This window comes from Cornus florida, unplaced genomic scaffold (genome assembly GCF_030987335.1).
Source record: "Cornus florida cultivar Cherokee Brave unplaced genomic scaffold, ASM3098733v1 CherokeeBrave_3.0.0_Hap2_Chr01, whole genome shotgun sequence".
Taxonomy (NCBI): domain Eukaryota; kingdom Viridiplantae; phylum Streptophyta; class Magnoliopsida; order Cornales; family Cornaceae; genus Cornus; species Cornus florida.
Window position 1 is genome coordinate 121,151,696 of NW_026775571.1, and position 122,573 is coordinate 121,274,268.

At 34.4% G+C, this 122,573-nt stretch overlaps 10 protein-coding genes and 1 non-coding gene across 16 annotated transcripts; 6 read left to right on the forward strand and 5 right to left on the reverse strand.

Moving 5' to 3' along the window:
- Positions 1 to 1,513: 1,513 nt before the first annotated feature.
- LOC132272428 (fe(2+) transport protein 1-like) lies at positions 1,514 to 3,053 on the reverse strand. The gene is made up of 3 exons (XM_059773598.1): positions 2,459 to 3,053; positions 2,203 to 2,352; positions 1,514 to 2,089 (listed from the first exon to the last, which is right to left on the reverse strand). Exons 1-3 carry the CDS (start codon positions 3,047 to 3,049, stop codon positions 1,784 to 1,786), a joined length of 1,047 nt encoding a protein of 348 aa, XP_059629581.1. The 5' UTR covers positions 3,050 to 3,053; the 3' UTR covers positions 1,514 to 1,783.
- A 35,100-nt stretch (positions 3,054 to 38,153) lies between these two features.
- On the reverse strand, positions 38,154 to 39,753 carry LOC132268296 (BOI-related E3 ubiquitin-protein ligase 1-like). Its single transcript, XM_059769133.1, has 3 exons — positions 39,417 to 39,753; positions 38,956 to 39,301; positions 38,154 to 38,828 (listed from the first exon to the last, which is right to left on the reverse strand). The coding sequence occupies exons 1-3, from the start codon at positions 39,590 to 39,592 to the stop codon at positions 38,205 to 38,207; spliced, it is 1,146 nt and encodes a 381-aa protein (XP_059625116.1). The 5' UTR covers positions 39,593 to 39,753; the 3' UTR covers positions 38,154 to 38,204.
- Positions 39,754 to 47,372: 7,619 nt separating this feature from the next.
- Positions 47,373 to 48,751, forward strand: LOC132268305 (transcription initiation factor TFIID subunit 8). Its single transcript, XM_059769144.1, has one exon. It carries the CDS (start codon positions 47,560 to 47,562, stop codon positions 48,376 to 48,378), a length of 819 nt encoding a protein of 272 aa, XP_059625127.1. The 5' UTR covers positions 47,373 to 47,559; the 3' UTR covers positions 48,379 to 48,751.
- A 319-nt stretch (positions 48,752 to 49,070) lies between these two features.
- On the reverse strand, positions 49,071 to 57,483 carry LOC132268311 (vesicle-associated membrane protein 721-like). Its single transcript, XM_059769156.1, has 5 exons — positions 57,098 to 57,483; positions 53,438 to 53,579; positions 53,229 to 53,349; positions 50,007 to 50,069; positions 49,071 to 49,417 (listed from the first exon to the last, which is right to left on the reverse strand). The coding sequence occupies exons 1-5, from the start codon at positions 57,285 to 57,287 to the stop codon at positions 49,268 to 49,270; spliced, it is 666 nt and encodes a 221-aa protein (XP_059625139.1). The 5' UTR covers positions 57,288 to 57,483; the 3' UTR covers positions 49,071 to 49,267.
- Positions 57,484 to 59,449: 1,966 nt separating this feature from the next.
- LOC132282349 (uncharacterized) lies at positions 59,450 to 62,927 on the reverse strand. Its single transcript, XM_059784002.1, has 4 exons — positions 62,562 to 62,927; positions 62,291 to 62,438; positions 61,032 to 61,969; positions 59,450 to 59,473 (listed from the first exon to the last, which is right to left on the reverse strand). Exons 1-4 carry the CDS (start codon positions 62,925 to 62,927, stop codon positions 59,450 to 59,452), a joined length of 1,476 nt encoding a protein of 491 aa, XP_059639985.1.
- A 1,983-nt stretch (positions 62,928 to 64,910) lies between these two features.
- TRNAK-UUU (transfer RNA lysine (anticodon UUU)) lies at positions 64,911 to 64,983 on the reverse strand. The gene has a single exon. It is a non-coding gene; the product is annotated as a tRNA-Lys (tRNA).
- A 70-nt stretch (positions 64,984 to 65,053) lies between these two features.
- LOC132268317 (uncharacterized) lies at positions 65,054 to 82,564 on the forward strand. Of its 2 annotated transcripts, XM_059769168.1 has the most exons (16): positions 65,059 to 65,315; positions 65,643 to 65,687; positions 65,967 to 66,007; positions 66,134 to 66,215; positions 67,684 to 67,728; positions 69,308 to 69,364; positions 71,023 to 71,082; positions 71,170 to 71,297; positions 71,652 to 71,919; positions 72,000 to 72,066; positions 74,184 to 74,254; positions 74,514 to 74,603; positions 77,506 to 77,614; positions 80,765 to 80,856; positions 81,648 to 81,753; positions 82,220 to 82,564. In XM_059769168.1, the coding sequence occupies exons 1-16, from the start codon at positions 65,196 to 65,198 to the stop codon at positions 82,342 to 82,344; spliced, it is 1,506 nt and encodes a 501-aa protein (XP_059625151.1). In that variant the 5' UTR covers positions 65,059 to 65,195; the 3' UTR covers positions 82,345 to 82,564. The 2 variants fall into 2 exon arrangements, 1 of the variants encoding a protein (XP_059625151.1); XR_009469283.1 differs by lacking the exon at positions 77,506 to 77,614 and having other exon boundaries at positions 65,054 to 65,315; positions 82,220 to 82,253.
- A 3,091-nt stretch (positions 82,565 to 85,655) lies between these two features.
- On the forward strand, positions 85,656 to 101,362 carry LOC132268323 (exocyst complex component EXO84C). 5 transcript variants are annotated; one of them, XM_059769205.1, is made up of 9 exons: positions 85,672 to 85,818; positions 88,332 to 88,411; positions 88,516 to 88,637; positions 90,002 to 90,109; positions 90,874 to 91,915; positions 94,076 to 94,603; positions 96,280 to 96,468; positions 100,421 to 100,557; positions 100,774 to 101,362. In XM_059769205.1, the coding sequence occupies exons 5-9, from the start codon at positions 90,896 to 90,898 to the stop codon at positions 101,066 to 101,068; spliced, it is 2,169 nt and encodes a 722-aa protein (XP_059625188.1). In that variant the 5' UTR covers positions 85,672 to 85,818; positions 88,332 to 88,411; positions 88,516 to 88,637; positions 90,002 to 90,109; positions 90,874 to 90,895; the 3' UTR covers positions 101,069 to 101,362. The 5 variants fall into 5 exon arrangements, with proteins under 5 accessions (XP_059625164.1, XP_059625188.1, XP_059625181.1 ...); XM_059769198.1 differs by having other exon boundaries at positions 90,015 to 90,109; XM_059769184.1 differs by lacking the exons at positions 88,332 to 88,411; positions 88,516 to 88,637 and adding an exon at positions 89,507 to 89,561 and having other exon boundaries at positions 85,693 to 85,818; positions 90,015 to 90,109.
- A 2,731-nt stretch (positions 101,363 to 104,093) lies between these two features.
- LOC132268355 (protein PHLOEM PROTEIN 2-LIKE A9) lies at positions 104,094 to 105,496 on the forward strand. Its single transcript, XM_059769215.1, has 3 exons — positions 104,094 to 104,280; positions 104,486 to 104,577; positions 104,906 to 105,496. The coding sequence occupies exons 1-3, from the start codon at positions 104,233 to 104,235 to the stop codon at positions 105,297 to 105,299; spliced, it is 534 nt and encodes a 177-aa protein (XP_059625198.1). The 5' UTR covers positions 104,094 to 104,232; the 3' UTR covers positions 105,300 to 105,496.
- Positions 105,497 to 110,578: 5,082 nt separating this feature from the next.
- LOC132272497 (F-box protein PP2-B11-like) lies at positions 110,579 to 111,535 on the forward strand. The gene is made up of 3 exons (XM_059773655.1): positions 110,579 to 110,647; positions 110,801 to 110,928; positions 111,032 to 111,535. Exons 1-3 carry the CDS (start codon positions 110,597 to 110,599, stop codon positions 111,390 to 111,392), a joined length of 540 nt encoding a protein of 179 aa, XP_059629638.1. The 5' UTR covers positions 110,579 to 110,596; the 3' UTR covers positions 111,393 to 111,535.
- A 906-nt stretch (positions 111,536 to 112,441) lies between these two features.
- Positions 112,442 to 113,758, forward strand: LOC132268366 (protein PHLOEM PROTEIN 2-LIKE A1-like). Its single transcript, XM_059769224.1, has 3 exons — positions 112,442 to 112,716; positions 112,925 to 113,043; positions 113,205 to 113,758. The coding sequence occupies exons 1-3, from the start codon at positions 112,474 to 112,476 to the stop codon at positions 113,572 to 113,574; spliced, it is 732 nt and encodes a 243-aa protein (XP_059625207.1). The 5' UTR covers positions 112,442 to 112,473; the 3' UTR covers positions 113,575 to 113,758.
- The last annotated feature ends 8,815 nt before the right edge of the window (positions 113,759 to 122,573 follow it).

Sequence of the window (122,573 nt, forward strand, 5' to 3'; positions counted from 1 at the left end):
ATTTTTGCCAAGGATGGAGTTTTGTGGTTCATTTAAAATTTTTGTCAAGGTGGAAAATTTTCACCAAGGTGGAGATTTGTTGAACGTATGGCTCAATTTGAGGCTTGCATCACCCATGATGTCATCAAGATTCTTGGCCTCCAAGAATGTGTGCCCAACAAGTGTTTTGAGTCTTGGCCTCCAAGAATGTGTGCCCAACAAGTCTTTTGAGTGGTTTTAGTGTCCCATTTTGGCTATAAATAGCCTTTGCCCTCCATAGTTTGAAGCATCCGAGAGGCATCCAAGAGTAAGACAATATTCGGATCAAGAGAGTATATTGGTTTTGTGTGTGTGAGAAAATCCTTTGTGTGTACAATCTTCAAGAGGTAGTTGAAGTTTGTATTTGGGTGGGTTTTTCTCTTTGTGTAAACCATATACTATTTGGGGTATTTCTTCTTTGTTGGTGAGTGGAGTGGTGTGAGAAGAGAGATTATTGTGAGGAAGAACCAAAACATTCTTCAGTTTGTAATCTTCTTCTTTATAGTGATACGAATCATCATCGCCCGTGCACGTTACCCTATTTGTGAGGGTGAATCACGTATAAATCATTGTCTCGTTTGTGTGTGCCAATTTATTTTTCTTGTCATTATTTTTTTTCTCGTTCTCGTAAACTCGTATTCGATCCCTATTCCGTAACAACTAATGATGCAAAGTTGACTAACCTATTCTAGACTAATACTGACACTGCTCCAACAACAATCACAAGGAGAATAAGTAAAACAGAACAGAACAGAACACAGCATCTCCATTGGATTGCAATTCCATTCTATTTTGGAGGCAATGCTTTTGTTTTGGAGACGATGCTTTGTGAACCTCTGCCGCTGATACCAGAGAGTGGCACCCTAAATTTCAATGTTGGTTCCCATGGCATCATCAACATCTATCATGGAAATTGCATACCCAAAATTTAAAAAAAAATAAAAAAAACCTATCATGGAAATTATGCACTCAAATTATCGGGCTTTTTTCTGTATTACTACACCATTAAACTAAGATGAACAATTATCATTAATATACAGTGGCTGATTTCTAATGTAATTGCCCCTCTCTCATCAAATTTCGCTGTAATGTTGGTGATGTGAAGAGGCTATGTAGAGCACAGAAACGAAGGACATCGCTGATCAGTGATCATATTGTTGGTGGTGGCAAAATTGAAGCAAAATCAGCTTCTACATGCAACTGGTATTATCAGATCATCGCGAGTCAGAAAGTTCACTGCTGCCATTCAAGCAGGAATTAATTCGAACAGTAGAGAGAGAAGAAAAACAGAGGAATTCAGAAATGAGTTGGCAAAGAAGAAACGAAAAGAAATATTTATAGGAGGTTTATAGGAGGTTGTTACCGGAAATAGCCGGTGACTTTTACTGTTCCGGTTATAGTTGGTCTAAAATTACATTACAGCTATATAACAGGTTCTATAAGAATATTCTCTGAGTGATTCTCTACTATCTTTGGGTAAAAATGCACTTCAATACTTCCCTTTTTATTTATTTATTTATTTTTAAATGCATGCTAGTGTTCATTCAATGTTTTGTTTGGTTTGAAAATTTAGTGAAAACAACAAAACATTCCGGTTAAAAAAAAAAAAAAGGAAAGAAACACGAAGATGTTTCATTTCAGTGGCAACATTATTAACAAATCAAAATGAAAAGCATTAATCTTTTATCTTCATAATTATAACTAGGAAAAATAACACAAACAAACGAATGAAGAAGATGAATTAAAAAAAAAATAAATAAATAAATTAGGCCCATTTTGCCATTAAAGACATTCCTCCAGCACCTAAAAAAACAGCAACATAAGCCCATATCTGAAGCTTCATACTTGCCTGCAGCTTGGGACCCATAAAATCAGAGGCAAGCAGATCGACAAGTGCCATATAGTTCAACAGTCCTGCTGATGATGCATTCAGTATTCCCACCACAATCAGTGCGGTGGGGCTGTTTTCCCTATATACATGCGACAACCCAATCCCCAATGCAATCCCAAATGGAGTTGTTGCCGAGAAAAAGAATACCATTATTGCTTTTATTCTCAACCCGTACTCAGCCTTCAAGTGCAAAATTTACAACTATCAATTAGCTACCAATACCATCCTATATATAAATATGCTCAAATTTATTCTAATAAAACAAAATAAAAATGATGTACAATCAAATTCACCTGTAGTATGCATCCGCCTAGACCCATTCCTTCGAATAGTTGATGGAAGCAGAGAGCAGCTACGAGCGGTTTGATGGTGCATGGATTATCAGATGCCCCAAGTGATAGCCCTATCACCACTGAGTGCACCACAATTCCTACTTCTAATACCTGCATCCCATATCATACAATGTAATCTAATTAATAAATTAATTACCAATATTTCTACCTTTTAAACATGCATTATGGTACGTACTAATTAAAGTTTTGTTCAAACCTGAGCCACCACTCGGTATCGAACCAACTGAGATGCCTTGTCGTCAAGCCCTACCATACCATGACAATGTCCTTGTAACTCCACTGCTCCATCTGTCACACGATTGCTATCACAGCAATATTTTTTATAATAACTCAAACCAAATGAATCCACCATCAGAGTCAAAAGTGCCGAAAGCATTGCTATGAAAGTAGTGAAGGGAAATTTCCTCCATGGGTTTTCGGGTAAACACACGGAGGTTAAGCAATCAAACGAATCCGGCATGACGTGCATGTACCCGGTTGCAAGTATGACACCGGAGGCAAATGCTTTCACCAATATGAATAAATCTCTGTCCGGTTTCAGAGCCTGTACGCCACGCGAAAATAATGGCAGACAAACTCCCATCATGCTAGTCACTAGTATGGATGCAATGGCAATGAGCTTGAGCACCAGTGATTTCGCCTTGTCCTCACATCCACCGCTTGATTTTGAACCACATTCCCCCCGACTTTCGGTTTCGGACTCGCCCAAAGTTTGTGATGTAAAGGAGATAAGGAGGATGAAGAGGAGCACAGAGACTGTATGAAATTTAATGGATGATGTAGCCATGGATTTGAAGAGTTTGTGTACAAAATGAACTGTTCTCACTATATCACAGTTTTGGGTGCCCAATTTATAGGTAATAGTCATGATCATAAATAGAAATCCAAAATGTGAAAATGTCAGAAATGGGCTTGATGTCTTAGGTGGACTTGATTTCATTCGTATTGATCCTGTAATTTTTGTGGTTGAGATGGGTATTTGAAGGCGTAGACTAGCAAGTGGAAAACTTGTGCATCTTGTGTGCTGCGTGTGGTCCACACTGATCTTGACTCATTGAAGGTTAATGTCAAACCCCCACTTTTACTGAATCTCAGGATGACGTGTCATCTATATGTGGCATTTCGAATTTCTTTTGGAAAATTATTGTATATATATGTGGTTAAAAGAGGGCAAATCCTATAATATAGCATCTCCAACCGAAACCGTTGTGTATATATATATATATATTTTTGTGTAAATTTGATGTGTCATGATAAATTTACACAAAAAATTTAGATTATTTAATTTTAGATCCAACGGTTATTTTATATTTTTTGTGTAAAAATATATCTCCTAATGACAATCAACCATGGGTCATGTCAAGAACCCCACATAACTTTTATAACCCTACTTAATATATTGTTGATTTTTTAATGGAACGAGAAAGATAGATGAGAAAGGAAATATATTGATCTGACAGTGTAAAAATATTTTGTAAAATACACGATCCTTTTACACATTGGTGATATGACAATATATCTTAACACTGTTGGAGATGGAAAAAATTGATACATCGTGACAGTGTATATTTTACACAAAATGATATTTTAACAGGCCTCTGGAGATGCTCTAAAATATGAGCCAGCGGGATTGCTTCCTCCCTCAACTTAGAAAGTAATTGTAGATGAAATTCTTAATAAAAACCACAACCATAAAATATAACACACATAATATTTCAACCACAACCAGATAAAAAGTGAATCTCATAGTTGATTTGAATAAATAAAAAAGTTTGAAATTAATTGATACATTAAATATTGACTATTGAAGTTATACTTTTGATGTTCAAAGTGATTGTAAGTTAGAGACAATGAAAAATATCAAATTAACTCATTTTACTCGATTATTAGGAATGTGCTTGTATTATGTTTGTTTCATATAAAATGAATCCAGATGTAGGAGGAAAAAAAAATAGAAAGTATATTAAGTCTGATCCAACAAAAATAAATTAGATGAACGGAAAGGGAAGATCGATTTGGTAGAACAGAGAGATGGTGAGACAGTGAGATAAGAGAGAACAGAGGGATTACAGATTGAGAGAGGGAGATGCAAATTCAGATGTTAGGATATGTTTGGATTGAGAGATTTGGAGGGATAGTGAGAGAAAATAAAAGAAAAGATAGTGTAAATTGTGCTTGGGTAGGTTAAAATAAGAGAAAAGAAATGATAGGGAGGGATAGCTATCCCTCCTTTCCTATCTCTCCAAAAATGAGAAGATAGAGAGAGAAAGGATAGTGGTTAAGTAGTATTTTAATAATTTCGAAACTACCCTCAATAATTAAAAGGAAGAAATTATTATTCCACTTATATCCCATCTATTTTAAAGGATATGATAGTAATTTCATTGTTATCATTTCTCTTCTTTTCTACTTTCTATCATATCCAAACAAGAATACTACACTTTCTTTTCTATCTATCCAAATATAAATATAAATTATTGCTATCATTTCTTTTCTTTTCTTCTCTCTCATAACTAATACTATCATTTCCTTTCTTTTCTCTCTTACTTATCCAAACGCATCCTTAGAGAGAGAGAGAGAGAGAGAGTCATCATAAGGATAAGAGAAAAAAGAAGCAACACATTTATAATACGGATTTTTAGAAAATTTTCCAAAAATAAAAGGGATAATTTCACTGACACCCCCACTAATTTGGCCAAATATCATTCTAAAACATCTTTCGAAAATAACTATCACTCACATTACAAACGTTTGCTCCGTTTTTCACTCACACCCCAAAAGTTAGTTGACAGGTGTATCAGACCACTTTTTACATGTAAAAAGACATTCTTACCCTTTGACTTTGGTTTAACCCATAAATTATTTTTTTAATGATTAAAATTACATATTTACCCTCATTTGACTTTAGGTTGACTATTCAAATGACATGTTTACCCTTCCTTTTCCATATACAAGAATAAATAAAGTAGGTGATCAACATCATACAGTTTGGTATTGAGGGCTATTATACGCCATACAAGTATTCGGTTCTATATTTTCTGAAGGAAATTAATGAAATTTTAAGTAAGAAAATTTATTTTTTTAAGAAAATTAATTAAATTTAAAAAGAGAAAGAGAAAAATAAGAAAAATTTTAAAAACTAAAATATAAAATAAAATAAGAAAAAGCAACCATTCTTATTTTTTTTTAAGGAAATTAATGAAACTTTAAATAAGAAAATTTTATTTTTGTAAGGAAATTAATGAAATTTAAAAAGAAAAAAAGAGAAAAATAAGAAAAAAAATTAAAAATTAAAATAAGAAAAATCATCCATTCATATATATATTTTTAAGGAAATTAATGAAATTTTAAGGGTTATCGTACGTTTTAAGAAATTGAATGTGTTTATATAGAGGGAAACAGAAAATGGAAGTTGTTGCAGGAAATTCCCAGTTCCTTTATTGCTCAGAGTACTGAATACTGGTTCTTTGTCAAAAAACACACTTCGTTACTCCCAGAAGAAAATAAAAATTATTCCAATTTTTTGTTAGAAGTAATGGTGGAAACTGGAAAACCAAACATTCCATGTACTCTATTTCATACTAACAATATGTATTACTAAAACGGTACTCGCATACCTGTAAAACAATATATTTCGATACTTAATACCACCAACTACATTCATATTCTTAATTTCATTTTCTGTCCAAACATTATTTCGCAGACAAAATTCCGGCGAACTCCACTCTTGATCTGTCATTTAACAATTTCACCGGAGAGATTCTGGAGAGATTCTGGAATCATCTGTTTTCTTCAACCACGAAACGAAATCATTTTTCGGAAATCCGAAATTGTGCGGTAGACCACTCTGGAAATTATGCCCAATTCCTTCCACCACCTCTTCTCTGCACCAACCACTTCTCCACCGGAAATTGCAGCGATCCCGAAGACCATAGATTCAACTCCAGCCCTCTCCTCCAGAAACCTCACTGGTATTCTCTCATGGTGGTTCCTCAAAAACATGTCTCACCTTCAAACCATCGACCTCTCCAACAATTCTCTCAAAGGCTCTGTTCCAGGTTGGTTCTGGTCCAGCCCATCTCTTACCAAAGTCAATCTCTCCAAGAATCAATTCGGAGGGACCGTTGGGTTCGAACCCACTTCAGATATAACTTCATTTTCATCGATTCAAGTCCTCAATCTTTCTACAAACAAGTTCACTAACTTGGCTCATCTCTCTGGTTTTCGAAGCCTCTCTGTTCTTGACCTCTCCCACAACAATCTCAAAATATTACCCTCTAGTTTTCCCAACATAACCAAACTTCAATAACTCATCCGCCATGAATGATTCCACAGCTTTAGGTGAAGCGAGCGTCTCTTCTTCTGGCAATCAAATAGTACCAGCAAAATCAACATCAAAGAAGAAGCGAATTTTGGTTGCTGGCGGCTTGGACAGCCGGTACTTCGCCCATTGGTGAGCGAAGGGGAAGAAGGGGAAATTTGGGTCTGCGACTTGTAGCCATATAGGGATAGAGGAGAGAGAAACAATGTGTGTAGGGGTACAGAAGTCATTTCCATATCTAATATTTTGGAATAAATATGATTAAAAAATTAGGGACAAACATGTCTTTTCCCATGTTTTTAACGGAGGCTGTAACGGAAAAGCGAAAATGGACCTAAGTGATAGCTATTTTCGAAAGATGTTTTAGACTGATATTTGGCCAAACTAGTGGGGGTGTCAGTGAAATTATCCCAAAATAAAAATAAAACTTGTAATGTCAATTTTTAGATATAAGACGTCTTTGGTTTCCTGCAGTCTCACCGTCAATTTCTCATCGAGACGATGAAGGTGCACAAATGGGTGCAACCCCAGTTCAACACCGACCAAAAACTCCGATTTGCTTTGATTTCAAGTGGTGGTTTTACACGGTGGCAATGGTAGTGATTGTGTATATGTATATATAAATGAACTGAACATACAAAGTGGTTAATATATATAGCTTTTTTTCTTTCTATTGTGAACATACCTATAATAATTTAAGGGTAAATTTTTTTATTTTAGCCTGCAAAAACTACAGTGGTAGAGGTGGGAGATAGAAAGGAAGAAGAAAAAATAATACTCTAGTATCCCAAATGGTTTTCGTGAATTACTAAACTTATTATTTTTAATTAATAATTTATGTAATAAATAAGACTACTTATTTGTATTTAGCATAAATAATCAATCAAAAATCATTCAATCATGTAATTCATCACAAATTTTCGGTGTAAATATCATACTCTTAACTAAAATTCAAAAACGACTCCACAAAAACCAATTATTGAATAGAAAAGCAAAAAAAAAAAATAAAAAAAAATATATAATAATAATAATAATAAAAGATTCGGTATGTTATCACATACTAATTGAGTTTTCAAAGCTTATATAAGCAACTGAATAATAATTTACAAAGCATCGTGCATAGTCATTAACATTTGGGGTCTTCTTCGGAATATGAAGTACCATTAAAAAATGAACAGTGATACATTTACAGAACCAAACAATCGAAAAATTCACCGAATCCAACGTGGTTATGTCACGTAATACGACTAAAATGATTTCTCCTCTCTCCTCTTCGTTTAGGACTCTCTTGCTCTCTAGACTCCAGTCAATTTGTCCTCTCTAATTATTACTCTTTCCGATCTGAATCGAAATTTATAAGCCATTGTTCGAAAAACGAAAATAAAAATAATAAAAATAATCACCGGCCGGCCTCTATAGAAGAGTCCAATAAGTTACTGGCCTGCAATATGTTTGACCAGCATAATAAAAGAACATATGCAAACATGATGTAAAATGGCTATTTTTTCTTTCCACATGATGGCAAAGTATATATTTTTTGCAAAAGAAAACTAGTAACAATATGGTAGCATTCAACTGGAATCAAAATTCAATTATTTGATCAGAAGTGAATTTATTGAATTTGAATTTAAGAATGGACTTGACATTAAATATACCACATGTGTTTACATAATTGTAAACAAAAACAAAAAAAACAAAAACACTGTAACAGATTCTATGCCGATGTTCAAACACTTTTATGTTTCCATAAAACATATATCATCTGCAAAACCTTCAAAGATTTGCTAACCAGTCACCGAAATTCTTTCTTCTCCCTCGCCTAGATATTTAGGAGACAATTAGCTGCTTGTATCCATTATTTGATTTTAAGCACCAATTCTTACAATTTAGATAATAAGAATAAAAAATAAAAAATAAAAAATAAAAAATAAAAAGAAGAGAAGAGAAGAGAAGCTTCAGATTAGGGCTAAGAAAATTAGAGCTTATAAATTTAGACTCCCAAACAGAGATGCCAAATCAAAGAGCAAGACAGCTAGATAATCAAACAGAGAGAAGGAATAATCGATGAATGAAAGGAAATTTCAACGAGAGAGCGAGTGAATCCCTAGCGATGAGGAAGAATGTGATACCCCCGGATTTCCGAATGCGGGTTGGCTAGACCCACGCCCGATTACCCGAGGATATCAAACCAATTAGCAATAAACGAATACAGAATACAATTAAGAAAAACAAGAATAAATAAAAATTTGCTGAAAAGAAACTAGAATGATAATCCAAATACTGAAACCTCAGAATAAAATTAAATTAATAAAGAATTATTCTGATACATCCAAATTCTCCATATCTAATACAACTCGGGAATCCATCTGGTGGACCCCTAAAAACTCCAACACTGAAATCATTAACTGAAGAACTCCACTACTAAATCATGAAGAAACTCCTACATCGTCGGAAGAATGAGAAGCCGTCTTTGCTCAGCACGAACAAGATCTAAAACCTGAAACCATTCGTTACCTGAAAAATAATAGTGGGTCAGGCCCACGAACAAGTTCTATCCTAACTACAATCCAAACAAAGACCCGATACGCTGATACATCCTAGATGTCTCAACCATATCTATATAGTCCGTAATAGATAAATATATATCCACACTATAGGACTCTCACTAACTATGCTGAGGGTCTCAACCTGAATAGAAGGCAGCATGCAATAAGCACCTGAGTGGGCATGACTACCTAAGCCTAACAGGGTATACCTCAACCAACATAGCTAGCTACGCATCCTACTGCCTATACGCACCCTAACTGTCGACTATGAGACTCAAGCTCAGATCGCGGTACCATAATTTATATATATAAATTCCCATCCAAACCAATGTAGTGCCGCTCAACTGTTCGTTGCCATGACACAACATAAAATTAGGATTTAAATGTTTTAGTTAAATCCCTATCCCAATTATATATATAAGTTCCCTCCAAGTACAATGTTGTGCCGGTCAACAGTTCATTGCTCAAGACACAACATGTAATCAAGATTTAAACGTTTTAGTTAAAACTCAATCCTTCCTAATACAGAAATATAAACAATCATCCAGTATGTCATTCAACTATTTTAGTTGACAAGACATGAAACCATGTAGGATTTAACTGTTTTAGTTAATCCATTCCGTATGTATGAATAGGTAGGAATTAGCGTTGTGACCTAATCCATCCCTCCGTATGACACCGTCCCATACCGGTGTATACATGCAAATGATCCGTAAATGATGCAACATTATAAGCAGTGCATCAAATAAAGTCCACAGTATCCATATAGTTGATAAACACAGAATTTAAACAAGTCATTAACTAAAAATCCAGAATCCATCCATGTAATTAAACGAGACAAAGTTTAATGTTTCATCAAGTTAAAATCCAGAATCCATCCATGTCATTGATACTTTAATTTATTTAACTTAAAGTTCAACTAACCCCTAATATAGTCCAGCAGTTGACAACATCATCAATAGTAAAGTGTCAATTTATAAATTCAAGAATGATATAATTTAAACTAGAAAACCAACCACGCATATTACATTCAATTATATTTGCATACAATCATATCAATCCTTTAACTTGCTAGACTCACAGTAAGCAGTTAAATATTCCCTATCCGGTTACAGTATGCAATTAAATAACTAACAATCCAGGGACTGATATATTACAAATCCGATACCTAACAGAGCATATTATACTAAATTATATTTAGAGTATAATCATACCACCCCGTAATACTTGCTAGAACAGCAACCTACAGTTAAATCCTTCACTTCTATGGACAACATACAATTAAGGGATTTAAATTTCATGATGTCAATTTAGCTTAATTACATAGACTAACCATCCTGGGACTTAAACATGTTATTTAAAATTATATAGAAACCCAATTACAATTCCATATTTGCCCCGCAGCCCCTGAAAATTCAAAAAAACCTCAGAACTGCACCTACAGGTGCAATTTTTGCATGGAGCCGACTCCCCACAAGAGGGAGCCGGCTTTCCCACAAGGGGAGCTGGCTCTCCTTGCCCTAGAACCGCTCTCTCCTTTGGAGAGCCGGCTCTCACTCTTTTGAGAGCCGTCTGCACTTCTGCAACTTCTACGGCCTTCTGCCTCGTCTCCGACCGCTTCCACCTCTTCTGTTCTTCTTCTATACTGAACTTAGGAGTCTCTTATCCCAGTTTCATCCCCCTGGTTTGTTTACAGTGATTAGAAGCAATTACAGTAACCAATAACAATACCAATTTAGCATGCTTAAAGAAACGAATTGAACTAAACATACACTAACTGTAATAGAATTTAATTCAACACTTACAGATCATCAATATAGCATATTGTAAACATGTAAATCCCAGTTACTGATTAATTAAACCCTAGAAACTGTCTAGGGATGCACAAAACACAGGCAATGGGAGAGAGAAGGGAAAGAACTTGCCTCTTAAGGTTTTAGTTTGAAACCTTTAACCATCCTCTGTCTAGACTTTCCGGCGACCCCTTAAATGTATTCCACTCCTTTGTTGCCCTAGGTTCAACCCAAGATCAACAGTCATTCTTCCTCTCCTTGATTCAGCTTTGGTTCATGGCCGAAATCCTAACTAAACTCTCTCTCTTTCTCACAATTCCCTCTCTGTTTCTCTATGTCTCTGTACGCGAACAGAGTTCTCCAAAACCCCTTTGTAAACTTATAACAGTATATATATAGACAAATATAAACCCTAAGTCTACATGTAATGAAAGCCGGAAACCCAACTAAAACCCTAGTTGGCCAAAAACGTGATCCATAAAAACTAAAACTCTAATTTAATATTACAATTAGAAATACTAATGTAACCCAATTAATTCCATTAAATAAACTAGTAAACAATTTAAAATAATTCAAACAAGTAATTCAATTTAAAAGAAATAAAATACACTTAAATAACATCATTAAACAAGCCACACAATTTAAATACAATAATTAAAACAAATAATTTAAATGAAACAATTAATTTAAAACAATTTGACACCTAAGCACATAAAATAAAATTTTAAATTCCACTCTTATCCATTTGAAAACTAGGGGTATTACAAAGAAAGAGAAGATAAATCGTTTTAACTTCCCAGGAATTTTTAGTTTCTTGCTTGAATGAGTTTAAATGAATTACGTGGCTATGCCATGTCGGATTCGATGATTATTTCGGCTGAAAAAAAACATCCGTATGAAATATTGAGATATATAAATTGCGTAAGTCAATTAAGTTCGGAAATAGGGAAAAAATTCAATCAAGTTAATAAAATAGAACATAAATAGTTATTAGACTGATATTAAGGGAATGTTCGTATATACATAGTAATAGTATTACATTATAGGGTAAATTACAATAACCTCCCTTGAGATTTGGCCTAATTGTAACTAAACCTGAGGTTTGCCATTTTGTTGCAATGTGTCCCCCTGAGGTTTAACCAATTTTGCAAGACCTCCCCTCTATACAAAAAAGTTTACTTTTTGTCAGAAATTTGATTTGAAGTGACCAAAATGCCCATGTTGTTATTAAAAAACAAAAATAATAATATAATAATGGACCAAAGTACCCTTATATATAAAGAGAGATGAGACTCGTCTCTCTCAAACTCCCCCACCAATGGACCATCTTTCTCTCTCTAACTCACCCACCTCTCACGACCAGAGGTTGAAGTTTACAGTAACACCACATGTTACGAATTGGTTCCAATTTTTATACATTGAAGAAATCTAATTGTAAATTAAGTACACATATTAATGCTCAGATATTCACAATTACCTTCAATTCACCAGTAAGCCCTACCCATAATCAACAATATGATTTTTAATTATTCTATCATTGTATAACTATGATTCCACAGGGTTGGGTTATTTTGTTGCCATCTCGCAATGGAGGAAGCATGTGGAAGGTAAATATGGCTAGGTGGTGGATCTATTTGGTTCATTGATAATGGGTACGACATATATTTATATATATCTATATCACTTTAACCACCCAAGAAATTGCCGACAAGCCGTCATATATATATATAAAAGATTGGGTTAGAATTTCAGAGTTTGTTGTAGGGCATATATAGGGTTAAGTGCATTAAACACTCCTAAATTTTCTTCTCTTTCTAAAAAAAAACTCCTGAACTATCAAAAAGATAATTAACCCCCCTAAACTATTCTATTAATTGCAAATTGTTAATTGACCGCCCAAACTTTAACATCCAGGAAGCACATGACAAACACCTGATTAAGCAAAAATTTAGAACGGCAAAAATAACTTTATGACTATTAAATAAATATTATATAGGAATGATGTATATATACGTTCTATTTATATATATATATATATATATATATATATATATATATATATATCGCTGCATCTGCCATCCTCTCTCTCTCCAACTACCTTTACCATCTGTCCATGGCCAACACTGTGAGTCGTACGCATCGGAATGTATATAGAAAAGTTTTTGTTTGTTTTTATAAAACAGATATGTGTCCTTACTTTACTTATTTTATATTTTAGCAATTAAACAGTTAATCACATGCAGATAAAATAAAGCAAAGTATAAAGTTAGAGATGACACCAGGATTTTAGCGAGGAAACCCCAGTTGATAAAATACATCAACTGTAGTAAAAATCTCGTGGACTTATGCAGTCCAAAGTAAACCAATCCACTATGCTTGGAACAAAGTATACTGAACTTTGACTCTGGCTCACACCCTATCGTTCAACACCATACCAACCGCTGACGATCATCTGGCTTTGCGACTCCTCGTCCAACAGCAACTTGATCTCAGACTAACACTTGATATTTGTAGAAGAGTAGCAGGTAAATCAGACAACACTCCACGAATGCTCCAATTTTTCCAAAGTGTGATTGCCTTTACTTCTGTCCTTCAATCGTCTGAATGATGTAGAAGAAGATCTGCTCCATCTGATCGATGTTGATACAACTATATGATCACGATCGGGATACGAACACCACAACTCTAACCTATCTAGGAGAATATGTGTATGTGTTCTAGAAAGATATCAGAAAAATCAACTCTGACTTTCTGCACAAATAATCTTCCTAAGGCTTTAAATAATATCTGAATTAGAATGTAAAAGTCGTGTCTAAACCAATGTATATGACATGGTTTATATAGATTCTAGAATGACCTAATCCCTCTGAAAATAAAGTAAATTTCGTGCATAGGATTTGGTACAATTCTAGACCAACTGGGAAATAAATCAAAAGAAGGAAACTGCAGTTGTATTGCATATAGAACATCTTGAACCGGTTTAAGGAAAGTTGAACCGGTTCAAGTTTGGCAGTGTGTCAACCTTGAACATCTTGAACCAGTTCAAGGAAGCTGAACCGGTTCAAAGTTGGCAGACTTGTGGATTTCGAATTCCTTCAGCCTTGGTTCATTCTACGGAAATTGTAGTCTAACATGGAAAGTGTAGAATATCCAACCTCGTTCATATTCCTTCCTAATGTAGTGTCCTTACCCTTTTCATCACAAACTCTTCAAGTATGGTAAGTTTGAACTCCTTCCCAGTTGTGTAATTCCTGTTGACCTTGATGACTTGTAGGACAAGTAATATAAATTACAACTCAACTTGGACTTGTTATGTCTACGATAATTGCCAATACATAAATAATATCTCACAAACACCACCACCGCTCTCCCTTCCCCCACAAAGATGCTTCTTCCCTCATAACAACCTCCAGCTCCACCGTCCATGGCTGCCGTCATTCCCTCTCTCTCCGATCTACCTCCCTCTCTTTTTTATTTCACTTTTTGACCTCCAACTCCGACAATGACAAGAACGATGAAGAAGTGAAAAATCAATCAATGATCTGAAAAGTCGTCCCAAGCCGAAACATCGCTAGTTGGAGCAGATCATCGTCGCAGCCGAGGCAGCCGGCGACGGGCTTTTCAACAGCCACGAGAGTCCTATCACGAATGACGGCGACTAATTCGTCAACGGTGTCGAGGAAGGTAGAGGCATCGGTGAATTTGCAATATCGTCTCTAATTTGAATTTGCATGATTGTACACAAAGAGCTACTACAATACACATATATAGTTCTCTCTTAAACCTTCACTCTTCTTATAAATTTCCGTTCTTTGTTCCTTGTTATTGCTTATTTAAATCACTTTCTCTCTCTACCCTCTCTCGTTCTAGGATCTCTCTCTATTTTGGTTTATCTTGGTTGGTATTTAATATGGCCCTTCCCTTAATTGTTTTTCCAATCATGTTATTATAATACAAATGAGGATACAATAAGTAACATGGGCCGGTAATGATCTGCAGACGTGGCATTGGGGCAAACAATTGAATTCAGCCCATACAGGAGCACCACAGAATGGGCCGAGCTCGGAGGATCCATCGAAGAAGGCCAAGCCCACTGGAAAGAAGGCCCAAAGTTGGTAGTCCAGCAGCACCTGAAATTGCCTATAAATAGGCGGTGAAGGGAGTAAAGAAGGGGGAGATTATTCTGAAATGTATTGAAATTCTGTCAAAATGGAGGGAGAGATTTTCTTACATTTACAATTGGATAGATTTTCTTGCATTTACAACAAAGCTTGAATTTTTTAGTTGATTGAAGTTGTTAATGATCTTGGTATTCTTCAATTACGTTGGTGTTTAATTTTCATCTTAAGTGCCAGGCGGTGATGGCGTCCATGGATGGGGAAGAAGCAAATTTGTTTTATATATATATATATATATATAAACAAGTATTTTTAATATGTTTAAATAAGTAATTGAAGAGGGAATTATTTTTTTGTCCCGTCAGCAAAATTATTGATTAAGATAGGATGAGTTGTCAAATTTTGATTTGATATAGGGATTACAAGTGCCACATCAATATAAAGTAATGAAACCACATAGTTTAATTAATGGACAGAATGGTAATTTCATTTCTAAGTTAAAGGTTGTTTGACGATGTGGGGTAAATTGCGATACTCTTATAGTTTAGGAAGTATTTTTTAGTTCAGGGGGGTTTTCTGCAATTTGGTCATAGTTGAGGGGGGTTTAATGCACTTAACCCGCATATATATGATATCGATCTTAGCTTGGTCCATGATCTCGATCTCTGACCCACACTACCAGTGAGATCTTTGCCATTTAGGTCGATGGATGAATGTGTTTACCCTCGATTTTTTATTTTTTCATAGGTTTGATTCAGATGATTTTGCAGAGGCCAAAACAAACCTAAACTCCCAACAATCGTAGCACCACCACAATTGGCGGTGATGGGGGTCGTTTCTAATGGTGGCAGACTGGCAGTGAATTCAGCCATATTTTAGTGGCGGTGGTGAAGGTTTTGACGTCTGTGATCAGATTTTCGATGAGGGATATGACGGCGCATGTGGAGATCAAGATCCCGTAGTTCACACCGAAGTAGTCACGTTTCGTCGGAACAAGAATCCAACGTCAGAAAGGGAGTCCAAACGGTCGAATACGCAGGAGACGATGAATTCTGGCCAGGGGCTCTCTTTCCGACGCCGGAAACCTGCATCATTGCTTCCTTGCCACCAGACCAGAATCATCGCCGTCTCCATGTCGAGATCAACCTCGACATTAACCCCAAACCTCAGTGCCTTCTTCGTTGCAAACCCAACCATCATCGTCGCCATGGTTTCATTTGTTGTAATGTGCAGGTGCGTGTATATATGGTTGGTTTCATCTGTTGTAATGTGCAGGTGAGTGTATATATGGTTGGTAGCAACGGAGATGAGACAAGAATAGTGGGGAAAAGGGAAAATTAAAAAGGAAATTTAATGAGTAAATATTAATGGGCAAAATGGTCATTTTTTATTTTTAGATATTTTTGTTTATTTTTAACAATATAATAAAGGGGTAAATAAGTAAATTTATAGCAAAATCTGATATAGGGGGTCTTTGCAAAAAAAATGACAAACATCAGGTTTAATTGCAATTAGACCGAACCTCAGGGGAAGTCATTGTAGTTTGCCCTACATTATTTTATACTCCTATTACATTTATTTACTATATTATAGTACACTATGAAGCACGGATACGCCCATAAGGGGTGTCGTAAGGGGTATCGTGCCAGTGTCGGACACGTGTCTAACACGGACACGCGTGTCGAATGCTCGGACACGTGTCCGACACGTGTCGAACACGTGTCTAATTTTTTATTATTTTTTTCAAGGTTGGACACGACAAAGGATATGCCAGACACGTCGGTGACACGCTGAGGACACGCCGGAGACACGCCTGTTCGGTTTTTTTTAAAAAAGAAAAGAGACAACTGATCTAGAAATCTAAAGAAGATGAAGAAATTGAGGGAATGACAGAGCAACCACATAGGGAAAAAAGGGAACAAATAGCAAGATCTTCTATGGGTGTTGGGTTTTACCGACAAAAAAGGGTAACAACCTCTTATTTTTCATCCAAAGCTTCATCAGAACTCTTGGCTTGACTGTGTAAAACCTCAAGATCTCATTTATTGGAAGTGATTTCTTTACTTTGTAAAACCTCAAGATCTGTAGTTGGGGCAGCGAGATGCCGATGTTTCTGCTCTTGTCGAAAGGCTCGTCGTCCACCCGAGATGTTGACAATATGACGACAAAGAAAGGAAGAGAGGATGATGAGATGTTAACGATGTGATGACAGAGAAAGGGAAAGAGAGGACGACGAGATATTGATGATGTGGGGAGTAGATGATGAAGAGAGAGAAATGAGATAGGATCAAGATTGTGTTACCTTATCACCTTAAAAAGTGTGTTAAAAAAATAAATAAACTAAGAAGAATATATGTTTGGTTATAAATTTATGTTTTAATAAAATTTGAATTTATGATTTTTATGTTTTTTAAGAGTAGTAGGAATTATTTGGTTAGCCTAATTTAAATATAAATAAAAAACTAAATAAAAATAAAAATTTATATATAATAAAAATATATATTAATATTTTATTGACGTATCATTGCCGTGTCCGTATCCTATTTTTTTGAAATTTGCCGTATCGCCATATCCGTGTCGTGTCGTACCCATGTCAGTGTCCATACTTCATAGATAGTACATAATAAAGTGGAGAAGAAAATATCATCAATATTTATCAGCCAACTGTTGGGATCATATGTAATACCCCGATAATTTAAATGATTTATTAATTGAGATTAATTATTTTTATTTTATTTTTAAATAATTTGTTTAAGTTAATTGGGATTAATTGATTTTATTTTATTTTTAAATAATTTATTTTATTTAATTGAGTGCTTCAATTAATTATCTTATTTTAATTAGATTTTATTTTGTGATTATATTTGTTGAATTGATATGATGATTACTGTGTGCATGTTCGATTGTTGATTGAATTATTGGTGTGTTGATTTTATTGGTATGGTGTGACTTGGTTGTAATTTCTTGTTTTGTTTACGTGTTTCATGTAATTAGTTATTTTTATTTAATTTATATAAATTAATTAGATTTGGGCTTAAGGGAAATTGGACCAAATGATGTGTGGTCTTGGGCTTGTGTGACGCATTGTTGGGTTAATTAATAAAGACCCATGGTTATGTGATTATTTAAATGATCATTTTTGTATAATTATAAATATATACATTTAATAAGTGTTATGGAATGATATATATATATATATATATATATATATATATATTGAAATATATAGGTATATATGATTTAATTAACTAATGATTAATGTTTATACCTATATATATCAATATATATATATATAATATAATATAATATATGTTTATATTATTTAAAGATAATTATTGTTTATTTTATTTGTAGTCATAGTATAAATAGGATTTTGATTTGAATGTGTATAAATATAAACATAAGACTTTTGGGTTAAAAGTTTACACGTTAGAAAAATAAGAGAGACAGAGTGAGAAGAAGAAGAGAAGGCTGACAAGGAGGATGCCGGATCTGAGAAAAAGAACACCGAAATTGGAAAAGACAATCAAGACTTGAAGCGTCGATTTCTTTTCGAAACCTTCAGGCGAGTTATTCTCTAACTTTCTTCTTAGAACTCATAAGGATTTTACCTTGAATATCAAAAGCTTTAAGTTAAATTTATTTGATTAAATCATGTTTAGATCGGATTATTTAAAAGTATGAATTATTATATATTTTTAGTTTTGAATTATTGAATTTTAATTGTATATATAGATGTTGTATATATATTTTAAAATCAATTTATATGTTAATCTATGACCCAAGAAGGTTAATTAGGGTTTCTTGAATTTATGGTATTTTTCTGGAATTTTCTGTTATTTTTATATATTATTCTAGAATTTATAAGATTTGTTTTTCCTTTATTTGTATGGAAAATAATATATATATAAAACAAGTAGTATATTTCATGAATTAGGGGCTTCTAATTCAGTGTTGTAAGGTATATCATAACTTGTTGTACATGTGAATCAGAGCTGTTGAAGTTTGAAAACAATAAATGATGGATTTAGTGCATTGCGCTACATGATAGTATGATGTACATGCGGATCTGGCCATTAATGCGACAAGATCTATGGCGGTTGATCAGGTGAGGTGGAGTGCACAGAATCTCAGTGTACGACAGATCTGAAACGTTGACTTGGTCTTAGTCAACTTAGAAGTAATCTAGTGCGGCGCACAGCATCAGAGTTGATGCACCAGTGAATCAGAGTGCGCTACGTGTTAGAATCTTAGTCTTTAATTTGGTGCGGTCACGCTCACAATAGCGATTGAGCTCAGCCTATTATTTTGCCTGTTTATTACTCGAAATTTAAACGATCATAATTTAGTCATCTTAAATCCAAATTAGATCATTCTTGAGCTCAAATTTAAGGATTTTTCATCCTCTTTTCAATGGTATCAATTTCATTATCAGATTCCCATTCTACTAGAATATATTTACATTTTAATAAAACGGTGTCGAAAAATTATTTAAATCGAGATGAAGTATTTATGGAAAATCATTTATAACTATATTTAATAGCATTTAATTTGCATAAATATAATTCAATTAATATATTGGTGATGGAATGAGGTATATATATATACATATTTATTTATATATGTGTATATCTGGTTTAATTAATTTATAAGTTGTATGGATGGACATATATATATATATATATAATTAGTGATATATATGTATATATGATTTTAAATAATCAAGGATTATTAAGGAATGTGTTATACACATATATTATTTAATATATGTATGTATATATGTATATATTATTTAAGATGATTAATATTATTAGTATTATTTGGTATATCTGGATAGGTTGATTATTAAATTAATTATGTGCATATGATATGCATGGAATGCTTAGGTATGAGTTGTTTTGTTGATAAGTTAATTTGCCTATGTAAGAATTATTTGGTTGATAAATTAACTTTTAAGGTTTGGTACTTGGTTGAATTGTAGGCATATATGAGTTGCCAAAGGCGTAAATATATTGCCTAAGTATTTGTATAAATAAAATACATACATAAGAAGTATGGATGAGTTGGTAGTTTAAAAGTATAAATATATATATAATTGTGAAGATATGGTTGAATTACCAATGTATAAATAAATATACTTGTGAAGGTATGGTTGAATTGTCAATGTATAAATAAAGACATGGTTGAGTTACCAATATATAAATAAATATATTTAAATGGCATGGTTGATTTGTCAAAGCATAATTAAATTGCTATGTGTTAGATGATTAAAATTATATCTATGGTTATTATATGTCTAAGTTGGATTATGATTAGATATTCTTACATTAGAATAATCTAGTACTTACAAGTTAATTATTTATTTTATTATATTAATAAAATAATATTGGTGGAGATATGGATGATTTGTCAAAGTTTGTATATGGAATATGTAATAATTAAATTACTATTAGGGATTGGATTAAATGTAATATTCATTTAATTATGTTTTATTATTTAAAGGGTTTAATAATCGTTTAAGATGGAATTAAGGTTTAAGAAACTTTTCTTTAGAAGAAATGATAGACTGGTCTAGTTATGATTATTATTTAATCATTGTTTATGGGTTTTGAAAGTTAATGAATCTAGTAATAGATGTGGTTGTTGTATTTTATATAATTAATTAATTATATATATATATATATATCATTGTATATTAAAGATAAAAACTTTATTAAAATTGGTTTTGGTCAGAGATAATTTTTTTATTGGTTTTCAGAAGCTTGTTAGAGAGAGCTTGCTCATGGGTCTAACCCAGGGACGGAGCCAGTATAGGACCGGGGGGGCACGTGCCCCTCCTGGATTTTTTTCTTTCCATATTATATATATATTTTTTCCTATAATATGTATATAATTTTTGAAAATGTGTAAAAGTGCCCCCCCTCAAATTTCTCCTTCCCTTATATACTCTATATGTTTCCTTAAAAAAAAATTCTTAAATTGTTTCATTATATTCTATATATGTAATTTATTGAATTACCTCATTCCAAAACTATCAATCTCTATCTATATTTATCCAACTATTTCTCTTTATGTATATATACTTCATAAATATTAATTTATATTTATTTAGTGTATAATGTACCCCCCCCCCCCCCCCCCGAACAAAAATTCTGGCTCCGTCCCTGGTCTAATCCACGATTTATTTTTCAGGTTATTAGAAGTTCAAGTCTCGAGGTTGAGGATCCGCAACTGGGAGACTGTCATTCATCTACTCATCTTGTTTACTTTGAATGTAGTATTTGTTTATGGATTTTCTAGATAGTGGATTTTGGTTAAGGGGTCCTTGAGTTAAGGGATTCCCGAGTTGTAACCATTGAAGAGTTATTAATGAAAATTATTTATTTAATAGTTTTCTTCAGCGAGTTATTTATTCTTTTTATTTCTTTTTGTACTCTGTACTTGTTTGAAATACTTTAATTGTTTTGATATCCCTTAATTTTGTGTGCGGATTTGATCAACCCGTGTTTCGCAATTAGGGGGATCATATCATATGCCCTAAATGTGATTTATTGGATATTCAGGGCTACATTTATTTCCATGAGATGCATTATAGTCTTCATGTTACATTATAGGTAACTTAAGTGTGTAAGTGAGATTTATATAAGCAGAAGATTTTGGCTCACCGGTTTCTTGCACCTTGGCATAATTCACAGTCAGTGATTAAAGTTCTGCAAGACTGTAACACACTTGACTTCTATAAGATAGGATGGTTTGTCTCAACCATTGGGATAGTTGACTCTAAGTCAGTGTGTCAGTGTGATTGGAGTACACTGAACTGGATCACTATAAGATCACACCATACAAATTACTGTCATTATTTTGATGTGATTCTTATCTAGTGGATGTACTAAGTTCTAAATCTTTAGAGGTTTATTAAATCCAAGTTTTAGTACTAGTAATTTTGACTCACCAATGTGTGATGTCTTTTAAAGTCAATACCACGGTATATTTGGTGGCTACTGTTGGAGTTCTGGGAACAAAAATGTTCAATATGAAATCCACACTCTTTATAAGAGTTAGAATATCCCCTTGATACAATTTAGTAAGTTTGATCACTGGAACCTGGACAGGGCATTTTAGTAAAATGTTTACAAAATTATTTTTCTATTATTTATTTAGAAAAATATTTATTTTAAAAAACTCTTTTATAAAAAAATTTAATTCAGTAATTATAAGGATTAAATGATTAATCAAGGAATAAAATATATAAGTAATCCTTAGGTAGGACGATACATAATATTCTAGGGCTAATTATGGATATTCGGTAGTGAATGGGTTTATATGTAATTATATAGTAAGAAAAGGCCTCGTCGTAATTTTTGAATCCTAGAATATAATTACAATAATTTTGTGGAGTTTAATGTAATTAATTGGATGAGACTGAGTTATAAGCTCTATCCAATTGGAGTTAGGATAAAGAAATCTTTTGGATCCTCATCTCTAGTCCCTGATTTTTATGTCAACAGTTTCTCTCTAAGATTGGTGGATGTTACACAAAAAATTAGGATGGTATGTAATACAAAATACAGAGAGTGAGAGACAGGATACCACAACCAATCCTTTGGGGATAATAGAGGTAAAATCTTATTGGTGTTCAAGGCCAAAAGAAAAAATAATTACCCGAAAATATTTGACGATTATTCATTTGTTTAAAGGCATATTAACCTCTTCGATAGTTGGTAGATTGTTGAAAAATCAGGTGATTCCAATCTTAAATATTTTAAAATTGCTTCCATTTTGCCTTCACCAACCATCCCCAACAATAACCCCATATTGTTGATATTGTCTTTGAAGTCAAATTTACTAAACAGAAAGGGAAAAATGTCATTTACACCTAAGAAAAACACCCACTTGACAAACCCAAACAAACAAATGATAAGCCTAACTAGTTCAAAGTGGCAACTTACTTAGCATTACATGGCCCATAAAATTTTGCGAAAAGCTGTGTGGACTTACGTAATTAGCAAACGAAACCTAATTCTGGACCTCACAACTTGGGCTGGCCTATTTTTTCGTTAAGTGGCAACTAATCCAACAGTACACAGTTGGAACAATTGCTACATTAGAGTTTTTTAAAACCCATTTTGGAGAACCATTTAAGGGATTTGAGAGGGTGTGGGGGCGGGGGAAGGTCACCCTGCCCCGCCCACCCCTCTCTGTTTAGGTTTAATTTGATTGAACTACCCCCATGTAGGGTACGTATAAAATGGTATAAACCATTATGGAATATTTGTAATTTAAATTTTATGTTAAACTGGTATTGATAACCTTTTTTTGGATGTTGTATAATTGAATTTGGAGAGAAAAAGTAATAAAGAAAAAAAAAAAAAAGGAAAAGCATTTGGAGGTAAAGAGGGTGCAAAAACAGGGATGGGTGGCATGGGGTGAAGGATTAGAAGCAATACGGGTTTAGGTTGGAAAGTGGAGCTTAACCTAGGGGTGAAGTTGAGGGTTAAGGCAACTTGTTTTCTCACATAGAAGTAGTATGGTGTATATATATATATATGAAGAAGCATTAGTTTTGCATGAATTGAAAGAAGTCCTCCTAGGCTGTTAAAGTGGTGTACCCGACCAACAACTTTAGTTGATGCGATGCGTTGACACGCGTGATTTGGAGTGGTGAAATAGGACCAATCATCATCCATACTCCTTCACTAACCCAACCCATCCATTCATCCATATGGTGGGTGATAAAAAAAAAACAAAGGTTAATGAGATCGAGCAGACATGATAGAATAGCATAGTATCTCTTCTTCTATTTAGGTAGTACATGTTGTCACACCCACTACCACAACATCTGCCACGCCCGTTGAAATATTGGTACTACACATCCTCAAGTTTTTCATAATCAATAAAGATGGAAGAATATTTTTGTTGAAATTGTCTATACAAGAATTAGTGATTTGACTGGACCAAATATGTGCATTGGTAAATACTACTACATTGATTGCTATAAGTGGTCCAACCGCATATATCTTTAAAGTGGTTAGGCCCATAAAGGTTGATGGGGGTGGGGGTGGGCACATGCCTTTCAATGTCCTCATGTTTTGGTGGTGGTTGTGCCTAATCTTTCATCACTATTATCTTTTCAGGGTACCAAGTTTTTTTAATAAAATCCATTCATGTACAAATTTATTAATCCAAAAAAAAAAAACAAAAAAAGTAGTCTTAGGTCACTTTTAAGGTCACAACCCCCCTTTTTATGTATTGCTCCTATAGTATTAGATTATTAAAGGATAAGATGTAGTCCCCCCACTAATTCTGATGGTGGTATTCAATTAGTCCCTCCCTCCCCATTCACTCTATCTTTAATTTCTATCCCTCCACATTGGAAACGATGTCATTGGAACCCACTACCACCTAAATTCAGTGGAACTGCGGATACTCACTCTCTCTAAAAAAAAAATATCTAATATAAAAGGCGGCATTGATGATCTTGGGTGGTTGAGTTATATGTATGTGTGTGTATATATATATATATATTGGTTGATTAGGAATTCTATGGGTTTTAAAAGTTGAAAAAGCTAATTAGACACAATTGATTTTAGGCAAGATGGGGGAGTTGGGTTAGCAGCACTAATTGGCATTTGATAGTGCAATCTCCATAAATGGGATTACGATTAGGATTAGGATTGGGGGAGGGGAGAAAAATAAGTGTACGCATATCATATGCACTGTCAGTGACCTCTACATATATAGTAATTAGTATTTCTTTTTTTATTCTGCTTTCCAACAACTAGTAAGCTACTACTTCAGCATCTTCATTGGGTTTTTGATTCAACCATCAAATAAATACTCTCCCTTCCCTTTAGCTAATCAAAATTCCCACATAAACAAAAATCTACTGTGAGAAGAAAGCTCCTGATTCTAGCTAGATGTGTGGTGCTCTCTCTCTCTCTCTCTCTCTCTATATATATATATATATATGTCAGTGTCTACACATAAATGCGTACATATATTACGGAGTATTATTGTATCAAGTTGTGGATGATATGGCCAGGTGTGAGATCCAATAATCAAACTGAAAACGTGTTGTAAGTATAAGTGAGGGATCCGGTAGAAACATGAACTAAAAGTTGATAAGGAGTAACAATGCAAGGGTGTCCCAATACTGATCGAGTCTTGACAAAATGTAGCATTCACACCCACATACATGACCATATATATAATTGTGATACCCTCTTTCTTTTGTCGACACCCATCCCTCATATTCTTCTTCAAAGTTCAAAACCCCCAGCCCCACCTCCTTCCGTGCATGGAATATGGATAAAATCATCGCCAAAAGTAGACAACTTTTGATGGCACACCTCTCCATCTCTTTACACTAGTGGGCCCCAACTTGGGCCAAAATACTGGGATCCTTCCTTTGGCCCCATTTCTGACAATCACTCCACAGTGTTATAGACGACGAATCGGCCTCAGTCGTTGTCTGGATTACCAACTACAAAGTTTAGCTACCATTTCCTGACGAGAACATAGCACCATTGCCATCAATTCATACCAAGCACGGTACTGCATCTCACCATATGCATGTACCGCAAAAAAACTACATTCATGATTTGATATGATATTATTCTGAGTCACAATTCTTAACGAAGACAACTATTGTGGGGAACGAATGGAATATTTCTTAATTTAAGGGTAAATAGCAAAAAACAAAAATTCATCGACTTTCACCCATTTATAAAAAAAAATCTTTTGAATATCTTTAGTAATTAACCCTTCTCAACTCTCAACTATTGTGAAAGAGTCATTTTAACTAACCTCCGTTAGAGCGATTGTGAGAGAAAAATTTTTGGACAAAATTACCCTTAACATGAAACATCCGATTGAGCGATTGTGTGAGAAAATTTCCGAACGAAATTACCCTTAAAATCAAAATAATATATTATTACTAAAATACCCACCACTCGCATTATTACTGTACTGTACTATACTATACTATATGTTATGAAAATGGTGGGCATTATGTACTATAATAACTAATGTTTATAATTTCTCTATTTCTCTGTTGGTAGTGCTTCTTATTACACAACTTTGGAAACAAAATCAGAGGCCTTGGTTTTTTTTTTTCACCAAAATCGATTTAAGTGGACATTTGATAGATAACTTTCATATTATTATACATATTCCAAATGCAAGAATATTTCAAAAGAAAAAAATTAAAGGCCTCGTTTTAGTGTTTTATACTGTTAACAAAAAAAAAAAGTGATGGTGGGTATTTTAGTAATAATATATTATTTTCATTTTAAGGATAATTTTGTCCAAATATTTTTCTCACAAAATCACTCAAATTGATATTTCATGTAAAGGGTAATTTTGTTCAAAAAAATTTCCCACGCAATCACTCTAACGAAAGTTAGTTAAAATAACTCTAATCATAATTGAGGAGGGTTTAATTGTTAAAAATATTCATAAGAAAATTTTTTTGCAAACGGGTCCTTAACTTAATTATAACTATACTCATCACAGAACAAAGCCTGGATCAACTGAAACTCCCCTAATCTACGTGGTTGATGACATCCACAGCATATTATAATACACTTTTCTTATGATTTGCAGACCAATTCTCTATATTACTGTTCAATTAAGTTCGTTTTTTTTTTCTTCTTACCGTTCAACCAGCTCGTGTACTTGCATACAGGGACGGACCCAGCAGGGGACTAGGGGGGGCAGATGCCCCCCCTGAATTTTTAATATTTTCATTTTATACCCTAATGTTTTTAAAATTTATGAAAATGCCCCACTAAAATTACAATTCGCCCCCACTGGATTCTTTTTTTTTTAGCATTTTATACTTCAAATTTTGATAATTTATGAAGATGCCCCACTATAATTATAATTTGCCCCACTGATTTTTTTTTTTTCATTTTATACTTAAATTTTTTTTAAATTTATGAAAAAAACCCTACTAAAATTACAAAAATAAACCCATCATATAATTTTGTACCCACAAATTAAAAATTTGCCCCCCCTCACCAAATTTTCTGGGTCCGTCACTGCTTGCATATTATATATACGTGTGTGTGTTTGTGTTAACCCCACTTATTTAGATCTAGTGAGGAGCTCTTTATTATAGCAGTACTAGTGCGAGAATAAGGACCCACATGACAGTATATGAACATGGAGATTTTATGCATACTAGTACTACTTTATATATATATATATACATATATGATTTGATGAGTCTGAAGAGAACATCAAGCTATCTAAATGGAGAATAATTTGAAATACATATATATTTATGGGCACGGACATAATATAAAAAGAAAAATGAATTTTTCTTCAAATCATATAATTGAAATAGAATTCCAATATGGACTTATTCTAATGGATGTATTGGATTCAATTTTCATTACATATATCATTATTCAATGTCAAAATATATTATTTTAGCTCCTTAAAAAAGAGAGAATTAAAAATAAATAAATCTCTTAGTAAAGTTGTCTACTACTACAATTTCTTTACCCTTTATTATTTTTCAATCAAATTAGAGGTGAGATATTAGATTTGAGTTGCAATATTAAATGTTGATTTGGGCAAAAGAAAGCAATTTAAAAGCGACATTAATAGACAATAATAATACTTTACACCAATGAAGAAGACTCAAGACAAATGACATGACAAACTGCATCTTATATTAAAAACTCCTTTTCACAATCTCAATAACTTCGATAATTTACAACATCCTGGAAACGTCCATCACAACTCTCAATTATACTTTTGAATTTATTAGATTCCTCATTAAAACACTTTTCTTAATCCAAATGCAACTATATACTAGTATTACTATTTTACTAGTAAATCATTATTGAAATGTGGTTATGCGAATAAATTAAGATAAACCCACACTATTAATTACTAGTAGTATTATGTTTCTAATTTGCTTGGTATGATAATTGAGTTTGCTTAACAAAGAAAATGGTTCCATTAATTTATGTTTTTGTTCAGTTCTTAGCAATTGTTTAAAACAAATACAACTAACCTTTTGTCAGATTAAAAAAATTGAGTATTCGTAAAGCAATGAGAAAGAATCACACACAGTATTTTTCAAGTGTTGTGCCGGTCATAGAGGGACAAACTGTCCCAATCTAACGCCTGGTCCCAGTTTCCAAGATCCCATGACAAATCTATTTTCTTTATTCTCTAGCTTTTCTTTAATTTAACTATTGGCTCACACCACACCAATCTTTTATTTTTTTTTTAGGTTTGAGCTAGTGCTACTCCACCCATTTTTATTTTTTTTTATTTGGGGAAAAGGGTAAAAACATTGTTTGACATTTGAGATCACGACATTGATAATAACAATGCTTATAAAGAATATAATAAATTATTATTATAAGTCGTTGACATTTGGTTATTTAGACTAACAAATCCATTAACACAAACAAGTTAATTGTTAAAAAAAAGTAATTTAATTTCCTAACATTCATGTAATTATCAAGCGAGTAGCTACAAATATTCTAAGGATCAATCAATTAAAGTAATGAGGCTTGCTAATGAATGAAATGTGCAATGGTATCGATGAGACAAATACAATTAGATAGGTAGAGATGACGCTACAAACAAAAATTATAGTGTTCGTCCATGTGACTTGCTTAGTTAGTATCAAATGTACAGCTATTAATTAGTATATACTATATGTTATTCGTCCTCAAAATATAGTGGGGTTGGTAAGGATTCGAATAGTAAATTTTTGAAATTTTATTTTCGAATCATAATTTTAACTTGAATGGTGCGTGTATTGTGGAGTCGATACATGTGTTCTAAATGAAAGGAAAAAAAAATATAGGAATTGACTCTAAAATATAATTGTTTACATCACCCAATAACATTATTTACGTCATGCAGTTAGGGATTATAACTATGGGATTTTTTATTTTCCAACTGTTCCTTTACCAAAACAAACAATTGCATACAACCATTAGACTTGAATAATATCCCATTAGTCATTACAAGAATATCCCATTAGTGAACATCGAAAAAAATAAATTACAAATAAATTAATAAATTTTAGAGTAATTTACACAGACCTTTCCTACAGTTTGTCCTAATTACAGGGAGCACCTTTCCTGTTTCGGAAATTACGCGAACCTCCTTTACTTTTTGAAAATATCCTACACGGACCTCCCTTATGTGTGACGGACCGTTAAGTACACTAATAAACGTATCAAAATTACTAAAACACCCTCATATTATTGTCTTAAATTACTAAAATGCCCATAACAACTTTGGGCTTTCGCCACGCTGATGATGGAATTTCGAGTTTCTGGATCTCGCCGACATGGATCTTCAGTGGTGGGGTTTTAGACTGTCTCTCTCTCTTGATTGCAGAGGAGATTTGATGAGAGAGAAAGGACGAATCGGCTATGATACTGGGTCAATGCAGCGATATACCGGCGGTGATAATAAGGACGCCGGAGCTGGTGTGATACCCCTCGAATCCGAGACACGGGTTGATCAGACCCAGGTCCAAACCCGAGGGAAATATCAAACAATTAATATTTAACAAACACATAATACAAATTGAAATAATAAGAAATAAATAATAAATGGCTGGAAATAACTCTAATTGAAAAATCCTCAAAGTATAATCATTAAAATCCATTAATCCAAAACCTCCAATTATTTAACAACTCGGGAATCCATCTAGAGGACCCCTAATAAAAATCCCAACTGTAAAATACAATAACTGTAATCAAAATCCAAACTAGTAAGGAAGCAGTCCTACGTAATCGGTGGAATGGAAGTCTGTATCTGCTCTGCACGATCAAGCTCTAACCCTGGAACTGACGAGCACCTGAAAAATAAAAGAGTGGGCCAGGCCCACATGCAAGTCCTATTCTATTACGATCCAAACAAGAATCTGATACGCAGATACATCCTAGATAGACTTAACAATATCTAAAGTAGTCCATATATGTATATAATACATAGTATAGGACTCTCACTAGTCCAATAGGCCTGTCTCAGCCTGAGTAGAGATACCATGCAAATCGCACATTACGTGGTCATGTGTACCTAAACCTACCAGGGAATAGCACTACTGTCCAGCGATCCATCCTAGGCGATATACACACCCTAACTATGGTCATGAGACTCAAACTCATACCATGGCTTCATAACATAAATATATAAAGTCCTAATACATAATATCATCCATCTGATATAGTGGCTTGATATATGTAAAACAATTCATCCCAGAAATCCAATTATGTCATTCAGTTATTTACTGACCTGACACTAACAGAAGTCGGACTTAACTTTTATTGTTAATCCGAACCTCAATCCAGATTAGGTAGGCTTAGTGTCTGAACCAATCCATACCTGGTATGCTACCGTCCCATACCAGTGCATACTATCCTCCAGTTAACATAGTTGACAAAAATAGTATAATTATCTATCAACCACATTCCAAAATAAGCGTACGTATAGTTTAACATGGGTGTAACTAAACCATGCCTCCACTGAAAGATTCAGAATCCAAGTTTCAGTCCATTAAATTGATAAAACAGATTTATGCAATTTGCTTCTCCAAGCAGTATCATAACTGGTGCATTTATGTACAGATTTAAGCATCAGTTTATTCCAACTAAGCATACACATTATTGAATAACAACATGAGAGCTGCAAAACATGATTCAAAACCAAAGAACATGCAAAGGCATCAAATCTCCCCCAAACAGTGTCGTAACAGATGAAATATGTAACAGATTTAATTATCAGTTAATCCCAACCAAGCATACATATAATTAAATAACAGAATGCTTATAACTCAGCTACAAAACATGATTCAATACTTAAGATCGTGCAAAGGCATCAAATCTCCTCCAAACAATCTGCAATACAAGTTAGTTGCTCAATCTTCCATATACAGACCTTTGTTCAAATTCATGTTAATTTTGTCCTAAATTCCTGAATGTAAGCTTGTTTCTCAAGTTTTTTATATGTCTTAAGCAATGTATTAAATCACCCAGAAACCTTTAAACAGTTTTTAAAAACCTCAGTCTCAGCCAAACAGAGTATAAAAACTCAGTTTTACGTAATACCAAGAGAAAGAGAAGGCTCTGAAACTCAGAGAGCCTTCTCTATTCAAGGAGAGCCTTCTCCACTTCAAGGATAGCGTCTGTTCTTCTGTTGTCTTCTCCGACTCCGGTGGTTTCCAGTCTTTGAATTCAGTTTTATTACATATTTTCAGGTTCCATCCTCATCCCAGATTGATCACAAGACAGAATTATACAACTAAGAATTTAGTTACACATCAATGTTTAAAGCAAACAACAACTATATATACACTGCCCTTGTAACAACTGAGCAACAGACTTAATTTAATGATGCTAGAAACTGATTTAACATGTATAAACGATGTAATTAAAACTTAGTTTAATTCTTGGAGTCTACCTAAGCATGCACAGAACACAGATTCATGGGAAAGAGAAGAATAGAGACTTGCCTTTGAATCTCAGATTTGAAACGCTAATTCAACGTCTCTGAGTTTTCCCTTACTCTGCCTTGCTAATCCCCCTCGTTCACTCTCTGTTTTTCTTTGCTTTACAGACTTAAGCTTATGTTTTTTTTTTCTAAAACCCTAAACCCAAGTAAGTGTATGTATTTATAGGTTTCAATTAACCAAATCCCTATTCCAACCCTAACTATAAGTCGGCCAACGTTAAATCCTAAAACCCTAATCTAAGATAAACAAAATAATGAAACCGTGAATTAACTAAAAGACTCAATTAACTAATTAAAGTAATTAAAACAAGCTACATAATAATAAGCAATTAATTTAATTTAAATAAGTCAAAGAATTCAAATAATTTAATTAAATCCAATAAAAACAATTAAACCAATCAATTAATTCAAATAATCCAAAGAATTCAAATAATTAATTAAATCAAATCAAACAATTAAGCCAATCAATTAATTCAAGTAACAAAACAATTAAATAAATACTCAAGTAAATACCAGAAATATCCTTTTAAAATTAAGGGTATTCCAGCTGGCGACGGCGATGAGAACCATCGAGTCAGAGTCGTAGAGCTTGACCCGGTATAGTGTTATTTCTGATGTTTGGCGGCGAGCAGCGGAGAGCTAGAGGGAGTTCAGCGCTTAATGCCGGCAATCTTGGAACTGAATCGACGATTGCAGAGAGAGGTGAGGTAACAGATGAAATTCGATCGGCGGTGGGAGCAGTGAAACCAGTTGATCTCTGGTCCGATCATGTAGATGAATGATTCTGGAGATGGAGAGTCGAGTGTAGATAATTGATTTGGTCACGGAATGTTCGCCGAAAAAATAGGTTCGTCACCAATGGTTAGAAAGAGAAAGAGATGAGGGAGAGAGAAGGAGCATCCGGTTCGACAAAAAGAAAAAAAAAAAAATTGCACAATAACCATTTCAGAGAACTTAAGATTAAAGAAACCTAATAAACAAAGATTGTCGAACCAACCTTGACAATCCAATCCACAACCTCCATTCTGGCCCCCAAATCTAAGTCCCCATTCCTCAACCTGTTCAAGTAATCACCAGTAGGCAAATGCTCACATTTCCTTTGACCATTAAAGCCAAACACTCATCAGTCTGAACTGATAACCTATTCCAGGACTCTTCACCATCAAAGCCCTGGTTTGGATTACTTATTCAGTGATTTCTATGATTCCAAGTTGGTTCAAAGTCTTGCCACATTGACCCATTAGCAACATCATCATCATCATCATCATCAAAAATGTTGTTGTTGTCTTCTGCACAGAAAAGGCTTAATATCGCACAATCAAAACTGGGGTGCCATTGCAACACCTCAAAACTCTCTCTCTAAATTCGTGTGATTCTCTCTCTGTGTTTTAATAATACATCTCATAAAATGGAAAAACAGAACATGGGTTTCATTCTACTGATTGTTTTAGATAATAAATAGATAAAAAAAAAAAAAAAAAAAATAGATTTCTGTGCACATATATATAGGTATTATGGGAATTTTAGTAAAAATAATAATTAATGTCATCATTTTTCGTCATTAATTACAGTTGACTCTAAGTCTGTATAGATTATTTTCGTTTTTAGGGGAGTTTTGTGTAATTTTTGAAATATAAAAGATGTTCTCTGTAATTAAAGCAAATCATAAGGGAGGTTTGCATAAATTACCCTAAATTTTAATCTAAAAGCCTACTAAGTTACACCTTGTTAAGGAATTTATAGACTTTTAAAAATGATAATAACGAGATAATGACCCAATCAAAATTCCAATATTACTGTAGTTGAACGTCTCATATTTGTACTTTTGGGTAAGAAAGAATCTTTCTATTTTTAGTTTCTTTTTTCAATTACTCCGTAGTCGTGCAACCTTATTCTCAAAAATTATTTTTAGTAAATATTGATTTTTTTTTTTTTTTTTTTTTTTTTTCAATATCAAATAACTTCCTGTAAACCGAAAATCGCTAAATATCTTACTAAATGTTAACCACATAAATTATTTTTTAAAATATATATATTAGGATTTTGAGTGTGTCGGTTAGAGTTTGAGTTAGGGACGAGTGGTGGTGACAAGACACGAAATGGGGAACAGAGGCGTAACGACTACGTGTCTAAAAGAGAAATACCCACGTCACAATATCAGACACCATCCCATCTGGGTGGGACCTAAGTGGCAGTTAATGTGGAAATACTTTCCCGTTTGTCTTTTTTCCCAAGAAATTAATTTTAGGACCATCACTTGCCACGAAACCCCATTTAGCCAGCAGTGGGTGCCTCAAAACATGCTTTACTAACTTACGCCATTCACGCTTTGCACGGCCATTTTTAAGGGTTGTCTTTCTCGGTTTTACAAATTCTCCTTTACTTTTATTTTATTTTTCTTTTTTAAAATTAGATTGGGCTTTTCAACTTTGCTGTATATTCCACCATTTTCCCCTTGTTTCATCGTTTTATGCTTTCCGGTGACACAGAGAGACATGCTATGATGCGCATGCCAGTGTCTTTCCACTCGTGGTGGGACCAGCCACCCGTTACAATCTGTCTCATTTCCGCTGCCACTCCACATATTATTCTTTATTCATTAAACAATATATTTTTTTACCGATACTGTATTACTGTAATTTTTAAAATAAATTCCACAGATATTTTATGTTAATTTTAATTACAAATGGATAGTAATTTTTACAAAAGAATAAATAAAAAAATCTACTCTGTCGCCCCCGGAAATTTGTTGATTGATTTCAATTTGTTGATTATCGATTGGTGATATTATTAACTACTAACAAAGACTTGTCATTTTTACATCTTAACTTGATAAAAAGGTTAATATGAATTTACTTTATCAATTTAAATGGCAATTTATTGAATGAGAACTTTATATTTACTTTAAAAAATAATAATAATAATAATAATAATAATATAATGAATGACTTGTCCCGATAAAAATGGACTTAAATACAAAGATTTTCACATAAGGCTATTCTAAAATCTTTAAAACTTAAAATTTGGCTATCTTAAAATAGTCAATTTATTAAATAATACATACGTTGTATATGGAAGTTGTAGGTATATATGCATAAGTTGTAGGTATATATGTATACGTTGTATACATATGTGTGTGTGTGTATATATATATATATATATTTTTTGTATAAATCTAATGTGTCATGATAGATTTATACAAAAAAAATTTAATTTTTTATTTTTAATTCTAGTGGTTATTTTATAACTTTTGTGTAAAAATATATTCCTTAATTACCAACCATTAGGACGCCTTGGACCTTATATAATTTTCACATAATTTTTACAAACTTAGTTAATATAAGATTGATTTGTTAGTGTAATGAGAAAGAAGGGAGAGAAAGGAAATATACACATTGGTGACGTGGTAGTGTATCTTAACAGACTGCGAGAGATTAAAAAAAAAATTATGCATTATACATTATACGTGACAGTATATATTTTATACAAAAATATGTTTTAACATACACTTGAAAATACTCTTACAAGTTTGGTAAATATGAATTTTACTCAATTACGAGAAATCAGTTTTTTTACCCCTCATCTAGACCAATCAAATGAGAGAGTAACTGGAGATGGTTTTTTCCCCTAAAATCCCAAGTCATACACAATTCTTTCCATTTTTTTTTTCTCTAATTAAAGTAATAAAAAAAACAAACGCTTTCCATATTTTTTTTTTCTTTTTCACATGATTTGTTTGCATACCTCTTGAATGTACTGGAATGATTTTATAAGAAATTGATTTCTACAAAATATAGAATAGAAATTTTATTTGAAATTTTTTAATATCAACAAGAATTGATGATTGAAGAATGATTTTTATTTTATTGATTTGTTCGTGTTTTTGTTTTGTTGAATGTTTCTTTCAAAGTTATTGTTTTGTTAAATTTTTAATTGTTACTATCTTTAAAAATTATTTTTGTTCATTTATTTTTGGAGAGTGTTTGATTTGGAAGGCATCTTATATTTTAATTTTGAATAATCACTTTTACTTGCCACGTAGATCTTGTATTTCTTGAGCCAAATAGCACAACTCTTTCCGTAACTATTATTATACATATGTTTAAATATATATATTAAACCAATATATATCTAATTAACTATTATATATAGTTGAAATATATTCTCTGTTATTTTACCAGGAACAAGTAAAAATATTCTCTCTCTCTCCCTGTAAAACATTCTTCATCTTATAACTTTGGGTGGGTTGAAGAACGAAAAATTGTTTGGTTGAACAAATGAGAATTTAAAAATAATACTGAAATTTGTTTGGTTAATTTTTTCTGATATTTATTTTTTTATTTTATAAATGTTCTCAAACCTATATTGAAAGAATTATAAAAGACCTGATTTAAAAACAATTTTATGTTTTTCTGAATTTTAAAAAGTATTTGGCATCTAGTTGTTAGGGTAAAATAGTGATGCACTCTTTCTTCACTGTACCTTGCACAAGCAAAGACTTTGAATTAATAACCTTTCAAAAAAAAAAAAAAAAAACTTGAATTAATAACAATAAATTTGTCAAAAATGATAATAATAATAATAATAACAATAATGATGGTACTGTACTACATGGTGCTTTAACTTTGCGGACCGACAGAGAAGAAGAATAGTGGGAGGGGTTAATATTGTATTTCTTTACGTGTTAAATTCAACATTGTAATAGTAAAATTCAATCTCTTTATATTTTGTTTTTTTGAACAAATTAAGAAAAGGGAATTCAAAAATGGATACACTCATTTAAGAAACTGAACGGTTTATCAATTAAACAAATGGATAATATCTAATAAAATTCAACATTTAGGACGATAAAATTCACCAACTCTAGAATAAAAATAAATTATTACTAATAACGAAAGTGTACTATATTTTAAAAAATATTGAATGAGTCTTGCATGTCATATTATTACTCCCTCACCCCCAAATTTTTTGAAATATTTGGGAAATGCAACCTCGTTAAGGTAGCTAATTTTTTATACTTTTTTATTGTATTAATAAACATGAATTTTAAATATATTTTTATTAAAAGATAAAATAGTATTTTGTTTAAAAAAATTATAAAAATAATATAATTAATTTTAAAATGAGACATCCATTTTAAAACATCCTAAAAAAAAAAAAAAGAGGTTGGATAGAAATGATGAAACAAAGAAAGTAGAATGATTCCCGAATGATATTTCCTTCATAATAACGTGCATGCCGGGCTCATACCCACTTTACCCCTTGTTTCACACCGACAGGGTATTAACAGAGGAGGATTCTAGGAAAAGCGGTGTTCAGTAAATTGAAGAAAGAAGTATGGGCATTATCATTTTGGAAAATGGGAAACACATGAATGGTTTTTAAAAACGACAAAAAAAAGGGGAGGGTGTTTTTCTTGGAAGAGGGCTCTGGAATTTGGGCATCATCGCAATTCACTAAGAGCCATCATAATTGAAGACTCAACACATACGGAAAAGTAAAAGAAGGCCACACGGAGATGCTTTATATATATATATATATATATATGTTAAAAGGGAATGTGTGAATATGTTACATTTTTTCCACTGTCCTCTTTGTCTGTTGGTGCCCCCAATAGAATGCCTCTTTATCAAAGATTCACTCAAACTACCACCAACTCAACCCCCCATGCCCTTTATTCCACTTCTTCAACAGTACGTAAACCTAATTAATTAGTAGTAGCTAGTAATTAGGAGAGTATTAAGTGGTTTTTAGTTTTTATAATAGTAGTAGGAAATTATTTCACATTACACTATTCAATTGATATATAAGTAGTGCATAAATTTAGGAGGATTGGGGCTTTTGTTTGTTTGATGATGAGTTTGAGGGGGTTACAAATATGAAAAAATAGATAAATGTTAATTGTTAGCAACTTGACATCTCAACCAACATACAATTAAGTTAGTAACACCCACCCATTGTGATGTGAGTAGTACCGGCCCAATAGTATTAATAATCATAAGAGGCCATACATCTTTGAAATGTTGTGTTGGTTGACTATTTTGGCTTCACATTCATTGCAAGTAACCCACACGACGGATATGACTATACAAACAAAATATTGGAGACTCGGTAATTAACAACCAACTCTTACTATCGTTTCTACCAGGCCATTACAACTCAATTGAGTTGAGTCGTATCCATACCCAATATGTCTTGTCCCTGTCCCTGCCTCTACAGTTATTCATTATGACCTTTGAAAAGTAGGGTCGATTCTTTGCACGGAATATCAAAAATTATAACTTGTTTATCAACATCAGTCTCTCATTGGAGACTAACCTTGAATGGGTTTGAAAGAAAATGGGTGGCAAATATATATATATATATATATATATAAAAGTGGAAAAAAAGTTGAACCAAACTTCACATCGAGCCTTTCCAGGGCAATTCTACTTCACTCATCACAAAACAAATTGCAGGCTTTGCAATGTTAAAAGACGAATAGAAATACAAGGCCATTTGAAAAGAAAAAAACACCATCATAAAAAAGAATAAACAATTCATATATTGAACGTATTTACACTAACTAATCTGATTTCTCTATTTTTAAAGGCTCTGTTTGGCTTTCTCTAACACTCTCTCTTTTTTTCTTTTTTTCTTTTTCTCTCTCCTCCTAAATTTCTTTTCACATTCATGACATGTTAACATGGAGACTTGCATTCAAATCAGAGTTACATACAGGGCAAGTCTGGAGGAGAGTGGACCCACAAAGTGTACAGAGGCACAGATGCCTGCATGGCAGCAACAGCACTCGCGATTCTCTCTCCCCACAATTCTTGCACATCCTGTCCCAGCACTTACCACCACCACCAACCACCACCTCCTCCTCCTCCTTACCTTTCACACCCATTGATGAATCTCCTCCCTCTTCCGCCAACACGCGCGGCCTTTCCTCCTCCTCATTAATCCTCCCGTAATCACTGCTATCACAGCATGACTCAGCGTCATCCGCAACAGCTCCAATGCGTCCGCCGGCGGGCAGAGGCTCGTCGCTAACGTGCGCCAGGACCTGTTCTAAATTGGTACGCAGAGAATTGGCTGTGGCTTCATTGGTTAATGCCAAATCCCTCCATAAGTGGTTCTCCATGTATAGACTCTTTACTCTTTCTTGAAGAACCCAATTCAATTTGCCCATTTTCTGAATCAGTTCGTCTTTTTCCTTCAACTTCTTCATCATTCCTTCTCCTATTGCCGATACCAACAATCTCGCGTGCTGCTTTTGTCTCTCTTCAACTTCCAATCTGATTTTCTTAGTCTGTTGAATCACAAAAAAAAAAGAACAGAATAGAAAATAAGAAGCAAATATATACTAATCAACTAATATAAATAAATAATAAATTATTTATGGTACAGATGATTGGTAAGAGTGAAGAATTTCATACATGTTCGGAGATGATGTGGTCGATCTCGAATTGCTGTTGCATGATCTGCAATGGGATGTTTTCACCAATAGAGGATGAGAAGTCGGAGAGGTTGGTCTTCTGAGGGACTAGGAAAGTGTTGAACTGGTTCATTGAATCTCTGGAACGCTTCCTTGGAGGAGGAAGATTGTAGGTGAGTCCACTATCGGCCTTCATCGACGTTTTTGCCGGAACTGTATCACAGACCAGAGAATATTGATGGAAAGCCGGCAAGATTGTTTCTGGCATTGTTCCGTTGAAAGGAATTTCAGAACCAATCTGAGTATTATATATATTTGTGTTTGCCTCACATGTTTTGATAAAATCTCTGCAAATAAATAAATAAATAATCCATATGAGAAAAAATAGAGAGAAACAGAAATCAATAACATATATATAGATAGAGAGTGATACATATATAGAAGTATAAAATCAAAACAAACCTGTTTGTGGTGAGTTGAGGGGGAAAGAGGTTGAGATGTCGTGCTTCAACGGCCATGAGAGATGTTTTTTCTTGCTTAATTCTTTGTGATTTTGGGTTGCTTTGTTGATAGATGGATAACAATTTGTGTAGTGAGAGAGAAGAGGATGGACAGCAAGGAGGAGATGAGCAGAGCATGCAATGAAAGTGGGGGAGTTGCTGCGTTTTCTTTGCTTTATTTAAGATAGATAAGAGTCTAGAGAGAGAGAGAGAGAGAGAGTCAAAATTTTCTAGAGAGAGAGAATAGTGGCATTGCTAATTCTAGAGCCAAGAAAGTTCATATTATATAATCCGCGCTTCAAAATTAGTAAAACGGGGGTGGCTGATTTGTATTCATAAATGGAACCAAATCGTGTTGGATTTGCTTTTAATATTTTTGTCAATTTTTAAATCCACGCACTAAAGACGACCCTCCACTCTCTTAACTTCTTTATGTGGATTTTTTTCGTAAAACAACCAAATGTGTAGGGGCTGTTACGGGAACTCACCTTACTAAATGTCAAAATGTGAGAGAACACGCAGATTACGTGTATTACGTGGCTGTGATGTTGGTTTTAGTAACTAACAGCCACAAATCTGCCACGTTTCACCTTACTGCAACGGCTGCCATGTAAGCAGACGCTACAGTACAATGAGCATTTGATTCTCAAACATCGTGTAGTGGGGGGCCCGCATTTCTCACGTGTGAGGCGTCCAGATCTGGACAATTTTGTAACGCTGCTGCCACGACTGTGGGACCTACTATTTTAAGGGCACAATGGGGGACCCACGTCTGTTTATTTGCGGTTTCCCTGTTTCCGCTACCTCTACCTTGTCCCCTTCCTTAACTGGTGTCTGTGTACGGACAACTAAGATGAGTAAGTACTCCACTATGGTGCGGTACACCATATTTCAATATGCCTCTTAACATCATTGCCATTCATTTTCAACAAATTTGGTGATTTCTTTTCTTTTGTTTTGGTAAAGTTAAAAAAAAAAAAAAAAAAAAACTGAAAATTTAAACACCGGAAATTAACAGCTGGTGTAAGATCTCTCTATCATTCACCTTTTGTTTTGTTTTAGTAAATAAGTTTGCCATTCACACCACCAATTTATTATGTATGGCTCAATGACAACTATTCTTCATAAATTGGTTCATTACAACAATGATCATGATTATATTAATATATCATACATATATATATATGTATCATTTTTATTATATCACCAGAAAATCGTATCTATTGATTGAGTGGTCATAAAAATTAACTAATTTAAATGGAATGATAAACCGTGTACACTTCATGTATTCCTTGATTAAGGAAATTTCAATGATTTAATTTTTTTTTTGACTTACGTATATATTACTAATAGTATCATATCTCATGATTAAAGGAATTAAAAAATATGCAAATAGGCTATCACATATTCACATGTTTGCATTCCTATTTTTCTGATTCAAATTAATGGACCAACCAATTGGACATAAGTGTCCGAAATTGATTGTGAATAATTTTTTTTTTTTGAAGTTTTTTTAATAATATTATCAATTTAACTTTATTGTAAAGTAAACTATCACATCACTGTAGATCCACTAAGAATAAATTTGGTAATTCATTCAATACTAATTCACTAAAAAAATAATAAAAAATTAGACTCTCAAAAATGGATAATTAAGCCTCCAGAGGTATAACGGTGTTGGTAGAGATTGCAGAAGCAAGTCCTTAAGATTTCGCTTTCAAATTGTACTTCTAACTTGAATGATGCGTGTGTTGTGAGACTGATACACGTGCTCTAAGGAAAAAAAAAAAAAAAAAAAAAAAAGAAGGACAGAAAAAATACTAATTATTATTATAATATAAGTTTATTCTAAAATTTAGGTGCGCCGGTTTCTTGTTACAAAAATAAAATAAAATTTATGAACTAGTAATATATAATAAAAATATATATAGATATAGTGTCTCTCCAAAATCAATAATCATAATTGTCAAAAGGAATTGGAGTGTGAAAAATGAACCCGAAAAGTAGAGGAATATTTGAAACGTGGAACTAGTACATAATATCCTTGGGTGATTGGCTGAAATTAGAAATGGAGCAAGGTAGTTAAAAACGTGAGATGTTAATGAATTACATGTGTAATCCACTTCCAAATGTTTGTTGCACTATAATATTCTAACATCACTCAAAATTCTAACCTAAATTAATTCAACTAGTAATAATACATATATATATGATTTGGTACAAAGAACCAATTTTGCTTGCTTAAACGAAAAATTCATGCTTTTGACATCTGAAATTTGAAATTAGGTACCTAAGAAAAAAACATGGGAATATGAAATAATATAGTCCTAGCCACCACCAAACCCTATGTGGATTTTGCAGGCAAGCACTAAAGCCATTCAAATGAAGTATTGACCAGATTCAGTCAAATGAAGGAGTCATCCCATTATGTTCGCAAATATATAGATATATATATATAAATAAATAAATAAATAAATAAAATAACATAAAAGATAAACTCCTCAAACATTAACATAATGAAAAGGAGTTACCACCAAACCCTAATGGAGTTTATATATAAAACAACTGATGGGAGCATGCAGATTGGATTCCCATATCCACCGTCCCCTCTTTCTCTCTCTATCTCTTCCCCCCTCTCTCTCTCTCTCTCTCTCTCTTAATTAGTTGCTTTCATCACAACTAACTAACTATATATATATATTCTTCAATCCTTAATCACCCAACTAAAAGAATACCAAATCGAATAGACTCATCAACAAAAGAAAGCATAAATCAAGACAAAATGATGGAGATGATTAAAATTCAAAATATTATAAATTACTGTAAATTGCACCGCCATCACATATATATAATTATATCACATTAATGTGTTAAACAAGTTGGACCCCCAGAAATCATGAAATAAGTAGTACATTGATTGATTATATATATTAAAATTAATAAATCTAGAGCCAAGAATGTGGTACCTTTTGTCATGTCTATAATGACAATATCTCCAAAGGGCATCAATAATTAATTAAGGAAACACACATTTTGGTTATATTAACTTGCAAGTGGCAACTATCAGTACGTTGCACATGGCAGGCACGGCTGCATATATATATATATATATATAATTCCAAGTGTACGTTCAATTTTAAGATGTGTCCAATTTTTTAAATGACTCCTTTTGTTGATGTATCATTATAACGGGAAATTAAGCCCTGTTTGTTCCTCGAGAAAGTGAAACTTGCTCCAATAAGGACCAATATTGTGGAAACCACCACGTGTTAGGCAAATTAAAGAAATTAAATGAAATTTGCTTGCTCCAACAATATATGTTTGGTATCTTTTACTCGATAATGCATCATCATCATATTAATTAACCCATATATATATATATATATATATATATATATATATGTTTTCATTTAGCTGGAGAACTGCATGGAGAAGTTTGTTTATAGATATATACAAACTTATATTCAAGTTGTATACTGAGACTTCTCTATAAAATAACCATAAAGGTGAATTAAGAAATTAACGGCCACCTCCATCCCTCAATTTTAATATATAAGAGTTTGTTAGAACCACTCTGTGATTTACATCGCACACACAAATACTGTATGCCATGATAATGACAACCTAAATATCTTTATATATATATATATATATATATATATATATATCAATTATGAAATGTTAGAACTGTGTTATGAGAAATTTGGATAAAAATAAAAACGAACACTAAAGTCATAGGAAGGTCACAAGAGACTTTAGACATGACATAAGAGACTTCCCAGTAGGTTCGAATCAAATTCCAAGAAATCCCATTTCCCATTGAAAGAAAAGGGCTTACTTACTTCCTTTATGTAACCTTTTTCCACGTGTTGCTTTTATGTGCTGTATATATCTATATATAATTATCACTGAAGAGACAGTACTATATATATGCTGACTAAAAAAGTTCTCAAATGCGCAAAGACCTACCAAAAGTGAGGAGGCTATACGGTGCGCATCTTCGCATGTTCAAGAATAATATTATCAATAAAATTATTTAATATATATCTATAGTGGGCATAAGAATAATATTATCAATAAAATTATTTAATATATATCTATAGTGGGCATATGTATATATATATCATATCATATCATTGTAAGCCTACCATGAAACACAAAAAGACTCGAGTACAAGAGTTTGGAAAACTTTTAAAAGTGGGTATCCAAATGAGAGTTAATTTGAAGTTAGTGATCATAAAGTGCTCTTGCTTTTCTAACAAAAGCAAAAGTGTATGTTGGGTCCTCAAAACCAAAAAATTAGCTAGTATAAGTGCTCAAGTTGTGATTATTGACCAAATTCATAACAAAAACATATACACTAACAATTAAACAAAATTAGGTTAGTCACTAATGGAGATATATCAAATGAATTGACACCATTATATTGCATGCATGAATATATACATATGCAAGCTGGCCTCATTCAGTGATCAGTTTTATTTATAATTAATGTTCATTAATGATCGTACCCTAATTAATAATCTCAAATGGTGATATCAATTCATTGACTTGTTCTGCACCAAGCTAGAGGTCACTTTTCTGTTTCCTATTCTTTGAAGCATGACCTTGCCTAAGTTGTCTCTCGATTGCTAATAGATATATGTTTTAATGAAAAGTAAAGATATTTATATTCCTAGCTGTATTTATAGATCAATTGGTTCAAATTCCGGGAAGAAAAAAAATGAAGATGCCAATTTTTCGTTGCCAAAAAAGAAGAGAGAAAGTAGAGAAATCAATTGTGTGTACGTTTGTGTGTCTAAAATTCAATCTCCTTTATATATATATATATATATATATGTTTTTCTTAAAAAATAGTGAAGACCGTTTTGTAATCAGTAATTGTGTAAAGTTGTTTAGAATGTTTAATTCTAACTTATGAGCAACGGCCAGAGACGTATAGTCTAGAAATTAAAGTGTGAAAGCTTAGGTAACTATATATATATATATATATATATATATATATATCAATCCATGTATAATTGAAGCATGAGGTTCCAGATGCATCCTAATCAACTTGTCCAAGTTAGATGAAATTAATATTGGTATTTTAATTAATTTCTTTTTAACTAAACACAAAAGGAAGTAGAAGACGCCATTGAAAATTCCCTATAAATGAAATGAATTATGGATTTTGACAAGTAGGTATATAAAGCCAAAGAGTTGTGCTCCAAACTTCACACCAAATATATTCACAAAATTGACAAACAATTCAAAGTTATATATAATGGATGATGCATACAACGCTAGCTAAATGGACACACCGAACTGATAGCGATTGGACCTGTCTTGATTTCTTTTGGAATTTCTCTTTTGGAGGCTGCTGGACAAACACGATATATATATATATATATATATATATAGCCAGCCAAATTTTAAGAATAATTTATATAATATAATGTAGGGGCTAGCTAGCTACTACTGTATTAGCCATTAGTCAATTACTTCAGCTAATTTCATTAGATGAACCATTGTGGGGGACAACTTCAACTTTATGTTATATAATGATGTGAAATGCATGTTGGTTTTTTATTTCAGATTTAATGGTGAGCACTTCTTTGGGGCTTTAGTCAATATATATATCTATATGCCTGTCTTTTTCAATTGAAATTTTTTGGAAAAATTCAATCTTTCCACTTCTTGAAATTAACTAATTTTGTCTGAAAAATAGAGGTCGCTTTCCTGGAATATAATTCACAAAGGTTTTGTTCACACACGCAAATTGTCTCAATATGTGTGGGTGTGTATATAAATATATATATTTAAGGTTCATTTTAATTATGTTTTGATTAGCAATATAAAGGAAGTTGAATGTACGTACGTCATGGAATTTGCCATCATGTACGTTTTGGCATTTAATAGTACGTAGTAACACACACTAACACACACACACACATATATATATATATAAAATGGTCATAGTCTCCTCCTATCCAATGCATATGCATACTCTTCTTATAATTATAACAACCTAACATCTCTTTATCAACAAGACCTCATGGTGCAGTCACAGGGGATTTGTTGAACCCAATACCTAACGGATGGTTTTGACAAAGAAAAAAATGCATGATAACTTAATTAAATAAAAGCCATCAGCTAAGCTAGCACCAATTTGATTAATACCGTCCACCATGCCACGTCACAGGTGATATATGCATCTAATTAATTATCACTTAACAAAGCTCATTTAACTAAAATCATATTAATTAATTAATTAATTAATTAATATGGCATGAAATGCCCTTTTATATATGTATACATGTACATATAAGGTGACCAAAATTGTGACGTGTATGATTGAGAAGCAAATGAAACCATGAAGCTAGCCCTACATAAACTTGCTTTCAAAACACGCCTAATTTAATTGACATAAAAAAAAAAAAAAAAAAAGTGTGTAATTGAACAAGGTACGTAACAAACAACCCAATCAATTATGCAGAAACAGACCTTTAATGCACAAGTAGCATTCATTTCTCAATTGAAATAACATATATAATTGAATTAATTTCCAATTATTGGAAAGATGATAAAGTTTAATTGAAAGCTCAATCATCCACGTGGCAATTTTATGGTGGGGAGTAGCTTTTGCTTTTCGCAATAGAAATTAAACCAACAAAAAGGCACCTTTGGAAATGTATATAGACATTAAGCAATAACCAATTTAAACTTGAACTATTTTTCTTGCTTTTGAATTGCAAATTTGTAATATAGATATAGATACATCTCTAGCTATGTCCCACAACACGTACCCAATGAAAGACAATTATATATATTGTTTCCTTCTTAATTTTCGTGGATTTCTCTTACTTTCCAACATGTGGCAAGCTACAGCCGAAAAGTTGTACTCAAGAAAATTCTATCATATCGCATATATATATATATATAGTTTCCACATAATCCAAAAATGCATCAGGCGCTTAGTAGATCAATCAATTAGTGAAAGTTAATTTCATTGTATGAATCAAAGACTTAAAAGAACCAAAGTGATTTAGATTGGACCCGTCATTTCTGCAATAAAGAAGTTTATCAATCAGAGAGGCTGCTGGTTGAATGACAATTGACAAAATTGCATATATATATATATATAGAGAGAGAGAAAGAGCACATGTGTGGTGGGTAGTCATCTGTTTAAGTATATGTAGAGTACATGTGTGGTGGGTAGTCATCTGTTTAAGCCAAAGTATGATGTGCCATTGGAGAGCCAAATCACATTTACACTCAAGTCTTCCTCACGATGTGGTCCTGTAGATACCGACCACTTTGGTTTCTTCTAAGTTAAAACTAACTATTTGCATGTTATCCCAAAAAAAGAATATCTATGAAAACAACAGCACACATATATACACACACCTATTTTGAGTGAGAAAAATAATAGTTGGGTAGGTAATTTGCACTTGTCTTTTTATTTGACAACCATGAAAAACGAAGCAGTCTCTTTTTGACAAGGGTTTACAAACAGTAACTGCTTTTCGCAAATGACATTAAGGCACATGAGAAGAAGTCAAAAACGAAAAAGAAAAAGAAAATAAAGAAGTTATATTCAGTTTTCTAAAAAGAGTGACCTATTAATAAATCAAAACTATAAAAGATAACTTTTCCATTTTTTTTTTTTTTTTTTTTTTTTTTTTTTTTTTTTTTTTTTTTTAACCGAGTCAACAAAACAGATTTTTTTTAATATTTTGATCATCTGTTTTAAAGACTCTTGATTCAGTTATGGCACATGTGGGTGGTGAAGTTAGAGGACTTGCAATCAAAGATGAACCAAAATTTTATGTTGGGCTTGTGTGCACCCCATTAGCCCGCTGACTGACAAACGGATGGTCCAAATAGAACGAAAACTAAAGGAAATTTTTTTGTTTTTTTTAAAAAAAAGGGCTTTGCCACGGGCTAATACATCCGAATACAATTGGGTGGTGATTAAGATTTAGCCCATACATTTACATGACAACCCGATCCAAAACTTTTGAATATTGAATTCTCCAAACACCTGTACTCTCATTAGGGTTTGATAAAACCCTCTCTGCAAATTTCTCTTCTCGTCGTCCAAATCCGTTGTAGAAATCACCATGAAATCAAAAACCCTAGAAATTCAAGATCACGAATCAAGTCCATCGGAGTTCTCAATGGCGATCACACGAATCGCAGTGTCGCAGATCTGTCAGTCGGTGGGCTTCAAAGCCTCCCAACGGTCGGCCCTTCACACCCTCACGGATGTCGCCGCCAGGTACCTCCAAGCCCTGGGCAAGTCCGCCGCCTCCTTCGCGATTTCCTCCGGCCGGACTCAATCCAACCTCTTTGACGTCGTTTGCGCCCTCGAAGAACTCTACTCTGTTCAAGGCTTTCGTGGCGCATCAACTGTGAACGGAACACTCTTAACTTCGTCCACCCTCGCTGATATCATCAAATTCGTCAAGTACACCGATGAAATTCCGTTCGCGAAGCCAGTTCGTTGGCGTTACTCGTTCAAACCCCAAAATTCAATTAATTGTAAGCGTTGGGATTGTGTAAATTCGCACATTCCGAGGTGGTTGCCGGCTGTTCCGGATATGAGTGAATATGAAATTGGTGGAAAGGGGAATTGGAGAGAAGAGAGAGGTTGGTTTGGTTCGTTCGGGAATGTGAATGGTTGTTTGGTTGGTGAGAAAATGGAGGCGGAGAGAGAGAGTTATAAGAGGAGGAAGAAGAAGAAGAAGAAGATGGAATTGCCGGCGAAGCGGGTGAGGGTGCGATTCAGGATGGGAGTGGGGGTGAGTGGGAATGTGGTGAGAAGAGGGGAAGGGTTTGGTGTGGATTTGAGGAATGGGGTGTGTAGAGGAGGGAAGAGAATTTCATGCGAAAATAGGAGCGATGAAGATGACAAGAGACTCGTCAAGAAACCAAGATAATAATGATTGATATATGTATCATCATCATCAAGTTATTCCTTTTATTATTGTTACTCTGTATTTTTTCTAGTTTTTCCAGAGGGTGAATTTTAGCGGGAGAATTGCGCAATTGTTTCTGGATGGCAAGAGGACTGAAACTTGAATCCACCCACAATATAGATATGTAGTTTAATAGTTGTATGAGGTTGGCGGCGTGGAATTGTGGCTCAATGGTACCGCCATAATGTTTGTTTGACAGAGGTTGTGTGATCGAGTCTGCTTTATGCTTCTACAACACAAATTTTATGTTTACAATCCCTCAAGTGTCCTCCTATATACCACCGTATGGTTTTGTATTATATCGCATCTTGTAATGCATATGGCTTTTGGCTTATATGGGGGGTTGAATCCAAGTACTTTTGGCTCTTCGTTGGACCCATTTTCATGTTCAGTTCAAAAGAGGAAAATTGTTCAGTACTCTACCACTACATCAATATGGCTCAATTGCTGACCACAGCACACCAGATTTGGTGAAATTAGGAATATGGAATAGATAGTTCAAAAATTAAAAACACTTAGAATCTAGCATTTCACAAAGTGTGGTTTGATTTCTTTCACCAACGTTGTGGATTTGAAGCGAATACCATACTAGCAGGGAGGAAAGGAAGATTTGAAATATTTACCATCATGTACCTGAATCTTCAATCCTAGCCTGAAGGAAAAGACTATCAACTTTATCTTTTACACATTCTCATAAAATATAACAAATTTACGGTTCCCATCATGTGCAAACTAGTAATATGGAATTAGCTGACTTTCTGCTACATACATAAATCATTCGAACTCAAAGGCTTTAACAATGAGCTCAGCTTCTTACAGTATACTATGCTCTTCACAGAGAAAGATATGCTCACTTTCCACAGTTGAACCCATGGCAAACAGAGAGGACTATGAGGAGGATCAAGGCAATCAGAATACCCAAAACAATCAGCTTGATTTTCATGTTTTGCAGCCACATTTTCCTCCGAATTTTTGTTCCTGTATTCCGGAAGTCCTGTGCCTGTTCAGACCAAAATATACATGTATACATTATTTCTAAAGGACTCCGTGAATAAAAGTTGTCAAAGATTCTTTACAGATCTCATATTAACAATGATATGGCAGTGGTATACCTTTTTTCTCTTCTCTATAATATACTCTCTTTTCTTTTTCCAATTATTGCAGATTAAATTAGGTAGAGACCCAAGCTTTTGGGTTGAAATTCAATCACTGAACCCAACTTAGTTTGAAATTCAATCACTGTCACTTCAGGAATAAAATATCGCTGCGTTTGGGAGCACCAAATTGGCGCATTGGGATTAATATTGGAGGAAATAATTTAGTTGAACTGAATTTCCTCCGATTCCAATTTCAAGGCCTCAGTGCTCCCAAAATCACATTTCAATTGTAGTCATTTTGGAGGCAGTCTAGGCTCATTAGAGCTCACTGTAAGTACAAATTTCAGAGACATGTAGAGAGAGAGAGACAGAGAGAGAGAATAAAAAAATAAATAAACTCAATGACTAAAGTTTAGTTAATTCAAGTGATACGAAGCTATGCGAAGTTAAGAGGCGCTTTTGTAACAAAACTCTTCACAGAGAGAGAGAGACCTGATGATGAAGGTTTTCAGTCTTGTCTACTAGCAGCTCTATCTTTTCTCCACGATCTAAAACCTATGTAGCAAAACAAGGTGAGCATCAGTATTCAAGCTACAGAAATTCCATAATCTTCTACAAGAGAGCCTTTTTCTGCAAGACAAGTTACGATGAGCCAAGAACGCATGAAATATTATTGTATGTTTTTCCCCTAGTTTCCCTCTGAGTAAAGAGATAAACCTCTCATGCTTTACATAGATTTGAATGTAAAAGTCGGTTTCTTTCTATGGACACATCAACAAAATCACCAATAAAAAATTGAGAAAAGGTCATTCCATGAGTAAAAAGACAAGCTGCTACAACAGATCCATGTTCTCAAATCCATATTGATATACAATCACATATGTAAAACAATGATGGAGATTTTAAGAGTTAACAAACTTATTGATTCCGCAATTTAAAACCAAGGGAAAAAAATGGTGTATATTAATTTATGAGAAACAAGATTTTTAATAATTTAACCAGTACTTAAGTATGAAACTTACTGATTTTAATAAGGAACACAAGAAAAACAAATCTAAAGAAATAAATAAGAAATGTCATCATCATCGTCGTCTTCCTTGCCTTGATCCCTTATGAAGGAGGTCGGCCACATATATTCGCTATTAAATAAGAAATGTAGGAGCTAAAAATATAGCTAAATATACAAAGGAAGCTTTAGGAAATAATTTCAACTTTATAGAAAGGCATCAATCCAAGATGCAATCTTCATACTTAAGGTAAAAAATAAAATGATAACCCCCATAAATGGGCAATTGCATAACTGATGAGCTAAATATCAAAGAAGATAGGAATACAAAATGGATTACATTAACATCACTAAAGACATTTTGTGCAACTATAAGTATTTCATAATTGGACAAATGGAAAGAGCGTTTTTATATAATACACCGAAGGTCAGCATCAAACGCTTCCCTTTTCACTTTAAGATAACTAAACTGGATTGACAGATTTAATACACTTGAAGATCATCCATACTTCGAAGTATAGTATGGTGGGCAATCAGTTCGCAGCAATTTATAAATCGAATAGGATGTTGACGACAATGAACATCAAAAAAGATTAGAACAAGAAATGATCTAATAAATGACATATAAACAGGGATTATAAAGCAGTAGATTAAGATAGCTCAGTCACATGCAACAAGGGACCAAATAACAGAGAGGATCAGAAAGCTTAATGCCAAACATACAAAGAGGATAAGGAAAAGATGAATAAGACAGGGATTTGGGACAATAAAGAGAAAAACCATTTTTCCTAGATAAGGTAAAATAAGAGAAATGAGATTCCATAACTATTGGAAAGACTATGTCCTTAACACTTATTGGAATGATACAAACAAATCGACATGGTAATTCTCCAAAATAGTTGCATATGGCCCAGATATGCCAATGTGGGTGAGGGGAGGTGATTGAAACCCACATCACAATAGATGTTAGTGTTACCATAACAGAGGTAAGTGGCATGTCGATCAATTCTTATAATAAAACCTCTCTCCTTAACACCGCTATTTGCATTTAGGAGTTCCAACTCCGTACCAATTTAGACAAATTTACGAGTTTAACTACTAGTCGAATGGAATAAAAAACGCCTTTGCCAAAGTAGAGCAATACTTTTCTAAGATGGTCATGTTTTGGTACAAATACACTGTTGTCCAAGGCCTATAGACACATCCAGTAGTGTCCAAGAAATGTCAACCTAGAGTAACATTAATTATAAAAAAAAAAAATTAAATAAATAAATAAAAGTTGTTTTTTTCCCAAAAACTTTTTTCTTTCAATTGCATGACTCTCTTATAAATTTATAATTGAATTTGTATACATTTTATCTCAATTTGAATTTGTATAAATTTAATCCCAATAATTGAAATTTTCTATCTATTCTCAAAAAAATATCCCTGGAGAGTGGCATTAGTTCATTCTCTGTAAAAATTAAGTTAACCCGAGAAATTTTTTATAAACATGTTAATCAGAGTCAAGTTCAACAATAACATCTTTATTTTAAATTTTCCTTTGAAATTGCTACCAAGATATAGGTTGCATGGTAATTGGGAGAACATTTTCAGTTACATCCTAATTATATTCTTATTATTTTGTATTCTTGTGCATTTGACTTCTGACTTTTACAGTTTACTTCAATAAAATTTCAAATTTATGCCACTTGAGGCTTTCACTTCACCTCAATGAAGTGGAAAGAAACAACCAAAGACCATCTCTGATTATATTTGTGCAGAACAACCTAGTTCACACTCCATTCATGGAGGTCATTGAGATATAATAAGTACCAAAAAAAATTATATGTAACACAGATTTCTGCAAATGAAGTGCTTCTCTTGTTAATTCATAACAATGATCCTAAAGACATACATGGCTTAGATCTTGAGATAATCCAGAGGGCAAATGTGGGTTTCCTTGAGGTGAAAAGGCATTGCTACCTCAATTATGACCTGTCACAGGCCTAGAGTTTTTCCACTCTAGAACTTGATGATTTACACATGAAGCTCCTACCCTACACTACTCTCTACTCCTCTAGAACATTCTCTACTCTACGCACTGCTATAATATTCTAGAATCCTCCAACTCTCCACACAACTCTTAAAGACTCTAGAGCCTAATTCTCTACACTTGCCAATTAGACGCCATGTAGAATCCTCCTCAATGTCGCCTACGTGGCGCAACCTCCTTTGGTGGGGCATGACAATATGCTATAAGCATGGACTTTGTAGACAATGAAAAATTTGGTTTCCATCAAAGATTTAGTATTTTAAAACTAACACATTTTCTTTCCTGTTCACAATTTTAATTGAAAGAGTTTTCAAGCAGTTTAGCTTCAGATTAAAAATAAAGCAAGGATTGATATTTCAAAATCCCCAGCATATAACTACTACAGGAACCTGAGGCCGGTAAACTGTTATTTGACATTAACCAACTATCTTGCATATCACAAGAAGACAATTGACCATCCATGCATCACCTCTTGTCAACTAATAATGAATATATTAATCACTCTTCCCACAATATTCAATATTTTATTTGGATCATAACTAGAAAAAGAAAAACATGACCTATCGAGCCCTTGTGCAATTTTAGGTCATCAACGTTGTTGAATATGTTATTGAATTGCATGTGTTTAAATAAATCGAAAAGTAAGCAACAAACAAAAACAAAAATTCAATACCTTTTCAATATTTTCCATCATGACACCTTTCACTTCAGAAACCTGAGCCTTCACCTTTGCAAGCTTGCTTATCTCTTCAGGATGATCAATACAGTACTGCATATGCTCTTTTAACTTCGACCTGCAATGATGAATACCATGATCAACTAATATAATAAGGTAAATTCTTCCCACCATATCTTATCATGGTTCTAGTCAAAGTAGGATACCCAAAATCCTTGTTAAGGCTATTAGCAGAAGCTGTCGCAGCCTTTCCACCTCCATATCTAGACAAAAAGTCATCCTTAACACGCTCCAGAAAAGCCATAGGAACCTGTCTTCCTGCCGATTCATCAGCAACTACACAATATGCTGCAACATCCAATAAAAAGTAATTTTATATCAGTTTTAAAACTAATAATCTTCTCTTTCAGCTTATTCTCTACACAGTTACATATGTACAGGAATTCAGGTTTCCTAGATGTTAAGTGCTTGCCAAGATACCAAAATCTGCATTGCACAAACACACCCAGGTCAAAATGAGTAAAATCATTGTATCTGAAATGGGAAAAATAGTTGTGTTCGACATGCATATGTGACCAACAAGCATGTAGACAAAGAGGATCGAACACAAGAAGTAATTTCTGGAGTTGCCGAAAGCACTGCACTTCAATTTATACGATTTAAGCCAACCTTTTGGACAAATACAAAGTTTCCTTCTATATTTTACTGTGGAGCACCATTGCCAGTGGAGATGTTGCTTCGCAGCAATATGATAACTAACATGTGAAAGGACATATATGTCCTCTGTAGTCAAAAGATTAATGAAGAACTCTCACTCTCAGCCGCCACTATTACACTTCACAATTATACGATTGAAGCCAACCTTTTGAAAAAATACAAGTTTCCTTCGTGGGGCGCCATTGCTACAAATGGAAATGTTGTTTCACGCCTTTACATCAACATGAAAATTAACATGTGAAAGAACAAATGCATCTTCTGTAGTCCAAAGATTAATGAAGAACCAGTATCCTCTCGCTCAGTTGTGATCAGTTTTATTAAAGGCCCAAGGCGCTAGAGGTCCTTTGTAGCCTAGGCGCGAGGCGCACGGCTAGGTGTGCGCCTGAGTGAAGTGAGGCGCACAATTGAAAATTTAAACTACCATAATAACATTCATATCTCACAAGTCATATCAATATTCTAAAAATTAATATCAAATATAAAAAAGTAAATCTATCAACTATGCAAGCATCAAACAACCATAAAACAAAGCACAAATTTGTTTTCTGTAAAGGCAAAGCAAAATGTGTTTTTTTGAATGGCAAAACAAAGCACAAAAAGAAATAAATATGTTAACAAAAAATAAAAAAAATTTGGTAACAAGACAAAAAATAAATAAATAAATAAAAACATGAGAGAGAAGAGAACTAGACGAAGAGAGAGGAGAGATCTAGAGGAGAAGAGAGAGAAAAAAGAAAGAAAGAACTAACGTGTCTTCGTCATTCATCTCTGCAACTAGGGCTTCGTCTCACAATCTCATTCTATCGTTGTTCGGTTAACACTTTGACTTTGGGCTTTCTTATTTTTTTATTCTTTTGAACAAAAGTTCCTTTTATTGTATGCATGAGCTTTCTTTTTTGTTTATTAAGTTGCCAAATATACCCTTTTTGGCTTAAGAAATAGAACAATCATATTTTTTTAAACAAATATCAGTGAAGTGCACCTAGGCACGCCTCACAAACAGGACGAGGCGCAACCAAGGCGCGCGCCTAGTAAACATCAGTGAGCCTGGGATGACAACAGGCGCTAAACCTGAGTGTAACGACCCACTCCACCACATGGTATGATATTGTCCGCTTTGAGCCTGAGCCCGAGCCCGCACGGTTTTGCTATTGGGTTTTACCTCAAAAGGCCTAATACCAATTGGAGATAATATCACCACATATAAGCACTTCACCTTTTCTTTACCCAGACGACGTGAGATCGTACACCCGTATCTCGCCCAGTGTGGTAGCTTGCCAGTGCCTCTTGCACCCGCCCACAAAGTCATCACAATCACCCCCCTTTGGGGCCAATGCGGAAGTGTGGCCAACGGGAACGTTGGGCCCCGAAGGGGGGGTGATTGTGGCGACCTTGTGGGCGGGTGTGTGTGAGCGTGTGCAGGTGGCACCAGTACGCTACCACACTGGGCGAGCTACAGGTACACAATCTCACATCGCCTTGGTGTGGAATGGGTAAGTACTATATGTAGATTCAACACCCTTATATGACACAACGCGTTTTAAAGCCGTGATACCCACCAGAACTCTATAGTTAAGTATGCTTAACCTGGAGAAGTCTCTGGTGCGGGGGAGCCAAAAGGGAAAATATTGTGTCTAGCTAAGGTGAGGGTTGTTACTCTAAGCCTTGAGCCTAGGCACGAGCCTGGGCACGCCTTTAACAACACTGGTTGTGCTTTCCTTTCCGATTTTGGAATTAGCCACTTTCTACACCATGGTTTTTGCCGTCTCATGACAGATAAAACCACTACCTTCTGATGCACCACTTGCTGGTACTAGAAATCTTCTAAGCTTCACTATGTTTCTCTCAGACCGTTTTCAGTCTTCATCTACACTTATAAAGCTCAAACAACTCTCTCTCCCTCTCTCTCTAAATATTTATTTTCAGCCCTTAATTAGGGAGACAAAAGCAAAAACAGAAGCAAAAGGAATTCTTGTCTACCTCTATTTAAAACATTGAATAAGCAAACAAATTAAAAGAAATATTTACAACCACGGTAGACAAGAATATGTAGTAGCATTGTTATGAGACAAAACCCTGTAAAAAGAAATTTGGAATGACCAAAAAATTGAAATTAAGGTAGAAACGAAAGAAATAGCGCAGATCTGGAAACCCAATAACAACTGCAACTGATTATCCATGTTGGATCTGCATGAAGGTTAAAAAGCAAGTAAAAGAATGAACGGGGGGTAAAAAAAAACCCTTTAACCCACTTTTGGCACATATCATCTTCCTTCTATATACTGGAAGGAAATTGTTTTGCTATCTGTAAATAGTGCATTTCTTCATATATATACATCTTCTTAATGAAATACTAATTTGAATGAAAGGTTGAGGAAACTAAAATCAAACACTTAAACTTATCTATCATAAACTTTATAGGACTTATAATATGTGTTTGTGCGTGTCATAAACTTCATAAGCTAATTTTATAGGGATTTCATTATTGACATTTGACATAGAAACTTTATTATTAGTTTGAATTTCAAATGTCTTTTTATGCCCAACAAATTATGCCCTACAACACTACAAGTCAGTTTAAGCATTTTTATTACTTAATTTACACCCCATAAATTATCCATTTTCACTTAATTTACACAATTCATTTTCATATTCAAAATTCAATCGTCTTTTTTATCTTCCTTTTTTTTTTTTTTCCCACTGTCTGCCTGAAAACGTCCATCTTGTCCACTGTATGCTAGATTTGTTTATGAGGAGCAAGCATGTGACATTCAGGCAAACACAGGACACAAAATTCAGGCATCTAGCAAACCAACATTTCAGCACATGATCCTAAACCGAACATAATCGAACCATATAACAATTTGGCTCCTTTTTCATTTTATCAACAATAAAAAACAGTTGCCAGAAAAAGAACACCACAAATCATTGAAACTAAAGCAAGTCAGTAAGGAAAAAACTAATTGTACCCAAATAGAGTTGCACCAAAATAATCTTTTTTTATCTCAGCTTAATTCAAACAAATCAATTTATTTTTCTTTTGACACAAACTTTTTCAGCAATCTTACTGATAATGGAAATGATTGAATCTAAATCGCACAGATAAAGAATAAAATAAAATGAAGGAAAAATGGGGAAAAAACTCTCACTGAAACCGCTGTCCACGAGGTAGTTGAAGGTGTGGCCATCGCAGTTATAAGTGAACTTGTTGTTCGACGTTGGAAGTTTCTGTAGGCACTGAAACGCTATGGAATTGAAATTGCCACTGAATTCGGTGTATTCCGCCAGAATCACAGTTCCTCGAGCCACAAATGCATAGATCAGTGACTTTTGCGCCATTTTTTTTTTCAACGAGTTCTGTACTCTGCCTTCGGGTTTTCGCGCAGATCTGCTTCTTATTCTGTTATATCTGCGACTCTCCTCTCTCTTCTTTTGCTTTTTTAGAGAGAGAAGGTGGGAGAGGTTTAAATGAAGGGTTTAAAAGAGCGCGTAGAGAGAAGAGAAAGCAGAAGTTTGCGTATTGTGGGGGCTTCTGTTTTTAATGAACCGCAGTGGGAATTATGAAAATAATTTTAGTCAAAAGTGCAAAAACTCTCCCTAACTGTCACAAATTGATATTTTATTTCCCTGAATTACAAAAATGAACAAATTAATACCACAATTATCAAAATCGTGCAAATTAACCCTTGAAATTCAATTCCGGCCACTTTCTGGCCGACTTCATTATAGATTTACAAAACTACCCATTGTAATTAAGAAGAAATAAAAATAAATAATCAACGTGAAATATCCTCAATGCCCCCTCATGCCCCGCCGGTCATGTCGATTACAGCAACACCTAAAAAATCTCACTTTCTCTCTCTAAAAAACTCTCTATTGAAACTCAAACACTCACAAGCACACACACAAATTACACAAACAGAAGCATTTGCCTCTCTTTCTCTCAAATCTGAGCCATGGCGTCATCTCTTGCAACAACAGCTTCGGCCTCTGCTACTTTGGGTTACCAGAACTGCCCCCAATTCAAGCTCTTATTTACTTATTCTGTCTCATTCTCACTCTAGGGTCTAATTTTGTCTCTCTCCCAAACCCAAATTAACTCCAAATCTTCACCAAGGTATGTATGCATGTATATGCAATTGTATTCTTTCTCTAAAAATTTCAATTTTCTGTAAATTAATCATATTCTTTAAATGCTGTTTGAAATTCCTTGTATTTATGAGATCAATCTCTGTTGTTCTCTCTGTATATATGTGTGTGTGTGTGTCGATTTGTAAAGCAAGATGGGTTTTTTTTCTCTCTCTCTATCCTTCTTGTTTTTACAGTCGTCCTGTCGATGTCAACAAACCACCTCTCAATTCAGATATATAAGGGTCAATCTGGTTCATTTTTTTTATACATAATTTGGGTATGGTACTAGGTACAATTGGGCCAGTATCTAGATGGTTTATTGCCACAAAATTCAAGTGCTCAGTAAATAGAGGCCAAACTGAGTGGAAAATAAAGAATTATTGGATCAAAAGGCTGGTAGGGTGGAGAGAGAACCCCTTGGCTTTACGCTACAGGGGCCAAAAATACAAAAAGCTTGTTCACAACTTGAAGAACTGAATTCTGAACTTCTATATTGGAGTTCAGATTGTAATTGTCGCAGCTAGCAAATCAGTTTTGCTCATCTCCAGTTTCTTACTATATATACCCATTGTTGTCATGTTTCCACTACTGCAGAAACACGGTATTAGAATCGAAACCCACTACACACCAAGATCTAGGTGGTTTTGTTCTTCATTTTCATGGTGAGGAGGGACTGACCCGACATATTATGAACATCATCAGAAATGATACAGATTATTTGATTCAAATAGGTAAAAACCAGCAGCCTAGAAATCTTGCAGAGCTTTTAGGGAAATCTGAAGGTTTCGATGGGGTAGCGAAGTTTGACAACGACAAAATTCGATCTTTGATTTCTGAAGAACCACCCAACTGTTGGACTCTGCCTTTGGTTACACTAACAACCACAACCTTGGTTTGGCTTCGGTTTTATGCGGCACGAAAAATGGCGATAGCGGCATGGGCCGACAATGGGCTGTGGAGAGGTAGGTTGTGACCTTGCGGCACAGCACCGGCGGGTAAAGAGAACTCGGCTGTGAGCTTCTCGGTGGTGAGTTCGGCTGTGATGAACTCATAGTGCAGTACCGGCGGGCAAGAATTGGCCGTCTGGATTTTCCGGTGCTGTTGTGATCAACGTTGCTGGAGGAAGGATTAGAGATCGGAGCAGATGGTCTAGGAGACTAAGGCTTGCTGGAGGGTGTGTTGATGGAGGTTCTTGTGGTATGTGAATTTTGAAAGCGGGTCAAATTGGGCTGAGTTGCATCAACTGCCATTTTAGTTTTACAAATAAGCTTGAAGAAGATGGAACAATTGATTCTGAGATCGAAAAAGTGGAAGAATTGTAGAAGAAAGTGTTTGGGTGTTGAGAAATTGCGGAAAATGAAAAGAACAGATCACCACTTCCGGCCGACTTCATTCTAAAAATGAAAATGAATAAATAAATAAGGGGAAATTACATATAAATGGAGTTAAAGTTTCATATTTACTTAGAGACTGAGTCAAAGTTCCATATTTCTCTAAAATGGATTGCTGAGGTGGCACATGGTTTTTTACTGTTTAGAAAATTGTGGTGCCTAAAATGCCCTTCCCTAACAAAAAAGTAGTACCTTCAGTTCAAAAAAGTAATACCTTCAGTTCAAAAAAGTAGTACCTTCGAAGAAAAAGTAGTACCTTCGCTGGTGTTTAAAAAATATGGTACCTGGACACCAAAAAGTAGTACCTTCAGTTCAAAAAAGTAGCACCTTCGAAGAAAAAGTAGTACCTTCGCGGAAGGGTATTTTAGGCACCACAATTTCTAAACAGTAAAAAACCATGTGCCACCTCAGCAATCCATTTTAGAGAAATATGGAACTTTGACTCAGCCTCTAAGTAAATATGGAACTTTGACTCCATTTATATGTAATTTTCCCAATAAATAATAGTATTAATGAGTATTCAAGGGTAATTTTGGAATTAAAAGAAAATGACTGCACTTGTGGGCCGGAAAGTGGCCGGAATTGAGCTTCGGGAGTACTGATTTGGATAGTTGTAGTACTGATTTGTTCATTTTTCTAGTCTAGGGAGGTAAAATGCCGATTTGTGATAGTTCAGGGGGGTTGTTTGCACTTTTGCCATAATTTTATGAAATACTCCGTATGTTTTCTCACAATATAACAATTATGTAGCTGAAATAAAAATGAAAAATCCTTTACAAAAAATTCCGATATGATAATTTGTTCACTGCTCATCTTAAAAGTAAATAATAAAGACCTTCTTTGAGTTTTTCGTTTAACAAACGAACTTTTCAAATTTTGAATTTTTCTTTTTTCAAATTTTATGACATAATTTTCCAAAATTCACTGAATTTCTATATATTTAAACCACTACACCAGTTAAATGATAAACTTTTGACTTTTTTTATATTTTTATTTCTCATATCTCTAATTTGAGTGTTTGAATATAATTTTATAACATTTTATATGAACTTTTATCTCAATGCCTATACTCAACATAAAGAAAGTATCTAATATAAATCTTTTTTAATCTCTTTATTTTAACATTTATGGATCTGGGAAGCTAAGGGCCTACTTGATTCCTTGGCTCATTTTTATGTAAACATGTTTTCTTTTTTTATTATTTTAAAAATCGAAAGAAAAAAAAAAATTTAATGTGCAAAAATATGTTTTGTTGACAAAACCGTTTTAAGATCAATTTCAAAAAATTTGTTTGTTTTCAAATAACTATTTTTTTTTTTAGTTATGTGGAAACAATTGTTTGTATTCTGCATTCTTTAAAATATATATTTATGAGGGACAAACCAATAAGCCAATACTCTTCGTAGCAGAACATTCAAAGCAGTAATTCTTTAGCGCATGATTGGTTAACCTTTTGTGAAAAACTATTTAATTAAAATTGAGTTTAAACAAATACTTAATAATTTGCTGCAAATTTTTTATTTTTTTTTTTTTTTCCTTCTTCATGGCAACACCAACCCACAAAAACAACAACAAAACTAAGACGCAGGCTCGCAACATCCAATAGATCCAGCTCCACAAGCTTACAAATCAGCAGTGGCAGTGACTGGAGCACCAAATCCGTAGACGTACTAATCTTTGAAAGCCTAGCAAGAGCATTCGCCACTCGATTACCCTGTTGCCGGACATGCAAAATGGAAAAAATAGAAAAATATTGAAGCTCTTGTCTGATCTCAGAGACTAAAGAAACAATTGAAACATCACTAGAACAAACTCCTCCAATTGTATCCACCACCTTTTTAAAATCCGACTCAAAGCAAACCATCGGAAATTTAAACATTCTGGCCCAAAAGACAGCACGGCTAAAGCAAAAAGACTCCGACTCTAGCACGGACGAAGACACAAAAGACTTAAAAATTACCGTTTGAAGAACCAAACCTGAGGAATCCCGAAACACTGCACCTCCACCTCCCAGCTGAGAAAGCTTCGAGAAAGAAGCATCAACATTACATTTAACAACACCATGCACTGGCCGGCTCCAGCGGGAAGGGGCATCAGTCCGCTTCGAAGGATGAATGACTAGTTGGCATTTCTTGTGCACATTAACAAATTCCCAAAATCTAGTCAAGGCCAAATTTACCACCACCAAAGGATTCCATTCTGTCTGCTCAAAAATTATTTTATTTCGAGCCTTCCAAATCGCCCATAGACAAAATGAAGCGAGACCCACAAGAATAGACTTACGCTCCTCGGAAAGCACTGATACACCCGTAATTACATCACACCATTCAAGAAAAAAAGATGAGGGATGTGCAAGAAAATCCGAATGAAGGGGGGACAACTTCCATACCTGCACCGAATGATAACAGCGGAAAAAAATATGGCTAACATCTTCCACATCCACCCCACATTGCTGGCAGACCGGATTGTCCAAACGACCTTGACGAACAAGCTCAGACCCTAACGGGATTAACACGTAATAGCATTTCCAAATAAAATGCTTAATTTTGGAAGGCAAATTAAATTTCCACAATGCACTCCATCGAGTATTAGAACTCAATTGGTAATCCGCCCTCAGCAAATCGCGCGTACTCGAAGACATAGAGAGCAACATGGCTAAATTATAGGCTGACTTAACAGTAAACTTTCCTGAAGGCTCAACTTCCCAAATTTAGGTATGTGGCAATGACCCTTGCTGTACAACGATGTGTGAGATATGATGAATCTCTAAAGCATTAAACAATTGCCCCAAAATATCCATACGCCACTCTCTTGAATTACCATCCATCAAGTCAGCAACCCTGTCAAAACCATCTGCGGACTCCCTTGACCCTAAAGGCATAGAAATACCAGGGATCCATTTATCCTTCAAAATATGGATAGAAACACCATCTCCCATCACCCAGCGTAATCCTCTCTGAAACAACTCCTGAGACGACCAAATACTGCGCTAAGCCCAAGATGGATTTGAACCCAGAGGTGCCTCAAGAAAAGAGCAGGAGGAAAAATATTTCGCTTTAAAAAACTGAAATGCCATACCCGTTTTAGCTACCTGGAAATTCCAAGCATATTTCGCCAACAACGCTGAGTTAAAAGCTTCAAGATCTCTAAAACAGAGCCCACCATCCTTCTTACTATGGCAAAGTAAATTCCATAAAGCCCAATGCACATAGTTAAGCTTACCATGCTTCCTCCACCAAAATAGCCTCACCTGCTTCATTAGCTCCAGACACAACTTATGCGATAACCGAAAAACAGACATAATATAGGTAGGAATAACATTCAACACCGCCTTAATCAAAACCTCCTTACCTCCATCCGAGAGAGTATGTTGCCTCCAAGACGCGAGACGATCCTTCATTCGAGTAAGTAAAAACTTGAAAACATCATATTTGGATCGCCCAATTATCGCTGGCATCCCTAAATATTTAGTCTAAAATCCTTCCTCCGTCAAACCCAATAGATGACTCAAAGTACACCTTAATTGCATAGGCGCATTCTTGGAAAAGAAAATAGCAGATTTATCAAAATTGCATAGGCGCATTCTTGAAGGGTCTGCTTTAAAGTTTCAATTTCTGTAGTAGATACTTGACAAAAAATAATAGAATCATCAGCAAAAAATAAATGTGAAATAGAGGGCGCCCCCCTACAAATCCTTTTGTATAATTATGTACAATAATAATAATAGGGTCGATTGAAAAGTTTGCACACATATATTGGAGACTAAAGAACACATACATAGAAGATATAGAGATGCAACGATCAAACAAGGAATATTGTAATACAAGGTATTAAGATGACAAAAAATAATATGGGATGCAATTGGAGAGAGGAAATTTATACGTCGACTCAATTCATACGAAATGATGATGATGACAACAAGCGTTGAACAAATTGAAACATCTAAATTTTTAATTAGAAAAAAAAAAATCTATTTAAAATTAAATGTTTGAATTTTGATATTCCTAAAACAGAGTTGAATTTAATGTTTATACAAGCAACAAATATTGACCATCCTGATTGTTTTTAAAAAAAATTATTGACAGATAATTGCCTAAACATAATAACTAGAAGTTCATTGTTTAATGATTAGTGATGGAAACTTATAATATTATTATTAATAATAATTTGAATTTTTAGTGAACAGAAATTTTCTCTAATAAGAATAATACTAAATTATATATACAAAAAAGACCAATTTGATATCATCTTAAAAATATTTGAACAATTTTTGCATGAACTATTATTATTGTGAAAACATATACCATGCATTTGGTCATTTTTTTGGGGATAAATTTGGTCAATTAACTGTTGTTAATTTTTTAAAATCTGTATTAAAAATTATATAGAAACATATTTATATGACTAAAGGCAGTAGCATCTAAATAAGCCAAATGGTATTTCATTTACTTCCTAAAGAAATTGTGAGAGTTTGAATTCCATGAAAATAAATGGGTGTGTATGATTTTTGTCAATTAAAAAAGAATATATATATCTTAATCATCTCAAGAGAAAAATGCCAAATTCTAATTAATAGAGTGTCATCTTCCTCAAAAATAAAAAAAAGGACCCGTGACCACTGCAGGGCGGCTCAATATAAGTTGAGGCCTTACGCGAAAAATATAGAAGGGGCCTTTTAATATATAATATATATATAGTCAATGCAATTAATCTTTCTTGTCACAGATAATTTATCTTAGAGTTATACAACTTATATTTAATGAAAAATGAAGAAAAATATGTTAGAAATAAGAAAAAAAAGAAGATAAAAGTTCAAATAAGAGTATGAAAAATTTGACAAATTCTGGAGAAAAAAGAAACGTGAATGAAGAGAGAGAGAGAGAGAGAGAGAGAGAAAAAAGAGAAAGAAGGTAAGATAATGATAGAAATCTTTTGGCCCCTATTAAATCTTTATTGGTTAGGGTCTAACAATCAATACAAATAAAATTTTTAAGGAAGTTATAATATAAGGGGAAAAAAAAAAATGGGAGCCACTTTATTGGTTAGAATTTAATAATAAGAAGGAAATAACAAATTTAGGAAGGTTATAATATAAACAAATAAAAAAATTTGAAAGTTATAATATAAGGAAATACAAATTTTGGAGCCTTTTTATATTGGCTGGAGTGATAATAGGAAGGAAATAAAAAATTTGAGGCCTTTTTGTATTGCTGGAGTGATAATAGGAAGGAAATAAAATTTTTAGAAATGATATAATATGAAGAAATAAAAAATCCGTGACCTTCTTATTAACTGGGCATCAACAACTTACATTACATTGTCATTAAACTTCTGGAGATACAGTTAGACAAAACTTTAATTTTTAAAAATAATAAATGAATCATTTGTGAAAAAACTTTAATTTTTAAAAATAATAAATGAATCATTTGTGAAAAACTTGCGCCGTCTGTGGGAATCGAACCCACGACCACGTGGTTAAAAGCCACGCGCTCTACCAGCTGAGCTAAGACGGCACGAGTGAATGCATCCGTCATTCGGACTTATAAGTAATAAATATTTTACGAGAACTGCAGGCCCTTCTCGCACCTTCTTGTTTCTATGCATACCTTCCTCGCCCACCACCACTCAACGGCTAAAAGCAGAAACCCTAAGTTTACAGAAACACTAGTTTTTCTTTTAAATTTATAGGCAACAATCTCATAATAATAATAATACTACTACTACAATGGAAACAACTAGAGACCAAATCGTGGATGTGAGGTCAGTGGTCGAAGCTGTCTCTACAGACGCCAGTGATGCTCCTCTTTACCAGGTCGAAAGCCTTTGCATGCGTTGCCGCGAAAATGTATGCTCTCTCTCTACGTGTATGTTACATGTCTTATACATCCTGTTCTAATTTCATGTCAAAATACACGAATTAATTGATTATATTTGTATATGAAGTCGCTCACCCCTCGGTTCAAGTAATTTGTGTAACTCAACAAATTGTTGCTTATTTTATTTTGTTTTCTGGCTGAGATTGATTTTACTATATACTTTGCTCGTTAAACTTTCATCACTTCTTTTTTTTTTCCTTTTAAAATAATGATATTGTAAGGCTAAGTTGTTTGAGATACGGGAAGGCTATGTTGTTTGTGAAATTTGTCTCACACACGATGGCTGTTGTTAACAGGGGATAACAAGGTTTTTATTAACTTCAATTCCGCACTTCAGAAAGGTATGCTTTTATGTTATTCCATCTTCTATTGGGTATTGTCCAAATATTCGTTGTTTGAAGTTTAGGGTTAATATTATTTCTATTAGAAACAGTTCCACTGATTTTCATGAAAAAGGCTAAGCTTAGACAATCACGAAACCCCCACAAAAAAAAAAAAAAAAAAAAAAAAAAAAAAATGTCTGTTGTCAATGTTACATTGTGTTAACTTTTAAGGGTAGCTCGTATTTATGGACACTTATCCAAGTAGGGTTCTTTTGAAATAAATTTCTCTCCTTGCAGATTTTGTTATCAGCCTTTGAATGCCCACATTGTGGTGAGAGGTAAGAAATGTGTTTCCCCTTAAAAGGTTGTGAAGGTCAATTGTATCCCCTAAATAATTTATCAAAAAAAAAAAAGTTTGTATCCCCTAAATAATTTCTAATGCTTTCTGCCTGTTTTGTCTGTAGGAACAATGAAGTGCAATTTGCTGGTGAGCTCCAGCCCCGAGGGTGCTGCTACAGTCTGGAGTTTCCATCAGGTGATCAAAAGGTTGTGTCGACTGCTATAAATTTTTATGAAATGTAACTTTTAAGTCACAATTTTGAATTGTCCTTTCTTTATTCAAGAAGATGTGGCTTTAAAAGAAACCAAGGGTCATCTATCATAAAGTAATAAAACAGTTTAGTGCTGAAAAAAGCAATGACTGTTTTTGCTGATGATGTTGCCTGTTTAAACTTTGAGCTATATACAAACTCAGAACATTTTCTCAACATCTTAAGATTATTTTGCTTGTCTGATAATTAAACAAAAGATTTAGGCAGAATGAAGAAAAGAAGAGGAAGGAAAGAGTAAGAGTGAGACTTGGAAACTTCTCTCCTCTCCTCAACTCAACAAAACATTTTCCTAACACTTCAACTACATGTCTTATATTTCCCGTTCTGCTCTACATTATGCCACAATCTTAGCAAAATCACATGCTACCATATTTTTCCTTACTAACTCTACTCATCTAAATTTTGGTCTTCCCATTCACCTTGCATTCAACGTGAACCATGTTACTCTTCCTAACTAGCGCACTTAGTGTTTTTCTTTGCACATGTCGAAACCATCTTAATCGATCTTCTCTAATTTTATCTCCAGTGGTGCCAGTTCAAATATGTTCATTTCTAATTCTATCATTTCCTGTCTTTCGAACTTTTTTCTTTTAATATTACTTATGTTAGAACTCATGTTGTTGGTTATATAAAAAAAGCTCTAGCCAAGACACATCACTTGTCTATGATTTGTTTCTATTTCTGTATCTAAGGGTTGGGACGACTGAACCACATGACTTAAGAATGGTCAAGTCCTTTATCTACACCTTAGCAAGATGAAAGTTCAACCCCATATTTCTTTCTCATTGTTACCTGTCATACTATGTTGTCAATATGGACAGCAAGATGTCTCATTTTCCTTAGTAAATTCAGTGCCTTTTCTGAATTAGTTTGGCGGCTGAATGTATGTAGACATTTGATTAAGTTGTGTCAAAAGTATTCATTTGAAGATCTTATCTTAACTACCTTCTTGCTAACTATTCTTATGATTTTTTGGTCTCTGTCTGGCTTTTTGCATTTGTAACATGCATTAGCTAAATGTTTCCTGCTGACGCAGACTGCCTCCTTTTGGACGATGTGGCAATCTTATGCAGTTTCCTTTAGATCTCCAGCTTTGGATTACTCTCGGGAGTTTCTTTTTAGCTCTTTCGTAAATTTATCTTTCTTAGTCTTTCAACTAATCCACCACAGAAAGCTTAATGTTTTACCATGTTACTGTCCTATGTTTCTATGTTGCTTTCTGTTGCTATTGATATCGTTCATTCTGCTGCTGTAATCATCATTATCAGTAATTATATTTGCTTCTTTATAATAAATAATATGCAAAGTATTTGAATTGTTGTTAATGACTTCATTGTTTTTAAAGTTTTGAGGAAAACTGCATTTCCAATAGGATTGTTACACTGATGGGTTCTTCTATGCAGATGCTCAATCGACAAGTAGTGAAATCTGAAACTGCCACTATTAAGGTACATTATCAAGTTCCTTTTCCCAAAAAACATGGACTTCCATTTGACACATTTGTTCATTTACATTTTTTTCATCTACAATTTTCTAAAGATTCTTTTAATTATCCTGTAGGCGTGTTGTTATAGAATGCCCTAGGCAATGAGAGTCTTTTGGTGTTGGTTGGAAGTTTAGAACAATGATGGGAATGTTTGCATAATTTGATTGCTGGTCTAGATTTGTTTTTCCTTGGAAACCAACTTCACTTGCTACTGCCTCATCTTGAAACATGAAGATTACAATGACTGGCCTTAAGTTTACATGATTAACAAACTTATACTCTCTTTTTTGCATGTTCCTTAACTCTACTTGCTAAACTGGTCTATCAATTTATGAGAATACAGAAATCTTATTATCACTGAATTCTGCTATTATAATATTTCTTATAATTATTTTTATCGTGAGACATGATAGATGTTTCACTACTTCTATATTCTTATGATATGAACTCTGGCTGTTGATCACCTGATACTCTAGATCATAGTTTGAATGTTTGCCTCCTGCTATGGTGTTGGTAGGCCTTACTAAAATGTCGTTGAACCAAGCTTTTCTTTTCCTTGTTGGCAGAGGCAATTGAATATTACTATTGCTGATATAAAGTACATATCTATATCTCTCTCTGTCTATACATATATATATATATATATATATATATGTATGTATATATATATATATATATATATATATGTATGTATGTATCATTTCGTGAAATCAACTCTTAAGAAAAGCATCATCCTCTTGAGCTTTTTCGCGTATAGTAGTTGATAGAGATGGATGGTCACTTCTAACTTATATGGCTTAGTTGGAGCAACAGACGTTAGCATCTTACAAATTACAGATCACTGTATAAACATACCATGATTCAAGTACAAGATATTGAATGCCAACGTATATCTGAGTTATTTGACGTCAAAAAAATGTATGCGGGCACCTATTTTGATATCAGATTAAATATCAACCTTAATGGTCATTTACTCAGTCGTCCTTGTAGTGCTGGGATGGTGGACTTGGGACAGAATCGGCATTAAATTTTATTCAGACAAAGTGGCTGTATATACATGATGATTGTTATTGTTTAAGAAGAAAGGCAAAATTAGATTTTATAAATGGTGATTATCAATATTTTGAGAGCAAGATAACAACACTTCCTTGAATAATCGTACTTCTTATTACTACGTATTTTTTTTTTCCTGCGTCCCTCTAACACCCCCAACCCCACCCAAAAGAAAAAAGTAAAAAGGAAAAACAATTGAAGTGTTGGTTCAAGGTTTAGGATGGAATTTAGTGGCAGAAGTTTGACCACAGGTTCCTTTCATGTTGTTGATGGACATTTCTTGCATTTCTTCCACTTTTACTTTCCTGACCTTACAGGTTTTGATGTGGTACATGTTTGTCATTTATGACTGATGACCCACTTTTCCTTCATTTGACCTCTCTATGCACAAAGTATTATCATTGGTTTTGTTTTGAGTAAGACATTTGAATTGTTATCATAATGTATGGAGTCTGCATTTTATCTTGCTGTTTTATTTATATTTGCAGATTCTTGAGCTGGATTTTGAGATTCCTCCAGAGGCTCAGCGTGGAATTCTGTCAACGGTATCTCCTTTGTATCCTGAATATAATTTCTTTTTCTATTCAGTAACAAGATCCTAATTTCTGCTTTTGTTTATGAATATCCTTTTCTTCAAGATGTTTTTAATCCTACAATCATGTTGACTGGTTTGACGTTTGAACTGGTACTCTTTTCTTGTACTGCGAGGAACTTTATGTGATCTTGTCCTCTCAGATATTAGATTTTGACGTGTCAATGGATTGCTTTGGAGGGTGTTAAGGAGGCTAAGTAATAGAGGAAAAAGTTTCCTCTTTTCTTTCATTTGTATGTGTGCGTACATAGTTTCACACACACACACACACACACACACACACACTCGGTTTAGAAATTCCTTGCATTACCACCAACTTTATATATGCACGCGCTGCACACAGACACACACTAAACTTTATGCGCACTTTTTTTAAAACTTTATAAAACCTAAATTTATAAACCAACAATGTATCGAAAAAATATAGTAATTTGATGATCATTAATTTAAATGGAAAAAGAAAACATAATATGTAAAATATATATTTAGCAAAAATGTAATACTTATGATAATTATGATATGTGTGTGTATATATATATATATATTATGTATATGTGCAAACACAATTGATTCAAAAAGTTCAACATTTGATCCAATTTGAAATCATTGGACCTTTGAAATTAAAAATATTTTTGAATAGACCATTAGAAAAATTACCTTAAAAGTGGGGATTCATCGTTAGCCTATTCAACACTTTGAGACTATCGACAGGATAGTGAGTCGTAAATGAGATCCTGTTATCTCTATCATTAAATTATTATTATAATTTGTTAGTATGGTTTGTTCTATCGAATGACATTTTTATAATCAAAATCGTGAATTCGTGATGGATGTTCATTTGGAACTCCTGGTGTTACTCATAAGAGCTGTGTTAAGCACAGCTGCGACTGTGCAAGTACAGCCCTTGGATCTTGTGGGTCCCACAGTGAGGCGCACAGATCCAAGGGCTGTGCTTGTGCAATCGCGGCTACACTTAGCATTCCTTTACTCATAAATTAATATAAATGAACCTAAGCTCACTAATGATTCCAAGTGAAAGAACATTGGGTTAGACATTTTCATAAAAAGTTGTGTAGATTGCCATAATTATAATTTTTTTCTCTGGTCCACCATATGCATGAAATCTTACTTTCCATTCATAATAAAAATATTCAATCATGTTAAAATATTATCATTTGACCCAAGAGATGTCTGAGGTAATATGGTTTCTATGGGTAGCTTTTTGAAAATAGTTTTTGTGCTTAGGCCTGGCTGAATCAGGGAATTAAAGCTGGTTCAATATATACTTCAAGGTTTCTGCCTTGTTGGTCTATCATGCATTAGATTTAGAACAGCTCGAGCACCTTATGCCTCACTGTAACAGTTTATTTGTGGTGTAAAACCTCTTGTATCTTTTTTTTTTTGGGGGACTCGTTCCCCTTTTGAATGCTTTCTAATACATTTTTACTTGTTAAAAAAAAAAAAAAAAAAAAACCTCTTGGAACTTTTAATATATTTTTATTGTGTGTTAACATGTTATATGTTAATGCTTTTGTTCCCATCTTCTTGTTGATAAATAAAAGTGTGTTTCCCCTTCTTTCATATAATCTATTCTCTGACTTTCTGTTCTAGGTTGAAGGGATATTGGTTAGAGCTCTGAATGAATTGCAGGCCCTTCAAGAAGAGCGAAAGGTATATTTAATTTGAATTCTCATGCTTCTTTTCCTCTTACTTCTCCTCCTACTTGGTGTCCTAACAGTGTATATCTGGGCATTTCAGAAAGTGGATCCTCAGACTGCTGAAGCAATAGACAAGTTCTTGTTAAGATTGAAAGCTTGTGCAACTGGAGATTCATCCTTTACCTTTATTCTTGATGATCCTGCTGGCAACAGCTTCATTGAGAATCCGTAAGAGACTTTTCTTTAAAATTCCACTGTACCTTCATTGAGATTATGCGCAAGGTTGGATGATGGTTAAAATGGAATAATATTTACTTTGTAGAAATGATATCCTTCTCCCATCCCTATGAAAAGAAAGGAAGATTTCTCCTGCTAAAGCTAATATTCCCATGCCTTCTCTTGGGCAATCGAATTCAATCAGTCTTCTCTCTAGTGTTCCTATTATAGTCGCATCTTATTTGTATATTTTACTCTTTTACTGATGTGTTGGGTTTTATACTCTAAACGAGGTTTGTCTTTGTTTAATTAACTCGAACCACTACTTTATTCAATAGTTTAAAGAGAATACACTAATTGTAACAGGTTTGCTCCATCTCCGGATCCATCGCTGACAATAAAGTTTTATGAGCGAACTCCTGAGCAACAAGCGTCATTGGGGTATCTTGTTGACCCATCACAGGTGGGAGAACTTGGTGATGAAGCATCACCAGAGGAAACAGACAATGCTTCACTTCAAATTGATAAAGAACCACATGGATCAATAGGAGCTGCGGCTGGTCATCGTGCTATTGCTCAGGGAAATAGTGTGGAAATTGCTGATGCTTTGTTTAGATACTCTGCACCAGAAGAGGTACACTATCTTTCCAGATGGAAGTTCTTCATATTTATTTATTAAAATTTATATAATTTGTTTCACTCTTTTACTTACAGGTTATGACTTTCCCATCTACTTGTGGAGCTTGTGCTGCCAGGTGTGAGACTAGAATGTTTGCCACCAGTATCCTTTTTACTCTTTCTTCGCTTTATTCAGAAGTAACATGGCAGTGTGACTGTTATGTTTCTTTTTATTCTCAATATCAGGGACACATGATATATACATCTCTTTGCAAGTATTCATTTATTAGTCAACTGTTTCTGCTTGCTACAGTAGTCAAATTCTTTGAAAATGTTTTTTCTTATAGTTTTGTTCCTTTATTTTCCCATTTCTTTTGGTGACCTTGTTACTTTCGAATAACCAAGTCTAAAAAATTATGTATTGATTTAGTTCCTTTCTTTTTTTGGTTGTAATATGATCTCCTTGTTTATCACAGGTTTCTTTTCACCATGTGAACATTGAATCTAATATTTAGGGGAAGATGCATTATGACATTTTTTGATCCGTCTCTGGTAACCTCATGCTTGAAGTTCCATGTATGCCTTTTGCTTTTGATAATGGGAATATATGGGTATCCCATGATGCAGTCAGGCTGTCGGGCTAAATAATAAAGGGTATTCCTACACGAGGATTAGTTGTTGGGGCTGTGGGTTGTATGTTCTCTTTTTACAGAGTGGTAATTTGGCCCCATTCTAGAGCTAGGTGGATATATCATCCTTCTGTCTTTGTAAGTTCCGTTTCCTTAATGATATCTCTTTTTTTATTTTTTTAAATAAAAGAAAAAGAGAAAAAGCAAAACTGAAAAATTTACACACACTTGGTGGATCTGTGCTTTAGAATCAAGGTACAGACATGCATGTAAACAGATAAATACACAGGAGTTAATGTATATAGAACAAGCTTGCACATAAAGGCACTCATAGTGCAAATGTGTAGGGAAATGTATTGGCATGTATACATGCATACATTGCAAGTATATGCCCCAAATATGGGCACACATGTTGTGAGTGTACCTGTCTATATAGATACAAGTTGTGTGCATTTGCATATATCTATAGGTGTTTATAGGCTTGCGTACAAACATGCATATGCATACATAACAAGGCTTTTTGTTTCTTTCCGTCGTACATAACAAATATATACCTCAAATACAGGCACACGTGTTGTCAGTGTACATGTCTATATATATACTAGTTGCATGCATTTGCATATATCTTTAGGTGTTAATAGGTTTGTATACAAACATAAGTTTCGAGTTTATATGAACTAAGCAATCTTATGTGCATGTGTATTGTTTTAAGTACTTGCATTCATTTCTGTTGTATAAGCCTTTAAACAGCTTGCTTATATTTGGAATGGTTACCAAGGAAAATTCAGCAAGTCCATTTAGGTATCTAAGCTATTTTTATTCTCCTAAAAAACTAAATGAGATGTTTTACACTCAACTAAACACTTAAAAAGGCTGAATTTTTTTTTTATGGAGAATGTATCTCAGAGACATATGTTGACATTGTGCCCATAGTTAAATCCTTATACCCTTGACCAATTGAGAGGATGACCTGAATAGAATATCAGTAATTAAAGAGTTCTTAAAGTTGGAGAGGGAGAAACTCATTTACAAGAGAATGAGGGTGTTAAATGGCTAAATAAGCTGAGGAGAATGATGTTGAGGATTTTGAGATGGTTACCAATGTTCTGAATTTTGTAGTCACAGAGAATCAAGTCAAGTCAAGAAATTCATTGTATAAAAGTTCTAGTTGAAGAGCAAGCAAATGAGGAAGGAGATGGTGGTTGTTAGTTATTTGCGTTGTGTTGCAAGAGTATTTTTCTATCACAACTAGCTTTTTTTTTTTTTTTTTTGCCTGAATCTATTTATTGTTGCCCTACTTCAACATATATGCTGTCTACTTATAAGAGATTTTATTTTTTGTGGCAAGTGTGCTGCCAACTTCGTCTGTTTCCGAGGAGAACTTGGGAACTGGAAAGTATGATACAAATTTTGTTTCCCTGATCTTTTATGCATGTACTTCTGTTAAAGTTGGACTAGTAGTTCTTCAATTAGTCAGTAAATGCTTATTGTTGAGGACTTGAAGTACAATATTAAACAGAGTAGTTGTATTGTTGAGTCAGATTTTATCTCAAGTATTACAATTTGTGGAAACCATATTTTCCTTAATTCTCTCTACTATATATGCTTAGTATGGTTATGCATGATTTTTGTCAAGCTTAACTATATACAGAGATTCCGTACTTCCAGGAAGTAATTGTCATGGCATCCTCTTGTGATGCTTGTGGTTACCGTAATTCTGAGGTTTGTAATGCCATACTGATTCTTTGCTTTCCTCTTTTTCATAAATGGAGGGACGTTGCTTTGTTGAACAGTAAAACTCTTGAGCATCGGTGCCACATTCCACTGGTGTGAGTTTGAGCCTCAGAGCAGCCACTTTATGAAATACGGAAGGCTTGGACTGTCTCAAGTCCTCCGTTCCCGACACCCTCCCATGTCAGGACCAGAACTGGATAATGCTTTTCTTTTCAATAATTTGATGGTGTCATGCTTTTCTCTGCAGTTGAAACCTGGTGGTCGTATTCCTGCAGAAGGAAAGAAAATTACAGTTTGTGTGAAGAACATTAATGATCTAAGCCGTGATGTGATAAAGGTATGTCTTGGCTTATTTTATGTTCAACTCAGTAAAATTTTCTTTTGTATGTAGTTTGCCTAATTTAACCCGAGTCTATAGGAATTGGGAAGGATGCAGATCTGCCCCTCATTTACATGCCTTTTTCTTATTGTTTGGTTTTTTGGGCTGAAAGTGATTTGTGAACCAATTGTTGCATGAAGTGAATGAAAGCTAGCCTCACTGAAGCCTTGTTCTTTATCAAAATGAGGTGTTGATTCGGTTTGAACATTTGTCGCCAAAATTTTCCCCACTTATTTTCTTTCTTCATTCTTCGTTCCAAATACCAACTTATTGGCTGAGTTTCAAAGAAAGAGAAAGAGGAAGATAGGATTTCATTTAGTCAGCAATCTAATTGCCATTCAGAAAATCAGGAACTTTTCTCTGTTTGGTTGCTGAAGAAAATTGAAAATAATGTTTGGGAGAAAGGGATTTCATTTAGGCAGCAATCTAATTGCCATTCGGAAAATCAGGAACTTTTCTCTGTTTGGTTGCTGAAGAAAATTGAAAATAATGTAAAATAATGTTTCGGAGAAAAATGCAGACATTTAAAAAAAAATAAAGTTTATATAACCAGTTTCATTATTTCTTTTTCCATTATAACAAATAAAATCCAAAAACCATCAAAGCTGGATGACTAACAGTTGAAAGTGTGAACCCTCTCTTGACAGCTATTTATACTTTGAAGTCACATGCCAATTCATGGAAGATGTACCAAACATATATGGAAAACTTATCTGAATAGATGCTCAGCAGGATGATGGAGATCAATGGCAGAAATCTTTTAGGGTGTATAAAAGGAGCAAAAACGAGGATTCTAAGACTCGAGCTGTCATAGGCTAGATAATTTTGGTCCGTATGGAGTTTTAAATAATTGGGAGTCGTTAGTCAACTTTTAGTTACTTTAATTATGTTATTAGGTAAGTATTTATTTTCTCAATTATGGAGTAATCTAAGGGTCAAGTATTGATTGCCTTCATTGGGAGGTAATCCTAGAGTCAAATATTGATTACGTCAATTATGGGGTGATTACTTATATTATGCTAGAGTCAACTATTGATTACCTCAATTATGGGAAGGGTCATCAGTCATTATAAAAGTGATACTATGTAACTCTGATGCGGCGGTGAATGAATGAATAAAAATATCTTTGAGATTTCTTTGTGAGTGATTCACAAATTCTAAGGGGGTGAGGCCTTCTCTAGGCGTGATACCTAGGCCATGTTGGAGTGATTCCAATAGGTAGCTCTATAGCCTCTATTCTATTTCTTTTCCCTTTGTTTTTCTACATTTTTACTATCAAACCTCCAAATTTCAACCCCAGTTCTTTGAACTTTCAGCCTTTGAATTCTGTACGTCTTTATCTATTTAAGGCTGCTTTTGTGTCCTACATCAGTTTTGCCCTCTCTAGGTGTGATACCTAGGCGCTGTTGGAGTGATTCCAATAGGTAGCTCTATTCTATTTCTTTTCCGTTTTTTTTTTAATTTTTTTTATTTTTATTTTTTTTTATTTTTATTTACTATCAAAACTCCAAATTTTAGCCCTAGTTCTTTGAACTTTCAGCCTTTGAATTCTATACGTCTTTTTCTATTTAAGACTGCTCTTGTGTCCTACATCACAGGATGTATCCGAATAATATCTGTCTTTTTTTTTTTTTAAGGTATTTAAAAGATGACATATGAAGAACTAGAATACAATAATATTTATTAGTTTGTATTTTGTATCTTGAACTTGATTAACCTATATACAACCTAATTTTATTAATGTTTTATATTTCGGTCTACAAGCTGGCTTACATAGGCTTTAGTTTTAGTTTGTCAAAGTTTGATTATTAATAGGTGTGTACTTAAAATAGGTTATTCAATTAGCTTAATCAAACAGATGTGGGTAGCTGAAAAAATATGTGTAAAAATTTGATTATTTAAAATTCAAACTGAATTAGGTCAAACCCTTTTAACAAAACCACCTTGTATTTTATGAATGCTTCAATTTTACATTGAGGAATTTAATACCGTAGAAATCATTTTTATGTATTTAGATTGGCTATTTGGTCTTGGTTGTTCCCGTAATAAATCAGAGTTAATTTTGATTGTTAATAATTTAAATTATAGAGTTGCTGGTGGCTAACAACTCTTACAACAAAGATTATTTATTTTTTTATTCTCTGAGCTACGGTATTTATGTCAACACTTGGATTGCAAGCTATGTTGGAGATGTTTCACTTGCTTTATTTAAACAAGAAATATAGATGAAACTAGCAGTTCTACATCACATTCTCCCATGTCTCAAAAAACAACCAATTTCCTGTGGATTACATTTGGATAAAATTTAAGGGCCATGTTCCTGTATCCTGGACGTTCGAATGCTGCTTTTTAAAATTTAAGCGTACCGTTCAGTATTGACCTTGGGAACTTGAGGTTTGTTTGGGTCAGTTATCCCCTATTTCCCTCGGATTGTAGTTCAATTGGTCAGAGCACCGCCCTGTCAAGGCGGAAGCTGCGGGTTCAAGCCCCGTCAGTCCTGACGGATCCAATAAATACATTCTCCCTTTTCTGTGAAAGGGGGACGGGGGACATAATTTAATTTCCAACGGTGATCTTTATATCTTTCCCTTTTCCTTTTGCATTTCTGATCAAACAAATAGGAACAATTTGTAAGAAGTCTAGAACTTCAGAGAACTATAAAAAAAAAAAGACAAAAGAGAGTTCTTTAAAATGAGGCCTTCTTTCAACTCGGTTTTAGGAAAAGTCTGGAGAAAACTATCAACCAAATGAATTTTCAAACTGTTTTCTAGTTCTCTGAGAACAGGCCATAAATCCTTAGTTGGTCTCCTTTTATGAGGTTTAAATGCATTTTCTGATAATGTTAATTTAAATACATCAGTCAGATACTGCTAGTGTGAGAGTCCCAGAGCTTGACTTGGAGCTGACCAGTGGCACATTGGGTGGAGCTGTGACAACTGTTGAAGGCTTGATTGCAAAAATTAGTGAAAGTGAGCATCTTCATCTGCCTTTTTTCTCATTGTCAAGCTGCAGCTTCTATTATTTAAGTGAAGGTCACTTTAATTCCTGTAACTTATTATTAATTTATTTTATAATTGTAACCAACATTACATAAACAGTTGTATTTCTTGCCCTGGATTTCGTTCGACCTACCTCCTTAAGAGACTGAGAATCTATTACGGGGATAAAAAATACTGATGGTATCACACATACTTGTTTTTAAAATTAATTATTGTTCTTAGTAGTTTCTCACAGGCTAGGCTGCTGTATTTGTTTTTTCTACCATGGTTCTGGTTTTTTTAACCTTTTTGTATTTTTCATATGATCAGTGGCAGAGCCATGTTAGGTCCAGTGGAGGCAGCTGCCCCCACTCAACTAGAGAGAGAGAGATAGTACTGTGCTATGAAGAATCGCTCTCGCTATGGTTCTGGTTGGTTCCCTTAATTCCCTATGAGTTGTCGGATCATTCTTCAACAGGCACCCGGTTAAAGCACCGGGCTTCCTCCACTGCTGTTTCATGGTCATGCTTTCGGTCAAGCACTCGAACCAATCCCTGCCACATTTTGCTGAGAATCCCACACACATTTTGCTGAGAATCCCACACACATTTTGCTGACCATTCTTTTCCTTCTCAACCAACAGATAATTTGGTTCAGTCGTCCCAACCCTTAGTGTGGGCATCTCTTGCTTTCTTCATCAGTGTAGTTGCAGATTTGGAATGCTTAAAGCTAATTAAAATACCTGAACTTCAACTTTTAGTTAATATAATCATTATCAATTTTCACAACCATTTTAGCATTTTTCTCTCTTTACTGCCCAACAGACTGTTGCAAAAGTAGGTTGGCCTTTTATGTTGTATAAGTAAGGATTTCCCTTCAGTTTGATTAGTAAAAGCCCCTTGTGGTACACTTTAGGAGCACTCGTTAACTATATGAATTATATTTTATTTACGTTACATATATTTTATATATAGACATATTGTGTAGGCTCCTTTATGCAGAATGGCTGGTGCTCTGATGATGGCAACTGATGCAGGACGAACAATGCTCATATACCTTATTGATGTAGAACCAGGGAAGAGAGAAGAAGAGAGAGGAAAAGAATTGGGAAGATGAAAAAGAATTATGGAGAAGAAATCTCTATATTCAAAATCTCAATAATAAATAATCATCCAAACTCATGAAACCTATTACATAAGGCCAGATTAAAAAGCAAAATCATAGGCAATCCTAAGAAATTCTAATTATTAATTATTCAAGAATTGCCAAATATACTAAAATAAACATAACTCCTAAATATTCTAATTCCTAGTGTATATGGGAAAACCCTAAAATTTATCTTTCCTTGCTTTGTCTCCTAGCATAGGTGAAAGTCACGGGCAGTTCGCGGGTGCAAGTTATTGTTTTTTCTCCACTGCTCCTCATTTTTTATATTCGTAAAATCATCTTCGGATTTTTAACTTGTAGTCCTATTGTTCCTAAATCCTCCTATTAATGTTCTCCACAAATCTCACTAAAAATTTATCCCAAATTTAGTTTTTATCATAAAAACTATTAAATTATCTATGAGTATCCATCATGAGAACCAGTGTTTTTGAGTCAAATTGAGTTTGTGATGCTAGCTCCTTGCTCCTAGCTCCTTGTGGAAGCCTTTATTATAATTGAAACTCAATTTTACATAGCCTTTAAAGCCTTTATTATAATTGAAACTCAATTTTACATAGCCTTTATGTAAAATTGTGGAAGGCGATGTTGATTACTTGGTATATCAGTTTGGTAATTCTTTCTCTTCTAATTTTGAAAGGAGCTACTTTAATCCTAGGGACCCCTATGTTACACTTTCCCGTCTAATTGGCCACCTTTAGTACAACTTTCCCCTCTAAATTCTGAATATATTTTGTATAAATTGAAGTTGAAGTAGATTCTCCTAAAGAAAAATATATTTTTGCACTTGTTGCTATAATTAAAGTCATTAACTAGTGTGGTTCCCGAAGCCCAAGGGAATAGCTAATGGCAAGGCTCTCACCTCACATCTTGGAGGTTGGGAATTCAAATCCCCTTGGGACTCCTACTCCAAGGGAATTTTCTGGTAATTGCCTGGTTGATGTTGGACAGGGGGGTGCATTTGCTCCATGGTGGACTATGGGTTGCTCTAAGAAGCCCGACACAACCATCATTGACCAAAAAATAACTCCCACCCTCTCAAATTAAATGTCCCTTTTCGGGAATCTAACTTTTTAAAAGGATGAGTTTTAATATTTTTTTTATTGTATTGGTATAGAATGAATTACCAAATATGTCCATAGTGGGTCCACATGATGTGATGATTTACTTTTTATAAGTTCATTGTAAGAAGGATAAATTGGTATGTTACAAAAAATAGTACTTTGACTTTTCAAATGGGACATTTATTTTGAGACATCCAAAATTGGAAATGTGGACATTTAATTTGAGACGGAGGGAGTAAAGAAAAACTATTGTGGTTCCTATTAACTGAAAGTGTTAAGAGGGACGGATTGAATACAGGCTTGATACATCATCTACATTAAGTGGCTGTCTCATACTCAAATATATGTTCTCATGCGTGGCAGTTAAAGCTGTTACCACTGGACCAAATGGTTAATTACATTGAGCAGTAGAGCATTAACATTTTCCTATGATTGGAAACCCTAAGTGAAACTGTTAATACATCCATTGGGATTGCATATGCTTACGATATAAAGCAGCTTGGTTTGTGTTTCAGATGATGTAAACTTTATTTTATTTTATTTTTCATGTTTTATAGACTAAGCAACAAAAAGTGATGGTGACTGTTTTGCATTTCCCTGTGATAGTAGATTTCTATTATAATTTTTTTTTAAAGAGGATATGGAGCTGGCAAACTTTTGTATGTAGCTGGCATATTATTAAGCTGATGAAATAAATTTCCGTTCTTTAATTTACATTTATATATTAGCATTTTAGTTAAGATACTTTTGAGTTGGTGGGGGCCTGGTTAATCAAGATGAAACCTCATGGTATTTGTTTTTATTGTCTAATATTGATTTTTCAATTTTTATTTTTGATATGTCTGATACTGAATTTTATTCTTGATATGACTCTTTGTTATATTGGGCCATGTCCTATACAACTAATTTGCAGATCTTGAGAGAGTACATGGATTTACCTTTGGAGACAGTCTCGACGAAACTAGGAAAACCAAGTGGCAAGACTTCAGAGCAAGGCTTAACAAGGTGCACCTAACAGACATTTGCTACGAAGTCCAAATATAGAATTAGCATGTAGACTGAACTTCTACAGTATAGAAAAAGTAGCAATTAATTTATTGGCCTAATCATTTGCACTGTGTTATTATCATATGAATGGTACCAATCTTTCACTTAGCGTTGTTCTCTTCCCCTAAGATATTTTTTATTGTCTAAAATTGTGTTTCTAATTTTTTAAAAAAGGAAAATGAGATCATGGATTGGGAATGAATGACTTAAATGTGATGCCTAGAAAGTTTGCTTGCTAGATTGACTGTCTTGAGATCAGGCAGGAGGGATGATGACAAAGTCTGATAATAATTTAAGACCCGTAGAAGTTTTTTCGTTATCTAGTTTAAATAGTTATGTCTTTTTCTTTTAGTTGGTGGTTCTGATGCTGAATCTTGGCACTTGTGCATTTGTTCATAAATTGTGAAAATAATTTCAAATGTACTTTTAGTTATTTAATGCATCTCTTGCACACTTGTACGTGAAGACTAAATGAATGTTATGGGGTAAACTTGTGATTGTTTGAACTACCTGTGAGTATCCAGAAATGGAGCAATGAATGTGATTTTGAGGACCGTTCTCCTATTTGGATATTAACAAATTTAGGTGGTTAATATGTATATATATTTGTGTGTGTATACTTTTCTGTTACATACTTTATTATTATTTTCTGTTTTTTTTTTTTTTTTTTTCTTAGTTATTATTATTTTCTGTTACATACTCTTAATTAATTAATTTATTTTTATTTGCAAACCTGTGATGTTCTACAGCTTCTGAGTTTGGAAGCGCCTTGGACTTTAATTATCGATGATGCCCTAGCAAATTCTTTTGTGGCACCGGTGACCGACGATATTAAAGATGACTATCAGTTAACTTGTGAGTCTTTTTCTCCCGTGAGACTAAATGTAATCTATATGAATGAACTTGAGATGCTTTTGACCAATAGCAACTGCATATGGTGGATCAAGCTGATGTAAGCAATTGTTCTATTAATTTGGTAAAAAAGGTTTCAGGAAGGAAAATAAAAAATCTCAGAAATGTGTTTGAGAAAAGTTACTCTTTATGATCTGATAGTAGAGAAATATCAGTAGATATATCGGATATTATTAATCTTTTTACAATGAACACTTGAGAGAAGAGGGTAGGAGTGCATAAAAATTTGTGGGATACAGACAAAAAAATTTATTTTTATGTAAATTGCTCACGATGCTATTGACACCTCATTTACCTATTAACTGTGTTTCCTCTTGCAATAATACATTACACTCCCATCTTTATTTGGTGCTATGTCCTGTATTCGTACTGATTATCTACTGATGTTAACTATACTGGTACTGCTTAGTTGAGGAATATGAGAGGTCTTGGGACCAGAATGAGGAGTTGGGTCTGAATGATATTGACACCTCTTCGGCTGATGCTGCTTACAACTCCACGGATGTTGTATTAAATAATAGAACGGATGGCTGACTTGACGACGACTCCTGTTTGTGTTTTTTTTTTTTTTTTTTTATTATTATAAAAAAATTAAGAATGAGAAGGCTTGTCTGTCTAATTATCTGTATCTCTTTTAAATTGTAACATTTTAAGATGAAAAGCTGCCTTCAAGCTGTCTGTATCTTGCTGAACTTCAATGGTGTTATATCGTGTTATCTTCTTTAGCAGGAAATTTGCTTTGGTTTTTGTTGGATGACTTTAGGATTGGGAGGCGTACCCTATGAATATGATGGGGTCTCACCCTTATTATGCAAAATCTATTATCGTGTAAAGCTATTTTTGTACATTTGTAACCGTAACACTTACGAGATATAAGGTGGTGAATATGATTGATTTGTTAGGTGGTGGTGGTGTTGAGGCGACCAGAGAATAGGAGTTGATGAAAGTGGTTGAGAATTTGAAAGCTGATCTTAATGTAAAGAAAAGAATAGTTGTTAAAGTCAAGAGAAAAATAACATTCACAAACATGAGGATTTTCCTTGCACCCGGTGGACGCATTTGGACCGTTCGTGTAATACACCCATCCGCGTCTATAAATGAACAGTTGGATGCGGTCGTTGCACGCGTCTATAAATGAACACGCGTCTATAAATGAACAGTTGGATGCGCTCGTTGCATAGTGTAACTGAGTGCAAGGAAGTTTTTCTCCACAAACAGAAAGATAAATATTGTGGTTTTTGGATGGAGGTAGGGAAGAAAGTTATGGAGTCATGGAGAGAGAGAATCTATACCATTTAAGACGCGGGGAATGACCAGAAAAATGACCCAATGACCTACCTTTATTTTTATTTTTTTAAAGTTTTATACAAATGTAAAGTTTTGATGTAAAGTTTTGATTGGGTAAGTTAAGAAGGAAGTTTTTGTGATGGGTAGGACGTAAGTAATTTAGGGTGAGCAAATAATCCGTCAATTCAGTCTGAACCAATCCGATTCGTATGGTTTGATTCGGTTTTCAGATCTCATAATTTGGTAATGGTTTAGAAAAATAGTAATTCGCTATTTGCGGTTCGGTAAACGGATTGAGCCCTGAAAAAATCAACCCGAATCGTTACTTAAATAATATTATATATATATATATATATATATATATAACTCTATATATACAATATTGAATATACTTTCTGTATTTCTGTTTTTTGTATTCATTATTCTATTTGGATAATTTATATTGCATGTTATTAAGTATATAATTTACAAATCTATTGTTTTTATTTGGTATATGATTTACAAATTTTATTGCTATTACTGTTACTTGGTATATGATTTACAAATCTATTTAATTTTTCTAGTTTTAATTACTAGTTTTTAATCACTAATTTGATATTTTAGTGGGTCATAAGTTGTAATTATATTGGGCTATTTGAAAAGCCCAATCTGCCCAAACCGATCCGTTATTTCACGAATCGGTTTGGTTCGGATTAAAGGTCCCCACCGATTGGTTTGGTTTCAAATTTCTCCAATCCGTGGAGACCGGTTTAGATTGAACTTTACCCCAAACCAAACCGATCCATGATCACCCCTAAGTATTGTCCTTTTTAATTTTTCTTTTTGGGTCCTATCAAAAGGGATAACTTATTATATTATTTTTTTGTCTTGTCAAAAGAGATATTTTATTTTTATTGTAATATAAAAAGAGTTATAATTTATTCAACAAAGATATATATATATATATATATATATATATTTTTCCTTTTTGGTTTCTATTAGGTTTTGTCAAAAGAGACCGAAAACATTAATATTTCGTTTGGATGGAGGGATGGAAAAATGGATTGAAGAGAGAGAGGAAAGGATGGATGTGGCATCCCTAAGGAAGATAAGTCCATCGATTTTTGTTTGGTTGGATGAAATGGATAATAGAAAGGATGGATGTAGTGATACTTTTTTTTTTAGTTGGAAGGAAGTGAAAGTAAGTTTTATATTGTTTTTATTAATATACTCTCATTATATAATTATTATATATCAATTCCAAATTATGCAACAACAATGTTAAAAATGAAAATTAAAAACTTGTTAGTTATTATTCTGCTTTTTCTCTCCTCTTTTCCCTTATCTTCAACAAAAAAAAAAAAAACTTCTTTTATTTCCCCCTCCGTCCTCCTCTTCAACCAAATATAGTATAAAGACTAGATTGAGAAGGGGAGAAGGAAAAAAAAATAGTTTATACATGAAAGAATAATTGTGTAATATTTTAAAAAATAATATATATATTTTTCATTATTGGTTTACACACACACATGCCTGGAGGCTTGAACCTGACATCTGTTTGGGAACTAGGGGCCTAATATTGCTAGGCCTCTATCGCCTCCTTTTTATAGTTATAAGTGTTTTTGTTTTAAGATGGAAGGGGTAAGGTTAAAAAAAAATATATATAGATTGTCGCTATTGCCACCTTTTTATTAATTATATTTAGGGAAAAATGCAAAAAAATCCCTTTAACTATTGCCCTTTTGCAATTAATCCTCATGAACTAAAAAGGGTCTCGTGAACCATTGATGCGTTATAATTAAGAACAAACCCATTTCAAAAGACTATTTTACCCTTTCTCATTAAAATTTTATTTCTTATTAAATTATTTTTATTATCTTTTTCACTTATCTAAATATTAATTATATTATTTACCTTATTTTTATTATTAGTATCAATTTATCATAAAAATGAAAAAAAAAAGATAAATAGATTTGTAACTACCATTTTATAAAATAATTAAATTTTTATTAAATTTTTTATTATTTATAATAAAACATATTATAATCATTTAAAACTTTTTTATAGTACAAAAATATATTTTTTTCATACAATACATTGATAAAAAATTTAAAAATTAGTTAAAAAATACCTTTGTTTCATGTAATATGGTCATTACAAATTAAAAAATTAAGTAAATTTTTATAAAATTTTCTACTAAATATTTTTATTTAAATAATTAATTATAAAAATTAAAGGTAAATTAATACAAATTTAATTGAGAATATGTAATAAAATTAATATGATTTTTTTTCATAATTTATTTAAATAAGAAAGATAAATCAAGTGTAATTCAATAAGAAGGGATATTATAATCATTTAATGAAATATATTATAGGCATCTGGGTATTTTATAATAAAATATAATAATTTATGGAGTATTATGCACAAAATATAGTTTTTGGGAATAATTTGAAAATTAAAACATAATTTATTTTATTTTATTTTTGCAATTTACCCTTATATTTATGAGATGTAGGACTTTATTGGTAATTTTATTTATTTATTAAATAATTATAATAGGTCTTTGGATTTAGAGTTGATTTGCTCAAACTGCAAATTAAGACAGTGAAGTGGTGTTGGTGAACAAAAGAGGCGCAAGAAGAAATGGAGAGCAGTGAAGAAGACGACGACTTTCCATCTATCGAATCTGTCACTCCACAATCTAAGATCGACACAGTATATCAGTCCAAGACTGAAAAGGTTTGTTTTCTCTTTTGTTCCTTCCATTTTCTTTGATTGCTGAAGAAATGTATTAAACTGAAGACAAAATAAATTAAAACCCTATAATAAAATCTCCACTCAACTATGTCTAATATTATTTCTATATGGTTTAGTTGAGTCGGTCTCTCTCTCTTCCTCCACAAGTAATGTTGTTGCGCTGCGAGTGGGTATTGGGTTAATTCACTGAAGGAAAATCTAATTTTGTTCGTTTTCCTACATTTTCCTATCAACCAACCAAAGTGGGTTTTCGCTAGGTCCTCTTTCTTTAGTTGTGCAAAAGTAGCGCATTTTTTAACATTTATTCTTTATTGATTTAGTTTCTTTTCTCAAATCCATAAATGAAATAGTTTCTTTTCATCTGGCTCGTCTCTGTTTGAAGTTTACTTCCATGAAAGCAGCCGTATTTATCATTGTGGGTTTTCTGTTTCAAGTTATTTTTATTCAGAAATTGATTACCTACCTCTCATGTTCCGTCATCACTCATCAGACTAGTTAACTGGGGTTGTTAGTTGAAACTATTTTGAGTTCAATCTATGTGGACTGTTTGCCTATATGGGTGGCATTGTAGATTCTGTGTCTTTATTTTAGTATTTGGTAATCTGGAATTTTCTCATTTCTTTATAAAATTTAATCGTTTTCGAGTTAAATCAGTGAGATATATTAGTAATTGTGGTTGGGTGACATTCTACAGAATTCAACCTATTGTTTGATTTGTTAGTATGAAATTTCTGTTAAAGGTTGATTGCCTCAACTATTAAGAACAGGAATAGAATGAACTGTAATTTCATGAGAGTAACAAATATGTTAAGAATTTGGCTTTCAACAGTTATTTTTTGTAGCAACTTTTTTTTTTTTTTTTTTAAATATTAATTTCTACATTTTGCTGCAGTAACTCCATTAATTTTGTAATAAATATTTGATTACAAAATAAAAGATATAAAAGATTTGCTTCATGACTCTTCTCATAATGGTAAAGAATGGGCCTATTTTTATTGGCATCATTTGCTCGAGATTCTGAACTGCAAGAGAGGAATATTACATGCACCACAAGCTTCCCATTAAGTAGAAAATTTCCAAATTGAATGAACATTTTTTGGGAATCTTGCACTAGGTGTATGGAAACATTAGAAAAAATATTAGGACAAACAATTGGTATCTGGCCTTTAACATTATCAAAGTAAGCTTGTCTGTAAACGTTAAGAAAATTTCGTTCATAGTAGAATTTATGGAGACTAATGCTGTATCCTCATTCCTCACCCTCCTCTTCAACAAAAATCTCCAAGGATCTAATTCTTCTTAAATTGCTGGAGTTTTGAAAAGATCCAATTGCTGAAGGCATGACTCGCTGGAAAACCACTCACTGGTTAAAAACTATAACTTACCTGCATTGAGGAATCGAAGTCTTAGAGAGAGAGAGAGAGAGAGAGAGAGAGAGAGGGAGGGAGGGAGGGAGGGAGATTTTAAGCTCATAACAAAACTTATGAAAAACATTATGGATTGTATGACTATTTGAGATTCTTTAATCTTCAGTTGGAAAATGTGACCACATTTAAGAAATCTTACTTATCAAAAAATAAAATAAATAAAGTTGCCACATTTAACAGTTTGGGAGAATGTAGTAATTGCATATTTCCATTGCCCTTTATTTTGGCCCCATAGCGTCTTATAGTTTCACACTGCAACCTGGGACATTATGAGAAATTGGATTGTCTATTTAGAACCAGCGCTGAAATTGTAAGCCTCTAGTTATTTGTACGACCAATAATGTGATTTTGATCCCATGGGCACATAGAGGGTGAGCCTTGGCGCAACGGTAAGGTTGCTCCATTGTGACTTGGAGGTCATAGGTTTGAAATCGGAAATAGCCTCTCCATGCGAAGGTAAGGCTCCGTATATCTAACCCTCCCCAGACCCCGCAATGGCAGGAGCCTCTTGCATGTGGCACATAAGTAGGATATTTTCTCAGATGGATACTTGTTTGAGTTTCTAGAAGGGTCGGACTTTCTGCTGATTGTCCCTGAATTTTTTGATTTGCAAGTATGCTCAACGCGTTTATTTTTTGTACTTAGAAGCTTTAAAGGTGAAATGATAACATTTGAACCCATCTAAGAAAGCTTGAAATAAAAGCTTTAAAGGTGAAATGATATATTTCTTTAAACTATGAGAGAACTATTTGATGAGAAGAGAGATTTGATGATCTAGGAGGATAAAAGAACCATGAAATTTAAGTTTGTTCCTTCTGCATTTTTCTAGCTTTGTTCTTCTAGGCATGATGGGTTTGGTAAACTATAGGAAGTTTTCCTCTGCAACCATAATAATAGTAAATTTAATTATATGATCAAGGGATGCAATTTTCTGGCTTCTTAAAAATTTTGGGCCATCATCTTGGTTAGTTTTTGTCACTTCTTCTAAGAGTAATAGAAAACACCTTCTCTTCTCATAGGAAGTGAACGAGTAGAACATTATTAATTGATTCAAAGCTATTCCTTTAGTTTCATACAGCTTAAGTGACCAGGGCATTGATGTGCTATTGGTATCTGGCAGGAATTTGAGTTGTCTGAGAAGTAACAAGGTACTCTTCAACAATTTTTTTTGCAATCCTAGTTTACCTACAACTGTATTGCCGTGTACTATATCAATGTAGCTTAACAAAAAAAAATATTATACGAATTCTAGGTGATCAAGATGGTAAGAGGGCTTCTTAACATTAAAAAATAAGGCAAACAAAGGAGTATATTTGCAGTGCGCAGCATGATTCTAAAAGTTATGCAAGTCTGGTGCTTCAGAACTCAATTGTGGTGAGGGTCAAACTTTAGTGCTCAACCTTTTTTAAGTCTCATGCTTTAAATTGTGAAGCTCATATGAAGTCTACACCTTCAACCTTGAACAGAGCATAATTATTGTAGTATGCACCATACAAATTAAGGAAAAAGCTAACTCCAAGAATAGCATTATATCTCATGGTAATCATCAGCATTTGAAGCAATGTGGGAGAGTCATCAGTGTGTCAAGCAGTGTAAAAAAATCATCAGACACTTTTTTGATATTTGACTTGGAAAACTATGTTCAAGATGGTATTAATTGCATTCTTACTTATAAAAAAAAAGATGGTAATAATTGCATTTTGTATTTTCAAAAAGGTGTGTGTTATATCTGAAACTTGACTGAGACTCACACTCAATGTTTGAGGCTTATGTCTTTTAAACTTGTGTCTCAAGTATGTGGGGTCTCATTCAATGCAAAACTTGTGCCTTGGGCAATACCTTATGCTTTACTTTTCCCTCTTATACATAAAGCGAAAGAGGGATGGTAATGTTTTATTGGTTTAAAATCGAGGGGTTATTTTTTTTCTAAACCTTGCGCCTCAATGCAATAGCCTCATGCATTCTCATTATATTGGTTATCGTTGACTATTGCCTTTTCCATATATAAAAAAAAAAAATAAATAAAAAATAAAAAAAATAAAAAATAAAAAAAATCCTACGGATATTGGCTGGATTCGGTCTTTCAATATTATGCAAATGATGCCTCATTGGATTAGTTTTGCTTGCTATATTTTGGCAGTATAAATATGATTAAGCCTTGGTATATTTAAGAATTCAGTCAAATTTGACACAGCAACTATGCAGCCATCATTCTCAGAATAATATTTATTTATTTTTGGTAGGTTTGGTTACAATATTGGAGCACGAAAATGATGGGTTTTCTCTCAAATTCAAATGGTATTCTTCATTTGACAGTTCAATTTCAGACACGTAAGAACAAGCCAAAATTTTGCAACCAAAAAAAAAAAAAAAAAAGCAAAAATTTTGTAATCGAAGAAAGTAAATTCTTTGAGAGAAATGTAAAAGCTTGTTCTCCTCTCTATGGATGAATTTGGTGTTTTTAATCATGTTATGCAGCCATAGGCATGTGGAGGTGTGTGTGACTGCATTTCTATAACTATTTGAGTAATGGCTATGTATATAAACTAGTGCCAAAACAAGGATATGGATCATGATCCCATTCTATTCTTTTGACTGTTTGCCATCGATTTTGATTACAAACCTTTTTAAATATGAGAATATATATTCATTGTCTTGTCTTTTCCTAACATTGTTTTAGCAGGAATTTCCAATTAACCTCTTTTGGTGTCACACTTCCATGATTATGAGTTGAATAGGCTATTTGTGTAGGGAATAAGAAAGCTCTGTTTTGAGCTTTTGGATTTAAAGGATGCAGTAGAGAACTTATGTGGCAATACACGGACAAAATACTTGGCTTTCACGAGGTAATATATAATTTTTTTTGTTAATTACGACACATACACCTGTGTTCCTATTGGTACTTGGCACCTCTCCTTTGAGAGTGGCAGGAGATACCACTCAAGCTAATAATTGGATCTCTTGAAGTAATATAGCAGCACAGTTTCTCTCTTCGGATTAACCTATTAGCAAAATTTCCACGTGCATGCATGTAGTTTACAAATTTTGCACATTCTGGTAGTTTTTATCCATAAACCTTGCACATATGTAAGTATGTTACAACAGGTTTGTTTCAGTTTTAAGACAGCAAATATGACTCAATGTGGAAAGTACTATTGATAGAAGTCCTGACCAGGGAACTCACATGAAGGCTCCCCACCTTCTAGGTAATGACCAACAAGGTAAAATAGTGAGGCTCAACAGTTGGAACAAGCAAAGACTTCTGTACCACCTCCTCCCCTCCAAAACAAATAAACAAAAATGTTTGTAATAAGTAAATACTTTAACAGAACAAAAGAAGTATTACAAGTAATTTTTGGGCAGTTTTTTATGTTCAAATTCATTACATTAAGATGCTGAAGACTTTATGACCCATTAAATGGGATATCTAATTTGTGCCAGAAAGAATGCAACTCTTTGTTGCTGTGATTCTCGCCCTGCCAGTTATCTGCTTCTGATTACTTATTGCTTCCTTACTTCCAGATTTAAATTATGTGAATTTATGTTATTTGGTTCATTGATTTATGTAGCTACTCCACATACGTATGGTGTTGATTGAAATAACTTTTAGGTTATCTGAAGAAGTCGTGGAAATGGAGCATGAGTTGAATGAGCTGCGAAAGCATATTTCTGCTCAAGGGATTCTTGTGCAGGATTTAATGAGTGGTGTATCCCATGATTTGGAAGAGTGGAACCGGAGTAATGGTATCCAGGAAAGTCAGGAGAACCCTCAAAGTCGTGAACTTGAAGATCCTTCTCCAAATGAACCAGAAGATCAGAAGGCAATTTTTCTGGAGAATGTTGATGTTCTTTTGGCTGAGCATCAAGTGGAAGAAGCGATAGAGGCGATAGATGCTGAAGAGAGACGTTACCCGGAGCTAAAAGGCTTGGTAGATGCTTCATCTAATGAACCGCTTTCTTACAAGTCTGCATTTTTAAAAAGAAAGGCAATGCTTGAGGATCAGCTTGTTGAGATCATTGAGCATCCATCACTTCCTAGTCTTGAACGGAAGAAGGGTTTGTCTGGTTTATTAAGGCTTGGGAAAGGTCCATTGGCGCATCACCTGCTTTTGAAATCATATGGGTCACGCCTCCACAAAAGCATTGAGGCTTTTCTTCCTTGCTGTCCAAGTTACCCTGCAACATATCCGGCCACTTTTTCTAACCTTATATTCTCTACAATCTCACTGACAACAAAAGAATCCAGTTTGATGTTTGGCGACAATCCTGTTTATTCCAACAGAGTCGTTCAATGGGCAGAATGGGAAATTGAATATTTAGTACGGTTGGTTAAGGAGAATGCGCCTTCTTTGGAGACCCTTTTTGCTTTACGTGCTGCTAGCATTTGCATTCAGACTAGTCTTAACCACTGCTCTGCATTGGAATCACAAGGTCTGAAACTCTCAAAGTTGCTTTTGGTGCTTTTGCAGCCGTACATTGAAGAAGTTTTGGAGTTGAATTTTAGACGGGCAAGAAGAGTAATTCTTGACTTTGCCGAAAATGATGAGAGTTTGCTATTATCACCTCGCTTTGCATCTCCACTGTCTACATTTGCAATGTCGTCTGATAGTGTGCATATTGATACTGGAATGAGGTTCATTTTTGCTATCAAAGTAAGTCATCCTTTTTTTGTTCCAATCTCTCTGGGAATCATTTTGAACCCAATATTGGAACTGCCACAAGCACCTAGCTTTCACATTGTTTGCAAATAGAAAATTGGTTTCATGTAAGAGATTGCAGAAATATTAGGAATTCAGGATGTTAAAATATCTTTTTGGACTTCTAAAGGTGGGTATCCTCTGCTGTGTTCGTTCATGGTTCCAGCAGTCTTTGTCAAGAATACATGCTTCTTGCATCTGTATAGTCTACTATAGTTTATGCAATCCTAATTCCCGTAGATGCAAGAATATTTCTGAAAAATACTTCATGCAATCCACATGCATACGCCACGTGGACACGGGCACAATAAATAATAGCGTAAATTGCACTCACACCCCTTGAGGTTAGACCTAATTACACATGGTGGTCAAAATTGAGCTTAATATCACTGTGTACCCAAGGTTAGGCAAGTGTGCTCAACGAACCCCCTGCCGTTAAGGAGCTGTTAGAACCGTCAGAAATTTGACTTAGTGATTGGTCTTCTCTTTCCCTTACTAAAAAGGCATTAGTAGCCTTCTTAGATTTGAAAATTTTCCAATGTTACACACATTTCTATATATATATATATTCAGCTCGCTCTCTCTCTCCCTCCACATATATATATACACATTTATATGTATATGTCACTGCTTCATATATTCAGCTCTCTCTCTCTCTCTCTATATATATATATATATATATACTCTCGTTTTCTTTGATGGAAGAAACCCACACCCCATTCCAAGAGACCCAAACCCCATTTGCATACTTTATTGTTTGATAAAGGTACCCATTTTGATCAAACCACATTTTGAATTATTTCCATTATTGAAAATTTTGAAGATTTGCTGTTTGATGATTTCGGTGGGTGGAGAGAGAGAGAGAGAGAAAGCCAGAGGAATGGTGGTTTCACAATTACAGTTCACTTTCATTAACAATAGCAAGTAGTTTATATATATATGTGTGTGTGTGTGTGTGTGTTATGTTATCATCTTTTACTTATCAAAAAAAAAATATATATATATGTATATGTATGTATATATAAGGGGTAAAAAGTAATTTAGCATATAAGATATTTTTCTTTTTTTAATCTTATAAGTGAAGGGCATAAACGACATTTTACCAGAATTTTAACGTTCGCTAGCTTCTTAACATCAGCAAGGTGTTCAGTGTAATAAAGGCTTATCTTGAGCACCGTGTGATAAAAGCAAACCACAGGGGCGTGAGTGTAATTTATGCTAAAGAATAAGAAAAACATACAGGTACGGTGAATGCACTAGAATATAAATATATATAGTTATGCAGAACTTTAACGGTGATTGCATATCATAATGTATCCACATTGTGACACACAATTACTTGCAATGAATTTATCAAATAAGCTTCTAGCTTACAATTAAAATTGAAATGAGAAAATTAAGTGAGTTATTAAATTCACAATGAGAAAATAGAGGTTGTGCTCCATGTAGATGGAATTGGGACCAAATTTGGCATGATTTTTGCTCATTATATCCCAGTTCTTCTGCTGTCCATATATTTGAAACCTTTTTTTATGTCTTTTCTGGAAATTACACTACAATGCTATATAAGAAGTGCTGTATCTTGATATTCAAGATGTGTTAGACATATACCGTGAAATATTTGAGGAATATAGCTTACATGTTTAAATTTAAAAAAATTAATTTTGGCTTCGGATATAATTATGAAATACCAAACACATCCGCAATAATCTATGGAGGATATCGTATGCGATACAAATAGAGCTCCTTTTTAGAAGTATCTTTACTTCATAGGTGTGGACGTATTTGGTTGCCTACATATGTACATATGGTTTATACTGGTGTATGCATACAGTTTTGTGCATGTAGATACCATAATATTTTTTACAAAAGGAAATACCACCTAAATTGAAGATTTTATCTCAGATTGGAATTATGTGTGTGGTGACTGGGGGATGGGCTGAGAATGGCTGTCTCGGAGGCCTCACCCGGGCATTTGACTCAGAGCATCAATAGATTGGAGATATCTACGCAAACATATTATGCGAGAATTTTACTGATTTAATGTTGGATACATGGTTGATGATAGCTAAATGATTTGTTCATATTTTAACCTTGGAGTAAAATATTTGACAGGATCTAGTGGAACAGCTAACCCCCCCGGCCATTTTGCACTTTGGTGGAAACATATTGACAAGAATTTCACAGCTTTTTGATAAATATGTGGATACTCTGATAAAGGCCTTACCTGGTCCCTCTGAAGACGACAATCTTACAGAGCTGAAAGAGGTTGTTCCTTTTAGAGCTGAAACAGATTCCCAACAGCTTGCACTATTGGGAACTGCATTTACTGTTGCAGAGGAACTATTACCAATGGTTGTATCGAGAATTTGGAGCACACTGAATGAAAGCAAGGAAGAAGGAAGAGGACTCACTGAAAACATTCTGCCTACCACAGGTAATATAGAATTTAAGGATTGGAGGCGCCATCTTCAGCATTCGTTGGACAAGCTTAGAGATCACTTCTGTCGACAATATGTTTTAAATTTCATTTATTCAAGAGATGGAAAAACACGACTAGATGCACAAATTTATCTAAATGGGAGAGGGGAGGAGGAGGATCTGTTTTGGGCCTCTGACCCTCTGCCTTCTCTGCCATTCCAGGTTATACTTTAATACTTCTCTGGTTCTTCTACTATTGCATATTTACTTATAATTTTCTTTTTCCAATTACAATTTAAAGTTACATGTATATTGGCAGATAAAAATGTTCTTTTTGGTTGGTTGGTTTGGGAGATGGCAAATTTTTTAGAGTAATTATATCAAAGAAGTTTATAACCTTTTATATATTTCTTTTTTGAAAATTTTATTATATTCACACCTCATTACAAGTCCTCTTTTTAAATAAAATGTTACAGTTTCTTTTTAGATTATAAAGTTTTAGAATTAAATAAATTGAATATTAAATGCTAAGTTTGTCTTATAAATAAATTTGTAATTTTCTTTAAATTTTTTATGTCAAAAGGGAATAAAACCGTAACTGAATCACTAAATTAAATATTGTTTAAAATTTTCTTTAAATTGGTAATAATTTTTTTAAAAGAAAATCTGAAGTTTTAGAAATAACTATTGTATAATCTTTGATTTGTTTATTAAATTTCTATTTGTTTTATATATATTGGTAATGAAGATAAATTTAAATAGTAAATCTAGAAACATGTATTTTCTATTTTGAATTGTCATCTATAGGTTCTGGAAAATGTGAAAAAAATAAAAAATGATGGGGCATATTGGAAAATGTAAAAGATTTGTGGGTGTGGACCTTGGACAAAAAAGAAGTGGGAAAGTGAGTTGCCATTGTATTATTCACAAGAACCTCCGGTCCAGGGGTCATTGTGAAAATAGTAGAGCTTGGGTTGGGACCACTTTATACTTTGTCAGTCTCCATACATGTTGTTAACTATGAATCTGATTTAGATCAGCCTGAAATTGATCCCAAAGGACCATAGATCAACTTGAGCAAGTTTAGATAGATTTAAGGTGATCCACAATCGCTGCCAGGGGTAGTGACAAAGGAAGGAGTTGAGGGAGAATCCAGCTATGGTAGTATTACTCTAGACAAGCCAGGATGAATCTTAGATTCTTAATCTATCCTTATTAGTAGTAGTTATCTATGTTCTACTTCATTAGTTCATTACATTCCAATTTTGCATAAAATGTTATTATTTTACTGCACTTTGGACTTCCTAGACAGTCGAGTACCTTTGTAAATGCATCACAATCCTAACATGGACTACTCAAAGTCTGAGAAGACTGCTACCCAGCCTCTTAACTTCCCAAAACTGGGATAGAATGTGAAACTAAGTAGGTGAATGAATTAAATTACCAAGAAAACCTTTGAAACATCACCACACCCCCCCCCCCCCCCCCCCCCCCCCCCCTCCCCTCTTGCATGTTGGATATCGTTATAAAATATGTTTAATGCCTCTGTTTTTGTGCTTCTGAGCATGTGCGTGTTTGTCATTTTTTAATTTTAAAATTCAAAGTGACCTATAAAAATTCACTGTTTAGTGTTTTTGTTTTCATTTAACGCGTTGTGAAAAAACTAATTATGCATCTTGGGAAAACCAATGTCATTCAATCTTGTTTTTGTTCTAATCCTTTTCCCTGCAAAGTGCAGTGTCATTGACAACCTTCAAACATGCTTTTTATAGTTTTACCTGCCCAAATAACTTTTGGGCGGAATGCAATTTTATAGCGAATGTTCTTGATTTTCCCTTTTTCTCTTGGTAAGATTAGAACATTATGTACTAAACACGATAGTCATGTGATGCTTTCAGGCATTGTTTGGGAAGCTGCAGCAGTTAGCAACTGTGGCGGGAGATGTGTTGCTTGGAAAAGAGAAAATACAAAAAATTTTGCTTGCCAGGCTCACAGAGACGGTGGTAATGTGGTTGTCCGATGAACAGGATTTCTGGGGTGTGTTGGAGGATGATTCGGCTCCTCTTCAGCCACATGGATTACAGCAGGTACTTTCCTCCATCAACGCTGTCCTTCAAAATCTTAAATAAAAATGAACATAAACCAAGAGAAACATAGTGATACACAGTAAGGAGTATTTTAAAGAATGACATGCAAAATGAAGAGTGGAACCAAACTAAACATAATAAAGAAGCACCAACTGAAACAGATCTGTTGCAACATAGGTTAGGACACGTATATGTATTCCTTAATAGAACTTTGTTTCCATATAAATAAGCGATATTCACAGTTCCCAAATGCATTTTCACACTCCACTTTCTGTTTAAAAAGGAAATGACACAATCGTCTTTCAGAAGCACTTTCACATTGCACTTATTATTCCACAGCATTATTTGGTTTTGACTTCTGATGGACAACTTTATCATTTTAACCGGGGGAAAAATTAATGGACTGCAAGTACTTGTGAGTGTGCAAATAGCATTGCGCCTAAAATTTGTTCTTAAAGAAACATGAATATTTTTACTTGTTTATACCTATACGGTAGTAAGTCTCTCTCTCTCTCTCTCTCTCTCTTCTAGATCTGGTCTTTAGGGGTGGCAAATCGTGTTACTAGGCCGCATCACCCAAACACGATCCGTTAATGATTTTTGTCACAAACTATTGACCGGAACACGACCCATGTAACATGTTTAGTATTAAATGGGTCGTATAACACATTTCATCTTGATAAATCACACAATTAACTTACTAACATCCAACAGATTACTGTCGATTAGCTTTCCCTTGCTTAACATTAGTAACAACTTCTTTTGGGATTCCGTTCAAGCTTACTAATCTTGGAATCAACTAATAAAATCCTACTTAAGAATTTGCCACAAGAGATGATAACTTGACCAAAATATTGGCAAGTACTTAATGAAAAAAGAAGGCACTGTGGGAAGAATTTGTAGTTTTTTATTTCTACGTCAAAGCACTTGTGTGAATACCTAATAAAAATTTGGGAAGAAGCTCATAAGAAGGCATTATGGTCTTAGATGAAGCTCAATTTTTGTGTTCAATTTTTATAGTTAGAATCAATTGAGTTGAGATGTTTATTTTAGAATAAAAGATTGTCCCTCTAAAGGTTGAATATGAATGTAACCTTCGCAAGTAATTTGCAGAAATGGTTGCTCTCAGATCCTAAATAGTGTTATCACGTTTGTCAACCCGAACTCAATGGCTTCTCCGTCTAATTTAGATTGTAAGGTAGATTTCTCATACTCATATATCTATAATAAATTGGAGTTTAAGTTGCAATGACTTTGTCACGGTCATTGCTAACATGACCAGAAAAATAGTTGCACCTTGGCATGATTTTGGATGTTCGAGCTTCTGCCTAACAGAAGTGTTCCTGTTACATATGATGAACCAAATTTTTTTTCTTGTACGTACGGGTGAATAATTTCAAGTTTGTCCTTATTGTTTCTTAAAATTAGGTATTATTAATGTTTTTATCGAGTTCCTTCATGTAAAGGGCTATCCCAGTGCACAAGGCTCTCCCATCATTTGCTAGGTCTGGGGAAGGTCATATGTATGTACCCTTACTTTTGCATGTAGGGAGAGTGTTTCTGTTTCTAACCCGTGACTATCAGGTCAAAATAAAGCAGTCTTACCGTTGCGCTGCCAAGGCTTGCTCTCAGATTCCTTAATATATAACAAGTACAATTTTTAAATTGATACACATTTCACTTTTTAAAGTTGAAAAGATGCTTTCATTTCATAATTTTTTTTAACATTACATTGAAATTAGATATATAAATACTCTTATTTTGGTAGCATTGTGTTGGAAACCTTAATTCAGCTCGATGATTGGTTGTTCACATAGGTAGTCTTTACCCTTTCTCATGCTAGGTTGATTTATTTTTTTCTTTGTTGGTGTTAAAATAACACCAAATAAGGAGGGATCATGCTGGATCATTTGTATTATGTGAGTTTTTGTAACTTAGGTTCCACAATTTTTTATTTCTACTACTATGGTACTTGTCAAGAGACTATATGATGTTGGGGGCCTGGGGCAGGCCTACCTCTGAAATCTTTTTATCCCCAAGTACTCTGCCTTTATAAATTGGCCCCATTTCCAGTGTGGTCCATGAAAAAGGGGGCTAACTTAGTGCATGGGAGGCTCTAGCCGCTGCGGGGTTTAGGAAACATGAGATGTACTTGGTCTTACTTCCGCATGTGGAGATGTTTTTGTTTTGAACTTGTGATTTGCAGGTCACAATGGAACAAGCTTATCATTGTGCCAAAGCACCCCCCTCAATGTCGGCCCATCAAAGAACTATAAATCAAACACCTCCGAAGGACCTTGTATGCAATTCTGTCACTAGCATATACAATGTCCATGTTAATACTGTTAAGCCACCAAACATAATGGGTGGTCCCCGCAGAAACTCTACCATCAGAATCTGGTGACAGATGTCGATATAAAATGGGCTTCAACCATAAATATTGAGATTTAGATTTGCACTCACAATATTGCTGATCTACAAGTTTAGGGTCTGGTTATGGGTCAGTCAGGCTTCTTTCTATGCTCTGTGAGGCTGTAGAAAGAGGAACTGTTGTTTGGGAGGATTGTTGGCGGCACTGGTCCTTAAGGTGAGTATACCAGAATCTATACACTTTCAGCGAGGTTTTGAAGACTACGTTGCTGAGGGAGTCATGAATAGGGGTGGTAATTTGTGTTTCCGTGTCATATTCATGTTGTGTCATGACATGAATATTCCGCTATATGGGTCGACACAAGCACAACATTATTTAAAAGGTAATATGACATGGTCCGCACAACTATTTAACAAATGGGTCATGACCTGACACGACACGACACGACACGGCAAGACATGAATTGGCAAATCAGTCCAAATATTTTTAAGATATTATATTTTAAACAAGTTTAAATGGGTAATAAATGGGTGAGGGTGGGTTGATTCATGTTAACATAACACATTTAGTTAAATGGGTTGGTGGATCAAACACGAACATGACACGGTTAATTATTGAGTCAATTCGGATCGACACTATTAAATTTATCCCGTGTCTTGTTTGAGTCGTGTTAGCATGTCGTGTCAAGTATTGCCACCCCTACGAGCATTGGTAGTCTACATGGGATGGTATTGAGGAGGGTGAGGATTGAGGTGTCCTGGCGGTGTCAGATTTGAAGTGTTTCCTTGGTGTGTGGTGGTAGTTTCTGACAGTTTGAGAGGTTTCTGGCAGGAAATGCGGGGGGAAGGCAGGTGTGGCGAGTGAGGATCTTTGGTTGAATATCACATCTCGGTGGTTAACATTTGTGATTCAAGTTCAGAGGTCATCTTTTATCTCGAAGCTGTGTGAAAGGAACACATAAATTATCCAGTTTTCATTTGATATCTGTCAGATCGTTATGTATGTGCTATGTTTATGGGTTTTGATCAAGTATGACTTGGTGTGCTTGTGGAAGTTTCTCTCGCTAGTTGATACTCTGTTTATTGGTATGAAAATTTCATTTCAACGTTCTACATCTTTCCCTTTTATGCTAAGGTCTTTTTTGAAAGACCATGTTGAGTATTATGACAGACCGATAAAACATGCTCAACTTCTTCCTTGTCATATACCACCAAATACATTAGGAATCTCATTCTCTATGCATATGTTATGAAATCAGTTGTCAAGTTGATGTGTATATGATTACCTGTTAACCTGCTTTTTGTTCTAAATTGTTGCTCTATTATTTCATATGATAAATGTATGACTAAGAAGTGTTTGCTATGAATGACTTGGATTGGCATCATATGCCATGTCTTTGCCCCATTAATACGATTGGCTGGTGTCATATCACTTTTAAAATTTTCTTTGGGGTACAGAATTATGCCATGCAGACCAGATCCTATGATGAATGGAGATATTTCCTGCATTATTATGCAAATGTCACTGAATTACCCGTCTCTCTTTCCCCATTGAGTTCTTATTCAACTTCTGTTTTGGCAGTTAATTCTCGATATGCACTTCACTGTCGAAATTGCACGGTTTGCAAGTTATCCATCGCGACACGTGCAACAGATAGCATCAGCCATAATTGCTCGTGCAATCAGGACATTCTCCTCTAGAGGCATAGACCCACAAAGGTACACTTTCCATTTTCTTGAATACGTTGAGAAATATGTGATGAATGTCACACGTAGTGGGGCTCTTTTGTAATGGCCATCATCTGGGATTGAAACCTAACACTCCTAATTCTCTTAATTTTCCTCTTCTTTGCTTTCTCTATTTTTTCTTCAATTATAGAAGGACTAAATTCTAAACATTCTTTTCAAACGTGTGACTAATTTGTTATTTGTCAGTTGTGCACTGCCCGAGGATGAGTGGTTTGTTGAAACTGCCAAAGCTGCAATAAACAAGCTTTTATTAGGAGCATCCGGATCGGACACTTCAGAAATCGATGAAGAACAAATGATTATACATGATGAGGATGTCTCAGATATTGATGAACGCATCATTATCAATGACGAGGACATCTCAGATTCTGACGGATCTCCTTCTACCCTTTCGACTGTAGATAGCTTTGAATCTTTTGCTTCTGCAATTATGGGTGATGAAATGGAAAGCCCCATGTACTTAACAGATCCTGAGGGCTGAAATCTGCAAGCTATCATCAACTTTGTTTGATCGTGATCTTTTCAGGGGTTTTGAAGGGCATTAGATGATGAGTACATGTTTGAACATGGATCATCTGATAAAATTTTTGAATTAATTTGGTGATTTGGGGAAAAGATGTTAAGCCATTTAGACTGAGAAGAAAGATTATTTATGTTGTTGTAGTTCATATATAAATGTAATAATGTACTCCAGTATTAATTGTTTCTGTAACTTTGTAAGAAGAAGATTAATTATGTTGTTGTAGTTCATATATAATTGTAATATTGTAGTTCACTTTTGCTTCGTTGATAATGTTTGAATTTCACACACAATGACGAGGGGTAGTGCTTGTGCATGCTTATTACAAGGAAACTTTTGACGGTTGTTGTCAATACATCAACGAAGTGTTGCTTATGCAATGCATGTGGAGGAGGCAGTGTTTCCCGTATTTAATATATATGTGACCTGATTATGCAATCCATGATCCATCCTCATGGTACATTATTATTAAATAACATCAATAAAAGATAATTAACAATTTCATTTAAGAGTTATTGCAGCTTGGGGATATATATGTATTTACACAAACTTGGCATCAAGTAGAGCATGAGGCAGTCCTTGAAAATTTAAACAAAAAATGACTATCTATAATCTCACACGGATAATCCGAAAGGGTCGGGTCCAATATATGCTCCGAAACATCAAATAACCCAAAATTCTACATCCATAAAGTCTTCCAATTCCCAAAACTTCACGACGCCGACCAAGAAGCTCGAATGATTTCTACGTAACAAATTAAAGAAACATCACGTCACGTACGGTCTCTAAATTTAACCCACCATCACCTACTGTCTAGTAGCATGCACCAGCTAAAAGAGTGAATACAAATAATTAATTACAGTTACAATTTTGTAAAAAAATTATTATTATTTTTTTATTACCTCCAAATAATAAGACAATTAAAGTGCCTAAAATATTCATATTACTGCACCCACCCACCTTGCTTATGTGTGTGCGTTTTGGAATATCTGGTCTCACACGTTGTTTATTGGAGAATATTTTTATCATTTCCTAAAATATAATATATATTATATATATGCTGCACATATGATCAATCCGTAAGGATATATCTGTTCTAACAATAGTAGTATTTTGCAAGCATGACTTAACTCTGATTCTTGCTCAATTATTGAATAAAGAAATGAATGATCGTCAAATTAATTATTGGTATTGGAATTAATGGGATGCAAGCACTGGCACTGGCACGCATAAAAAAATGAATATGTGTATATATATATATATAGTTGAGAAATGTATCACGTAATGGTACACCGTTAAATATGGGGAGCTAGCTAGCACAAGCAGGATGGTTTTATTCTGATTCTTCCGAAAGTTGTATAACTAGTGGACCAATATGTGATTCTGACAAAGTGCTTGCCAAAATGTGGTTCAACTTTGATTCTAATAATACATGTGTGTGTATATGTATATTGGTAAAAATACATGTAAGTATATATATATATATCTACGTATATATTGGAAATTCAACCAAAATATATAAGAGTTGGTGGGAGAGAGAGCCTTTTCAATATACTGTTTTCCTATTAAGGTGGCTACATTTAGGAATGGCAACGGGGCGAATTTAGAGCGGGTTTCCCTAAATCCCGCCCCGCCCCTTTTAATTTTTATCAAGTCCATGCCCCCCCCCCCTCCCCCTCCCCCGAGACCAGCGACGGATTAGATTTTCATATCCAGCTCCGCTCCGTTAGGAAATACTGTGCCCTTGTGCCCGCCCAGCTAATAAATTTTTTTCTCTCACTTTTGGAACTTAAACTCCTGCTATTTAAATGTGGAAAGCCCGGGAATGGCATAACATAAATGAAATTATGTATCCCAACAAAAATAAAAAAATAACATACACATAACATAATTCAGAGAACATAATAAACAAAAATAAAAGTTTAATACAACCAAATCACAAGAAGTTCTAAGCTCCAACTTCCACTATAATCAAAACAAAAGTAAATTTAATACCAAGTTTACATCTCAAATTAGGATTGTAAGAGATCCGTAACTGGGTAAGAGTTATTAATATTATATATATAGTTATATGCTTAGCGGGGCGGGAAAGACGAGGCGGGGCCTCTAGGATATGTATACTGAACCCTTACCAGTCTCGTGACCTGCGACGGGTACAAAATTTGTATCCATACCCGTTCCAACGGTATAAAAAGTCTTCCTATATCCGTTATTAATAGGGCGGGACGGGACGGGGCTTCGGCGCCGGGGGGGGGGGGGGGGTTAAAAATTGACATCCCTAGCTACATTTAGTTAAATACTACCACTTGAGGAAATTGGGTAAAGTTAAACATATATCATATAAACTATATATGCCTTAATAAAAAAATGGATTCAGTGTATATATCCAAGGCAAAAGCAACGATTTAGGATTGGTCTTTAAATTTCACGAAGAAACATTAATGTTTCGAGGGTGTACGTGTAATTGAGTGTGTATATATATATATATATCCAACACAAACCATGGAAGTATTGGTGATTTTTTATTTTTTATTAAAAAAAAACAGTGGGAGTATTTCTTGTATTTCCGCACGTAATTTGGTGAGTTGATTTTCATGTATGTATATATATATGTTGATCGAGTTTGATACTGAATATCCATTCACCAATATGCATGGGTAATCTGGAATTGAATTTACGTTAACTTATATATGTAGATATCAATTGAAATTTTATTTCCCAACAATTAATTTTGATTCCTTACGTGTTGAAATATGAGCCGGTTGATAATATATTTGTAATAATTCAAAGCTATATATATATAGCTTTAGCCCACAATTAATATTCTCTTTTTAAAAGTGTCAAGGCAACTTTCTTTTCATATGGTCCATTTACACTTTCCTGATTCCTTTACTCTGTCCATCGATATCTCTCTTTGTTTGTGGAGTGCAACTATTAAAAATAATATTCCTTGAGCGTAGAAGAGGATATGTGCAACTCTAACACACACTACTTCTTTTCATTCGTGTATATATATATATATATATACAACCTGCTAATCTATATATCCTTCAATTTCATACAGAAGCTTGAACAAAAAAGGTACTCAATCGCACTGTCTAGCTTGCTCTATTTGCTTGCCTCCTATGGCTTCAAACAATCCTCATTACGAGGCAGACCCCACGGCAAAAGAGGTAAAATGTACTCTTCTTCTTTATAATTATCTGCATACATATATATATTTATGTAAGAGTTCTTTGTTTTCCCGAGGGGTAAAAATTAAGATATATGATCAAATTCATTAAAATATTTTGGAATGATTGAATTAGTTCTCTCATGAATTCTCTATAATATTCAACATTAATTAAGATGATATATATATATTTTTCATGGATGCAGGTTATAAAACGGGATCCGTATGATTGTAAAATTTTTCCTAGAGGACTTAATATTGTATGGGGCAATGACGATCGTTATTGGCGCATGACAACGTGAGTTCTTTGTAGATTAATTATTATTTTATTTTATTATATTATTTTTGGGAAGTTTAAGCAAGTTGTATTGAATGTGTAAATAAATATATATAAATAGTCCAACAAATTAAGAAGGAAGAGATATAAATAATCTCAACAAGAGCTAGAGGGCATGGATTAATATATTCTATATGCCCATGCATTACACACACAGATACACACACAAAAACACACAAACTTGGCAGCAGGGGCAGGCCTGCATTTTATGTAGCTGATGGATGCTATATATATGTAAATTAATTTGGAATATTTCTAATAATATATATATTGCTTGTGCATTAAGCAGGAATAAAAATGAGAGTGTAGCAGAATTACTACAAGTGTGTTGGCTTGAGGTATCGTGTTCAATTCCTCTGGTTCTTAAAAAAAGGTACCAAATTGGGTTCACAGTGTCATTGACATCCGATGCATTTGGATGGAGTGGTTGTCATGTCTTCATCATGGCTAAGCTAGGGAAAAAGGGAAAATACATTTGGAAAAAACTGCTTTTAACAACTCAAACCGATAAAGCTGAATTCCAAATTCCAGAGGAAAATTTGTTCATGGAGGTTCCATCTCAAGTTGCTTCCGAAGACGACAGAACGCTTTATTTTGGCTTGTATGAAGTATGGAGTGGCAAGTGGAAAGGAGGTTTGCGAATTCACCATGCATTCATTAAAGAGACACCACCACCTAAGTGAAGATCGATACACACACACACACACACACACACACACACACACTACATACTACTATATAATAAGTGTCCAGCCTCATAACGTCCAAAACAAAGGAAACCATATATATATTATGTAGCCTTGATTTGAATAATTGTATTGCTTGTTATTACCCAAAAAAATAGTTGTATTGCTTGTTAACTAATAAAGAAAAATAAGAATATATCCTAGCTTCTTCATAGTTGAATAAAATTTGACAGCATTTTAATTATCCACGATGCTATATATAAGATTGGTGCATGACGTAAACTTGGCTCGCATCCTTTTTTCATTCATCAGTACGTTTATATATATATATATATATATATATAGGCATGTTTGGGAGATTAATTATAAGAGAACTAATAACTACAAACACGTACAACATAGCTTGTCAATGTTGTCACCGTATCTATCATTGTAGTGATGGGTGAAATAGTTTGCTTAAATTTAGTGGAGACCTCACCGAGCATCATCGTTATTTAATTTGATCACACAATTTCAATTGCGAGCAGTGAATAATGGAAGCAAATTATACTGTTTAATCTATCTTTTTTTTTTTTTTTTTTTTTTTTTTTTCCAATCTTTTGCTTTGTGCCTCTAACTTAGAATTTGATCAAATGTTCAGGGCTTCTAATCGTGAATAATTAAAGGGTATTGTTTATTTATTTATATATTGGATTTGGTTGCTCACAATTGGAGGCATTGTTTATTTATTTATATATTGGATTTGGTTGCTCACAATTGGAGGCTTAAAGAAAAATTTAAACAAGCCTCCAACACCACAACTTTCATCACCACCATTGTCAATGTTTTTTTTTTTTTTTTAATCTTTTATTTTACGTAACAAATTACGTAAACATTGGAGACTTATCGTATGCACACACATTTTCATCCCTTTCTATTATCAAAATTTTATAAAATATGTTCTTCAAAATATTATTACATTATATTTATTTAAAATGATCCACATATAAATTGTAGAGAGTAAAAATTAAATAAAAGAACTTATAATGAAACTTGTGTTACAAAAATAGTCACTTAAAAATAAAAAGGGTAAATTACATATATCTTTCTTATAATTTTTCATAATTACAAGAACCTTCCTGTAGTTTGAGAATTTTTCAGATCTCCCTTAAAAATGAAACTATCCTACATGGACCTCCCTTCTGTGATGGTCAACGAGGGTCAATGACGATTTTTGCTAATGTAATGTATTTAATACACTAAAATTCCTATAATACCCTTAGTTAAAGTATAAGTATTTTAGTAATTAGACAGGTTCGTTAGTCTATTTAACGATCTATCACTAAGAGGGGAGGTTCGTGTAGGATAGTTTCATTTTTAGGGAGGTTTGAGTAATTTTTCAAAGCACAAGGAAGGTTTCTATAATTATGACAAATCATATGGGAGGCCTGTGTAATTCACCCAAAAAAAAAAAAAAGAAAAAGAAGAAGAGACAAGAAGAAGATGATTAAGAATCGATGCACTCTTCTAGAAATTTTTAGAAGAAGAAAACTTTGACATTAAAATATACGAAAAATATGTTTACAAAATATGAACTCTAGAATAATTTAGAGAAACTAAGAAGGTAGGAATGGCCTAACTTGCCCTAACTCTCCGGGGGTTGCTCTCCGTTTTGTGGATGTGTTACATGAAGCATTGAAGTAATGATCCCTTGTGAAAGGTAAAGTTGGTTGGCCACTTATAACGCCCGATTAAAAGAGTTTGAAAGTAATAAAATAGTTTTGATATCCCAAAACTGTAGTAAAAGCGAAAGCTTATCATATTTAATAGTCGTGTAAATAACTGTTGTATAATTCAGGTGGAATTTTTTAATCCTTTATTAGGAATGTTATAGTAACACCTTTTTTTTTTTAGCCATACTCTCGGGTTGCAACCATATAAATAAATGAAGCATAAATAAATGAAGCATCAATCTGAAACTACAGAATTAAGGTGACTAGCTAACTGACCATATATATAAATAATTGAAGCATAAAAAATTACCGAAGGTGTGAGCTAGAGGTCTTTTGTGAGATATAATATAAATTTTGTAATTGATAAATTTTAGCGTTAAAATATAGTGTTTTAATGTGCAAACATATTTCGATTCAATAGAGATCATCATTTGGAACAGGTATATGAGTGAGTACACTTTAAATTTCGAGTTTGGTGAGGTAAGACTTGAGAAAAATGATTCATGGTCGGTGAAAGTATATTTACAATCAGTTGCACTTGGAACTTGAACCCGATGCACTTCTTGCAAGAAAACATGTCTCAAGATTGAAAAATAAAACTGGTTGCACTTTGAAGTAGAATCAATTGTACTTGTGTGTGAATTAAAATCAGATTTTGATAATTTTTTAATTTGCTATTTTTATCTAAACTTGTAGGGTAGTCCTACTCTATGTAAACTCTCTTGATTAATTAGAGTTTAAAAAAAAGAAAGGTTAATCACAACGACACCCCTTGAGGTTTATCGTATTGACAGTCATATATAAGTTAGCTCTTTTTTGGACAATGAGACCCCCCAAGTTTGCAAACTTAAATAATGACACCCCAAATAGGATGAAAGTACATGTTTACCCTTTGACCACGTAAAATGACCAAAATAACCTTAACTAATATACACCACCACCATTCACCACCACTGTAACCTTGACAACCACCATCTTCTTCATTGTTCCACCACCACCACCACCACCACACAAACCCAACAATTCAAAATTATACACATATATCTATATATACATATATACAAAACAATAGGGTAATTATACACATATATCTATATATACATACATACAAAACATAGGGTAGAGGTCGCCATTGAACCCGGCTGTATTACCGCCACCGCCGCCACCAATACTGCCCACCCCTTCTTTCTTTCTCCACCCACCACTGCAACCTCTACCACCACAACCAAAACCCATCAATTAATCCCATGAAAAACCAATAAAAAATCCAACCAAATGAACCCATTGAAAACCAAAACCCAACCAATTGAACCCGAGCTGTCTGCCGTCCCCATTTCTCCACCTTCCGAGCACAGCCATTGAACCCGACCGAGTCCAACTCGGACGAGTCAGAGCCCGTCACCGCCGCTGTCAGTCAGCCGCGACCGTCACTGTCGTTCCGAAGTCAACCAAGCCAACTGCTGCCGATTCCGTCCAGCTAAGCTATCCACCGGCGTTCAGTGCTATCAGCCCGTCACCCACTGCCAAGGCCGTCTTCCCGTTGTCAACAGCCGAGGCCGAGCCCTCACCAGTCGCCGCGAGTCCTCCATGGCCGAGCCATCCGCTCTCCAAAGCCGAGGCCGAGTTCATCCTCGCAGAACTCACCGCCAACCCGTCCCCGTCGGATCCATCACAACCGCTATTCTTGGGGGTCGATTCATCCCACCAAGTCTCCCTCTTGTTAAAAATAGATGACGGTGAGGGTTCGGGCAGAGGCCATTGCCGGAGAGTATCCAGAGTTTTTGTTGGCCAGAGGCCGTTGCCGGGTAAATCAGAATTCGAGCCGGCAATGAGGAATCAGTCACGATTCCGGTAACGATTTTCTGGTTCGCGGTTCCTGTAACGGCTCGATGGCATCCTCGTCAGTCCTCAACGCAGAGCTCGGAACTCCAGCGGTGGCGGCGCGGCACGGCGCGAAGGTTAGAACTGCGGCGGCGTGGCACTGGTCATCGAGTTTAGGTTTTTTCGGAGCAGAGGGTAGAGAGAAATATGATTTAAGAAGGGTAGTTCTGTCATATATATATATTTTGATATTTTAGATTAATAATTGATATTTTACTGAAGGGTAATCTCGTCTTTTCATAACTTTTAAGGGCTTGTTTGGATTAAATTTTAGGCGGGGGGTGTGAGTGTTCAAAAAATGGCTAACTTATATATGCCTGTCAATACCCCAAATCTAAGGGGGTGTCATTGTAATTAACCAAAAAAAGAAAAATGTTTTGACTATTGGGATGCTTAGCAATTAGTGGAGTTATTAGAGTGAGTGTGAGCCTGAATCACAAAGTACTCATTCCACCACATATTATAATATATATTGTCCGTTTTGGGTCTGAGCCGGTACGATTTTGCTATTGAGTTTTATCTTAAAAGACCTCACACCAATTGGAGTGACACACACACACACATATATAGTATATATTTCTTCTTTCCCACATCTAAGTGATGTGGGATTATGCACCTGTAACTCGCCCAATGTAATAGCCTTAACAGTGCCACTTGCACATGCTCACTGCACACCTACCCACGTACAAGGTTGCCGCACTTTACTACGAAGGTAGTAGACTGTTTTGTTTGGGACGGTGAAAGTCGACTCTATGATTTTCAAAATCCCACCACTCATCATGTTTGTCAATTTAAAAATCAATAATAATAAAAAAAGTCTAGTTAAAAATCAAAATGTGTGATTGGTGATTTGGTCTCCACTTATTGATTGGATGGTTGGGATGAAATTTTGGTTAATTTGCTAACAAGTTGATATCGCCCCCCAATGAGATGAGGACCAAGTTTGGGGGTATCCCATTCGCCGTGGTACACGACAGAGTTGATAAAAAGGAATAAAGGGGTGGTTTAGAGATAACTTGAAAACCACCTTATTCCAAAGGAGTACGTACGGCTTCTGGTTGTTTACTCTTCACGCCATATTTCTCCTCATTCCCTAGACATGCAGTAGACATGAATAGGAACTACCTTCATTTTTTTATTTTTTATTTTAAAAAAAGTTAAATTGAGCAACCTGAAATATGCTTGGAAGAGGCATGCGTGCCAATCCAGGAAAATGTGATGGAATCCACCTTTAGCAAAGTAGATTAATTACTGATTAAATCATCTATTATTATTCCACATACATATTAATATTTGTCTTACTGGTTCGGTGAAAGATAAAGATGAAAAGAGTTAAAAGAGGAATGGAATAAGAAGGAAGTCCGTGATTAAATGGTACACAACTAACTACCATCAAATTTCAGATTGGTGTAGTACGTACTGTCCCACTTTACTTTACTTAAGTTGGTAGGATCCATATTAGTCCCATGCTACAATTATATAAATTCACATTCTTTTTTAACTGAAAAAGGTGTCGATGATCCTACACCTCAGCAACAATTTTAATCGTGGTAATAAAAGAGGGGAAAGAGACTCCTGGGCCAGGGATAGCCCAAGCCAAGCCCCCTCCCATCTCATCCAAACCGCGGGGGCTTAAATTCACATTCTTCTTCACTTGGCTTCAAAAAAATAATAACAATAATATTCCCGGCCACCTAACAAATGGAGTATGAGCATGCAAATGGTAACTCCACTTCTCCCCACTTGAAGGGTGTATGTAAATGTCTTTCCCCTCTTTCTCTCTCAAACCCATGTTTTTTTTTTTTGGGACTTGGTTCACACAATTAATTTCATGCACAATTTAATTATTCATGTCCATTACATCCCCTAATTTAATGATTACTTATCTTATTTTAATTTAAAAAGGATCACTCTTTCATAAGTGACCCTGCAGATTCTACTACACTCAGAATCCCTACCAGAGCATTATACATCATATGGGGCAACGATCCCCGTTATTGGGACCACATCAAACTTACCCAAGAGGATAAACAGTAAGATTAATTAAGTTAAATATATATTAATTATTTGTTGGATATTACCGTAATTAATTTGTGTAATATATATAAATATAAGAAGACGGAATTCATACTGCAGGTTGATCGGGTTTGAAGAAGGTTCAGTGCTTTTACAAGTGAATTGGCTTGTGGTGACAGGGAAAATGGCAGCTGTCTCGCTACTCTCACCTGCAAAAACAAACACAATATTGTATATAATTAAGTTCAGGGCTGATGCATTTGGGTGGCACTCTTCTCCCATCAAGTTCAAGGTGAGAGTGGACGGAGGACAAGAGACCCAGCGCACCGTTATACTAGAGCTCTACAGGGTGAAACAGGACATGTGGCATGAAGTTCCTGGAGGAGAATTTACGCTACTCTCAAACAACAACATTGGAAGTAGTACTAGTATTGTTGAGTTTGGGATGTTTTGTACGTTGAACATGCAACGTATGTACTAAACCTATACTTCTTGTAAGACGGTTGCTTCCATATTTGATTGATTGTTGCGTGCGTGTATCAACTTCTATTTTAGTTGAATTTCAAGTGATGAATAATTCGCTTCTTTTTATGTATTATTCTATGATATAATAAAAGAAATAAATAAAGCATACATACGCACTCTAGAATTGGTGAGATGGATCATCCATCAACAAGAAGTTGAAAGAAAATCATCAATTCCATGCGCTTCTTCTACATATGCACTCTAGAAAATGATCAACATCATAAAGCAACACAGGTTTATCACTTCGATCTACTCCTGTACGTGTAATTGGAAGAAGGTTTGATGATGATATTATTATTTTAATAAATATAAAATCATAATTTTTCCCAACAGGTCTCATATATGTATAAAAGAGTAGAATGTGAAGACGTTTTACATTTATCCATCCGGATCCGGCCTGGCAGTCAAAAGTTGTAAGTAAATCAGCTATGTTTAATTGTTTCAATATGCATAATTGTTTCAATTATAGATCCATCTACAACCGATCGAAAGCAATTAATTGTTTCATACAACGCTACTGCTCATCCCAAAATAATTCAAAAAGATGGATGATGCCACCAGCTATTGATGATAAGCATCTTTATCTTCCTCCTTCCATAAGGGAAGCAAAATTCAAGATGAACATCGATCCATCGATCATCTTCTCCAACCAAATACGTAGTCACTTTGTCAAAAGCAAGGAATAAAGATAGATAGAATGACTGCCTTATCACTACCTAATTCAGACCATTGTGCTAGCTAGCTTTATGCATGGAATAATTACTTTTGTAAAAGCGTGGGAATTATTTGTGCAACCTCACGACCTTGTGTAGCTAGGGTGGATGCATGTTGTTTAACAATATATTGCATCCCTAACCTTAAAGCCTTGCAACGAATACCATACCATACCATTGAGGGGAACCAGATTCTGACACTTTCGGCACCTACTTACACACTAGATATGATGCATGCCAACGAATCTATCACAAATTATACCCAGCCATGCTATAAAAAACCACGATTTCCATGCAAGCTAGGTCTCAGACAGTAGTGAGGAGATGGGGTCAGGAGGGTCAAAAGATGAGGCTCCACAGACTAGTCAAGAACCCAGGAACACAACATCACAGAGCCAAGAGGCCCGTGACATTCATTACAAGGCAACTGAGACCACCACAGAATTGAAGCTCCCTCATGCCTACGAAGATATTGTGAAAGATGCAGATTCACCAGTTGACAAGTCCTCTACAGAGAAGCTCTATCATCAGCTTCATGCTGGAGTATTCTTGAACCAGAAGAGGAAGGCAAGTCTCGTGTCAATGCCAAGAGGCTGAAATCCATCACAACATTAAACATTTCAAGAAAAAGTATTTTATTTATTTTTGGATATCGGCTTGAATGTCTTGACACTATTGCCACCCAGGACAAGTTTCAAAATTGTCATTATCGATCATTTCCATTGTTATTAGTATTGCTACTGTTAATGGTTACAAAATTTTCTTATAAATGCAGAAGTATTGGGTTGAAGAAAAGTCTAACAGCAACTGCTTCATGTTATTTGCACGGAATCTCTCAATCACTTGGTCCGACGACAAACGTTATTGGCACTGGCCCTATCTAAAAGAAACCAAGTAAGTAGAGGAGATATCTAATCCTGACCCTAACAAGATTGGCAGAGTTAAATTTTTGATCCATTGGAATGAAAATTAAGATGTAATTAATGAATTCGCAAGTAGTAGTGTTTCATCTAATACAGTTTGATTCTGAATGATTACATCTCCTGATTTTGCAGTGATGTGTTTGTTGACGTTGCGGAGCTGCTAAATGTCTGCTGGCTGGAAGTTCATGGAAAATTTGAGACAGTAAAGCTGTCACCAGGAGTTGGCTATGAGGTTATATTTGTTATAATGTTGAAGGATCCTGGTGATGGGTGGGAAGTTCCAGTGAACATTAGACTTGTTCTCCCAGATGGAAAAAAGCAAGAACACAAAGAAAGCTTCAAGGAAAAGGCAAGGGGACAATGGATAGAGATCCCAGTAGGGCAGTTTGAGATGTCACCAGATAAGGTTGGAGAAATTGAATTCTCTCTGTATGAATATGAAGGCGGGAAGTGGAAGAGAGGGCTAGCAATTAAAGGTGTTGCCATTCGGCCAAAAATCTGAAATATTACAACGTCGATCCAATAATTTTAACCACACATACATGCAGTTTTCTATTTACCTTCTAATGCAACTGTTTCAGAAACATGTTATGAATAACCAGAAGTACTAGAGTGCTTCATAATACAATACGACTGTCCAAAAAGATAAAATAAAATAAAATAAAATAAATCTTTAATTTCTTTTACTCTGCTTTCAGACTCAGACTTCACACAGCAGCAATATTACAAACTATCCATAGAACATGAAGTTCCTGAAGGAGAATTTACGGTCTAAAACAACACTAATGTGGGAAGTATTATTGTTGAGTTTGGGATGTTTGAAGTTGAGAGTGACTGGGGGAAGGGTGGCATGCATGGTTCTTGGTGGTATTAAAATTAAGTCAAAATAAAACAGGTTGAGATGTAGTACTAGAATTTTGTTGAACAAGGTATTAAAGCTTAAGATTGCTTCCATATATCTAGGTTGATTGTTGAATTAGAGACGAGACTAGTTCTTTAATTCTATGCATGCATTTATCAACTTCTATTTAGTTGCACTTCCAGCGATGACTAATAATAGTTTGTTTCTTTTATGTATTCTATGTTATACTAAGATAAATCAAGGACAAAAGTTTCTGGACTGTTAAACTTTCTTCACTCAGTTCTGGATTTTGGAGGAGCTTACTGAGACAAAGGGAAATTGTAATGTTTTTGACTTTATATATATATATATATATATATATATATATGTTAAAGTTAAATAAAATTTTATTCACCCGTGAGGCCCACATGAATGATAAGCCAATATAATGACTTATCTCTTCCTCTCTGCGTATCACACTCTCTCTCGTCCAGTAGCTCTCTTTCTTTTATTTTTTTTGTTCTTCAAAGCTTTAAAGCTTAATTTCTCTCTCATCTCTTATCGGATTAAGGTGCCATTTGAGGCAAAACGAAGCCCACGACGAGCTCTACGCATCCATATGAACAATTCTAGATTTAGTGCCCTCCTTGGAGTTCGAAATTCAAGACCCATTTTAAGGGTTTTGTGCAAATTTGAGGTAGGGACACCTTAATCCACTACCTTCTTGTTCCATTGTGAATTATACTCCTTTGTTGTGCCAATCATGCTTAATTAGAAGTTAATTGTATCAATGATTATTTTAAATGTTGTCTAGAGAAATTCATGTGTATGAATGTGAGTTGTTTTATGTGTAAAGCACGCTTAAATGTATTTTGTTGTATCTTACTATGTTAATAATTACTTAGGAGATGTTGAACATGTTGAATGTTTAATTTTGTGGTGTAGAATCTTAAATGCCATGACATTGAATGTATGGAACATATATACATGCACATATCATTGAGTTTGCATGAAATGGGAGAAATTGTTCTTGAAATAAATATGGGGAATTTCAGGGAAGTGTTTTTGATGAAATGGTTTTATGTGAAACCCGGTTGCTGCGGGGTTACCAATGAGCCAGAGGTTAATATAGCCTAGAGGGGACTAGGGAGTCGCCCTAGTGTGGTTGAGCTAGCTGGGCCCCATAATGACGCCGTGGGGTTACCAAGGGTCAGGGACACTAGCCAATCCTCCTCTCGTATCGCGGCGGGGCTACCAAAGGGCGGGTTGTATTAACAGTTTGAAAGTGATGATCTTGAATTTGAAAATGGGAAGCGACATCGGCATGCATTTGCATCTCCATTGCATCTTGTCATTTGTGTTGAGATTGGTAACCATGCTGTATCCTTCCCTTACGTTGTATGATCCCTATTTCCCATTGACCTATGCTTTGTTTGGATTCACAAGGACACAAGATGTGTGTCTTAAGTGTCACCTGCTGAGCTTTATACTCACCCTACTATTTATATATATATATTTTTAGGTCTTGGAAATGAACCGGTGGACGGCAATCCACCTCAAGCTCAAAAGTTGTTAGAAGGTTGTTTGCTATTTTTTATTTTGACCATTCTATATATATTCATAGTTGTGAAAATGTAACTAAGCTAGTGTTCATGGCCTTGTAACTTAAGAACGAACTTATCTTTTGTTTGATGTAAATGAAACTAATGGAATTATGGTATATATTTCCATACAATTGTATCATGTAACGTTGTAAGACAGGGACTTTAAATCTTAACCATGTATTTTGGGACTATAATTATGATGATTTAGATTAATTGGTGTGTGGATATTCCACCATGAGAGGAACTATGTTGAGGTATAATGAACGGATGAATGGGATGCTGGAGTATATTATGTGTTTTGTGTATTGGGACAGGTTGTTGAAGGACCATTTTTAGGGGAGGTTATGCCAAATTTTTTTTTTTTAAATTTTGGCATCAGCTATGGTCTTTACAGAAATGACTAGGGGTATTATCAAATATAGGGTTGGGTGTGGAGGTTCTGTGGCATTGGAGTTGAATCGTTTATTGTAAAATGCCGTGAAGGCAACGATTGCTGCTCAGTCGCGGTCAGCACCACAACCTACAGTTCAAGTTGAGGAGACGCCAGCTCAGAAGCGTCTCAAGATTATTAAGGGGTTTTCTCAGCTGATGCTGGTTATGTTTGAGGGCGGTGCGGATCCAATGATAGCAGATGACTACATGGAGCAAGTTGAAACTCAATTGACTTTTATGGATGTGACGGAGGATCATTTGAAGATCATCCTAGCTACTTATAAGTTTGCTAATGATGCCAAACTATGGTGGAAGTCGGTTACGAGCTGGGTATAAGGTGGAGGAGATGAGTTGGGACAAGTTTAAGAAATTGTTTTATGAAAAGTACTTTCCGCTTTCCAAAAGATGGGAGTTACAAGACCAGTTTCATAACCTTATTCAAGGGAGCATGTCAGTGGCGGAATATGAGAACAAGTTCACTTCACTTTCTCGCTTTGCTCTAGAAATCGTGAGAGATGAAGTTAACAAGACTCGGAAGTTTGTTTCTGGTCTTAATGATCGGATAAGGCTGTTGATCACGACACAGTTCATTAAGGTTTATTTTGAAGCAGTGGAAAGGGCTTTGATGCTGGGGGCTGATAATAAAGAGAAGGATGCAAGAAGAGAGTAGTTGAAGCAAAAGAGGGGTACAGGGCCATCTTTAGAGGGATCTTCTTGAAAGAGGAATAAGAGTGGTTCATTTCAGTTTCAGGGGCAGCAGTCTGCACGATCTGCTCCTACCACTCCGTTGCCAGCTGGGTCTGATAGGAGTGCAGTTGTTTGCTTTCAGTGCCAGCAACCTGGACATTACAAGTCCAATTGTCCCATGAGATTGACTTCAGTTTCTTCAGCTCCGAAGGCTTGTTATGGGTGTGGCCAGCAGGGCCATTTGATTCGGGATTGTCTGAGTCAGGGAGCAGGCACCACTAGTGGCAGAGGGTCACGGCAGAGGCCGTCACAGTCGGCTACGGTTCAATCAGGTTTCAGACCACCGCCACCACCACAGCCTGCCTTGTCTTCTCAGGGTTCGCGACCAACTAAGAGGGATACTCCTACTGTGTCGGCACAACAGTCTGGTGTTCAAATTAGTAGTTCACAGGCACAGGCACCGCAGGGGCATGTCTTTGCCCTTGCACCGACTGATGCATCCCTGGATCTTCAGTTTTCCGAGGTATATTTCCAGTGTTTGGTTCTTGGGCCCATGTTTTGTTTGATTCTGGTGCATCTCATTCTTTCATTTCATCATCATTTGCACTTGCATCGGGGTTAGAGGTCAGTTTTATGGATCGGGCGTTGTGTGTTGATACGCCAGTTGGAGTTTCATTGTCTTTGAGCCGAGTCGTGAGGGACTGTTCCATTGTGATAGCCGGGCGGACTTTTGTGTTTGACCTTATTCTCTTGGAGATGACTAGCTTTGATGTCATTCTCGGGATGGATTAATTAGTTTCCTTTCATGCCATGATGGACTGTTACATAGAAAAGGTTATAGTTTGTACTTCAGAGGGAGACTGTTTCTTTTTCGTGGGAGATTGGAGTGATTTTCACATTTCATCGTTTTATGGAATTCGTGGACGGAGTCATGGTGATTACTTTTTGGCTAGCCTTATAGCCGAAGAGGATGATGTTGTGGAAGAAGATTATCTTGCAGTTGTTCGTGATTTTCTGGACGTGTTTCCGGAGGATTTGACAGAGTTGCCTCCACGCTGAGAAGTGGAGTTCTCTATTGAGTTAATGCCAGGTACCGCGCCGATTTCTATGGCACCGTATCATATGGCACCAGTTGAATTGGAAGAATTAAAAAGGCAGCTTGATGATTTGAGGATGAAAGGTTTCATCCGACTGAGTGTATCACCATGGGGCGCACCGGTCTTGTTTGCTAAGAAGAAAGATGGTTCTTTGAGGTTGTGCATTGATTATCGAAAGTTGAATTGTGCCACCATCAAGAATAAGTATCTTTTGCCAAGGATAGATGATTTATTTGATTAGTTGAGGGGAGCCAGTTGTTTCTCGAAGATTGACTTGAGGTTTGGTTATTATCAGTTACGGGTTAGGAATGAGGATATCCCGAAGACAGTATTCCGTACACGGTATCGACACTATAAGTTCCTTGTTATGCCTTTTGGCTTGACTAATGCGTCAGCAGCATTCATGGACTTAATGAACCACGTCTTTCACGATTACTTGTACCAGTTTGTGGTAATTTTGGTGGATGACATTCTTGTGTATTCACGATCTCGGGAGGAGCACGAGGTCCATTTGAGTACTGTATTACAGATTTTGTGGGAGCACCGATTGTATGCCAAATATGAGAAATGTGAGTTTTGGCTACAGGAGGTGAAATTTTTGGGGCATGTTGTTTCAGAAGGCGGAGTGTCAGTTGATCCATCAAAGATTGAAGCTGTTTTGAATTGGGAGCAACCCAAGAATATGTTTGAGATCTGAAGTTTCCTTGGCCTGGCGGGTTATTATCGGAGATTTGTGAAGGATTTCTCCCGTTTGGCAGCGCCTATGACCCGTTTGACCTGGAAAGGGATTAAGTTTGTGTGGAATTGTAATACCCCGATATTTTAAAAAGGATTTATTAATTAAATTAATTTATATTATATTATTATTATTATTATTATTAAATGATTTGTTTTATTTAATTAGGTGCTTGATAGTTGTGATTTGTTTTATTTAATTAAGTGCGTAGGTAAATTGTATTGTTTTAATTAAATTATATTTTGTAATTTTGTTTGTTAAATTTATATGGTGTTTGATTTGTGGAATGTTAGTTAGTGAATTGTTTATTTGATTTGCGTGATTTTATGTTGGTGTAACTTTATTGTTAATTATTGGTAGTTATTAAATTAAATTTCATTATTTTAGGTATTTAAATTATTTGGATTGGGATTAAAGGAAGTTGGACCAACGGATGTGGTATTGGGTTTGGAGGAAGCCTTGTTGGGTTAATTAGTAAAGGCCCATGGGTGTGAGGATATTTAATAATTATCTTTGTATAATTATACCTATATAATTACATGTGTATAAATTAATTCATTATTAAATCATGTGGAGGGGTATATATGTTAATATAATTATATATTGATATATATAGGTATATATAATTTATTTAACTAATGGTTATATATGGAAGGTAATATATATATATTTATATTAAAATATATGTATGTATATATATTATTTAAAAGATATATATTATATATTTTATATGATAATCCTAATGGGAAAAGGATTTAGGTTTTTGGATGTGTATAAATAGACACATAAGACTTTAGGGTTAGGAGTTTTTCCACGTTAGAAAAATAAGAGAATTAGAGAGAGAAGAAGAAGGGCTAACGAAGAGGAGGCCGGATCAAAGAACGTAAGAGGAGACCGGATTTGGAAAAGAAAAGACGAGTTCTTTTCTACTTCTCCTCTTAGAACTCATAAACTTATCACCTTGATTATCGAAATTATAATTTTTATTTTATTAAATTAAATTATTATTCAGATTGGAGGAGCTTATTTATTCTTTACAAAGTTATAGAATTAAACATGTTGATATATGTATGCATTGTTCTGATAATTTAGATCTTGTATGTGAGGTTAGGTTAATTAAATTTTATTTTTTTTTAAATTTTTATATTTTGCGTTAACCTTGTGTAGCACGATTAATTAAATTAAATGGATTTTAATTTAATTGTAAATAGAACCTTATGTTCATTTATGCCCAAAATAATAAATAGAGCTTTTGGGATTTTTCTGAGATTTTCTGAAAATTTTCTGAAATTAATTTATATTTTTAATGTTAATTTAGAAATTGTTATATATATATATATCTATATATATGTTAAATTGTTTAACAAACACACCGGAGGCGGCTAGTATTTGCGCATCAATAGGATTTTTATCCAGTGTGGTCGCGTACGTAGGAAAATGGTGCACTCGTTGATCTAGGCCATAGGATTAATTTAATTTAGTTGGATTGATCTGGTGTGATGCGGTCCATTGTAAGTTGATGCACATGCGGCAATTAATGGCTTAGATGTGGTTGATGAATGGGAGCTGATCCGGTACATCGCGGCTCACCAAAACACGGAGGACAGCCAATGAGGGGCTGCTAACACGTGCCGAGAGTGTAGAGGGCGCGTGGACGCGCCTGCCAGTGGGTTCTTGCCCGTGGGGGCGCGTGTAGCAAGTGAAGGTGCTTGGGGCGGCGCGTGAGGGCGCGTGGGGATGCGTGTGATGTTCTGGAAGTTTCCGGTGGGGTCCGGTGATGTTCCAGGATTGATTTCAAGCTGGTTAATTTTGAAATTAATCATTAGATGATGTATTTTAGATGTTTAAGGATTGTCGGATGCTACTACGCTATTTAATTGCATCTATTTGGCGTGATTATAATTAATTAATAATTTGGTTGGATATATTTGTTATATATATATTTGAGGGTGTACATATATATTTGTTATATATATGTAACGTATGGATTAATTAATATATGATTATATACACACACACAGACACACACACACACACACACACACACACACACACACACACACACACACACATATATATATATATATATATATATATATATATATATTATTTAAGAATATCTGAATTGATTGATTACTAAATTAATGTTATGCGTGTAAGATGCATAAGATATCTACGTATGAATTAACTTCTTGTCAAGTTTAAGGTTGGTACATGGTTGAATTGTAGGCATGGATGAGTTGTCAAAAGCTTCAATATACTGCCTTATTAAATATGAATAAATTTCATATATGGGAAGCATGGTTGAGTTGCTAAGTAATGGTGTAAGTAAATATACTTAAGAAAGCATGGTTGAATTGCTAGTATATAAATAGATATATATTTATAAATGGCATAGTTGATTTGTCAGTGCATAATTAAACTGTTATGTGCTTAGATGACTAAACTTTCATCTAAAGTTATTGTTTGTATAGGTTGGATTATGACTATAATAATCTAGTATATACAGGTTGGTGTATTATTTTATATATGATAATAAAATAATAATGGTGGAGACATGGATGATTTGTCGAAGCTTAAATTCTAGATATGTAATTTAAATGATCAAAAGTATTATTGGGTTTTGGATTTATTGGATTTTTCCTTAAATGGTAAGTTATTGTTTAAATGACTAAATTACTGTTTAGGATGGAGTTAAGGTGAGTGGGGTTTACTTTATGAGAAAATTATAAAAAGGGGGGCTTGGTCTAGGTATGACTGATAATTAATTATTGGTGGGTGGTTTTGACAATTTAATACCCTATTAACAGATATGATTCTTGTACTATATATATAAGTATTTATATATATTTGTAGCATCATATATTAAAGTTAAAGCTTAATTAGGGATGGTTTTGGTAAAGATGATCTGTTTATTGGTTTTCAGAGGCTTGGTAGAGGGAACTTGCTCGTAGGGTTTAACCCGCGATTTATTTTTCAGGTTGTTAGAAGGTCAAGTCTCAAGGTTGAGGATTCGCGGCTGGAGGACTTATCCATTCATTCTATTTATTTAAAAGTAGGATATTAGTTTTGTTTCAGTTGATATTAATATTTATTTGATTGAAATTCTAAATAGTAACTTTTGGTTAAGGGGTCCTTGAGTTACGGGATTCCCGAGTTGTAACCATTTGGAAGTTATTAATGGATTTACTATTAATTGGATTTCTTCAGCGTTTTATTTTATTCTTTATTTCATTTTGTAATCCGTGCTTGTTTAAATACTTTAATTGTTTTGATATCCCCTGGTTTTGTGCCCGGACTTGATCAACCTGTGTTCCGAAATCAGGGGGTATCACAGGAATAAAGCCTGTGAGTCATCTTTTCAGGCGTTGAAGACAAGATTGACTACAGCTCCAGTGTTGGTGATACCTGAGCGTGGCTTGGGTTATGTGTTATATTGTGATGTTTCCCGTGATGGTTTAGGGTGTGTGTTGATGCAGGATGGTAGAGTAGTGGCTTATGGGTCTCGGCAATTGAAGACTCACGAGCTTAACTACCCTACTCATGATTTGGAGGTAGCGGCAGTTGTATTTGCCTTGAAGTGTTAGAGACATTACTTGTATGGTGATAGATTCGAGGTGTACTCGGATCATAAAAGTCTCAAATACCTTTTCTCCCAAAAGGACTTGAACAATAGACAGAGAACATGGGTTGAATTCTTGGAGGACTACAATTTTGACTTACAATATCATCCAGGCAAGGCAAATGTGGTACCAGATGCATTAAGCCGGAAATCCCGTGGAACTTTGGCTAGTCTGGCTATTCGGAAGTGGAAGATGCTTAAGGATTTGACAGAAATGGGATTGTATTATTTTGATGACGATGTTGACAGTGAGCCAGCATTCTTGTTTAGCCTTGTGGCTCTACCTACTCTTGTTGTACGAGTGATTGAGTCACAGAGACAAGACCCGGATTTAGATGCCATTCACGCTTTGATCTCCAGTGGTAAGACAGTGAAAGATTGGGCCTTGTATGTAGATAGGGATTTACGGTTTAGGGATTTGTTGGTGGTTCTTACGGTTTGTCGTGAGGACGTCTTACGGGAGTTTCACACTTCCCGCTTTG

Coding starts and splice junctions, on each gene's coding strand:
- LOC132272428 (XM_059773598.1), bottom strand. CDS start 3,049: ATGGCTACATCATCCATTAAATTTCATACAGTCTCTGTGCTCCTCTTC. Junction 2,353..2,458: donor GATACCGAGTGGTGGCTCAG/GTTTGAACAAAA, acceptor TATGGGATGCAG/GTATTAGAAGTAGGAATTGT. Junction 2,090..2,202: donor TAGGCGGATGCATACTACAG/GTGAATTTGATT, acceptor TTGCACTTGAAG/GCTGAGTACGGGTTGAGAAT.
- LOC132268296 (XM_059769133.1), bottom strand. CDS start 39,592: ATGCTCTGCTCATCTCCTCCTTGCTGTCCATCCTCTTCTCTCTCACTA. Junction 39,302..39,416: donor CCTCAACTCACCACAAACAG/GTTTGTTTTGAT, acceptor ATTTATTTGCAG/AGATTTTATCAAAACATGTG. Junction 38,829..38,955: donor ACCACATCATCTCCGAACAT/GTATGAAATTCT, acceptor GTGATTCAACAG/ACTAAGAAAATCAGATTGGA.
- LOC132268305 (XM_059769144.1), top strand. CDS start 47,560: ATGAAATCAAAAACCCTAGAAATTCAAGATCACGAATCAAGTCCATCG.
- LOC132268311 (XM_059769156.1), bottom strand. CDS start 57,287: ATGGCGCAAAAGTCACTGATCTATGCATTTGTGGCTCGAGGAACTGTG. Junction 53,580..57,097: donor CCTCGTGGACAGCGGTTTCA/GTGAGAGTTTTT, acceptor TGGATGTTGCAG/CATATTGTGTAGTTGCTGAT. Junction 49,418..50,006: donor CTGAAAACCTTCATCATCAG/GTCTCTCTCTCT, acceptor TGGTCTGAACAG/GCACAGGACTTCCGGAATAC.
- LOC132282349 (XM_059784002.1), bottom strand. CDS start 62,927: ATGCCAGCGATAATTGGGCGATCCAAATATGATGTTTTCAAGTTTTTA. Junction 61,970..62,290: donor GGTTGCTGACTTGATGGATG/GTAATTCAAGAG, acceptor TAATCCCGTTAG/GGTCTGAGCTTGTTCGTCAA. Junction 59,474..61,031: donor TTAGTTTTGTTGTTGTTTTT/GTGGGTTGGTGT, acceptor TTTCATTTTTAG/AATGAAGTCGGCCGGAAGTG.
- LOC132268317 (XM_059769168.1), top strand. CDS start 65,196: ATGGAAACAACTAGAGACCAAATCGTGGATGTGAGGTCAGTGGTCGAA. Junction 69,365..71,022: donor AGCGTGGAATTCTGTCAACG/GTATCTCCTTTG, acceptor TTTCTGTTCTAG/GTTGAAGGGATATTGGTTAG. Junction 74,255..74,513: donor GTGGTTACCGTAATTCTGAG/GTTTGTAATGCC, acceptor TTTTCTCTGCAG/TTGAAACCTGGTGGTCGTAT.
- LOC132268323 (XM_059769181.1), top strand. CDS start 85,723: ATGGAGAGCAGTGAAGAAGACGACGACTTTCCATCTATCGAATCTGTC. Junction 90,110..90,873: donor AAATACTTGGCTTTCACGAG/GTAATATATAAT, acceptor AATAACTTTTAG/GTTATCTGAAGAAGTCGTGG. Junction 96,469..100,420: donor AGCCACATGGATTACAGCAG/GTACTTTCCTCC, acceptor CTGTTTTGGCAG/TTAATTCTCGATATGCACTT.
- LOC132268355 (XM_059769215.1), top strand. CDS start 104,233: ATGGCTTCAAACAATCCTCATTACGAGGCAGACCCCACGGCAAAAGAG. Junction 104,281..104,485: donor CAGACCCCACGGCAAAAGAG/GTAAAATGTACT, acceptor TCATGGATGCAG/GTTATAAAACGGGATCCGTA. Junction 104,578..104,905: donor CGTTATTGGCGCATGACAAC/GTGAGTTCTTTG, acceptor TGCATTAAGCAG/GAATAAAAATGAGAGTGTAG.
- LOC132272497 (XM_059773655.1), top strand. CDS start 110,597: ATGGAGTATGAGCATGCAAATGGTAACTCCACTTCTCCCCACTTGAAG. Junction 110,648..110,800: donor CTTCTCCCCACTTGAAGGGT/GTATGTAAATGT, acceptor TAATTTAAAAAG/GATCACTCTTTCATAAGTGA. Junction 110,929..111,031: donor CTTACCCAAGAGGATAAACA/GTAAGATTAATT, acceptor TTCATACTGCAG/GTTGATCGGGTTTGAAGAAG.
- LOC132268366 (XM_059769224.1), top strand. CDS start 112,474: ATGGGGTCAGGAGGGTCAAAAGATGAGGCTCCACAGACTAGTCAAGAA. Junction 112,717..112,924: donor TCTTGAACCAGAAGAGGAAG/GCAAGTCTCGTG, acceptor TTATAAATGCAG/AAGTATTGGGTTGAAGAAAA. Junction 113,044..113,204: donor CCCTATCTAAAAGAAACCAA/GTAAGTAGAGGA, acceptor CTGATTTTGCAG/TGATGTGTTTGTTGACGTTG.